The sequence below is a fragment of the Urtica dioica genome, chromosome 8 (assembly GCF_054948205.1).
Source record: "Urtica dioica subsp. dioica isolate 48M chromosome 8, U.dioica_male_clone48M_v1_H2, whole genome shotgun sequence".
In the NCBI taxonomy this organism is placed as follows: Eukaryota; Viridiplantae; Streptophyta; class Magnoliopsida; order Rosales; family Urticaceae; genus Urtica; species Urtica dioica.
The window spans coordinates 5,897,103-6,041,281 of NC_142763.1; the positions used below are offsets into that span (position 1 = coordinate 5,897,103).

At 37.3% G+C, this 144,179-nt stretch overlaps 8 protein-coding genes, 2 long non-coding RNA genes and 1 pseudogene across 14 annotated transcripts; 6 read left to right on the top strand and 5 right to left on the bottom strand.

Annotated features, from left to right (window-relative positions):
* Nucleotides 1-22,714: 22,714 nt before the first annotated feature.
* LOC149387593 (cellulose synthase A catalytic subunit 4 [UDP-forming]-like) lies at nt 22,715-23,699 on the top strand. Of its 2 annotated transcripts, XR_016300813.1 has the most exons (5): nt 22,715-22,796; nt 22,875-23,073; nt 23,162-23,284; nt 23,364-23,445; nt 23,538-23,699. XR_016300813.1 is itself a non-coding variant. In XM_089624202.1 (3 exons), exons 1-3 carry the CDS (start codon nt 22,749-22,751, stop codon nt 23,248-23,250), a joined length of 336 nt encoding a protein of 111 aa, XP_089480328.1. In that variant the 5' UTR covers nt 22,715-22,748; the 3' UTR covers nt 23,251-23,359. The 2 variants fall into 2 exon arrangements, 1 of the variants encoding a protein (XP_089480328.1); XM_089624202.1 differs by lacking the exons at nt 23,364-23,445; nt 23,538-23,699 and having other exon boundaries at nt 23,162-23,359.
* Nucleotides 23,700-23,747: 48 nt separating this feature from the next.
* Nucleotides 23,748-25,250, bottom strand: LOC149387594 (pentatricopeptide repeat-containing protein At5g50390, chloroplastic-like). Its single transcript, XM_089622188.1, has 4 exons — nt 24,404-25,250; nt 24,009-24,329; nt 23,836-23,903; nt 23,748-23,753 (listed from the first exon to the last, which is right to left on the bottom strand). Exons 1-4 carry the CDS (start codon nt 25,248-25,250, stop codon nt 23,748-23,750), a joined length of 1,242 nt encoding a protein of 413 aa, XP_089478314.1.
* A 4,640-nt stretch (nt 25,251-29,890) lies between these two features.
* LOC149387595 (cellulose synthase A catalytic subunit 4 [UDP-forming]-like) lies at nt 29,891-90,301 on the top strand. Of its 3 annotated transcripts, none has more exons than XR_016300482.1 (5): nt 29,891-29,977; nt 30,057-30,255; nt 30,344-30,466; nt 30,546-30,627; nt 90,278-90,301. XR_016300482.1 is itself a non-coding variant. In XM_089621684.1 (3 exons), exons 1-3 carry the CDS (start codon nt 29,930-29,932, stop codon nt 30,430-30,432), a joined length of 336 nt encoding a protein of 111 aa, XP_089477810.1. In that variant the 5' UTR covers nt 29,891-29,929; the 3' UTR covers nt 30,433-30,541. The 3 variants fall into 3 exon arrangements, 1 of the variants encoding a protein (XP_089477810.1); XR_016300483.1 differs by lacking the exon at nt 90,278-90,301 and adding an exon at nt 30,722-30,883; XM_089621684.1 differs by lacking the exons at nt 30,546-30,627; nt 90,278-90,301 and having other exon boundaries at nt 30,344-30,541.
* On the bottom strand, nt 30,932-32,434 carry LOC149387596 (pentatricopeptide repeat-containing protein At5g50390, chloroplastic-like). Its single transcript, XM_089622189.1, has 4 exons — nt 31,588-32,434; nt 31,193-31,513; nt 31,020-31,087; nt 30,932-30,937 (listed from the first exon to the last, which is right to left on the bottom strand). The coding sequence occupies exons 1-4, from the start codon at nt 32,432-32,434 to the stop codon at nt 30,932-30,934; spliced, it is 1,242 nt and encodes a 413-aa protein (XP_089478315.1).
* On the top strand, nt 74,155-74,388 carry LOC149387597 (transcription factor RADIALIS pseudogene; annotated as a pseudogene).
* Nucleotides 88,750-91,296, bottom strand: LOC149387598 (pentatricopeptide repeat-containing protein At5g50390, chloroplastic-like). The gene is made up of 2 exons (XM_089621683.1): nt 90,698-91,296; nt 88,750-89,114 (listed from the first exon to the last, which is right to left on the bottom strand). Coding segments are annotated over exons 1-2 (591 nt in total). The 5' UTR covers nt 91,288-91,296; the 3' UTR covers nt 88,750-89,113.
* A 202-nt stretch (nt 91,297-91,498) lies between these two features.
* Nucleotides 91,499-92,636, bottom strand: LOC149387599 (pentatricopeptide repeat-containing protein At5g50390, chloroplastic-like). The gene is made up of 2 exons (XM_089622190.1): nt 91,861-92,636; nt 91,499-91,742 (listed from the first exon to the last, which is right to left on the bottom strand). Exons 1-2 carry the CDS (start codon nt 92,634-92,636, stop codon nt 91,499-91,501), a joined length of 1,020 nt encoding a protein of 339 aa, XP_089478316.1.
* Nucleotides 92,637-106,615: 13,979 nt separating this feature from the next.
* Nucleotides 106,616-108,462, top strand: LOC149387600 (uncharacterized). Of its 2 annotated transcripts, none has more exons than XR_016300958.1 (4): nt 106,616-106,734; nt 106,823-106,932; nt 107,088-107,599; nt 107,841-108,462. It is a non-coding gene; the product is annotated as an uncharacterized LOC149387600 (long non-coding RNA). The 2 variants fall into 2 exon arrangements; XR_016300960.1 differs by having other exon boundaries at nt 106,823-106,892.
* A 23,214-nt stretch (nt 108,463-131,676) lies between these two features.
* On the bottom strand, nt 131,677-134,192 carry LOC149387601 (protein FAR-RED ELONGATED HYPOCOTYL 3-like). The gene is made up of 6 exons (XM_089622192.1): nt 134,145-134,192; nt 133,894-134,025; nt 133,569-133,803; nt 132,644-133,425; nt 132,248-132,570; nt 131,677-131,686 (listed from the first exon to the last, which is right to left on the bottom strand). Exons 1-6 carry the CDS (start codon nt 134,190-134,192, stop codon nt 131,677-131,679), a joined length of 1,530 nt encoding a protein of 509 aa, XP_089478318.1.
* A 2,748-nt stretch (nt 134,193-136,940) lies between these two features.
* On the top strand, nt 136,941-138,259 carry LOC149387602 (uncharacterized). Its single transcript, XR_016301058.1, has 2 exons — nt 136,941-137,260; nt 138,004-138,259. It is a non-coding gene; the product is annotated as an uncharacterized LOC149387602 (long non-coding RNA).
* A 70-nt stretch (nt 138,260-138,329) lies between these two features.
* Nucleotides 138,330-142,242, top strand: LOC149387603 (uncharacterized). The gene is made up of 8 exons (XM_089622193.1): nt 138,330-138,383; nt 138,521-138,608; nt 139,775-139,935; nt 140,458-140,541; nt 140,935-141,006; nt 141,424-141,491; nt 141,587-141,674; nt 141,753-142,242. The coding sequence occupies exons 1-8, from the start codon at nt 138,330-138,332 to the stop codon at nt 141,813-141,815; spliced, it is 678 nt and encodes a 225-aa protein (XP_089478319.1). The 3' UTR covers nt 141,816-142,242.
* Nucleotides 142,243-144,179: the final 1,937 nt, after the last annotated feature.

Below are 144,179 nucleotides of genomic sequence, written 5' to 3' on the forward strand. Positions count from 1 at the left end.
CGGGCCCAAAAGACGTCGGCCTAACCCGACGCACCCGCGTTCGCTCACTCCAGGGTGAGCGGGCCCAAAAGACGTCGGCCTAACCCGGCGCAACCGCGTTCGCTCACTCCAGGGTGAGCGGGCCTAAAAAGATGCCGGCCTAACCCGGCGCACCCACGTTTCGACGCTCAAGGGCGCGAACACTAAAAAGACGTCGGCCTAACCCGGCGCACCCACGTTCCGACGCTCAAGGGCGCGAACACTAAAAAGACGCCGGCCTATCCCGGCGCACCCACGTTCCGACGCTCAAGGGCGCGAACACTAAAAAGACGCCGGCCTAACCCGGCGCACCCACGTTCCGACGCTCAAGGGCGCGGACACTAAAAAGACGCCGGCCTAACCCGGCGCACCTACGTTCCGACGCTCAAGGGCACGAACACTAAAAAGACGCCGGCCTAACCCGGCGCACCTACGTTCCGACGCTCCAGGGCGCGAACACTAAAAAGACGTCGGCCTAACCCGACGCAAAGCGCGTTCGCTTGCTTCAGGGCACGAACCCAAAAGACGTCAGGCTCAGCCGGCGCACCATGAACGCTCGGTCGCTCAAACAGCGCGAGCTCAAAGACGCCGGCCTAACCCGGCGAGCTCGGTCGCTCAAACAGCGCGAGCTCGAAGACGCCGGCCTAACCCGGCGAGCTCGTTGCTCAAACAGCGCGAGCTCGAAGACGCCGGCCTAACCCGGCGAGCTCGTCCTCAAACAGCGCGAGCTCAAAGACGCCGGCCTAACTCGGCGAGCTCGTCGCTCAAACAGCGCGAGCTCAAAGACGCCGGCCTAACCCGGCGAGCTCGGTCGCTCAACAGCACGAGCTCAAAAACGCCGGCCTAACCCGGCGAGCTCGATCGCTCAAACAGCGTGAGCTCGAAGACGCCGGCCTAACCCGCGAGCTCGGTCGCTTAAAAGCACGGGCTCCAAAAGACGCCGGCCCAACCCGGCACGACATGAACGTCCAGTCGCCGAAGGCACGGACGCAGAGCCCCCGGGAACTACCCGGTACGACCTCTTCGATCGTCGGAAGGCACGAAGTGAAGTTACTGGGCCACGGCCACATTAGGCACGTTGAATTATCGGCCTAACCCGACAGGCCGATACCACCGTTCAAACACGGGTCGGCCAATCGCCTAGCTGGGCACGAACACCCCCTCACACCGAACGTTTAAACGACGATGAGTCGTAACGACGAAATGAGCGGAGGACGAATCTCAGCTAAGGACGCAGAACCTGCCAAAACTATTGGCAAGGATACAAGCCCTTCGGGCCACGATTAGCCCGCAAAGAAGGCACATACGAGTGAAAATTACTCAAAAAATAAGATAGGCATTCAACATGAAAGCAGCAAAAATATCTCATAAATAAAAAGAGCCACGGCTCTGATAAACACGTGCTAAACAAAAAGTGCGTGAAAAATAAATAAAAATCCTAGAAAAAGGAAAAGAAAGCAAAGCGCTAAACATACGCGCTGAAAAAGAAAGCCACTCGGCTTAAGGAGCACCCTCATCCAGCAGGGGGAACAAGGTGTCGAAGAAGTCAAAAGTGACCCCCCGAGCCTCGTTCTCGGTCGCGGTCGCGTCTCGACATTCCACCGCTCTGGCACGACGGGCTTCCTCGGTCACTATGTCGTAGTCATCCTGCAAGTCGGACGCTCTTTGCTCCGCTTCAGCAAGCTGGGACGAGAGGCGAGCGTTTTCCTCCGCCAGAGAGTCGCGATCGCGCTTCGCCCGAACACGCGCCGCTTCGCTCGAAGTAAGCTGGCGGTGCGACGTCTCCAAGGCATCGGATCGAGCATCCAGCTGCCTCCGAAGGTCGGTAACCTCAGTGCAAAAAATCTCCGCTGATCGGGTCGCCACCTCGCAAGCTCGCCGTTCTTCGGTAAGCTCCCCTGCCATCTTGGCCACCGACAGTTGGGCTCCGTCATGCTGATCTTGTGCGATCTGGAGTTCCACCCTGGCCTTACGAAGCTGGTCTCGAAGCATCTCGGTCTCCGCCCCCGGGTGCGAACCTCGCTCGACCTGAGCCAGCCTGGCCTTCGTCCGAGCGAGCTCCTCCTGAGATGCCCCTAAGCGCCGGATGAAGTAATGCAAAATCCTGTCGCTTCGCACGGCCCTCGCATACGCCTGCGACGACAAAGAAGAAAGGGTTAAAACTAAAACCTACGCTTACAACAAAATAAACAGAAATACTGACCCTCTGAGCGTCGGTAACCCCCACCTGGAAAAAAGGAATGTCGCCCTTCGACACCACGCCCTTCAACCAGGATAGTGGGGATCACTCGAGGTGGCGGAAACAATCCCCTCGAGCCTCTATCGCCTCCAGCTCCACCTCCGAGTTCGCCCTCTTGGGTTCAGAACGCTCATCGGGAGGTGCCGATGTCGAAGCCCTCTTCAAAGAAGCCCGAGACTCCGGTTCGACTAGACCGGCAGTCTCGACGCACTCACCACCGCTTCACCCCGCTGCTTGAGCAGGGGGGCATCAAAGGACGCCTCGCGGGAGACCAGGTTGATCACCAACCGTGACGAACGCGGGTCCTTGGACCCTTCGTCCTCCCCTTCGGGGCCGCACCTTGTCGGTCGGCCGCTCCCGGGCCCCGCCAGCTCGGCTATCGCCGCGGCGTCGGTCTCCAACTCCGCGAGCCATTTTTCGGCCGCGCTAGAGTCTTCCTCGACAAAGAGGGGGATCATGTCGAGTTCCTCAAAGGGACCCTTGGCCGCCCCTCCAAGATCTGGGAGAGGGCAGGTAGGATCAACCTCGGGATCATCAACATGAGAAACAAGCTCGCTCCCCATTAATAAAAGGGAAAAAAGTCGGCTGCCCAATGGGGAATTTCAAACTCAAAAGGAATTTTCCGATTACCCACAGGCTGCCAGTGTGAACAGAAAAGACGGGGGCTCTCCTATTTATGGGAGAGGAAGGAGCAAACCCTGCTCCTTCCACCCCCCCTGCCCCCCCCTGCGCGCGCGACACAAGGCCCGGCCCGCGGGCCGGCCTCGCGCGCGCACCAGTCCCCCAGAGCCAGGCCGCGCGCGAGTCTTGCTACCCGGCCGGCCCGGTCCGGCCCCCAGGGGTCCGACCATCAAAAAAGAAGAAGAAGAAGAAGAAGAAAGATATGCGCGCGTACGGTCACACGTGATCGAATGTGAAATTACCTCAACGCCCTTTTCTTTTCTAAAAGTTCACGACTTACGTCCCGTAAGCCGTAAACTTGGGGGGCTAATGTTACCGGTCGTTTTCGGGACACCGGAAATTCAAAAACGATTCAAGGCCGGCCCGGTCTTACCGGCCGAAAGCCCAACGGGCCCCGGCCCACCAGGCCCGAGCGCCCTGACGCACCCACGACCCTGCACGGCCGGCGCGCGCGCACCTGCGCCCCCGGCCCTGAGGCCCCCGGCCCAACGGGCCACAGCGCGCCTGGCTCGCGCGCACCCTGCGCCCCGGCCTCCCGGCCCGCGCGCGCTCCCGCGTCCCTGCCGACTCGGTTGGGTGTCCTTACCACCTCGGCCGAGCAGCTTCGCCATCTCGGCCACCTCGGCCGAGCTGCTTTGCCACCTCGGCCACCTCGGTCGAGCAGCCCTGCCACCTCGGCCACCTCGGCCGAGCTGCTTTGCCACCTTAGCCACCTCGGCCGAGCAGCTTTGCCACCTCAGCCACCTCGGCCGAGCAGCTTTGCCACCTCGGCCGAGCTGCTTTGCCACCTCGGCCACCTCGGCCGAGCAGCTTTGCCACCTCGGCCGAGCAACTTTGCCACCTCGGCCACCTCGGCCGAGCGTCCTTACCACCTCGGCCACCTCGGCCGAGCATTCTTGTCACCTCGGCCGGGCACGCCCACTGCCGGGCACGCCGCGCCTGGCCAAGTCCCGCGCCCGGCACGCCCCGCGCCCATCCAGGCGACATGTCCCGCGCGCCCTGCGCCCTCTTAGGCATGAGGCCCCGCGCGCCCTGTGCCTTCTTGGGCGTAAAGCCTCGCGCGCTCCACTCCCGGCCACCCGGTGGGCCTTAAGGGGCCGGCCCAAGGCCTCTCTCCACAACTATAAATACCCCCCTAGGGGAGGGAAAAAAGACCCCGGATTCATTCGAAGAACTTACATCCTGAGTTCACGCGAACACAACACTTCTCTTCTCTCGAGAATTCTCTCTCGCACTCTTGTGATATTCCAAGAGCGCGCACTCCTCCTCCCTCGGCTCAGAAACACGAGGACCCCCCTCCACGAGAGGGAGCGCGCTCCTCTTCTGCGACCCGAGCTTCTGCGGTACACACCGCTCTCCCGCTTCTTGGCCCTTGAGCTAGAACTCCGAGTTACGAGCACGCGACCCCTCTAAAGCCTTCACTAGAAGCTACGAGCCAGGTCCTACTCTAAAGCCTTGGATTCCCAAAGCCGCTGAGCCCAAGATAGCCCCCAATACACAAATTGAACTACGTTCTGACCTGATCCCGACTAAAGGGTACGTAGGAAGCCAACCTTTGGCACGGTCACACCCCCCAAAACACACCTCAAGGTCTGGAGGGTGCAGCTCGGTCTACGAGCTCCCATTTTTGGCCCGGGCGCGATCACTTGGTCTGGCCTTGGATCGAACCGCCCGAGGTATTTAATCGTTGTTCATTTTCGTGCGACAACATATTTTTTTCGAAGAGATGAGCTTACTGTGATGACCCGACTTTTCGGACCATCTTACTTATCTTACTTTTTGAAACTTTAGAAAATTATATAGAAAACTTGGAAGAATTTTTTTGTAAAACATATCGAATCAAGGCGAACTAAAATTTTAAAGATCTTAAAAAGAAGCAAAAGCATTTAAGAAAAAAAATGAAGATTGCATATCGAACATTTCATGAGAAGTACTTAACCAAAATTGAAAATACGAATTTAAAACAAAACATAACAGCATATATACTAAAACATAATCCATAATCTAAATCTCAACCAAAATATAAAACTCTTTGAAACTTCGAAGTAAATGAAAATAAAAACCTTTAAAAATTATTTCTTAAAAACTCGTAGCGGAAGACTTATTTCTTAATAACGAAAAAAAACTTTAAACTTTATTTCCTAATAACTTGTAGCGGAAGACATAATTCGTGAATGGAAACCATAACCCAACCCTCTCGCTATCGCCGCCGCTGATCCACCCTCCTCACTTGTTCATATGTTGTTTACCTACAACACGGACGTATATACATAGTGTGAGCTAAAGCTCAGCGAGAATAACTATAACTCACAAAACATAAGCAATAAAAATAAAAAATGCATGAACCGGTTATTAGTACTTTAAATTTAACCGTGACATGAGATATCCTATTAAATGTCTATCGTATTTTAGTTCGGGGGTCCCCTAGAGTAGCCGTACCGATTTCAGTGTACACTTTGGTAACGAACCATGGGGCTGCGACCTCCCATAGAACGCCCCGTCACATACATAAACATATGAGGAACTCTCTATGTGAGCCCGTAGTTCGGCTCGAGAAATTCCTCTAGTTACCTCCGTAGTTCGAGGCGGTACGACTCTCTTGCTTACTTAACTTATTAATCGTGTTTATTACGTTAAAAGCATGAGCGACATAAGATAAAAACATACATGATAACATAGCTAGAAAGATAAGACGTGTTATAGATATTCTAATACACAGCATAAGATAATAACATAAACTCACATATCGTCATATCATATCATACCAAGCACATTCCGAACAAACACACACACAAAAATTCACACAATACATAAATACTTCATATCACATAATACTTAGTATATTTTTAACTAATCCGTGTTGCAGTGAGATTATTCTCACCTGGATATCGGAATTACGATCGAAGACCGTCGAAGGAAAAATATGCTCTTAATGAATCGGAACCTAAACGGAAAAGGTTGACTATTACTTATCAGGTAAGAAAAAGATTTAATACATGACTTAGTTTCTGGAAATTTTCAAATTCGACTTTCAAAGTGAAATTACCAAAATACCCTTGGCTATTAGGGTTTCGGTGAAAAAATTAAAACTCTGAGAAAACTTCTGTAAAACCTCTAGTAGGTATAAAACATAATTTGGATTACTTTTTGTAAAGGCATCACGGCCAAAATAATTTTTTAACTATTTATTAAAAATAAAAGAAGTGCTAAAATCTAACTTTAAAATTTTTGTCAAAAACTGTCGGCGCACAGTTTTGAAAATAATAAGAAAATATTCTGTATTTAATAAAAATATTTTTCGATTAAAGGGTTAGATAACTTTTCCAAAGAGAATCAACGTAAAACCAAATTTGTTGAATCCATAGTAAGTGTTTAAAGTCTGAAAATCGGGAATAGGTCTCAGGTCTGTGCGCCGATTTGAAAATAATCGGAAAATATTTTGTATTTCATAAAAATATTTTTAGATTGCATATTTAGATAGAAGACACTTAAAACTAACTTTTCCAAAAAGAATCAACGCAAAAACAATTTTTTTGAAACCAGCACAAGCGTTTTAAGAAAACGTTTTCAGGGAAACCGAACCAAAGAGAAAAGAAAGCATACCTAATTGGAGCTACGAATTTTCAAACCAAGAGAGAGATGGGGGATGGAGAACAGAGAAGAAGCGTTAAAACAAGAGGAGGGGATGTTTAAATATGGCTTAATTAAACCCTAAAAGCCCAAACTCTAAAAGCCCAAATCCTAATCCTACTTATTTTCTTAATATATTAATTATTATTATTACTATTATTATTATTATTATTATTATAATAATAAGAAGCATACACACGCTGGCTGCTGGCTGCTGGTTGCTGGCTGCTGGCTGATTGTACACGTTTATGCTATATTATAAAAGATAACCTAATATGTATATATTACTTACGTATATATATATATATTATAATATATATATATTACGTAAGTATATATATATTATGTATAATGTTATATATATATATATATATATATATATATATATATATATTACTTACGTACCTAACTTTTACTTTATAACTATATATATATATATATATATATATTTGTATAACAATATATGTAAAGTTATACACACATGATTTATTTATAATATGTATAATATCTATATTTTGTAATATAAAGAGTACATTAAATAAAATAAAAAAACCCTAAAGCATACATACCACATAAACAAATCATTCACTACTATTTTACTAACAAAAAAAAAATACTAACGTCACTCGAACACAAATATTTTAGCCTTTTAATTAAGCTAAAAAAAATTGGGATTTCACACTTACGCTCAGCGAGAATAATATAAAGCTCACAAAATAAAGTAATGCAATGCATGAACCGTTTATTAGTATTTTGAAACTACTCGGTAACTTGATCTTTCTTTTCTTGATTCTATCAACTTTTAGCTCGGGGTGCCCCTAGGGTAGTCGTACCAATTTCAGTGTACACTTTAGATACGAAGAGATGGGGGTTATAAAGTCCCACACTTCGCTCTATCTTTTAAACTTATTAGCTCCTCCGCCCGAGAAATTTCCCCATTAGAGCCTCGGCCCGGGAAACTTCTCCTTAATACCTATCGAGACGATACGACTCCCTTGCTTATCTTTATCTTTTCACTCTTAAGATAACATTACATACTGATATGACATGTACATAAAAACTTTCAACATATATGCTCATACAATACATGACTAAAAAAAATATAAACCATGTACATTCTCAAAAATCTACTTTAACTTAACGTTTCATAGTTGACCAAACATAAATCCAATTACTATAATCAACCACACAATAAAAAAAAAAACATACTCCAACATATAAAGCTTTAAACAAACTACAACATGAATTATAAAGTAATCATATTTAATTTTGAACTAATCTGTGTTGTAGTGAGATTATTCTCACCTTCGCTTCAGAAATCACGACCTTTGGTCGAGGACGGCACGGGAAAACTAAACGGGTCGGAAAAGCTACGCTGCTCGGAACCTAATCGATGGGAAAAAAAGCTACCGGGGATCAGCTAAGGAAAGGATTCAAGACATACTGTAGGTTCTGGAAATTTTCATAAACGACATTCAACGTGAAATTACGAAAATACCATTGGCTATTAGGGTTTCGGTGAAAAATTAAAAGTCTGAGAAAACTTCTGTAAAATTTCCAGTACATATAAAACATAATTTGGATCACTTTTTGTAAAGGCATCACGGCCAAAATAATTTTTTAACTATTTATTAAAAATAGAAGAAGTGCTAAAATCTAACTTTAAAATTTTTGTCAAAAACTATCTGCGTACTGTTTTGAAAATAATCAGAAAATATTCTATATTTGATAAACATATTTTTCGATTAAAGGGTTAGATAGAAGACATTTAAACCTAACTTTTCTAAAAAGAATCAACGCAAAACCAAATTTGTTGAATCCACAGCAAGCGTTTAAAGTCTGAAAATCGGGAATAGGTCTCAGGTCTGTGCACTGATTTGAAAATAATCGGAAAATATTATGTATTTCATAAAAACATTTTTCGATTAAAGATTTAGATAGAAGAAACATAAACCTAACTTTTCCACAAAGAATCAACGCAAAAAACATTTGCTTTAAACCAGGACAAGCGTTTTAAGAAACCGTTTTCAAATAATCCGAACCAGAGAGAAAAGAAAGCATACCTAATAGGAGCTACGAATTTTAAAACCAAGAGAGAGATGAGGGAGGGAGAGAAGAGAAAAATCGTTAAAAGAAGAGTAGGGCATGTTTAAATATGATTTAATTAAACCCTAAAAGCCCAAACCCTAATCCTACTTCTTAATATATTAATAATAATTATTATATATATAAATATATATGCGTGCACTACTAACCTGACTAATATATACATAGTACACTACTACAAAAATAGGATTCTACAACGCTTAAAAAACGTTGTAGAATGATTCTACAACGCTTCTTAAGCGTTGTAGAATCCTGCGTTGTAGAAGCTTCTACAACGCTTAAAAATCCGTTGTAGAATCCAACAGCTTTCTACAACGCTTAATTATCCGTTGTAGAAACTACGCTTCTACAACGGAATCTTAAGCGTTGTAGAAGCTTCTACAACGGTCTAATTCCATTGTGTAATTTTAAAATATTTTCACACATGTCGCCGCGGCGACGTATATTTTTCGCCGCGGCGACATGCTTCTACAATGGATTGATTTTCCGTTGTAGAAGGACCTCGCCGCGGCTAGAATTATACGTCGCCGCGGCGAGTTATTTGCCGCGGCGAGGTACGTTCCGAGCCGCGGCGAGAACATTCTACAACGGATATTCAATCCGTTGTAGAAGCACGTCGCCGCGGCGAAAAATATACTTCGCCGTGGCGATAAATTCGCCGCGGCGAAGTCAAATCTTTGCCGCGGCGAGATGATTCTACAACGGATATAAAGCGTTGTAGGAAGGCGATGAATTTTTTTTTAAAAACTCGCCGCGGCGAAGAAAAAATCTCGCCGCGGCGAGACTAAGATATCTAATTTGCTTGCTCTCGGTATCTTGTCTCGCCGCGGCGAGAAGTATAGTTCGCCGCGGCGAGAATCATTTATTTTCAATCCACAATTTGTTTTTTACACGATACTAGCACCTGAAAATAATCTTCAATACAAAAAATATCTAATATATACATTCATCTCAAATATCCTCATCTTTAAAACATTCAAAATCTAATATATACATCTTCGAAAAAACTAGCTAATCGTCACAGTTAATAAATGTTTGTACATAAGTTACCCATTCTTCCCTAACTCTCTCTAAATCCTCTTTTGTATAGGATTTCTTATTTTCTAATTTTCCTACACCTCCTACGACTATATCACGCATATAAGAAATGACAAAATACCCGCATTCCGTGTTTCCCGTTTGTCTCGGAGCGTCCCAAGCCTTGATGTACGTTGATTGCCCGTTACTATTGGCGTTTTGATGCTCGAGCTTGAAATCAACAAGAACCCTATATAACACGGAGATTATAAGAGAAAAAACATCTAGAACGGTTTATAATAAAAATTATTTAAGAAATCAAAATATTACCTTTTTATCAATCGATTTAAATCCGTTGGGATTTTATTTCTCAACGGGTCAAAGAACATAGCGCTATTTCTCCAAAGGTCGAGGACAACGAGCATCCAATGTGCACCTTTGTTATACGGCATCAAAACTAGTTCACCAAATTTGCAATGTCGTACCACGTTTCCAACGTCCTTGACTCGTTTTGACAAATAAGCCTCCTCGTCGTCATTTTGTATATACGAACTTAAGCTCGGATTTATAAAACAAAAATTTCGAGTCTTCTTCGCCTTTTCTAGCCTCGATCGTAGATAGCTATGACAAACAAATATTTAGTTGATCAAAACACTAAATATTGAATATTGATATTAAAAAACGCATATAAAGAAAACTCTTACTCCATATAAACCGTTATGCTCCCCGCGCCAATTTCCAAGTATTGCAAAAAATCGGAAATGTCTTCAAATGACACCGGAATCGGGATAGCCGCGAGACTTGGACTAACATTGACCATAATCACATCCCCTTCCGGTAACATTACTTTGTTGGCATGTTGAGCGAGCAATCGATACTTTGGATTAATCACCTTGTACGGAATCTTCTTAGCATCATCGATGCTAGCTTCACTCTCAAAACCGAGCTTTGAGAGTTGTTTGACAACCGGACCGCGACTCTCTATTCCCGAGTCAATTTCCATGAGTCTCTTCGGCCACGAGACAAACCCGCCTATAGCATCTTCAACGGTTTGAGCTTCTTCGGTGGGAATTGGCAATTTTGCTTTTTTAATCAAAACCCCCAAAACGGCCACGCGTAAATTTCCTTCCTCCAAAGGTGAGAAATGAACTACGCCTCCATTCATGTACGCTCGCCCATTTGCAACATGAATTGTGCCTCCGAACTCGGTGTCATCAATGAAAAGAAGACACTCGACGCTTTCATCCAAACTCGGTGTCACCGGCGTGGTTGGATTCAAAGAGCAACTAGCACGGACACTATTTGGTTTTTCCACAACAATAGGATCGATCTTCGGACGATCATCAACAATGATAGGATCGATCTTCGGACGATCGTCAACATCGTCGTGTTCTAAGCGAATCAAGAATTTTATCAATAACTTAATACCAAAACATTTATCTTTAATAAATAGATAAAAAAAAAATTGAACATACCTAAAGAGACCGCTTCATTGACGTGTTCTTCAACATTTGCCATCTCTTTATCATCAACAACCTTCGCGTTGAGATTCTCTTTCACTTGCTCGACACTAGGCAACTCGACATTAATGCTACCATTTCCACCGAATGCCTTCATCACCAAAGACTTTAACTCGCTCATTTCCCGACGCATCTTCATTACTTCTTCGTTGGGCGTTGGAGGAACAAAGTACTTAAAACGCGACGTGTGTTTGGATTGACCGCAAACTCGCGACGTTCCCAAAGCTTCTTGCAAAACACTCTTTCCCGATTCCGGCAACCATGTCCCTTGCGATGCTTGTTGTGATAACGTTTTCTACACATAAAATTATTTGAAAATAAAATTACAAGGTTAATTGTTATAACAAAGGTAAAGAACTTACGATTTTGTCTCCCATCAATTTGTCTTTCTCATCCTTGTAGTTATCTACGTCTTTCATTCGCGAGTCAATCCAAAGTTCCTCTTTCGTAGGCCATTCCCCCGTTTCGTCATGCTAGTAAGAAGTAATTATATAATAAATTAAAAAATAATTGCAACATTTGAAATAACTAAAAGAAAAAAATGAATCTAACCTTTTCTTGATCAAGCTTTCGATATCCATTTCGGCCCGTTCGAGATTTGTACACACTTTTTCCGATATTTGATTTCCCATGTTCCGATGTTTGTTTGAACATTTCGGTTCGTCTATACTCAACAAATGCTATCCAATCTTCTTCGGTGATACTTGTATAGTATTTCAAAATACAAGCCGGTCTCTTTAAGGCGATTGGTTCGTTGATTATGTCTTTGAGTAGATCGTTGTATATCTCATGACGAAATAACCTTGCGGCTTCTCCGACTCTCATAAGGCAATCGTGTTTTTGTTCGATAGGAATCGTAAATCCTTCTTGCATTTCGTTCCAAATCCGTTCTTTAATTTGGGCGTTGTCTTTACATCTCCAATCACGCATCGAAAGTGGAACGTGTTCTCTTGCTAACACGCCAAAGTAACTCGACAACTCATCACCCTCTTTACCGATTGGTTGCCCTTTATCATCAAATTGTACCGGGATTTTTTTACCAAGTGTTTTAGCCTTATTAACCCGACCCATAAGAGTGTTTCTTCGTGTTCCTTGTTCATCGGAGTTAAGCGCTAGTTGTCTTCTAATTTTTCTTTTACCACTACCGCTAGAAGTAGTAGTAGTGGACGACATTGAATCTAATAAACAAAATTCAAATCATAATTTCAATTTTCAACTCAAATGTTATCAAAATTTCAACTCAAATGTAACAAAAATCAAATATAAACTCAACTCTAATCACAATATAAACTCAAATCCAATCCAATTCTAAACAAAAACACAATTTCAATCCCAATTCAATCTACTATCAAATATATTTCTCAAATCAAATCAATATCAAACTTCAATTCAATAAACTCAAATCCAATACAATATCTCCTAATTTCAAATCAATATCGAATTCACACTAAATAAGTTCATGTAAAAATGTTCAAAAACATTACCCGGAGTTGGACGAGCAAAAGGGCGGCGAAGAGAAGGTGGTGAGGCGAGGTGAGGGCGCGCGGCGAGGGTGGGCACGAGCAAGGTGAGGGCGCGCGGCGAGGGAGGGCGGCGTGGGCGCACGGCGAGGTGAGAGAGGGCGGCGTGGGCGCGGCGCACGGCGAGGAGAGGGAGTTGAGGGTCGGAGAGAACGCGCGGGAGGGCGCGGTAGTTCAGCGAAGTGAGGGACGGAGAGAGAGAGAGGGGCCGAGAGAGAGAGCGTGGCGGAGAGAGAGAGGGACGGGCGGAGAGAGAGAAGGACGAGAGAGATAGTAGTGGAGATGAGAAGAAATGAGAGGAAAAAAAAACGCTAAGTATAGATATGAATGGGTGCGGGTAGTTAAAAAAATTTGAAAATTTCAGATTTTTTAACGCTCCTACAACGCTTATTCTAAGCGTTGTAGGAGCTCGCCGCGGCGAAGTGTATTTCTCGCCGCGGCGAGATGATTCTACAACGCTTAGAATAAGCGTTGTAGGAGCCTCGCCGCGGCGAAACCAAATTCTCGCTGCGGCGAGAGTTACCCAGAAACGTCTCGCCGCGGCGAAAATGTGTCATCGCCGCGGCGAGGTAACCCTAGATGTCCTCGCCGTGGCAATATACAATTTCCGCCGCGGCGAGACCTTTCTACAACGCTTAAGTAAGCGTTGTAGAAGCCTCGCCGCGGCGAAGGCTAATTCCCGCCGCGGCGAGGAATACATTCGCCGCGGCGGGAATTGTATGGTGCCGCGGCGAGAGTATAAGTCTGGAACATGGTGCTCTCGGTAAGTTTTTCGCCGCGGCGACGACCTGTTCCCGCCGCGGCGCAGGACTCCTGCCGCGGCGGGATTTGTACCTCGCCGCGGCGTGATATGTCGCCGCGGCGAACGCATATTTTTGCCGCGGCGAGGACATTCTACAACGCTTCTGGTAAGCGTTGTAGAATGTCTCGCCGCGGCGAAGTAGAAAGTTCGCCGCGGCGAGTGACACGAGACTGGTGATATAAATTCTCATTTCTGGTCTTTTTCACTTTGAACTCTCTCATAACCTCACTCGAAAAAATATTTCCAGTACCTTTTCTACTCATTCTAGAGCGTCCTCGTTTACTAGTCTCATCTACACATTCAAATCTTGTAAGTTCTTCTTTAACTTCTTCTAATTGTTGTTCTCTTGATAGTTTATACTAATTAGAATTGGTAATTTTTTGTATAATTAGGGTTTTTCTATGAATATGAGGAAGTGGATGTGGGAGAATAGATTGAATGAGATATATCGGAAAGGTGTAGATGAGTTTTGTGATTTTTCTAGAGAGAACATGGTAGATTTGAAATCTATTCGTTGTCCTTGTATTAAATGTGGAAATCATAGACATTTTTCGATTGATGTCGTTCGGACCCATTTGTTTGCATATGGAATAATGACCTCGTATCAAAGATGGTTCTACCATGGTGAGGTTTTTCGTTCTACGGCAAATGAGGATGATGTTGAAGATGATATTGATGATATGTGCGGTATGATGAATGATTTGGAGGACGATTTTGTTGAGCGACCGGAATTGTTTGAGTCCATGATGAATGATGCGGAGACACCATTATATGAAGGGTGTACAAGCTATTCGAAGTTGTCATTTTTAGTTACATTATTTCATTTGAAGGCGTCGGGGGGTTGGACTAACACTAGTTTTACTCTATTGTTGGAAACACTGAAAGAAGCATTTCCGAAAGACAATAAAGTACCTTTAAGTATGTATGAAGCAAGGAAGACTTTGGGTACATTAGGCATGAAGTACGAGAAATTCCATGCGTGCCCAAATGATTGTGTTTTATATAGACACGAGTATGAAGATCTAGATGAATGTCCGACGTGCAAAGAGTCACGGTGGAAGAAGGGTAAAATTCCATGTAACGGGGTTAAAGGAGTTCCAGTTAAGGTACGTACATTTTCATCACTTGATTAGGAAATACATGTAGCTCATATTCATTATTTATTACTGATTTTCGTTAAATATATTTCAGTCGTTATGGTACATTCCTCCAATGCCGCGCTTTCGTCGAATGTTTAATAGTGTCAAACACGCGAAGAACATGGTTTGGCACTCCGAAAAGCGTATCGATGATGGTATGTTGAGACATCCTGCTGATGCTGCACAGTGGAAATCATTCGATTTAGAGTATAAGGATTTCAGTGTTGATACTCGAAATTTGCGCCTTGGTCTAGCTTCTGATGGAATGAACCCGTTCAGCATGATGAGCAGTAAATACAGTGTTTGGCCGGTTATACTTGTGAACTACAATCTCCCTCCAAAGCTATGTATGAAGAGAAAGTTCTTGATGTTAACGCTTTTGATTTCAGGACCGAATCAACCAGGAAATGATATTGATGTCTATTTGGCACCGTTGGTCGATGATTTGAAGATGTTATGGGAGAAAGGGATGGAAGTCAAAGACGCTTACCGTGGAGATTCGTTCAACTTAAGGGCAATGTTAATGTGGACTATTAACGATTTTCCGGCCTATGGAAACTTGTCAGGATACTCTGTGAAATGCTCGATTGGTTGTCCGATTTGCATGAAAGACACATCTTCCATCCGTTTGAAGCATGGTAAGAAATCTGTTTTTCTGGGTCATAGAAGATTCTTACCAAGAGATCACTCGTATAGAAGATTGAAACAAGCGTTTGATGGAAATTCAGAAGAACGACCCCCTCCTAGAATTTTGTCTGGTGAAGATGTCTATGAGATGGTTAAAAACGTCAATGAAGTGCTTGGGAAAAGAAAGCGGAGTGCTAGTACTAAAGAATCGTTCAAAGAGAATCCTTGGAAGAAGAAATCGATTTTCTACGACCTTCCTTATTGGAAGACACACTACGTCCGGCATTGTCTGGATGTTATGCACATCGAGAAAAATGTTTGCGAATCGCTTATTGGTACACTTCTTGATGATCCAAATAAATCGAAAGACGGAATACAATCTCGATTGGATCTCAAAGAGATGAATATAAGAAGCATTTTGCATCCCGATGAGGGGGGTGGGAAAAAAACAAAATTACCACCGGCAAAGTACACTCTAGATCGAAAGGAGAAAAAGAAATTGTGTAACTGGTTTGCTTCTATTAAAGTCCCCGAAGGTCCCCGAGGATATCACGCCGCGGCGGGAATATTACCTCGCCGCGGCGAGACTAGATCTTAAAAAACACAGACTCTCGGTATAAAAAAATGAAAATCTCGCCGCGGCAAAATACAAATCCTGCCGCGGCGAGGACCCTTCTACAACGCTTAAAAAGGCGTTGTAGAAACCTCGCCGCGGCAACGTATATTCCATGCCGCGGCGAGGTCATTCCGCCGCGGCGGAAATATCAACTCGTCGCGGCGAGACAAGTTCTTAAAAAACACAGACTCTCGGTATAAAAAAATCAATTTCTCGCCGCGGCGAAATATAAATCCTGCCGCGGCGAGGACACTTCTACAACGCTTAAATAAGCGTTGTAGAAACCTCGCCGCGGCAACGTATATTACGTGCCGCGGCGAGGGTATCCCGCCGCGGCGGGAATATCAACTCGCCGCGGCGAGACAAGTTCTTAAAAAATACAGACTCTCGGTATAAAAAAAATCAAACTCTCGCCGCGGCGAGGTGATATTTTAGCCGCGGCGTAGATCACTCGCCGCGGCGGAAAATATACTGTGCCGCGGCGAGAATAGTCACGCCGCGGCGAGAAAGGTACCTAGCCGCGGCGAAGAAGCACTCTACCAGGTACTCATTCACTTTTTTGCAATGTTTAACCAATTCTCCAACTAAAAATGATCATTCCATTAAAATTTCTACAATAAATAAAACAAACCAAACGAGTCTCAAACACACAAATAAAACAAACCAAACGAGTCTCAAACACACAAATAAAACACACCAAGCGAGTCTTAAACTGAAACTTAAATTTAAAAAGAGTTTGAAATTTATATGGAAGAGTTGGTGTTGTTGGTTCTTGAAATTTACTCGTCATTCGGTGGTGGTGGTGGTGGGTTCGCCGGATATTGAGGAGGTGCCATATGCGGTGGCCACTGTGGTGGTGCGTACGGATAGTCGAAGTACTGAGGATATGGAGGAAATAACACCTGATTCTTTTGGTTGATGTCCCACCGAGAGTAGAGATCGTTCAACTGATTGATGTGAGAGGCGCCATACTCCGCTTGTTGGTGCATGTACTGTTGCGTGTGTTGGAACCCGCCGACGAGATAGTTGGAGCAATGAGCAATGTAGTCGATGGTGGCGGGGTCGATTACCGGAGGCGCTGGTAAGCGCAATAGGGGCTCCGCTTCCCCCTCTTCACCCTCTTCCTCCGCTTCTTCCTCTTCCTCCGCTTGTGGATCCTCCCTAATCTTGTACCGCTCGATAATGGAATCCGTAATAGGCCCCATTGAACTGTGTATCGTATCCCTTTTCGAGCGTGGTACCCCCGCATTTGTACAAAGGCCGGTAATGATCGCCGGATATGGCAAACCGTGTCGTTCATTAGTATAGTCGAGTTTCTTCATCCAATTATAGATGAATCGACCGACGTTAATGGAAAGACCTTTAACAATGCAGAACAACACCTGGATACGATCCTCGTCGAGAGTGGTGAAGTGCTTGATTGGATAGAGACGAGCGCAAACAAAGTATATCCACGCTTTAGCGATCCTGGTGAGTTGGTCACGCTTGAGTACCCTTTTTCCTTTTTCAGTGACCCAATCCTCTCCCGGAATGCACAACACCCGTGACATCTCCTCATGGCTGCAACTTCTTAGCCATTCTCGATAGCCCTCGTTCTCGAAAGGCACATCTGGGGTCCCAAGAAGATCGTTGATAGCTTCGATACTCATATCGACCGGTTTCCCACGGACCGTCACAACATCAGCTTGGGAGTCCGGCAAGTTTGCGTAGAATTCGTACACGAAGTTGACGTTCGAATCGAACTCGGGTACAGCACAATACCTCCCCCAATCATGACCAACTATGCTGTTGCGGATTTGCTTTCCTATATCCGACGTATTGCTTACATTGAATCCTCTCTCATGGATAATGTTACGCGGCAAGATTTTGTCGTAGCGTTCCTCTGCGACCTTGCTAGTAAAGATACTCGAGTTGTATTCCTCTTCGGGAGACTGTTGACGAGGTCGCTTGCTTTTTACTTTACTCTGACCTCTGGAAGAGCTCGGAGCCTTGGAGGCCGTGTTTTTAGTTCGAGGCATTTTCAAGCTCCTACAAAACATAATCATAAACAATTATACAATTAACATATAACAAATTATATATCAATTCCAAGAATATATATTTAAGTACATGACAAATTAAAACAATTCCAACAATCACAAATAATTCATAAACAATTCGACCAATCACAAATTCATAAACAATTCGATCAATCACAAATTCATAAACAATTCAATCTCAACATTAATATACATAACCATTTTAACCACTAACCTATGTAACAATATGTCAAACACAATCCGGACATTTCAATTTAACTCAAATTCTCATTCAAATTCACTCATTCAAATTCCACTAACCTAAATTCACTCATTCAAATTCCACTAACCCAAACCCTAATTTCTTGTTCTAATAAGAGAAAATCAAACAAAACCCTAAATTTGTGAATTCAAAAAATCAAACTATATGCAATTCGGGTAAACAACAAGAAATCCATATCAACAACACCAAATTAAATCAATATACACCTTAAGAAACTTTTAAAATCATACCTTACAATGACACGGCAAGAGAGAGAGAGAGGCGCGAGAGGAAGCACGGCGAGGACTCGGCGAGAGAAAAGTGACGGCGAGGACGAGGCGAGAGAGAGTTGGCGGCGAGGACGAGGCGACGGCGAGATTTTGGGGCGGCGAGGACGTGGCGAGGGATTTTGAAAGAAAAAAACTGGAGAGAAGCGGCCGAAAATGGTTGTCTCGTGTGTGGGTATTGGAAAAAATGAGAAAAAAACTGAAAACGGCCTTTTATAGTGAAAACCTAAAAACTCTCGCCGCGGCGAAAATATGTCTTCGCCGCGGCGAGACGGTCCTACAACGGTTTCAATATCCGTTGTAGGAACATGTCGCCGCGGCGAGATACCTCACTCGCCGCGGCGAGACAGTTTCTTAAAAAACTGCTTGGCCACGGTATCCACCTCGCCGCGGCGGAGGATATTTCTAGCCGCGGCGAAATTAACTCGCCGCGGCGAGAAATACTTCTCGCCGCGGCGACATGAATCTACAACGCTTGTAACAAGCGTTGTAGAACTAGTCGCCGCGGCGATGTTTAAATTGTGCCGCGGCGAGACCAATCCTTCTACAACGCTTTTACAAAGCGTTGTAGAAAGTTCTCGCCGAGGCATAAATCACGTGGTGCCGCGGCGAGGATTCTACAACGGATAGTGTAAACGTTGTGGAAAATCTGAAATTTATGTACTTGTTGTAGAAATTATCATATCCTACAACGCTTATCCATAAGCGTTGTAGAAACACCGAGATTCTACAACGCTTAGCCATAAGCGTTGTAGAAACACTATGTTTCTACAACGCTTATGTTAAGCGTTGTAGAATCCCTAGTTTCTACAACGCTTATGTTAAGCGTTGTAGAAAGTGGGTTGTATAATCCAACATTTGTAGTAGTGGTATAATATTATATTATAATATTTATATTATATTATATAATATAATATATAACATAATTATATATGTACGTATAATAACTTAACACATTAATCTTGTATATATAATATATAACTTATATACAATATATATATATATATATATATATCTATAATATGTAATCTAAAGAGTATATTAAAATCAAAAATACCCTAAAGCATACTTAAAAGAAAAACTTCAAAAACTATCACATAAAAATATAATCATTCACTACTACTTCATTAAAAAAAAACTAACGTAACTCGAACACAAAAAATTTAGCTTTTTAATTAAATTAAAAAATTGGGATTTCACACTCGCCTTCTCTCTCTCTCTCTCATATCAGCGTGTCACATTTCTGATCCAAATACTGAATCAGCAATGTAAAATCTTCGAAAAATATATCATACAAAACAGCCAAATAGAAACCGCAGCTCAAAAAGCAGAAGAAGAAAAAAGATATATGAAGCGAAACCGAGAGATCTCTGACCTAACCGAAAGGACGTATTTGAGTTACTAAATAACTATTTTTAGGGAAAATAAAGTAATAAACAGTATTCTCAAAAGACACACAAATAGATGCACACCATAGAGGATAAATAGGATTTTTTTCTCCTAAATATAAAGTAATAATGTTCTTTTAATAGAAAGGTCCGATAAATTTTACATTCGATGTCCCTCAACCTCATATTTTGCAATCTGCGTTCACCTTAGAAAAACAATTTACTATGTCTAAGCCAATTTTAAAAACTTATCCATATAAATATTACTCAAATTATTAGGATTCGTTCCCCCTCAAAATTCCACCATTTATATAAATCTTCAATAAGTCAAAAATATTTATTACAGAATGTGTAATTTTTTTTTATATATCCAATTTTAGATTAGATTTTATACGCACTCCCCAAATATCGACATTAATATTAATTAGGTCACTCTTCAAATATCCAAAAAGAGTTGTACCATTAGTCATAATTTATTAGTTTTATTTTTTGTTTTACATAGCACACTGTTTTTTTATAAGGTCAATGATCAATCTATGTTGTTTAACATGGTCAAAAAAGTTCTCATAAATAGCACAAAACGAAAAAAAAAAAAAAAAAAAATTGAACTACCAACTTGTTCAAAGCATCTCTTGGTACAATGAAACAATACAAGGCATATCTGTAAATGCAATTCCCTTTTTTTGGGTTGGTACGAGAACTAAGTACTAATTCTTCAAGTCAATTAGTATTTGAGAAAAAAATTATATTTTTCCATACATGCTAGTTGATAAATTTTGTGACATGTCAATATGGCAACGTAGTAGAATAATGCTTTATTAAACTCCTTTAGTTAGTTGATGCCATAACTTATTTATCATAATATATGCCCATTCATTCAATGATATCTATTAACCGTTTGGATTTTCCGATGTTATTTAATTATATTATAAGCATCATATAGAATTAATCCAAAAATGCTCATCCTTTGAATATTCTAATTTAGAAATAATAATTACCGATGCATTTATTTACTTGTTCAATTATGAAAGAAATTTCGCTAATTAATCTTTATTTATATTTATTTTTTTTTATAGGAAATAGCTTCATCAAAATTTGTTTGAGCAATTTCAATAAGATATTCTCCGCAGAAGAACCAGTGTCAATGTTTCTCACTAATTAATAGTTTCCGCCTCAACCAGATAGAATTAGAAATACCGTGTCACCAAACCTTGTTGGAATCAACGAGCTAACCAACTTTAATAAGATTGTGGATAGCTTCTTGAATAGTACTAAAACCATGAGAAATTATTTTAAAAAAATTGTTGTACAACATGCTCCTAGCCGCAATGAGCGTAATTTGCGCCGTGGCGAGGAGGCTTGGACGACATTTTTTAAGAATTGTCATCCAAAGTGTGTCGTCCAAACCATAGTTCGCGGTAGTGTCATGTGTTACTTCTTGTTAGCATCATTTATTGAAACTGAATGATAACTTACATATTTTATAAAGGTCAAGGGTTTTTGAGATGAAAGCTCATAATACTTTAGACTTCTTTGTCAAATAGGATTATTAGACGCCAACCAATGATAACCTGATGAGTCTAACACATATTTGTTCCTCACAATTGATCACAATACAAAAAAATTGAACTTGATTCTGCCACTCTCCTTTGTGGGCACGTTGTAACGCTGTAAATGTTGATATACATATATGTCTTGTGCAGATACAAAGAAACCTGCAATTGAGAATACAAGAACAAGGGAGATACCTGCAAATGATGTTCGAGAAGCAATGCAAATCAGGTATGTACAAGATAAAGGCTTCATCCTCAGCTTTTGAGAACCCTTCTGCCTCGCCTTCCGACCCAATTCGAGATTCCCCTGAAAAGGGTGACCCAGAGACCTCCAAAACCGACAACAGGAAAAGTGAAAACGATGCCAAAACTACACCACGAGAAGGTTCTGATAAGATCAACAGGCATCAAGAGGAAGCTAAGAAACACGAGCCAGACTCGTGCGAAGCCGGTTCTCAACCAACAAAGCGTCCGAGAACAACCGAATAAGCCGACTCGCAAGTCAACTTAGCATTAGAATTGAAACTGACAATACATCAATAGTAATATCGAGTAGCCGTAGATTGGAAGAAGAGCTTTTGAAACTTGTCAATTATTGCAGTTGGAACTATCATTAAACAAGTTTTGCCACACTCTATTCTTAATACTCGTATTTAGGGCTCTCGGAATTATCTGGCTCCATTGCCGTGTTATCTGCAAGGAATCGACTGTTCTCGGGTCTAAATTATAATAATACAGTGTCGTCGACTACATAACCTTGAGATTAATACTGTTGTGTTCTCTCTATTATCCCTTGGATGTTTACTTGTAATATCGTACCGGCTAATTCCTTTACGGATTGTAGCGCGTTGTGTTGTGATTGTCGAAGAAAATTCGGCAGGATTGTGTGTGATTGAGACTGGGTAATCTTTAAAGATCTAAAATTTCCCATCTTACCAAAAAAAACACAACGCGATTGATGACCAAACGCGAAGCTTAAATCATACACGGCCAGAGGCAATAAAATGAAGTGAGAACCAAACTTCAAGCTTAGGTTAATCAGAAAATATAATCTAGCATGCTTCCTTTGAACCTAAGCAACACCAAAAAATATATATTAAAATAGAAAACAAACCCATTTTTGATCTCGTACCAAATCACTAACGTCTCTTAGAATCAAACTCACGACTTCCCTACTCATAGTAGGTAGATTCTAACTCTCTTGTCCATTCTCTTTTCTCCTTTTTCACTCTCAATCCCCACAATATAACTACACTCTCATCATTCCTCCACAACAAAAACCAACTCTCTTCATCCCCGATCTCCTCTGATCATATCACCACGCCATGGCCTCGAACCCCATGGCCGGCTCTACCTCGTTCCCTGAAACCGAGGTATAACTTTCCTAACCCCACACACACACAGACACACAATACTCGATTCGACAACAAGACATAATTTTTTTTTTGCAGAATCGGCCTCCGACACGACAAGCCTTGTCGAAGAGCACTTGCCGTGTGTGTGGGGACGAAATCGGGTGCAACGAGAACGGAGAGGTGTTCTCGGCTTGCCACGTGTGCAAGTTTCCGGTTCGTCCGTGCTACGACTACGAGCGTAGCGACGGAAACCAGTGCTGTCCTCAGTGCAACACTCGTTATAAGCGCCACAGAGGTGTGTGATACTACGTACATTTCCGTATCTATGCGCTGAGAAAGTTTCGTGAAAACTTGTGGCCTAAGTTATTATTATCCTGTTCAAGTTGTCCCAGGGTCGCTGGGGATGATGAAGACGAATTCGATGGAGAAGATTTCGACGACGAGTTTCCAGTTAAGAATCATCTTAACTTGATCACTCAGATCAGAATCCTCTTGCCAACGACTCGGTAAAAAAAAATATTATTTTCCGGAAGATCTATTTGAAGACATTTTCAGGGCAATTATAAATAATTATTTATTTTACAGGATGGTGGAGACAACCATAACAATAATAACAGTAATCAGCAATGGCAGCCCAATCTTCACGCTTTCTCTGTTGGAGGAAGTGGTAATTGGATTTCCTAAACGATATCAGAAATATATATATATATATATATATAGACATTCAATTAATTGCGTTGCTGTGATTGGAATGTGTAGTTGCTGGTAAGGAATTTGAGGGAGAGAGAGAATGTTATGGCAATGAGTCCAATGAGGAATGGAAAGACAGAGTGGAAAAGTGGAAAGCGAGGCAAGAAAAGAGAGGAAATGTGCTCAGCAAAGACGATGTAAACAACGTTGAAGCCGATGAGGATGATTACATGCAAGTCTCAAATCACACCTCTCAATAAAAGAATAAATAAAAATTACTCACAACTGAATAACAAGAGTAGGCCAATTTTTATTTATTATCGAGCGCTATGATTAAATGGACAGTCTTAACATTAAAGTTGTGTACTTGAAAAAGAAAGACAAGAAAGTCACCAATAATCTCCACAAGAGCAATTCCCATCTTTATGATACTAACTGAAGAATAGAAGTAAAATGAAACAAGGTGTAGTATAATTGTTGAAAAAAATTACCAATAATCTCCACAAGAACAATATCCATCTTTGAAATGGTGAAACCTACTAGCGTCCTTGAGAACGATTTCTCTCCCGGCGACCAAAGCGATCAACTTGATCGCGGAGTGGCAATCACCGCTGACCCGATGGCCCTGCGCGATCTGCAGCGGCGTCCCGTCGGAAGTATTGATGATCCCAAACGAGATCGCGAGTTTCTCGCTCTGATGCGACGACCGTTCTTCGCGTTCGTCGAGCACAGAGCCTCGCTCGGGGACGTACCCGAGCTCTGTGATCTCGGCCGTCAGTTCCTCGAGTTTCCGGTAGATTTTTTCGGTTTCCGCATGGGTCTTGTCTCCAGACCGAAACACGTGAGCCTGTTTCTTCACCTCTATCCAAGTGCACGCCAGGACAACGTGAAATGGTCGGTTTTAACGCCCGAGTCTCTCATCTCGTAATACGAACTCAGTGCTTCCTCGGTGTGTTCGTGGCGCGCGTTCGCTGCGATGATTGAGTTCCAAGCCACCGTTGTCTTCTTCGCCATCCTGGAGAACACGAGCCGAGCTTCTTTAATGGAGTTGCACTTGCTGTACATATTGATCAGAGCGCAGGCCATGAAGGCGTCGGCCACCACGTTGGACTTGACCGCGCAGGAGTGAATCTGCCGTCCGATCGTCACAATTCCGAGGCCCGAGCAGGCTCGGATCGCCTCAGCGAAATCCCTCGAATCCACGAGGCCCGCGATCATCATGGTGGATGAGACCAAGTCCCACTCGGGCAATTCCTCGAACAGTTTGCGTGCCTCTTTCATCATCCCGCACCTCACGTTCATATAAAGAAACCTCTTCCTCATTCTCATGTGCAAATCCAATTCAAGGCCAGTCCTGGAAACGAATTCAGAGAGATTTTTCACTTCTCTAACGGAGTTCAATCCGATGCAAGCATACACCAGTGAATCGAGAGTACTGGTCCGGATTCCATTACAGCCAGCGATCTCCAAAACCCTGAAAAGCTCGAGTGCTTCTCCGTATCTCTTCCCCGAAACAAGCTTCTCTATCTCATCGCAAATCCCACTAATCGACCTCGTAGCCACCTTCGGCTCCTCGATCGATGCCGTTTTTTTCCTCTCGCCAACGTCCACCGCGAAACGTTTCGCCTCCGGGCGTGGCTGGAGAGAGCACTTTGCGCGGGGAGCCACAGCCTTCGGCGGCGATATCAGAGATCTCCGGCGCTCGAAGGACCGAGTATCGGAGGAAGAAAAACCGAAGACGCAAGAAATTGTGGCGGTTCGAGATCCGAGCGAGATTTCCATGGCTATAGAGATGAGATCGTAGCTTTGGAAACACACGCAGAGAAGAAAGATCAGAGCGAGTTTCGTTCGGAGATTTGCTTCGGAGAGTACGAAGTCTGAGACCAACTCTTATGTTCACCGAATTAAAATATTAATTTTATATTCAACTTTCTCTTTTTATTTCCATACCCTTATATTTATTTCATATCTTCCAATTATACCACTTATTCATTATTTAATAATAAAATATTACTCCGTAAAATAATTCAAAATACAAATTAACATAAACTAAACTTAATATTAATTAATGTCATTTTAGTTTTTCTCAAACTCTAAATGTCAATGTTGTATTTGAAAATAAATTTAAAATATAAAATATAAAATATGAATAATTTAAGGATAAATATGATATAATTTTATAAATAAGTGCAAATGTATAAATTATAAACTTTACAAGGGTTAAAAAAAATTAGTGTAGTGAATAGTGTTGCGCCAAATATGGCGCAACACTAAAATCAATTAAACACCCACACCATTTTGGCGTGGGATATAAGGTATGGTTGGACTCCACCCTGACGCCATTCAGTGGGAATGACGTTCGGGTAGAGTTGGTCTGAAGCCTGAAAGAAACGGTTTCTTGCATTGTTAACTCCGCCTAACTTTAAAAATAGAAGAAGTGCTAAAATCTAACTTTAAAATTTTTGTCAAAAACTATCTGCGTACTGTTTTGAAAATAATCAGAAAATATTCTATATTTGATAAACATATTTTTCGATTAAAGGGTTAGATAGAAGACATTTAAACCTAACTTTTCTAAAAAGAATCAACGCAAAACCAAATTTGTTGAATCCACAGCAAGCGTTTAAAGTCTCAAAATCGGGAATAGGTCTCAGGTCTGTGCACTGATTTGAAAATAATCGGAAAATATTCTGTATTTCATAAAAACATTTTTCGATTAAAGATTTAGATAGAAGAAACATAAACCTAACTTTTCCACAAAGAATCAACGCAAAAAACATTTGCTTTAAACCAGGACAAGCGTTTTAAGAAACCGTTTTCAAATAATCCGAACCAGAGAGAAAAGAAAGCATACCTAATAGGAGCTACGAATTTTAAAACCAAGAGAGAGATGAGGGAGGGAGAGAAGAGAAAAATCGTTAAAAGAAGAGTAGGGCATGTTTAAATATGATTTAATTAAACCCTAAAAGCCCAAACCCTAATCCTACTTCTTAATATATTAATAATAATTATTATATATATAAATATATATGCGTGCACTACTAACCTGACTAATATATACATAGTATAATATTATATTATAATATTTATATTATATTATATAATATAATATATAACATAATTATATATGTACGTATAATAACTTAACACATTAATCTTATATATATAATATATAACTTATATACAATATATATATATATATATATATATCTATAATATGTAATCTAAAGAGTATATTAAAATCAAAAATACCCTAAAGCATACTTAAAAGAAAAACTTCAAAAACTATCACATAAAAATATAATCATTCACTACTACTTCATTAAAAAAAAACTAACGTAACTCGAACACAAAAAATTTAGCTTTTTAATTAAATTAAAAAATTGGGATTTCACACTCGCCTTCTCTCTCTCTCTCTCTCTCATATCAGCGTGTCACATTTCTGATCCAAATACTGAATCAGCAATGTAAAATCTTCGAAAAATATATCATACAAAACAGCCAAATAGAAACCGCAGCTCAAAAAGCAGAAGAAGAAAAAAGATATATGAAGCGAAACCGAGAGATCTCTGACCTAACCGAAAGGACGTATTTGAGTTACTAAATAACTATTTTTAGGGAAAATAAAGTAATAAACAGTATTCTCAAAAGACACACAAATAGATGCACACCATAGAGGATAAATAGGATTTTTTTCTCCTAAATATAAAGTAATAATGTTCTTTTAATAGAAAGGTCCGATAAATTTTACATTCGATGTCCCTCAACCTCATATTTTGCAATCTGCGTTCACCTTAGAAAAACAATTTACTATGTCTAAGCCAATTTTAAAAACTTATCCATATAAATATTACTCAAATTATTAGGATTCGTTCCCCCTCAAAATTCCATCATTTATATAAATCTTCAATAAGTCAAAAATATTTAGTACAGAATGTGTAATTTTTTTTTATATATCTAATTTTAGATTAGATTTTATACGCACTCCCCAAATATCGACATTAATATTAATTAGGTCACTCTTCAAATATCCAAAAAGAGTTGTACCATTAGTCATAATTTATTAGTTTTATTTTTTGTTTTACATAGCACACTGTTTTTTTATAAGGTCAATGATCAATCTATGTTGTTTAACATGGTCAAAAAAGTTCTCATAAATAGCACAAAACGAAAAAAAAAAAAAAAAATTGAACTACCAACTTGTTCAAAGCATCTCTTGGTACAATGAAACAATACAAGGCATATCTGTAAATGCAATTCCCTTTTTTTGGGTTGGTACGAGAACTAAGTACTAATTCTTCAAGTCAATTAGTATTTGAGAAAAAAATTATATTTTTCCATACATGCTAGTTGATAAATTTTGTGACATGTCAATATGGCAACGTAGTAGAATAATGCTTTATTAAACTCCTTTAGTTGGTTGATGCCATAACTTATTTATCATAATATATGCCCATTCATTCAATGATATCTATTAACCGTTTGGATTTTCCGATGTTATTTAATTATATTATAAGCATCATATAGAATTAATCCAAAAATGCTCATCCTTTGAATATTCTAATTTAGAAATAATAATTACCGATGCATTTATTTACTTGTTCAATTATGAAAGAAATTTCGCTAATTAATCTTTATTTATATTTATTTTTTTTATAGGAAATAGCTTCATCAAAATTTGTTTGAGCAATTTCAATAAGATATTCTCCGCAGAAGAACCAGTGTCAATGCTTCTCACTAATTAATAGTTTCCGCCTCAACCAGATAGAATTAGAAATACCGTGTCACCAAACCTTGTTGGAATCAACGAGCTAACCAACTTTAATAAGATTGTGGATAGCTTCTTGAATAGTACTAAAACCATGAGAAATTATTTTTAAAAAATTGTTGTACAACATGCTCCTAGCCGCAATGAGCGTAATTTGCGCCGTGGCGAGGAGGCTTGGACGACATTTTTTAAGAATTGTCATCCAAAGTGTGTCGTCCAAACCATAGTTCGCGGTAGTGTCATGTGTTACTTCTTGTTAGCATCATTTATTGAAACTGAATGATAACTTACATATTTTATAAAGGTCAAGGGTTTTTGAGATGAAAGCTCATAATACTTTAGACTTCTTTGTCAAATAGGATTATTAGACGCCAACCAATGATAACCTGATGAGTCTAACACATATTTGTTCCTCACAATTGATCACAATACAAAAAAATTGAACTTGATTCTGCCACTCTCCTTTGTGGGCACGTTGTAACGCTGTAAATGTTGATATACATATATGTCTTGTGCAGATACAAAGAAACCTGCAATTGAGAATACAAGAACAAGGGAGATACCTGCAAATGATGTTCGAGAAGCAATGCAAATCAGGTATGTACAAGATAAAGGCTTCATCCTCAGCTTTTGAGAACCCTTCTGCCTCGCCTTCCGACCCAATTCGAGATTCCCCTGAAAAGGGTGACCCAGAGACCTCCAAAACCGACAACAGGAAAAGTGAAAACGATGCCAAAACTACACCACGAGAAGGTTCTGATAAGATCAACAGGCATCAAGAGGAAGCTAAGAAACACGAGCCAGACTCGTGCGAAGCCGGTTCTCAACCAACAAAGCGTCCGAGAACAACCGAATAAGCCGACTCGCAAGTCAACTTAGCATTAGAATTGAAACTGACAATACATCAATAGTAATATCGAGTAGCCGTAGATTGGAAGAAGAGCTTTTGAAACTTGTCAATTATTGCAGTTGGAACTATCATTAAACAAGTTTTGCCACACTCTATTCTTAATACTCGTATTTAGGGCTCTCGGAATTATCTGGCTCCATTGCCGTGTTATCTGCAAGGAATCGACTGTTCTCGGGTCTAAATTATAATAATACAGTGTCGTCGACTACATAACCTTGAGATTAATACTGTTGTGTTCTCTCTATTATCCCTTGGATGTTTACTTGTAATATCGTACCGGCTAATTCCTTTACGGATTGTAGCGCGTTGTGTTGTGATTGTCGAAGAAAATTCGGCAGGATTGTGTGTGATTGAGACTGGGTAATCTTTAAAGATCTAAAATTTCCCATCTTACCAAAAAAAACACAACGCGATTGATGACCAAACGCGAAGCTTAAATCATACACGGCCAGAGGCAATAAAATGAAGTGAGAACCAAACTTCAAGCTTAGGTTAATCAGAAAATATAATCTAGCATGCTTCCTTTGAACCTAAGCAACACCAAAAAATATATATTAAAATAGAAAACAAACCCATTTTTGATCTCGTACCAAATCACTAACGTCTCTTAGAATCAAACTCACGACTTCCCTACTCATAGTAGGTAGATTCTAACTCTCTTGTCCATTCTCTTTTCTCCTTTTTCACTCTCAATCCCCACAATATAACTACACTCTCATCATTCCTCCACAACAAAAACCAACTCTCTTCATCCCCGATCTCCTCTGATCATATCACCACGCCATGGCCTCGAACCCCATGGCCGGCTCTACCTCGTTCCCTGAAACCGAGGTATAACTTTCCTAACCCCACACACACACAGACACACAATACTCGATTCGACAACAAGACATAATTTTTTTTTTTGCAGAATCGGCCTCCGACACGACAAGCCTTGTCGAAGAGCACTTGCCGTGTGTGTGGGGACGAAATCGGGTGCAACGAGAACGGAGAGGTGTTCTCGGCTTGCCACGTGTGCAAGTTTCCGGTTCGTCCGTGCTACGACTACGAGCGTAGCGACGGAAACCAGTGCTGTCCTCAGTGCAACACTCGTTATAAGCGCCACAGAGGTGTGTGATACTACGTACATTTCCGTATCTATGCGCTGAGAAAGTTTCGTGAAAACTTGTGGCCTAAGTTATTATTATCCTGTTCAAGTTGTCCCAGGGTCGCTGGGGATGATGAAGACGAATTCGATGGAGAAGATTTCGACGACGAGTTTCCAGTTAAGAATCATCTTAACTTGATCACTCAGATCAGAATCCTCTTGCCAACGACTCGGTAAAAAAAAATATTATTTTCCGGAAGATCTATTTGAAGACATTTTCAGGGCAATTATAAATAATTATTTATTTTACAGGATGGTGGAGACAACCATAACAATAATAACAGTAATCAGCAATGGCAGCCCAATCTTCACGCTTTCTCTGTTGGAGGAAGTGGTAATTGGATTTCCTAAACGATATCAGAAATATATATATATATATATATATATAGACATTCAATTAATTGCGTTGCTGTGATTGGAATGTGTAGTTGCTGGTAAGGAATTTGAGGGAGAGAGAGAATGTTATGGCAATGAGTCCAATGAGGAATGGAAAGACAGAGTGGAAAAGTGGAAAGCGAGGCAAGAAAAGAGAGGAAATGTGCTCAGCAAAGACGATGTAAACAACGTTGAAGCCGATGAGGATGATTACATGCAAGTCTCAAATCACACCTCTCAATAAAAGAATAAATAAAAATTACTCACAACTGAATAACAAGAGTAGGCCAATTTTTATTTATTATCGAGCGCTATGATTAAATGGACAGTCTTAACATTAAAGTTGTGTACTTGAAAAAGAAAGACAAGAAAGTCACCAATAATCTCCACAAGAGCAATTCCCATCTTTATGATACTAACTGAAGAATAGAAGTAAAATGAAACAAGGTGTAGTATAATTGTTGAAAAAAATTACCAATAATCTCCACAAGAACAATATCCATCTTTGAAATGGTGAAACCTACTAGCGTCCTTGAGAACGATTTCTCTCCCGGCGACCAAAGCGATCAACTTGATCGCGGAGTGGCAATCACCGCTGACCCGATGGCCCTGCGCGATCTGCAGCGGCGTCCCGTCGGAAGTATTGATGATCCCAAACGAGATCGCGAGTTTCTCGCTCTGATGCGACGACCGTTCTTCGCGTTCGTCGAGCACAGAGCCTCGCTCGGGGACGTACCCGAGCTCTGTGATCTCGGCCGTCAGTTCCTCGAGTTTCCGGTAGATTTTTTCGGTTTCCGCATGGGTCTTGTCTCCAGACCGAAACACGTGAGCCTGTTTCTTCACCTCTATCCAAGTGCACGCCAGGACAACGTGAAATGGTCGGTTTTAACGCCCGAGTCTCTCATCTCGTAATACGAACTCAGTGCTTCCTCGGTGTGTTCGTGGCGCGCGTTCGCTGCGATGATTGAGTTCCAAGCCACCGTTGTCTTCTTCGCCATCCTGGAGAACACGAGCCGAGCTTCTTTAATGGAGTTGCACTTGCTGTACATATTGATCAGAGCGCAGGCCATGAAGGCGTCGGCCACCACGTTGGACTTGACCGCGCAGGAGTGAATCTGCCGTCCGATCGTCACAATTCCGAGGCCCGAGCAGGCTCGGATCGCCTCAGCGAAATCCCTCGAATCCACGAGGCCCGCGATCATCATGGTGGATGAGACCAAGTCCCACTCGGGCAATTCCTCGAACAGTTTGCGTGCCTCTTTCATCATCCCGCACCTCACGTTCATATAAAGAAACCTCTTCCTCATTCTCATGTGCAAATCCAATTCAAGGCCAGTCCTGGAAACGAATTCAGAGAGATTTTTCACTTCTCTAACGGAGTTCAATCCGATGCAAGCATACACCAGTGAATCGAGAGTACTGGTCCGGATTCCATTACAGCCAGCGATCTCCAAAACCCTGAAAAGCTCGAGTGCTTCTCCGTATCTCTTCCCCGAAACAAGCTTCTCTATCTCATCGCAAATCCCACTAATCGACCTCGTAGCCACCTTCGGCTCCTCGATCGATGCCGTTTTTTTCCTCTCGCCAACGTCCACCGCGAAACGTTTCGCCTCCGGGCGTGGCTGGAGAGAGCACTTTGCGCGGGGAGCCACAGCCTTCGGCGGCGATATCAGAGATCTCCGGCGCTCGAAGGACCGAGTATCGGAGGAAGAAAAACCGAAGACGCAAGAAATTGTGGCGGTTCGAGATCCGAGCGAGATTTCCATGGCTATAGAGATGAGATCGTAGCTTTGGAAACACACGCAGAGAAGAAAGATCAGAGCGAGTTTCGTTCGGAGATTTGCTTCGGAGAGTACGAAGTCTGAGACCAACTCTTATGTTCACCGAATTGAAATATTAATTTTATATTCATCTTTCTCTTTTTATTTCCATACCCTTATATTTATTTCATATCTTCCAATTATACCACTTATTCATTATTTAATAATAAAATATTACTCCGTAAAATAATTCAAAATACAAATTAACATAAACTAAACTTAATATTAATTAATGTCATTTTAGTTTTTCTCAAACTCTAAATGTCAATGTTGTATTTGAAAATAAATTTAAAATATAAAATATAAAATATGAATAATTTAAGGATAAATATGATATAATTTTATAAATAAGTGCAAATGTATAAATTATAAACTTTACAAGGGTTAAAAAAAATTAGTGTAGTGAATAGTGTTGCGCCAAATATGGCGCAACACTAAAATCAATTAAACACCCACACCATTTTGGCGTGGGATATAAGGTATGGTTGGACTCCACCCTGACGCCATTCAGTGGGAATGACGTTCGGGTAGAGTTGGTCTGAAGCCTGAAAGAAACGGTTTCTTGCATTGTTAACTCCGCCTATGTTGTTTTGACTGTTTGTCTGAAGACTGAACATAAAATATTTTTTAAATCACTGACATAAAATACAAAAAAATACAAAAAAAAGTAGTTGGCTGAGTGACCCAAGAAACCACATTTGTAGATAGCGAGTTCCGACCTTTGTTAAAATTAATAATAGTTCATTGAAAAATTAGTAGTTCTAGGCAAGGAAAGAAATGTCATTTTCGTTACCGTTTCGAGCTTCCTGATTTACGGAAAATCGACAAGTCGATGGAAAACCGAATGGAAAAAATGTGAAAAAGGGTATTCGATTTGCAGTTTTCAAATGCCGTTTTCCATGGAAAAACCACAACCCGATGAAAAACCGAACGGAAAAAATGTGGCACAAAATATTTAAAATATATACATGTAATACATACATATATTTTTCAATTTTTAAACATATATAAATAAAAGACATTATGTATATAATCTTTTTTAATAGAAAATTATATATATATATATATATATATAATATTTTATAAATTTGTGCTATTAATGTATAATATTTTATAAATTTGAGCTATTTTGTATGTAATATTTTCAAATGAAATAGAATCTTCACAAAATATTTGAAGACTAAAATATTAATAATATTTTGTTGTAATACTTGATACATTGTATATAATACTTAAAAAAAACGACAGCAGCATAAACGACAGTAAAAACGACAAACTACGAAAATCGGCGAAAAGCGACAAGAAACGAAAAACGACGACGAAACGACATATTACCCTTTCGACGGCCGTTGACTCTCCGGAAACGAATTTCCGGAATAAATTCCTGAAAATTCGTCGGCTTTTAAATCCTTGGTTCTAGGTACATAAATTTAATAAAAATTCAAAAGTGTCGATACAAATTAAATTTTTTTATGAATAATTTAAATATAAATATATTTGGATTGTGAACTTTGTAAAAAAAAAACTTCAAATCATTATTTTTTTACTCAAAAAGTAAAATACTTTGACTATGCAATCAATTTATAACGATTATTTTGTCTAATATTTTTTTTTTTTAAAGAAATACGATTTAAGGAAAGAAATATCTATTCCTTTACACCATAAAAAAATGAGTTTAGTTTTATTTTGTTGGATGTATCGAGTTCGTTGTGTATATTTTTAAGAGTTGAAACCTAGAATAAAGTCAATATAACGGCTCATAATTTACTTTTTTTTTATAAAAATAAACTCATTTGGTTTTAATATATCTCGATGAAGTCTATGATTAACTTTGAGTTACATGATTAAAAATGAATTTTATTTTTCAAAATAAAACAATTTATTTTAAAAAAAATAATCATATAAAACTAATTATTTAACAAAATAACAATTGTTTTAAGTTTACATCAAAATAATCAAAATTCTTATCTATTTAGCAATTTTTTTATACAGCAATACTACATATAAATTGCATACCTCAATATGTAAATCTATTCACATCTAATATTTGTCTTTTTATTTTATTTTTTTATTTGGACTATCTCTAATTTTTAGACAAACCTAACTAGCTAATAATATACCAATAAAAAAAAATCAAAATGAATGATTTTTTGTAGGACTGTACAAAACCGAACCGAAAATCGGATAAAACCGATATCCAAACCAAACCGAAATCGAAATTTGGAGCCACGTCAGCTAACCGAAATTCGGATTCGGATAACCGATCCGGTTTACAAAATTGGACCGGATATCGGATTTGATTTTGGGAAAATCTGGATATCGGTTATTTAACCGATTTTTTTTTAATTAAAAATAAATATATATTAAAAAAACTTCTCATATATCAACTCCTACTGCTACTACAACTTGATTAGATTATGTGATTTATAAAGGTATAATTTATATTCCATTAATAGGACGGTTAATTTTATCGTATTGTCTTATTATGTATTTGGTTTAAAATATTATTATATTATCATATCATGTATTGTTACTTTGAAGAAGGAAGTAATATTTTGATATATGTTTCAAAAGATTTTTTGGTGTTGTTTGTTTCCATTCCATTGGATACATGGTTGTAATTGTAAATACAAACTGAATGTTAAATGTTGAGAGTTGAGTGGGTGCCAACCTAGTTGGGATGTGCTCAACCTCTCATATATCATTCATTTCTTGATCAATATCAATGAAGTATTATTTTTATTCCATTTTTACATTCATGTTTTTACTACCTGATTATTTATCATTTTAAATTTTAATTTTTTTGTTTGCATCAACAGATAATCATATACAATTAATATGCCAAAACGTAGTTTTGTTTCTTTAGATAAAAAACAAAAAATTGGCTGATTAAGCCACAGAATGTGTAGCAATTTAATTTTGGCCAACGTTTTGTTAATAATCCGTAAATAGCCTAGTTGCTTACGTGGCTGCACATTTAAGACGAATTTTTTTACAGATTTGCCCTTGTATACTCGGATTAGTAACTTCTTATTTAGGCAGTTTTTTTGTTTAAAATTTGAAAATGAATTCGGCAAGTATTAATTTAAACAAAATTCAAATTTTGCCGAGATTTTTGAAAATTTTGAGTCAAAAATTTAAATTTGAGGACGTGGAGTTGGTTATTTCAGCGCATATTTTTAGGTTATTAGTTTCTAATTTTGTTACATAACATTTATTGAAAATCTGTTATTAATAATTCCATTTATTGAAAATATTTATAGTTGATAGTTAATATTCAATAGATTTTGGCCGCCAATAGTTGTTCAAATTTTATAGTTCCAGGATTCAACGTTTGAAATTTATCTCTCAGAAATCATAACCGTCCCTAAGCATGGATGAATGATCGTCCTTTTCTCTAATTGGTTCAGGTATGTGTTTTTTTCTCAGTTTATGTTGTTTTGATATGTGTTTCCTCACGCTTAGTTTACCCATTTTCTCCAGTGAATTTATTTGAGCAACATCGAAAGCTTTATTGCCTCATTCTAGTTATGAAGACCCCCGACAGAAATTGTTATGTATGATGAACCCGATTTGATGAATTTTGCTATGAATTTTGAAATTAATGTTAATAACGTATTTAGACGCAAAAATGTACTTCATATGGCTATTGGCATGACTGCAGTTCGCAACAATTTTGAATTCAAGGTGTTGAGATCCAGTAAAACTCGTTATAGTATTGGTTGTTCGGATTTGTAGTGTTCTTGGAAGTTAAATGCGTCGGTTTGCAAGAAATCTGGATTGTGGGTCATAGGTCATATGTTAAAGACCATACATGTTATGGTAAATCTATTGTGCACAAGAATAAACATGCATCTTCTGTTCTTATCAGCAAATGTGTCAAAGATGATTTTTGGAGTTCATTGGCAAATCAAATTACGCCTTCCGGTGTTGCTGAAATTATGAGGACGCGATTTAATGTGGAGGTAACATATTTTCGGGCATGGAAGGGTCGTAAAGAAACATTGAGGGATGTTCGTGGTGATTTTGAAGAGTCATATAGTCATTTACCACTAGTTGGGGAAATGATCAAAGAGAAAAACCCAGGTTTTTATTTACAGCTTATTTACAATCACTGACGTCTGTAAATATTATATACATTTACACTATGGCTACAGTTTTCTTTTTGTTATGTTGTAGGTTCTTATACTGTGACCGAGATCGAACCTGATGGGACATTTAGGTATTTCTTCCTGGCATTTGGTGATTCTGCACAAGGATTTCAATTTTGCCGCCCGGTAATATCTGTTGATGGTACTTTCTTGAAAGGAAAATCTCATGGTACTTTATTTTTGGCTACTGCTCAAGATGGTGATAATCATTTGTTCCCATCAGCCTTTAGTATTGTGGATTCTAAAAATGACAAATCTTGGTCTTGGTTTATGATGCATCTTCGAATTGTGTATGGTGTTCAAAAAGAATTGGTTTTTGTTTCGGATAGGCACAAGTCAATTAACAAGGCGGTCAACAATGTTTTTTCGGAGGCGAAATTTGCTATATGCATGCAACATCTTTGGGGTAATGTGAAGGCCAAATTCGGGAAAACATACATTCAGCCTCTTTTTATAGATGTGCTAAAGCGTATTCAGGAAGAGAGTTAGAATATTGGCTTAATATACTCTCCAACAACAAAATAAAAATAAAAAAGTATCTTCTCAAAGCTAATCCAGAGCTTTGGGCTAGGAGCAAGTTTCTGGGGAAGAGGTTTGATGTAATGACCACAAACATTTTTGAGTGTTTGAATGATGTCTTGTTTTGAGTTATAGAAGTCTAATTCAAAATTGGATCAACAAGAAGAGGGAGCTAATTCCAAAGATGCATTCAGGGCTTACAGGAACTGGGTTCAAGATGCTTTTTGATTCGAAGGAGGCTGCTCAATCTATGAATGTAAGTAATAATCTATTCCAGTTTTTGTTAATTGCATTATTATTTACCACCTATTTACAACACCTTGAACATCATGTTATTTACACACAATTGCAGGTTAATGCCATCAATGACAATGAGTTTGAAGTTATTGATGGTGCAATTCGTCGAGTTGTTGATGTTTCTCTTAGGACTTGCACATGTTGTTATTGGCAGCTGGAAGATTTTCCATGTTCTCATGCGTGTGCGGCTTTATATAGAAAAAATTTACGTCCTATTGATTTTGTGCCATCATATTATACTCAAGAATACTTTACTGCCACGTATGAGAAAGATGTTTTTCCAATTTCTCATGAAGGCGATTTGGAGCTGCCTATCGATGCTCAATTTATTAAGCCTCCCGTTCATAAACGTCAAGCTGGGCGACCGAAAGAGAAGAGGTATCGATCGAAGCATGAAAAATTCCACCCTTACAATCATATATGTGCAAATGTGGTCAGATTGGTCATAACAAAAGGAGTTGCCAAATTTAGTTGGATGTTGGGATGTTTTCAATAATTTATGTCTTTAACTGATTTTAAGTTCGTGTTGTTTACTTTTTTGGAGATTTTTGAAATATGGTTTATTTATTGGTTGAACATTTGAAGTTTTATGCCTATTGTTAGACTTGAGTATATGAGAAGTATTTAGTATTCCTGTAATAAAAGTGTTTAACAGACATGTATGGTTTGAATATGTTGTTATGACGTTATTTTATTTTGTTAATAACTATTTCATTTACAAATTACAAACAACATACTGTTAATAACTTTTTGTTTGTATAATGTAAATAGTTGGTAAATAAAAAGTATATTAACAGAATTGTATAAGAAATCTTATTGTAAATGATTGGTAAATAAGATGTCTACGTTATCTTATGTAAATGTGGAAGTGCTTTATTGATAACTAATTCAAAATAGTATTTGCTAAAAGGTCTTATTTCCTGTACTGAATAATGGACCGAGCATTAATTCATATTACTTTCGATACTTAATATAGTAGTTTATGTGACGACCCGACTTTTCGGACCGTCTTATTTATCTAACTTTTTAAACTTTAGAAAATTCTTTAGAAAACTTGGAGGAATTTTTTTTTAAAACACATCGAATCAAGGCGAACTAAAATTTTGAAGATCTTAAAAAGAAACAAAAGCATTTAAGAAAAATATGAAGATTGCATATTGAACACTTCATGAGAAATACTTAACCAAAATTGAAAATACGAATTTAAAACAAAACATAACAGCAAATATACTAAAACATAATCCATAATCTAAATCTCAACCAAAATATAAAACTCTTTGAAACTTCGAAGTAAATGAAAATAAAAACCTTTAAAAATTATTTCTTAAAACTTGTAGCGGAAGACTTATTTCTTAATAACGAAAACAAAACTTCAAACTTTATTTGTTAATAACTTGTAGCGGAAGACTTAATTCGTGAATGGAAACCATGACACAACCATCTCGCTATCGTTGCCGCTAGTCCGCCCTGCTCAGTTCCTTGTAAGATATTTACCTACAACACAGACGTATATTTTTTTTGGAAGAGATGAGCTTACGCTCAGCGAGAATAATATAAAGCTCACAAAATAAAAAGAGTAATGCAATACATGAACCGGTTATTAGTATTTTAAAACTAATCGGTGACTTGATCTTTCTTTTCTTGATTCTATCAACTTTTAGTTCGGGGTGCCCCTAGGGTAGTCGTACCAATTTCAGTGTACACTTTAGATACGAAGAGATGAGGGTTATAAAGTCTCACACTTCGCTCTATCTTTTAAACTTATTACGGCCTCTGCTCGAGAAATTTCCCCATTAGAGCCTCGCCCCGGGAAACTTCTCCTTAATACCTCTCGAGGCGATACGACTCCCTTGCTTATCTTTATCTTTTCACATTTAAGATAACATTCCATACTGATATGACATGTACATAAAAAAACTTTAAAACATATGCTCATACAATACATGACTAAAAAAAAATATAAACTATGTACATTCTCAAAAACCTACTTTAACTTAACGCTTCATAGTTGACCAAACATAAATCCAACTACTACAATCAATCACACAATCAAAAAGAAAAACATACTCCAACATATAAAGCTTTAAACAAACTATAACATGAATTATAAAATAATCATATTTAATTTTGAACTAATCTGTGTTGTAGTGAGATTATTCTCACTTGGATATCTAATGTTACGATCGTAGATCGTCGAAGGAAAAAGACGCTCAAAACGATTTGGAACCTAATCGGGATAAAAGACTACCGGGATCAGCTTAGAAAAAGATTCAAGACAAACTTTTGGTTCTGGAAATTTTCAGAAACGACTTTTAAAGTGAAATTACCAAAATACCCTTGGCTATTAGGGTTTCGGTGAAAAACTAAAACTCTGAGAAAATTTATGTAAAAATTCCAGTACGTACAAAACATAATTTTGATCACTTTTTGTAAAGGCACCACGGCCAAAATAAATTTTTAACTATTTATTAAAAATAAAAGAAGTGCTAAAATCTAACTTTAAAATATTTACCAAAAACTGTCTGCGCACCGTTTTTAAAATAATCGGAAAATATTCTGTATTTGATAAAAATATTTTTTGATTAAAGATTTAGATAGAAGACATTTAATCCTAACTTTTCCAAAAAGAATCAGCGTAAAACCAAATTTGTTGAATCCACAGTAAGCGTTTAAAGTCTGAAAATCGAAAATATGTCTCAAGTCTGCGCACTGATTTGAAAATAATCGGAAAATATTCTGTATTTCATAAAAATATTTTTCGATTAAATATTTAGATAGAAGACGCTTAAAACTAACGTTTCAAAAAAGAATCAATGCAAAACATACTTTTTGAAACCAGTGCAAGCGTTTTAAGAAACCGTTTTCAAGGAATCCGAACCAGATAGAAAAGAAAACATACATAATTAGAGCTCCGAATTTCCAAACAAAGTGAGGAATAGGAGAGGGAGAGCAGAGAAGAAGCGTTAAAAGAAAAAGGATTGGATGCTTATATATGATTTAATTAAACCCTAAAAGCCCAAACCCTAATCCTACTTCTAAACTTAATATATTAAATATTACTTTTTTTTATATATATAAACACACATACACATATAAACCATATATAATATATAATATATAACTTTTATATAATTTATACATAAATAACCTATATTATAAACATATTCTCAATATACCAACTCTTCACTAATTATATATTATATGTAACTATGTAACAAATATATATACATATGATTACACACACACATATATATATATATATATATATATATACTTATCACAAACACACTATCCCCATATATATAAATAAAAGACATATATATTAAATTGTAACGACTCGAAGTTTTAAGATTAATCTTGTAAATTAAGTTGATCAAAGGACGAGAAAATTATGTAAATTAATTTTCTAAGAATTATTTTCAGTATTTTTGGATTTGAAATATATTAAGGTAAGGAGAAATCTCGGAATAAAATAAAGGATTTATCGAGTTCGTCTCGAATAAGAAATTAATTCCGAGGAAATGTTCCGGAAATTAATTTAAGAAAATAATTCTCAAGGACGAGAATTAATTCCGAGAAACCTTGAATATATTTAAATTAATCGAGAATGAACGAGAAAATTCTCGGTTTGAATCATTTAATTAAAAGTTCGATCGGTTATGGTTGAAGTCACAAAATTTTGTGACACGGACGTGATTGTAAGGTTTTCTTGACTCAATTGAAATAAAAAGCTTGAGTTGGGGTTGGTTTACAAGCGGTGGAGTTACGAGGGTATTATTTGCAAAAATTTAAAGAATTCTTCTACACTCTTCTTCTCCTTTTCTTTTTCTTCTTCTTCGATTCACTTCTTCTTCTTCTTCTCCTCATTGCCGCTCGATCTGCAAAGGAAAGCAGAGAAAGAGAAAAAAAAAAAAAAACAAAACCACAATGCATCCTCATCATCACCGACATTCATCGCCACCACTTCCTCATCTTCTCATCTTCTTCTTCTTCTTTTGAGCTCGCGCGACCCAGCTCCAGCACCGCGCGCGCCGTGACCGAGGGAGAGAGATCGCCGCGAGCCACCAAGGACCGCCGCCGAGGAAAGAAGCGCCGGGGAAGAAGGAGAAACCACCGAGAAGATTGAATTTCACGGAGATTAGGTGAGAATTACTCAAACCCAAAGTGAATTTTGAGTTCTAGGATTGGAAATCAATTTGGGGGTTTTGATTATTGAGCGAGATTTGATGATTCTTAGATAAGTTTATACCCGAATTTGTGATTATTATGGATTTTGGACGTATCTGTGTTGGATTTGAACTTGGCCGTGTGTTTTGTTATCTTGGCCGTGTGATGTTAAGTTTAGAAATTCTGACTTTGAGCTAGTGATGTTAAGAGTATAATTGTGGAATTTGGGGTCGGAAATATCGGGTTATGACGTTTTGGAGATTTGTATGACAAGCTAACGTGTTAAGTCTTCGTTTACGAGTCTATTGTCAAGGGTCTAGGTACGGTATAGGTGGGCTACGTAGAGCCCAAAACAGCGAGTTCGGGACGGCGAGGACGCGGCCCAAGACATGACGGAGCTATCGCGCGAGTGTCGACGAGACGAGACCGAGACAGGGTGAATGACGGCGTTTCGGTTTAGGCTCGGAGACTCGCGGAACGCCCGTTTTAAAAATTTAACGAGTCATCTAATTATTATTACCTTGTAATTATAAAGTTTAAGGTTTTTGTAAGAATTGTTCCGAGCTAGTACGTTAGCACGTTTAACTTGTTTTAAAGTCGGTTTCGATGTAAGTTGTAAAGAGAAAAAAATGGATTATCTCGTTATTATTATTAAGCTCGTTTAAGGGTTTTAAGAGTTAAGACTCGATTGTGAGTTAAGGTTGGATTTCTCGGTTACTCGAGCTTAGTAATAATAAAGTTTGATTACGTTCTTTGGAATTCGGAAAGGAAGAAACGATACATGTTTTACTAGAGTTATTCTCAGATTTCGTTATAGAAATGAGATTAGATTCGTTCAAAGGAGAACGAGCTTGCTTATTAGAATTATTTCTCGATTTTGAGATTGATCGTGGTTTTTCGTTCAAGTTTACACGTGTTCGTATCGTTTGAAGTTTTGTTCCGAGGATATGTCTTTGGGTTCTACGATTCATTTAAATCGTACGTTTGAGTTTGAGTATTGTGGATTACTCATAGGATTCTGATTTAGGATCGATTTGATTTACTGTGATAGGACTCAAGACTGAAAGTCGTTTAGAGGGTTCACGGAGTAAGTGAACGTCTGGAGTCTCGGTTTTAGTGAACATTCAGGTTCACATGACGAGCGAACGTCTCGTGGAAAAGCGACATACACGCTTACTCTCGAGGTAGGTTATTATAACCCTTCTCTCATGATTTTATGGTTTGACCTCAAGTATATATTATTTTCGAAATGAAAATGGTTGTGAACGTGCCACGAAACCTAAACTGTTTTTAGAAAATGTGGCGGAACTTCAACTCAGGATATCTGATCATGAAGTTAAGAATATTTCGATACATATATCCCGTATTTGCGAAATAAAATGTTTTGTATATCCTGATAGAGCCGGGAACGTATATATATGAAGCGGATAGTGCAATCGTATATATATAAGGGTGTGGAGAGTGCACCATTCTGATCAGAGGACTGTCACGGGTTATGTTGACAGGGGCTCAGGAAATAGTATACGTTTAAATGGGCATAGATGCACATTTAAATTCAATTGCATTTCTTGCATTTACATTTCTAGCATCAGCATCCCATCATTTACATTTCTGTAATTTACATTTCTGCAATTTACTTTTCTGCAAGGTATACTTGTACGTGTATGGTGATTTACACGTGACAAGAGTAGTATTATTATAAAGTAAGTATTATTTTCGAAAATCTTTTAAAAAAATCAAACCATTACTATAGCACCTACTGAGCCTCAGGATCACCACTATTTCCTCAAATTTTTCTTATAATCAGGATGTGAAAAGGAGAAGGGTTAGAAAGACCTCGAGATTAAGTGTGGTCGAGAGGTTGAAGGTTTTCGCTGGATAGACTATCAAGTGTTGAAGGTTGGTTTTATTTTTCGTTTTCTTTCTTTTATCTTTAGACTTGTAAAGTAATCAACTGAGTATGCACTGTGGGTTAGTTTTGTAAAGTTTATTACTGCTTAATTATATTCTAATCACACCCCACCTTTCCCGAGGCGTGACAGGGTGGTATCAGAGCTCTAGGTTAAGAGTTTCTAGGGAATGCATACTCGTTGTACTTTACACTTATAGTCCATTGATAGTAGTGTTAGAAGGTCACCGGATGCGAGTCCTTCGAATGTTCCTTTGTTACAAGGATCCTTATGTTCACCAGAGCCTCTTGAGTATGGCCGAGTAATGGATTGTTTTTCAGGAAGTGACAACACGTGTTCGGAATAAAGCACGTGCTAGTACGTCTAGAAGTCGATGTCTTTGAAAGTTTTAGGACTTCTACAGTCACGTATTTAAGGATATATGATTCTGCGAGTTGCAGGTCATTGGGTTCAGAAATATCGTAATGCAGTTGAATATAGTCAGAACTCCGCTAGAGTATTGCGTAGAGTTCATGGTAACTAAGCACAAAGCTCGTGCTAGTTTAACGTAAGGACTGTTCACGAAAACGTACGATGCTCATGACGTAGGAACAAATAGAGGGATTGTTCTACGTACAATGCTTTCTGGATGAAAGTTGATGGACTTAATAAAAGAAGATGATAGCATCTCAATAAGGGACAAGGCTACGATTGGGTGCGTTTTGCACTCTCACTATCGAAACCAAGCACATGAAGTGCATAAGGTTTGAGGTTGGCTTTGAGGTTTTTGTTAAAGATAGCCAAGCGTATGAATAAGGATGAGCTGGACATCGAAAGTCTTCTAGGATATGGCCTAGAAATGTTGGTTGAATTGGGAAAATACGATGTACGTGAAAGGTAATGTTTTGACATAGCTTGGTTGTCATAGTATAGAGTTCAGCTAGATTTCCATTGGCAAGGAGTTACGCTACGTATGGAATCTAGGGAGATAATTCCTTATCAGGAAGGCCAAGGGGATGCAGAATTGTATCATGAAGTCCTACGTTGGAGGACGAAGAAAGTTTTCATGCTATGCACTTCTTTCGGCATCAGAAGTCGACGTAAAAGACGCTGATACATGATTAGCTATTTCTGTTGTGTTTGAATTTCTTAACGTTTTCCAGAAGAGTTAACTAGTCTGCCGCCTGATTGAGAGATAGAGTTATGTATTGATCTTATCCTTGATACCTTGCCAAGGGTTGACGAGTTGTTTGATCAATTGGGAGGATCTCGATTCTTTTCCAAGATAGATCTGAGATCCGGTTATCATCAATTGATGATTCGCGAGAAGGATATTCTGGAAATAGCTTTCAGGACTCGTTATGGTCATTTTGAGTTTCTGGTAATGCCTTCTGGATTAACGAACGCTCATGTAGCTTTTATGGATATGATGAATCGAGTTTTTCGACCATTCTTGGATCAGTTTGTCATTGTCTTCATTGATAACATTTTGATTTACTTAAAGGATGCACAAGAGCATGAGCAACATATTAGAGTCGTTTTGCAGACTCTTCGGGAGCATCAGTTATATGCCAAGAAGGAGAAGTGTGATTTTTGGTTTACATAAGGTTTGGGATGCGTTTTGATGCGAAATGGACACGTAGTCACTTATGGTTCTCGTCAGTTGAAGCCTCATGAGAAGAACTACCTAACTCATTATCTGGAGTTGGCAATCATCACCATTGCATTAAAGATATAGAGATGCTACCTTTACCGGGTAAGATTTCAAATCTTTTCTGATCATAAAAGTTTGAAATATCTCTTTACTCAGCGAGATTTGAACTTGAGACAACGTCGGTGGATTGAGTACATGGAGGATTACGATTTCACTCTCGAGTATCATCCGGGAAAAGCTAACGTGGTAGCCGATGCACTAAGTAGGAAATGTGCAGGTGTTCTAGCAGCGCTAGCATTGCTGGATTGGAAAAGAGAAATGGTAATTGGGGATTACGATCTCAAGCTCTTCGAGAGTCGTGATTCAGCGGTGATTTATAATCTGGTAGATCCACCGTACCTGGTCCAACAAGTTAAAGAGAATCAGCATCAAGATAAGTATCTTTTGAGCGTTCTGACAAGATTAAAGAACGGTGAGGCGCTAGAGCATTGGAATGCTCGAGGGGATGGCAGTTTGTATTTCAAGGATCGCTTAGCTGTTCCACAAGTAGACGAGATCAAGAAAGAAAATATGGAAGAAACTCATAAATCTCGTTACACCATTCATCCTGGAGCCAATAAGATGTACCAGAATCTGAAGAAACAGTTCTGGTGGTGCAATATGAAAAGAGACATCCTCGACTATGTCAGGAGTTGTCAAAATTGTCTTAAAGTGAAAGCTGAGCGACAGAAGCCAGGAGGAATGTTACAACCGTTGCCCATACCGGAATGGAAATGGGAAGAGATAACCATGGATTTTCTCACAAACCTACCGAAGTCACAGGAAGGTTTTGATACGATCTGGGTAATCGTGGATTGACTTACAAAGTATGCACATTTCATTCCCATCAAGGTAACGTATTCCAAAAGGAAACTAGCTGAAGTGTATCTAGAAAACGTGGTGAAATATCACGGTGTTACTCTGAGCATTACTTCAGATCGTGATACATGCTTCACTGCTCATTACTGGAGAAGTTTCCAGGAAGCCATTGGAACGATACTGAACTTCAGTACTGCTTTTCATCCTCAGACGGATGGGCAATCTGAGAGAGTTATTCAAATCCTGGAAGACATGTTGAGGGCATGTGCTTTGGATTTTGGTAACAAATGGAAAGACAACCTCTCGTTTGCTGAATTCGCATACAACAACAGTTTTCAGTCCAGCATAGGCATGGCCCCATTTGAAGCTCTGTATGGAAGACCGTGTAAATATCCTATGTGTTGGATTGAACCAGAAGATCGTGTTCAGACAGGAGCTACGATTATTGAAGAAACTAATGAGAAGATCGCGATCATTCAGCAGCGACTGAAGACAGCTCAAAGTCGACAAAAGAGCTATGCTGATAAAAGACGAAGACCACTCGAATTTGAAGTAGGAGACTACGTGCTCTTAAAGGTATCTCCACGTAAAGGTATTTCCTGTTTTGGAAAGAAAGGGAAATTGTCTCCTCGATACGTAGGACCTTTCCAGATTACTGCACGAGTAGGTCTTGTGGCTTATCGACTTGCTCTACCCCCAGAGTTAGCGTTTGTGCACGATGTTTTTCACGTGTCAATGCTTCGGAAGAGCAAACCCGATCCTACAGCTATCGTTCAACTCGAAGATGTACCGATTCAAGAGGATGTCACTTACGATGAAGTTCCAACCCAGGTTGTCGATAGAAAGATGAAGAGTCTTCGTAACCGTGAGATTCCGTTGGTGAAGGTTTTGTGGACTCATCATGGAAGCGAAGAAGCGACTTGGGAACTGGAAAGCGATATGATGGAATAGTATCCGTACTTATTCCATATGCCTAGTTAGATCTTAAATTTCGGGACGAAATTTCTCTAAGGAGGGGAGAACTGTAGTGACTCGAAGTTTTAAGATTAATCTTGTAAATTAAGTTGATCAAAGGACGAGAAAATTATGTAAATTAATTTTCTAAGAATTATTTCCAGTATTTTTGGATTTGAAATATATTAAGGTAAGGAGAAATCTCGGAATAAAATAAAGGATTTATCGAGTTCGTCTCGAATAAGAAATTAATTCCGAGGAAATGTTCCGGAAATTAATTTAAGAAAATAATTCTCAAGGACGAGAATTAATTCCGAGAAACCTTGAATATATTTAAATTAATCGAGAATGAATGAGAAAATTCTCGGTTTGAATCATTTAATTAAAAGTTCGATCGGTTATGGTTGAAGTCACAAAATTTTGTGAGAAGGACGTGATTGTAAGGTTTTCTTGACTCAATTGAAATAAAAAGCTTGAGTTGGGGTTGGTTTACAAGCGGTGGAGTTACGAGGGTATTATTTGCAAAAATTTAAAGAATTCTTCTACACTCTTCTTCTCCTTTTCTTTTTCTTCTTCTTCGATTCACTTCTTCTTCTTCTTCTCCTCATTGCCGCTCGATCTGCAAAGGAAAGCAGAGAAAGAGAAAAAAAAAAAAAAAAAAACAAAACCACAATGCATCCTCATCATCACCGACATTCATCGCCACCACTTCCTCATCTTCTCATCTTCTTCTTCTTCTTTTGAGCTCGCGCGACCCAGCTCCAGCACCGCGCGCGCCGTGACCGAGGGAGAGAGATCGCCGCGAGCCACCAAGGACCGCCGCCGAGGAAAGAAGCGCCGGGGAAGAAGGAGAAACCACCGAGAAGATTGAATTTCACGGAGATTAGGTGAGAATTACTCAAACCCAAAGTGAATTTTGAGTTCTAGGATTGGAAATCAATTTGGGGGTTTTGATTATTGAGCGAGATTTGATGATTCTTAGATAAGTTTATACCCGAATTTGTGATTATTATGGATTTTGGACGTATCTGTGTTGGATTTGAACTTGGCCGTGTGTTTTGTTATCTTGGCCGTGTGATGTTAAGTTTAGAAATTCTGACTTTGAGCTAGTGATGTTAAGAGTATAATTGTGGAATTTGGGGTCGGAAATATCGGGTTATGACGTTTTGGAGATTTGTATGACAAGCTAACGTGTTAAGTCTTCGTTTACGAGTTTATTGTCAAGGGTCTAGGTACGGTATAGGTGGGCTACGTAGAGCCCAAAACAGCGAGTTCGGGACGGCGAGGACGCGGCCCAAGACATGACGGAGCTATCGCGCGAGTGTCGACGAGACGAGACCGAGACAGGGTGAATGACGGCGTTTCGGTTTAGGCTCGGAGACTCGCGGAACGCCCGTTTTAAAAATTTAACGAGTCATCTAATTATTATTACCTTGTAATTATAAAGTTTAAGGTTTTTGTAAGAATTGTTCCGAGCTAGTACGTTAGCACGTTTAACTTGTTTTAAAGTCGGTTTCGATGTAAGTTGTAAAGAGAAAAAAATGGATTATCTCGTTATTATTATTAAGCTCGTTTAAGGGTTTTAAGAGTTAAGACTCGATTGTGAGTTAAGGTTGGATTTCTCGGTTACTCGAGCTTAGTAATAATAAAGTTTGATTACGTTCTTTGGAATTCGGAAAGGAAGAAACGATACATGTTTTACTAGAGTTATTCTCAGATTTCGTTATAGAAATGAGATTAGATTCGTTCAAAGGAGAACGAGCTTGCTTATTAGAATTATTTCTCGGTTTTGAGATTGATCGTGGTTTTTCGTTCAAGTTTACACGTGTTCGTATCGTTTGAAGTTTTGTTCCGAGGATATGTCTTTGGGTTCTACGATTCATTTAAATCGTACGTTTGAGTTTGAGTATTGTGGATTACTCATAGGATTCTGAATCAGGATCGATTTGATTTACTGTGATAGGACTCAAGACTGAAAGTCGTTTAGAGGGTTCACGGAGTAAGTGAACGTCTGGAGTCTCGGTTTTAGTGAACATTCAGGTTCACATGACGAGCGAACGTCTCGTGGAAAAGCGACATACACGCTTACTCTCGAGGTAGGTTATTATAACCCTTCTCTCATGATTTTATGGTTTGACCTCAAGTATATATTATTTTCGAAATGAAAATGGTTGTGAACGTGCCACGAAACCTAAACTGTTTTTAGAAAATGTGGCGGAACTTCAACTCAGGATATCTGATCATGAAGTTAAGAATATTTCGATACATATATCCCGTATTTGCGAAATAAAATGTTTTGTATATCCTGATAGAGCCGGGAACGTATATATATGAAGCGGATAGTGCAATCGTATATATATAAGGGTGTGGAGAGTGCACCATTCTGATCAGAGGACTGTCACGGGTTATGTTGACAGGGGCTCAGGAAATAGTATACGTTTAAATGGGCATAGATGCACATTTAAATTCAATTGCATTTCTTGCATTTACATTTCTAGCATCAGCATCCCATCATTTACATTTCTGTCATTTACATTTCTGCAATTTACTTTTCTGCAAGGTATACTTGTACGTATATGGTGATTTACACGTGACAAGAGTAGTATTATTATAAAGTAAGTATTATTTTTGAAAATCTTTTAAAAAAATCAAACCATTACTATAGCACCTACTGAGCCTCAGGCTCACCCTATTTCCTCAAATTTTTCTTATAATCAGGATGTGAAAAGGAGAAGGGTTAGAAAGACCTCGAGATTAAGTGTGGTCGAGAGGTTGAAGGTTTTCGCTGGATAGACTATCAAGTGTTGAAGGTTGGTTTTATTTTTCGTTTTCTTTCTTTTATCTTTAGACTTGTAAAGTAATCAACTGAGTATGCACCGTGGGTTAGTTTTGTAAAGTTTATTACTGCTTAATTATATTCTAATCACACCCCACCTTTCCCGGGGCGTGACATAAATATACTAAAATACTAAAAAGAAGATTTCAACAGTATTTAAAAAAATTATGGGGTTTCACAATCTCCCCTACTTATTTGAATTTTCGTCCCGAAAATTAACAAGTTGAGAAGACCAGTAAAAACTCTTAATTGGAAATACTAAGTCTCTTTAAAGAAAAATCATCGAATCTTTAATCCCCAAGATGATGAGATCGATCCGTAGCTTTGTCCACTAATTATTATCGGTACTTTTTTAAGAAGTACTATGATAATAATAAAAGCATTACCGGACGGTAAGGCCGTGCATAAAACTTTTCTAGTTTTCTCTAGACTATAACCTAATTTTTTTTCCAACTCCAATAAAATAAGAGTGAGCAACGGCAGAGTCAAACAATACAAAGGCGTCATAACGAACCTACTACTACATCCGAGGTGCTGACTAGGGCATCGACATTGTTATAGTCGTAGATGCGACCTTGAGGCGGCGGTGGTGTCTGAGTTGCTGGTGGTGCTTCTAGTCTGTGACGACCCGACTTTTCGGACCGTCTTACTTATCTTACTTTTAAACTTTAGAAAATTCTTTAGAAAACTTGGTGAGTTTTTTTTTTAAAACACATCGAATCAAGGCGAACTAAAATTTTAAAGATCTTAAAAAGAAACAAAAGCATTTAAGAAAAATATGAAGATTGCATATTGAACACTTCATGAGTAAGAATTTAAAACCAAACATAGCAGCGAGAATACTAAAACATAATCCATAATCTAAATCTCAACCAAAATATAAAACTCTTTGAAACTTCGACGTAAATGAAAATAAAAACCTTTAAAAATTATTTCTTAAAACTCGTAGTGGAAGACTTATTTCTTAATAACGAAAAACAGTACTTTAAACTTTATTTCTTAATAACTCATAGCGGAAGACTTAATTCGTGAAAGGAATCCATGACCCAACCCTCTCGCTATTGACGCCGCTAGTCCGCTCTGCTCAGTTCTTTGCAAGTTGTTTACCTACAACACAGACGCATATTTTTTTCGAAGAGATGAGCTTACGCTCAGCGAGAATAATATAAAGCTCACAAAAAAGAGTAATGCAATGCATGAACCGGTTATTAGTATTTTAAAACTAATTGATGACTTGATCTTTCTTTTCTTGATTCTATCACTTTTAGTTCGGGGTGCCCCTAGGGTAGTCGTACCAATTTCAGTGTACACTTTAGATACGAAGACGTGGGGGTTATAAAGTCCCACACTTCGCTCTATCTTTTAAACTTATTAGGGCCTCGGCCCGAGAAATTTCCCCATTAGAGCCTCGGCCCGGGAAACTTCTCCTTAATACCTCTCGAGGCGATACGACTCCCCTGCTTATCTTTATCTTTTCACTTTTGAAATAACATTACATACTGATATGACATGTACATAAAAACTTTCAAACATATGCTCATACAATACATGACTAAAAGAATATAAACCATGTACACTCTCAAGAATCTACTTTAACTTAACGCTTCATAGTTGATCAAACATAAATCTAACTACTACAATCAATCACACAATAAAAAAGAAAAACATACTCCAACATATAAAGCTTTAAACAAACTATAACATGAATTACAAATCATCATATTTATTTTTGAACTAATCTGTGTTGTAGTGAGATTATTCTCACCTGGATATCGAAGATTACGATCGTAGATCGTCGAAGGAAAATGACGCTCAAAACGACTCGGAACCTAATTGGGATAAAAAGCTACCGGGGATCAGCTAACACTACTACAAATATAGTTTTCTGATGCGCATGACTATCAGGTGCGACTAGTCGCACCTAAAAGTCGCATCTAAATGACTTTCTGGTGCGACTAGTCGCATCAGATTGTCAACCAGAAGTCCAAAAAATTTCGCTAAATTTTTTTTTTCTTTTGAGTATCAGGTGCGACAAAGTCGCACCTGATTGTTAAAAAAACTTTCAGGTGCGACAAAGTCGCACCTGATTGTTAAATTTTTTTAAGCGGGCCAATTCTCCCCCTCATTTTTTCATTCAGTTTTAAAATGAGAAATAAGTTAAAAGAAAAGAAATGAAACGGGAAAGAGAAAGAGAAGAAAGAAGAGAGAAAGGGAAAGAGAGAGAGGGAGCCGAGAAGAGACGTCTCCGGGAGCTCCACCGCGCGCGTGTCCCAGCCGAGCAGAGCGCCACCGCCGCGAGCTCGCCGTGGCCGCCGTGACCCATCCTCCACCGCGCGCTTCGAGTATGGAGAGAGATGTGAGGAGAGAGAGAGAGAAGTAGTGATTCCACCGTGGCAAGGAAAAGAGACGTCGCCGGGAGTCGCGAGGACGCCGGAGAAGCTTATTTCGTGATTTGAAGTAAGAAATTTCTTCTCCTTGGTATGATTGAAAACTAGGGTTCATAGCTCAAATATTGGGGGTTTTTGATCCGAGCTAAAATCAGTGGAATTGATGGGTTTTATTTGGTTGTTGGACTTGATTCATGATGTTCCTAGCTCGGATTTGTGTAAATGAGTCGATTTTTAATTATTTGAGAATTTTGAACTCGCTGTGAACAGCCTCTGTAAATTGACGTGGACAGTTCGGTACCGATTTAATTTGGATTTGTTGATATTTTTCCTGGATAATAGACGTTATGAAGTTTCTAAAATGACCAAGAACGTGTAAATCCGTTGAGAATTGAGTGAGTTATGAATTTTTGAAAATAGGGTATTGAAGCTGGAAATTATGAACGTGTGATTGAATTTTTGGCCGAATTTTGCTAGTGAACGAGGATTTATGGCTGATCCGGGGGGTTTTGTTTTTTCTTAAGGTGTTTTGTTGATCATGAGACGTTTATGAGGTTGATAAATGTGATGAGTTAGGAAATTGACATTTTTTTTTTAATATGAGAGGTTATATATTCTTTTACTTTTTTTAATCGTTTTCTTCTTTTTCGCCGTGCGCTCAGCCCCGGCCCCGCTGCCTCCGAGTCCCAGCCACCGAGCCGCTGTCCCCGAGTCCCCGGCCGGCCGTCCTAGGTTAGTGTATATATTAGTTTTTTTTATATAATCATATATTAGTTAGTTAGCTAGGTTAGTTAGGTTGATAAATATATATTAGTGTATTAATGTGAAATATGTAAGTTAATATATGTTAATAATTGTAAATGTTAATTAGATAGTTAGTAATTTAATTTTGATTAGTTTTTTTTAATTTAATTTTGATTAGTTTATGTTAATTGTAATTGTAATTGTAATTAATTTGATAACATGTTAATGTTTTGTAATATGTTTAGGTTAGTGTTTCTATTAAATTATTTATATAATTATTAGTTTAGGTTAAAATTAAGTTTAGGTTAAAATTAGTTTAGGTTAAAATTAGTTTAGGTTAAAATTAAGTTTAGGTTATAATAATGTGATTAGTTTAGGTTAAAATTAAGTTTAGGTTATTTGTATGATTAGTTTAAGTTTAAATTTCCCTGAAAAATGAATGAATATTTTTTTTCCTTTTTTTTTGTAAGTAATTTATTGGATAATTTAATAGTTAAAATCTTTAAATCTAATAAATATGAACATTTGTATTATTCATATTTATGTTAATAGACTTGGATATAACTTTTAAATTTTAGTTTTTAAATCATAGAATAACTCCCTATATGGAACCCGATATGGTTCTTCAAATTTTAGTTTTAATATGCTGATTATATATTGTAATATATAATCAGCATATTAATTTTTTTTTAAAAAGATAAAGAGCATCAGGTGCGACTAGTCGCACCTGATAGTCAAGACTTTCAGGTGCGACTAGTCGCACCTGATAATATAAGACTTTCAGGTGCGACTAGTCGCACCCGATAGTCAAGAGGACTATCAGGTGCGGACTTTCGGGTGCGACTTTGTCGCATCTAAAGTCGCACCTGAAAGTACTTTCAAGTGCGACTTTTGCACTTTCAGGTGCGAAAAAAGTCGCACCTGATGCTATATTTTGTACTAGTGTAAGGAAAGGATTCAAGACATACTGTAGGTTCTGGAAATTTTCAGAAACGACATTCAACGTGAAATTACCAAAATACCCTTGGCTATTAGGGTTTCGGTGAAAAAACTAAAACTCTGAGAAAATTTCTGTAAAAATTCCAGTACGTATAAAACATAATTTGGATCACTTTTTGTAAAGGTATCATGGCCAAAATAATTCTTTAACTATTTATTAAAAATAAAAGAAGTGCTAAAATCTAACTTTAAAATTTTTGTCAAAAACTGTCTGCGCACCGTTTTGAAAATAATCAGAAAATATTCTGTATTTGATAGAAATATTTTTCGATTAAAAGGGTTAGATAGAAGACATTTAAATCTAACTTTTCCAAAAAGAATCAACGCAAAAACAAATTTGTTGAATGTAAGCGTTTAAAGTCTGAAAATTGGGAACAGGTCTCAGGTTTGTGCACTGATTTGAAAATAATCTGAAAATATTTTGTATTTCATCAAAATATTTTTTTATTACAGATTTAGATAGAAGACACTTAAACCTAACTTTTCCAAAAGGAAACAACGCAAAATCATTTTTTTTTAAACCAGGACAAGCGTTTTAAAGAAACGCTTTCAAGAAATCCGAACCAAAGAAAAAGAAAGCATACCTAATTAGGGTTACGAGGAGGGGATGTTTAAATATGCCTTAATTAAACCCTAAAAGCCCAAACCCCAAAAGCCCAAACCCTAATCCTACTTTTATTCTTAAGATAATAATAATTATTATTATTACTACTTTTATTATATATATATATATATATATATATATATATATATATATATATATATAAATCATAACACGTAACTACCATTATACTATAATATTATCTTATATGATATAATATACTATATTACAAAAATCAAATATATGTAATCATATATATATATATATATATATATATATACACACACGCGTACAAAAAAAATCAATTAATATATATATATATATAATCATATACTATATATATAACGTATATATACATAACTTAGTTATAATATATAATTTGTATACAATGTATATATATCCATAATTTATATTTTAAAGAGTATATCAAATTAAAAAAAAAAACCTAAAGCATACATAAAAGAAAAACTTCAAAAACTACCACACAAATAAAATCATTCACTACTATTTTATATAAAAAAAAATACTAACGTCATTCGAACACCAAAATTTTAGCTTTTTAATCAATCTTAAAATTTGGGATTTCACATAGTCGCCCCTGGAAAATCTGTGGCCCTTCAATTTCGGCTTGAATGAAGTTAAGTCGCCCATTCTGATTGTTCTGCTCAAAGTTCTGCTTCGGACAATCTTAAGGAAGTGTCCTGGCTGACCGATGTAACACAGTATACTGCCCATCTTACATTCTCCTGGGTGCATCCTCCTACATATGTTGCATTTCGGAAATGACCCATTTTCCATCTTGACTTTGTAATTTGCATTACCACTACTTTCAGGATGACTCCTCTTCTTCACATTTTCATTCTCGAGATATTGCGCCTTATCGACTTGGTTGTTGAAGAGACGCTGATCGGACTTCTTATTGTTGCATATTCCCCAACTTTGAGTCTTCTCTTCCTTCCATGCCTTGATGTACCGGTCTCGCTCCTCCTTCACTTGAACCAAATGGTATTCAGCACGCATTGCACGTTCGAGACAGTCTGCAACAGTGGATGGTGGATGACTTCCACTACCAATGGCTAGAGCCAGTTCCGGTCGGAACATTCCCATCATTCTTCGAACTCTTTCAGACTCAGTCGGAACCAGGTGAGGGCATAATCTTGCCAGTTGGTTGAACTTTCTCACAGCTTCAGTCACAGTCATCGTGCCTTGCTTTAACTCTGTAAACTCCTTTTGTTGAGTGTTCATTGCGCGCATGTTGAAATACTTACTGTTGAACTTCTCGATGAAGTCGTTCCAAGACATAACGCGTGTGTCTCTTCTAGCTGCTACTGTCTCCCACCAGTATCGTGCATCCTTCTTCAGAACAAAAGACGCGCATATGACCTTCTCAATTTCCGAGATATTCATGAAGTTGAAGATTTTCTTCATCTTTGACATCCACTCATCAGCCACTAAAGGATCCGCAAATCATTCAAAATCTGGAGCTCTCATCCTCCTGAACCTTTCGAAAAGATCATCAGCCACAACAACTTGGCCCATCTGAGGTACGCCTTGAGGAGGTGCTGGTGGTGCTTGTTGATGCTCTCCCACATTTCCATTCACTTGGGGGAGGTGGTTCCTTAACTCTTGTATCTCTGCTTCTTGAGCTTCGATACGTTGCAGCAATGCAGTAACGAGTACCGCAAGATCTGGTTGGGCCGCTGGCTGAGGTTCCGGGGCTAGACCGTTGGGATTCTCTGCGTCTCCCTGTTGTGGGTGAAACGGAGCGGCATGATGAGCATCTTGTACTGGGACATCATCGGTAACTCTGCCTCTTCCTCTACCTCGGCCTCGTGGCCTACCTCTACCTTGTCCACGAGTAGCTTGAACGTTTTCCATCTAAGAAAAAAAAATTACGACTAAGATATAAACAAAAAAAGTACTAACTTACTTGAGTAGGGGGAAGCCGTGCGATCGATAGCGAAGGGGTCATAGGTTCGTTGCTCTGATACCAACTGTGACGACCCAACTTTTCGGACCGTCTTACTTATCTTACTTTTTAAACTTTAGAAAATTCTTTAGAAAACTTGGAGGAATTTTTTTTTTAAAACACCTCGAATCAAGGCGAACTAAAATTTTGAAGATCTTAAAAAGAAACAAAAGTATTTAAGAAAAATATGAAGATTGCATATTGAACATTTCATGAGAAGTACTTAACCAAAATTGAAAATACGAATTTAAAACAAAACATAACATCAAATATACTAAAACATAATCCATAATCTAAATCTCAACCAAAATATAAAACTCTTTGAAACTTCGAAGTAAATGAAAATAAAACCTTTAAAAATTATTTCTTAAAACTCATAGCGGAAGACTTATTTCTTAATAACGAAAACAAAACTTAAAACTTTATTTGTTAATAACTTGTAGCGGAAGACTTAATTCGTGAATGGAAACCATGACCCAACCATCTCGCTATCGTCGCCGCTAGTCCGCCCTGCTCAGTTCCTTGTAAGATATTTACCTACAACACAGACGTATATATTTTTTTTTTTCCGAAGAGATGAGCTTACGCTCAGCGAGAATAATATAAAGCTCACAAAATAAAAAGAGCAATGCAATGCATGAACCGGTTATTAGTATTTTAAAACTAATCGGTGACTTGATCTTTCTTTTCTTGATTCTATCAACTTTTAGTTCGGGGTGCCCCTAGGGTAGTCGTACCAATTTCAGTGTACACTTTAGATACGAAGAGATGGGGGTTATAAAGTCTCACACTTCGCTCTATCTTTTAAACTTATTAGGGCCTCGGCTCGAGAAATTTTCCCACTAGAGCCTCGGCCCGGGAAACTTCTCCTTAATACCTCTCGAGACGATACGACTCCCTTGCTTATCTTTATCTTTTCACTTTTAAGATAACATTCCATACTGATATGACATGTACATAAAAAAACTTTAAAACATATGCTCATACAATACATGACTACAAAAAAATATAAACCATGTACATTCTCAAAAACCTACTTTAACTTAACGCTTCATAGTTGACCAAACATAAATCCAACTACTACAATCAATCACACAATCAAAAAGAAAAAACATACTCCAACATATAAAGCTTTAAACAAACTATAACATGAATTATAAAATAATCATATTTAATTTTGAACTAATCTGTGTTGTAGTGAGATTATTCTCACCTGGATATCGAATATTACGATAGTAGATCGTCGAAGGAAAAAGACGCTCAAAACGACTTGGAACCTAATCGGGATAAAAGACTACCGGGATCAGCTTAGAAAAAGATTCAAGACAAACTTTTAAAGTGAAATTACCAAAATACTCTTGGCTATTAGGGTTTCGGTGAAAAACTAAAACTCTGAGAAAATTTCTGTGAAAATTCCAGTACGTACAAAACATAATTTTGATCACTTTTTGTAAAGGCACCACGGCCAAAATAAATTTTTAACTATTTATTAAAAATAAAAGAAGTGCTAAAATCTAACTTTAAAATATTTACCAAAAACTGTCTGCGCACCGTTTTTAAAATAATCGGAAAATATTCTGTATTTAAGAAAAATATTTTTCGATTAAAGATTTAGATAGAAGACATTTAATCCTAACTTTTCCAAAAAGAATCAGCGTAAAACCAAATTTGTTGAATCCACAGTAAGCGTTTAAAGTCTGAAAATCGAAAATAGGTCTCAGGTCTGCGCACTGATTTGAAAATAATCGGAAAATATTCTGTATTTCATAAAAATATTTTTCGATTAAAGATTTAGATAGAAAACACTTAAAATCAACGTTTCCAAAAAGAATCAATGCAAAACATACTTTTTGAAACCAGTGCAAGTGTTTTAAGAAACCGTTTTCAAGGAATCCGAACCAGATAGAAAAGAAAGCATACCTAATTAGAGCTACGAATTTCCAAACAAAGTGAGGAATTGGGGAGAGAGAGCAGAGAAGAAGCGTTAAAAGAAAAGGATTGGATGCTTATATATGATTTAATTAAACCCTAAAAGCCCAAACCCTAATCCTACTTCTAAACTTAATATATTAAATATTAGTTTTTATATATATATATATATATATATATATATATATACACAGATATATAATATATAATCTATAACTTTTGTATAATTTATACATAAATAACCTATATTATAAACATATTCCCAATATACCAACTCTTCACTAATTATATATTATCTGTAACTATATAACATATATATATATATACATATGATTACACAATATATCATATATACATATCACAAGCACATACTATATATATATATATATATATATATATATATATATATATATATACTTATCACAAACACACTATCCTTATATATTAAAATAAAAGACATATATATTAAATCTACTAAAATACTAAAAAGAAGATTTCAACAATATTTAAAAAAATTCTGGGGTTTCACAGTTTAATCATAATACTGGATGTTCCAACCACGTTAAGACCCAAAATGAGTGTGATGTGCTAATTAACATTCATGAATTAGCACTCAGACACATAATAACTATGGTTTTCAAAAGATAACTTAGGAACAATTATACTAGAGTTTTAGTAAATAGAAGATACTCAAATTCCTATATCAAAAGATGGTTGGCTGCTGTCTTCATTTGATGTGTTATCTGTTTCTTCGCCGTCAGGTTCTTTGGTAAGTCCACCTTCTTCAGTCCTTTTACTTTTATTTTCGGTGACGTATGGGGAGGTAGTAAACACCGACTTCCTACATGTTTGTTTTGGACGTTGTGTGACAGCTGTGGATTTGGCAACTTCCTTGCTATCTTTTTTTGTTGTCCATGATCATCTGTGACCTTGTCAACTACCTGTCCATTTACAATTATTGGCAATCCGATAAATTAACAACTATTAATATTCCAATATTTAACATTGTTTTCTAGAATAGGTATAATATTACCCGCGATTGTTTACGCCAACATTTTGGGTTTGGATATTTTCGGTTACTATTGGAGTTGGCTGATTGGGCAGCATATTACACGGTTGTTCGGTCGTCATGGTTGGCTTTGGAACTGGTTGGCCGTTCTTTCTCAAGCGTTTGTATACTTGATTGTATAGAACTTCTGGCTCGGCCACATTCTCTTGAACAACCTGTGGAAGTTGTTCAAATTCGTACTTGTTAGGAATGCTATTCAACACATCATTTACGGTAAAAACCCAATCATCTTGCATCTTCTGCAAATCGTCCTGTGATAAGTCATTGTTAGTCTTAATCTAATATCACCTTATTAATCAGTTATATTTATTTGACTTACCGGACTATAATGTGCTACCTTATCCATTCCAAGCAGTGGTGAAATATCATACCATAGAGAGAGTTATAAATGATGGGTTAATAAATTAAATAGGACAATTTTTGGAAATTCAAATAAGTTATATTATGTACCATGGAAATAGAATCAGTGATTGTTGGCTCTACTTTTGAAGTTCTTTTTCGAAGCATCTGTAAATGGGATGTTCTTCTCATTAGTGTCAAATACTTTTGATTTGTATACTGTAAATAATTGGTAAATAAGAAGTATATTAACAGCATTGTTGATCCAATGCTCATTGTAAATAGTTGGTAAATAAGATATCTATTAACAAATTGTATATGTCATCAATAAGTTTCAACATAATATCATGTTTGTTAGTGTCAATTGAGTGGGCTTTGGTTTTGTTACTTTCCTCACCCCTGGTACCTGTAAATTGATAACCACATAACGACATTATAATTCATATTAACTAATGTAATCGGTATTGCTTACCTCTTTTGTTTTTGGGATTTGCACAGGTGTAGTTTCTTCGGGTTGATTGATAGGTGTTGTATCCTGTTAGACAAAATGGTAGACGTAGTTAAACATATATTTTCATTGTGATGGTGAAAACTTATTTACACGGAATGGTAATAGCGTACATGAACATCTATTGGAGTTTGATGTGGATTTTCAAATGTTTTAGTATGCATTGTACCACCTGAGCCCTGTATAATAATGGTTAGTTTTTGGTTAATTGGAAAAATAAACCAAAAATAATACCGTTTCTTTTCTTGGTTGTTGTGGTGTTGTTTCATCGTAATCCTTTCGGATGTACACTTGAAATACATCCAATAAGGCGTCGTACTTCTCATGCGCCTCGTCGACACCCTTCTCGAACTTCTAGCTATACCTTTGCCTTTGTCAACTGCTTTGGGGGCAGGCCTCGGACTCACAACTTCTACTCGTTCTATGTACCCAGCTGCTTGCTCTTCTTCGGTAGCACTTACTGGACGAATGCGCAGTTACAACAAAGACAACCATTATTTACAACCAAGTGTTAACATATTTACAGAATAACATAGAGAAAACTAATTTGTTTTTCAGGTACCTCATCATATTGTCGAAGATATATTGTTGCAGTTCGTCGTATTCCGGGCTGTAATTGAAATTCCACTTGAGGAGTCGGGGTATGCTGAATTTGTTGGGAATATTACCCACTTGAAGATAATGATTACTAAATTCGATAATAAGATTACTTTATTAGCATTATATGATTAGTGGGTTGAGTTCTAAACAATTAGAATCAACAACAACTATCTTCCATAGCCTCCGTATTAAACTGAGTCACGTGCTGGGCACCTGAGTTCGGGCGGTGAGCTAAAACGAGGTCGATGACTGATATACGCATGGAAAGCTATATCTAAAGTCATATATGTGGAACACATGGGTGAAGGCTGATCACTATGTGGGAGAATTCTACACTTGTGGTAAGTGTACGACTTGGACAGGTCTTGGTTGTAGATGTGTCGTTTAAGGACCGTTACGACACACTAACCGAGGCCACTATGATGGTCACAGTGAGACTTGATCTGAATCCTGAAGTGATCATGGACACTGGGTTATGTTACTGAGCTCTTTGACTCATTTGCTATAAGGCTATTCATGCTAATCACAGCTTATGTCTTGGGAGTTTTCTTAGAGCATGATTCGAGTGGGAAGTGATTTACAGATACGGAATCCAGCCTTCCTGAAAGAAGGTTAATGTTCACTCACCTAAGGGTTGATTCCAGAACCGATAGATTGCTAGCACTTTCGAAGTAAGTAACGTTCGAAAGAATCTTTCGCTGGGGAAGCAACAATGCTTAGGGCTGATATGTATCAAGAGAAGTATAACGGAAAAATTGATTTCTCTTGACACGGGTTGAACCTGGAGGATCTTGATCACGAACTGACCATATCAGTGGACACTCGTCACGATGAGTAAATATAATTCTAGTATAAAGGAGAGTTCAGTCTTGGCTTACAAGGTGGAGTATTTGACCAAGATTAGACGAATCGATGGAAAAAGAGAAAGGACTATTTCGTCTTTTTCATCGGATTTGTTAAGCTTCTATTACTAGGTCCATAGTCCCCGATTCGGCTCTGATAAAGGCGGATAAGAACTTTCATATAATAATGTTTATCACTATTAATCTCACTTGCTGTAATTGTGATTGACAGCATTAATTCTGGAAAACGGGTATTCGCATAATTAAATAAATATTTATGGTAGAATTGTTTATTTATTGTTTGATAAAGTAAATAATCAATTATTAATTATTTGTTTGTTGTTGGACCAAGTAAATAAATAATTAATTGTGTTTTAAGCAATTGGGCCTTGCAGGAATTTTTGGCACTGGGGTTTGCGCAAATTCCCCCTTGGCCGTGTGCCTAAAATTTGAATTTTATAATATTGGTACTTACCAATATTTTCTCTTTAGTTGTTTAAATAAAGGAGAGAGAAAAATATAAGATATTGTCCTATATTTTCTCCTTATTTAAAGGAAAGTATTTAGGAGAATATTTAGGAGAATAATATATTCTCCTTTATTATCTCACTAAATAAATTATTCTCTATTTAAATTAAAGAATAATATCCCATAGATATTGATCTGATAGATGAGAGAAAAAGTAGGATTCACCAGATGAGATCCAATGGCCTAGATTTAATCCACTAGTGTGAACACAATAAAAGGAAATAAAATATTCTGGAAGATTCCATGAATATCTCCTTTTTACTACTATAAATAGGGGTTCATGAGAAGGCAAAAGTAAGCAATTATTTTAAGTAATTTTTTTGTAAAAATTTCGTGCATCACTAGCCTCCCTTGGCCGTGCATCTGCCTCTCCCTCCCCTCGGAAATTCGTTTCCATTCTTAGTAAAATAAGAGAGAGATCTCCAAACACCTAGTTTCGTGATCTAGTGAGATAAAGACTGTGCCCACTCATCTTTCTTATTCGTCTCGGAGATTACGTTTCAGAAGACTAAGGTGTCATCCTCGAGTCCTTCATCAAGACGACGCAAGGAGTACGCGATTGGTTTAGGAGCGTTCTGTAGCTGAACCGAAAATCAATGTAAGTACTCGTTTTGTTTTGCTCAAATCGGTTGCTTGATAAATATGCTCTCGTGAATTAAATTAATTAAACATAACTAGATCTTGTTAATTATAACCATAATTTAATTAGCTTATGATCAGCGTAATTATTTATTTTTCCGCATTAATATGGTTATATGGTGGAATCATCTCAAACGAATCGCATCGGAGCGATCGTTAGTGTCCGATGCGAGCTCGATCCACCAACAAGTGGTATCAGAGCTAGATGTTAAGATTAATTAATCGATTTGTTCTAGTAATTAATTTAAATATGGTTTGAATGAAATTATATGTGGATGTGAATTTCATGCAATTCAATATATGATATGTGGATTGTGATTCGTGGTTTGATCGTAGAATATTTGATTCTCGCTTTTCTAGATTTTTTGTAAACCCGAAATTCAAAGGGTATAGGTTTTATGTAATTATTATTATTATTGTTGTAATCCGATGGTGCGACGTTCTTGATCACGACGATCGGCGAGAGACGGACACACAACGAAGAAGCATGACGGACGAAGATAGCCTCCACGACTACGCCACAAGAAAACTTGTCACAAAATTTTGTGACAAGTCTCGGCCGTCCTCTTAGTGCCGGGCCACGCCCTCATGGCGGCGGCGGTCCGGTGCAGCCTCAAGTCTAATCTTGACCTAGGTCAAGATTAGAGGATTCGTCCGGGCCTCAGCCCGGAAACCCTAGTGGGCCCACTCATTAAAAAAAAAAATTTACCGAAAAAAAAAATTTAAGTTTTTAAATGTTTTATTTAATTAATTGTATGGGCTGAGCCCTAATGATTTTTTATTTAAAACATTACAAAATAAATAATTATGATGTCGATTTATTTTAATGGGACATTGGAATGTACCCTTACTTAATTAATTTTTTCGATAAGAATTAGAAAAATTAAATAATTTGATATTGATTTTTTTTTCTAAGGGACATAAGAATGGGCCCAATTGAATCCATGGGCCAATATGATTGGGCTCATCTTGATTTACTTTACAGAATCAAATAGGAAACGATCAATCCGAATCAAACCGTTCTTGCATGCTCTTGCTTGTTTATTTAATTACTATGCCATGCTTGTATGCTATAACTTAGATCATGTATCGTATGTTAATGGTTGTCATGGGCTTTCATTCATTAAAATTGTCTAATTGGATTAGGATAGTTAATTAATGAATGAGTTGAACGGATCGGAGAGCTTTATCACCAAGCCGATAAGAGGCTAAGCTGAGAGGTACTTAAGAAGACCTAGTGTCTCACCTTCTCTATTGGGAGCTTTTCCGTGATGGAATACTTTTAGGATAATCAAGACTAGATGTCACGAATTCCTAATCACTAAGATATATCGAAACATCTGTTTTTAAGGGTAGCTTAGAAAATCTCGAGTTTTTAATATGACTTAGTTAACTCGAGTGGAACACCTAGATTAAAGTTAATGCTAGGAAAATTAAAATACTGAAAGTATATTGAGTCGTAGGTCTCCAACATTGACACAACACCGTGAGGATGAAAGATCCCCTCGTGACCGGCGGTTTTCTAAACATGGTGGTCAGTTCCATTCGGAAGGGCTTTTCTGATTCCAATACCAAGGTTGTGTCTCTGACGATAGGTGGGAGGGTTGATCTCTGCGTGTACTTGTTACGCTAGTGCGTATGAGTTAGATTTCTTTCACTGAAATGTTGGGTTGACTCATGCATGAACCAACCGGTGGTTGCTCATGTGGCCAAAGATTCCTATAAAATTGGTAGTTAGTGAGCATAGTTATGAAGGTGCATGTACTATGATTGCTCACTAATCTGAGATGGTTCTCATTTTCACTAGGTGCACTCCGTTACGTCACCAGAGTGAAACGGATTGTGGCTATTAGTCGAATTACCTTGGAATATAAAAACTGGGTTCTTTTGATTAGTATTTTATCCCGTGCATGTTTGCATTATAGTTTTTATTTCCTAAATTATATTGATAGTTGTTTCTTTTCATATTGTTAATAAATGTACTTTTATGTTTTTAGTAATCATGTCGAACCCTATTATGGCCCTGTTGTCGAAAGACGTCCTGACTGGAGATAACTTCCCTAAGTGGAAGTCGAATCTCAACATTGTGCTTGTGAGTGAAAGCATTCGCTTTATCCTCACTGAAGACAGACCTCCTCTTCCTGCTCATGGTGCCTCCAAGAACTTGAGGGAGGACTATGACAAGTGGACTACTGCCAATAACAAGGCGGTGGCCTGCATGCTTGCAAGCATATCTGATGCGTTGCGAACTAAGATGGAAGGGAAGGAGACCGCTGTGGAGATCTTTGACTCGTTGCAACAAATGTTTGGGATGCAAAGCGAGCAAGCTCGCATTGAGCTCACCCGTAAGTGCACTAGCACTAGGATGACTGCGGGAACTCCGGTGAGGGATCATGTCATGAAGATGACTAACTACTTCACCGAAGCTGAACTCCATAGGGCACAGATGGATGAGGTTACTCAGGTGGGAATAATCCTGAATTCCCTTTCGAGTGACTTCATACAGTTTACGTCCAACTACATCATGAACAAGTTGACGTATGGACTGTCTCAGCTGTTGAATGAACTACAGACTTTCGAGTCTATCACTCGACATGGGAAGAACAAAGGGTCAGCTCTCTATGCTGACAAGAATTCTTTGCCTAAAACCAAGAAGATGTTGACTTCTGGTGCTGAGTCATCTAAGGCACGTCCGAATACTTCAAAGGGGAAAGGTCCCGCTAAGAAAGGAAGGAAGAACTTCAAGAGAAGTGGAAAAGGAAAAGAAAAGAAGCGAGAAAGCATTGGTAAATGCAACCACTGCAACACTGAAGGCCATTGGAAGAGGCATTGTCCTTTGTACTTGGCTGAGCTTGAGAAAAACAAGAAGAATGCTGGTATGGTACCTTAAAATTCATGATTAAAGATATCCTAAAAATGTTTTGAGGATAATTATTCATGAGCATACTTCTTTTCTTGTTGCAGAGCAGATCTGATGGAACACACATGTGTAGACGAGCTTGCTGAGCAATGTCGGATTCAAGCCCGAATTGTAGAGAAGCTCATGCTTCGTTTGAAGATCTAATTTCCCGCTAGTTTTATTACTTTCATTTTTGGATTTATTTTTGAACATGGGATGTGTCACTTAATAATCCGAGGTTTTCTGGATTGTAGCCTTTATGGCTATTCTAGAAAGGATGAATATTTCTTTCTTTATGTTTTATTACATTATTTATGAACACATGGTTGTGTTTTTAAATATTTCCTTCTATTGAATGCCTTGATTGCTTTTATGATATTTGAATATTCATGAATGCTTATGTCCTTATGAAAAAAGATATAGAATATGAAGGTCACGTTTTTCCGTTCATATGCTATATAGAAGCACAATAAATAAATATAAATATTTTCTAAGTTATTATCTCTGTTAGAATTTAATTAGCTTTTATTGCTTCATTAAATTCTTATGTTGAATATGTTTTATTGTTTAAGAACTATTTAGAGCTTTGAAAGCGTCTAAATAATTATTACCATTATTCGCACAAGTCAATTATTCGACAATGACTTGTGCGAATAATAAGTAATAAAGGAGACACAACTAAGAGTTAGTGTTGATGATGAATTAAATTAGTGGGAGCTTCCTTAATTGGAACCTAGTCACTAATATTCGTATTGATTGAGTGGGAGCATCCTTGAATGGAACCTAGTCACTCTAGATTTATTGATTGAGTGGGAGCATCCTTAATTGGAACCTAGCCAGTCTAAAATTCAATAATCGAGTAAGAGCATCCTTAGCTGGAACCTAGCTACTCTTATTCATTGACTTAGTGGGAGCATCCATAAATGGAACCTAACCACTAAATAACCAATATTATTGAGTGGGAGTATCCTTAATTGGATTCTAGTCACTATTGTTCAATAAAATAGTGGGAGCTTTCTTTAATGAAATCTAGCCACTTGTTGTTCAATAAATAGCAACATCCTTCATAGGATTAAACCCATCATTGAAGATGGCATCCTTAACCGGAATGTATATGCTATTATTCAATAATTAAAGTGGAAGAGTAATCAATGATTACCTTGCCACATAAATTATTGAATTGAAAGGAAGGATAATTTTGAATTATCTTGTCGTTAAAATCAATAACCTAGTGGGAGCATCCTAGAATGGATCATTGTCACTCTCATCAACAATAAACTTTCCTTAATGGAAAGACATGATCTTGAGATATCACTCTCGATCATACTAACTTGTCTGAAAGTTATTAGCCCATATTTAATAGATCTACATGTTAAGCTATTAGCTTAAAGGAATAGAGAGGTCTATAAAAGGATTAATGAAATGGTTTAAGCTTTATAAGCTATAAGGTAAGAGATTGAGCCCTTAAGGAGAGACATTATCATCAATGATACTCTTCTTTCTGATACCACAAACCACTTCATTAGGGATCTTCAAAATTGAAGATGAACTGTCCTTTGAGGATGAAGTTCCAATAACATAAAGACATGGATCGAAGTAGTTATACTACTAAACCTTTTGAAATATGAAAGGTAGATCCTAAGTACTTAACAAACTAGTCATGATTGTACATGGATGTTTGTTATAATCGATATTTTGAGAATGATCGATAAGTGAAGCTCCTAAACAAGTGTCATGAATAAAGTCATTACTATTATAGTTCTAAACCTCATTATGACACAAATAAATTGACTGAGCTAACTGTTTCTAAAATTAAATTTAGAAACGACATGCTCGTTCCATTATGTCTCAAACATACTTATTGATATAAGGTATGAGCTCAATGTTGAGGCTATCAACATTGTCTTTAAAAAGGACTAATAATTAGACCTTAGACAATGTCGTATTTCCGAGAATAACTTCATGTGTTGTAAACACTGTAATTTCTGGAAATAGTGAGATACTTAGTTATTTAAATATAGTAAATCCTTAAAGTCCTGTGTATATATTGAATATGAACACGACAAACAAGGATGAACTATAAATAACCAAGTAATGGAAATAAGTCAATAAAGTTCTTATTTAAACACGTTCAATAAATCACACTATAGTAAGTGGTGATGAGATCAAACCATGCAATGGTGCAACCTGTTTTGGCACCAAAGGGATGTACACCTTGATAGGGAGACTTTTTTATCTTTAGATATAAAGTCTGGTGTATAATCTAAAGGTATGTGAAGTGTTAATTTGTTCTAAAGTAAATTTATTTACTATGGACAATTTGACTTGACCTTAAATGGTAAGTCAAAGATCACTTGCAAAAATGCATGAACTAGAATAATGGGACATATGTCAGATCGACATAAATGATAGAGTATAGATAAAATGGGAATCCATATGATGGGAATCTCAATCCTGGGTCAAAGTCTAAACCGTCTATAATGATGGCAAAGAATTAAATTGGCTGAAGGAAACTTATCTTCTCTGGTCAAAGTGGGAGATTGTTGGGAATATTGCCCACTTGAAGATAATGATTACTAAATTCGATAATAAGATTACTTTATTAGCATTATATGATTAGTGGGTTGAGTTCTAAACAATTAGAATCAACAACAACTATCTTCCATAGCCTCCGTATTAAACTGAGTCACGTGCTGGGCACCTGAGTTCGGGCGGTGAGCTAAAACGAGGTCGATGACTGATATACGCCTGGAAAGCTATATCTAAAGTCATATATGTGGAACACATGGGTGAAGGCTGATCACTATGTGGGAGAATTCTACACTTGTGGTAAGTGTACGACTTGGACAGGTCTTGGTTGTAGATGTGTCGTTTAAGGACCGTTACGACACACTAATCGAGGCCACTATGATGGTCACAGTGAGACTTGATCTGAATCCTAAAGTGATCATGGACACTGGGTTATGTTACTGAGCTCTTTGACTCATTCGCTAAAAGGCTATTCATGCTAATCACAACTTATGTCTTGGGAGTTTTCTCAGAGCATGATTCGAGTGGGAAGTGATTTACAGATACGGAATCCAGCCTTCCTGAAAGAAGGTTAATGTTCACTCACCTAAGGGTTGATTCCATAACTGATAGATTGCTAGCACTTTCGAAGTAAGTAACGTTCGAAAGAATCTTTCGCTGGGGAAGCAACAATGCTTAGGGCTGATATGTATCAAGATAAGTATAACGGAAAAATTGACTTCTCTTGACACGGGTTGAACCTGGAGGTAGGGCTGTACAAAACCGAACCGAAAATCGGATAAAACCGATATCTAAACTGAACCGAAACCGAAATTTGGAGCCACGTCAGCTAACCGAAATTCGGATTCGGATAACTGATCCGGTTTACAAAACTGGACCGGATATCGGATTTGATTTTGGGAAAATCTGGATATCGGTTAGTTAACCGATTTTTTTAATTAAAAATAAATATATATTAAAAAAAAGAGTTGATCTTGTTGTATTGCGAGAATACATGGATGAAGTGGACGCACTAAATGATTTTAAGCAAGTTGTTTCGGGGTAAGATAATTAATTTGATATTTTATTTGACATATTCATTTGTTGTTTGTTTATTAAAACAATTTTATTTTAAATTTATGTCATTTTTATTAACATATGATGGTCAAGTTGTCATAGAAGAACAAACTTCTCATATATCAACTCCTACTGTTACTACAACTTGATTATGTGATCTATAAAGGTAACATACAAATTCATTTGTTGTATGGTTTATTATGATCATTAGGGTTGTAATTTTAATTTTATATTATGATATTTACATGTGCATGTAGTTGGAGGCGAGTGTCCTTTTGAATTTTATTTTTTACTCAGTTTTAGATTATGTATTGTCATTTTGGAGCTTTATAAGAGTCGTTTGTACTCGTTTTTTGAATTTTTACAAACCGGATTTAGATTTTAGAAACTGGATATTAAACTGGATCTGAAATTTTACAAACTGGATAACCGAATTTTAAAAATTGGATACTGGACTGGATACTGGATTTAAGAAACCGAATAACCGAATATTCGGATAATCGAATTTCGGTTTTAGACTAAATTGGACCGGATACTGGACCGAGTTTTTAAAAACCGAGAATTCGGATTCGGATACTAAAAATGTCAAAAACCGAACCGAACCGATCCAGTTTCACCCCTACCTGGAGGATCTTGATCACGAACTGACTATATCAGTGGACACTCGTCACGATGAGTAAATATAATTCTAGTATAAAGGAGAGTTCAGTCTTGGCTTACAAGGTGGAGTATTTGACCAAGATTAGACGAATCGATGGAAAAAGAGAAAGGACTATTTCGTCTTTTTCATCGGATTTGTTAAGCTTCTATTACTAGGTCCATAGTCCCCGATTCGGCTCTGATAAAGGCGGATAAGAACTTTCATATAATAATGTTTATCATTATTAATCTCACTTGCTGTAATTGTGATTGACAGCATTAATTCTGGAAAACGGGTATTCGCAGAATTAAATAAATATTTATGGTAGAATCGTTTATTTATTGTTTGATCAAGTAAATAATCAATTATTAATTATTTGTTTGTTGTTGGACCAAGTAAATAAATAATTAATTGGGTTTTAAGCAATTGGGCCTTGCACAAAATATGAAAATCAGATTTGGGAATTTTTGGCACTGGGGTTTGCGCAAATTCCCCCTTGGCCGTGTGCCTAAAATTCGAATTTTATAATATTGGTACTTACCAATATTTTCTCTTTAGTTGTTTAAATAAAGGAGAGAGAAAAATATAAGATATTGTCCTATATTTTCTCCTTATTTAAAGGAAAGTATTTAGGAGAATATTTAGGAGAATAATATATTCTCCTTTATTATCTCACTAAATAAATTATTCTCTATTTAAATTAAAGAATAATATCCCATAGATATTGATCTGATGGATGAGAGAAAAAGTAGGATTCACCAGATGAGATCCAATGGCCTAGATTTAATCCACTAGTGTGAACACAATAAAAGGAAATAAAATATTCTGGAAGATTCCATGAATATCTCCTTTTTACTACTATAAATATGGGTTCATGAGAAGGCAAAAATAAGCAATTATTTTAAGTAATTTTTTTGTGAAAATTTCGTGCATCACTAGCCTCCCTTGGCCGTGCATCTGCCTCTCCCTCCCCTCGGAAATTCGTTTCCATTCTTAGTAAAATAAGAGAGAGATCTCCAAACACCTAGTTTCGTGATATAGTGAGATAAAGACTGTGCCCACTCATCTTTCTTATTCGTCTCGGAGATTACGTTTAAGAAGACTAAGGTGTCATCCTCGAGTCCTTCATCAAGACGACGCAAGGAGTACGCGATTGGTTTAGGAGCGTTCTGTAGCTGAACCGAAAATCAATGTAAGTACTCGTTTGTTCTGCTCAAATCGGTTGCTTGATAAATATGCTCTCGTGAATTAAATTAATTAAACATAACTAGATCTTGTTAATTATAACCATAATTTAATTAGCTTATGATCAGCGTAATTAATTATTTTTCCGCATTAATATGGTTATATGGTGGAATCATCTCAAACGAGTCGCATCGGAGTGATCGTTCGTGTCCGATGCGAGCTCGATCCACCAACAGAATTCTGTTGTACGGGTTGCATATCCTTGGGCTTCATATTCTGGAATGACTTCATATGCCCAAGCAATTAATGGATGTAGGTACCCATCTATATCGAATCCTGTTTTTCAGCTGCATAGTTTGTTTTATTTCTTTAGCGAATGACATAGTGCGTTGAAGCTAACCGTGCCCCATGTATAGCTTTTGAATAATTCGGTGTCAATGGCCATTTTTAAGTGGTCATCAGGAATCTTAGCTTGCCGTTCCCTAGGTAGAATCATTGTCTCTAATATTGCCAGGTTAATAAGTGTCACTCGTTCCTCGTCACTACCTCCAAATTTGCCGCTGAGGATGCCCAGTAAGAATTGTGCTCGTTGAGTACCGGTCACCTTGAAGTACTCATCCTTCAAAGGATTATCCGAGCGTAGTTGATCGTGTATACAGGGCACTCGATCGCAATTCAACCCTGTAAATAACATTCGTTAAAACTGTAATAACTCATCAATTAAACAGTAATACCTACTAAAGTCAGCAACAAGGTCTGTTAAATATCTACCTGATATTAACTCAAAGTCATACATATTGAAGACCAATATGTTTCCGCTTATATTGAAATGGAGCTCATCTACATTCCCGGACTCCACTTGACTGAGCACTAGTAAATGCGCCAGCTTTTTGGGGTATACATCGCCTTGTAGGTTTTGAAGATGAGCAAATGGGCCACGACTGAACAGCTCCTGTCGGTATTCGGTTTCTAGGAGCGACACGAGGTTGCTAATGACGTTGAATGATGAATGAACTATGATTCTTTATTTTAAATCCCAGTTTTTCCTTTCAACAATCATGTCCCCTATCTACACACAATCAGTATAATACAAATCATCAAAAGAAATACAAACTGCTTTCATTGCATAGCTTACAACTAAAACTTATTTACACAGCACTATCATTTACAAACTTAATTTACATCACCATCATTTACAATTATTTAACTAAATCTGTGTATACAAAAGCTTCACAGAACATATTTGCATATTAACAAATCATCAATTGTATTTTCCATTCAGCCCAATTTCATAACCATTTTCATTACAATATCACTTATTTCCCAAATTTACAATAACTTCTACTGTAATAACCACTTATTTACAGAACATATTTACATATTAACAGAATAGTATATAAATAATCCTGATTTACAACCAAGCGGTCACTAGTGTACAAACACATTTATTAAGATTTAAATCACATATTCTCGACATTTTCAAGTGTCTTTACCATATTTCGAGAATGAAACTAGAATCTGTGCATAAAAAAACATACCTTTGTTGCTTTTGCTTTTTTTGGACTGGATTTATTTTCTTTTTCTTGCCTCATTTCGGGGTTGATCTTTTTCTGTGAGGGCGATTTTCTCGCCATTGCTCTCTAGTACTGTTGATGTCGTCGGTTTACAAAAAAAAAAAAAAAAACAAACCATGCAAAGAATATTAGAAATAGAAGAACGAAACGACTCTTATTTTTCGATTTTATTTGATTTTACTAACCTGAGTTCGTCCAAATTGCTTCTTCGCTGTCGCTGTGAATTTTCTTGACTGGGTTTTGATTTTGGCTGTAAATAAAGGGGTTGAATTTATTTTCGGTTCAAATTTTGAGCAGTTGGTTTTTTTTTTTTTTTTTTTTTTTTTTTTTTTTTTCTGAAAAGCAGTAAATGCTTGCGGTTGCGTGTGAATGCAGAGATACGGTTATAATTACCTTCCTCGATTTTTGCTATCATTAATGACCAAATATTTGAGGTGATTATCTTAATAACCGTGATCACAAAATGGGCGGGAATAACAAACGGAAAACCCGTCCAATTTTGACTGTAAATAAATCCCAATGGCTATTTACCATTAATTAACTAAATGTGGGCTAAAAATAAATTGCTTATTTTCGGGAGGCCATTTAGCTTAATTATCCTAGAAATAAACAAGTATAGTTCACAATGAAAGAAGAGTCCAAATAACAGTAAAAAAAATAGAAAGAAAAAAAATGGAAGCATGCTAAAACATGAACATGCTTATACTATTTCCGATTTTATTTTGCAAGTATGGAAAAATGATCAAGACATCGTTTAGTGAAGGAGACAAATAACTAATAATAGTGACAAAAATATTAAGTGTTTAGACAAAACACTACTTATATACTCATTTTTTTTTTGGCAAAAATACCACATGTTACTATTTAGTAACGCCGTAACTACTTGCACCGTTAAGTTCAAACATAAATTTTAACGGCGAAAGTATTAATACGTAACTAAATTTGTAACATGAGATATTTTTGCCCAAGAAAAAAATGAGTATAAATATCGGTTAGAGTAAATTTGAGCAATTTTGCCGCCATTTTATTTTTCAAATGTCATAAAAATTTAACAAGGCATATCCGTGACAACTAGCCACATCCCACCTCACGCCTCACTCTTTTCCCTATATAAAAAGTAAGCCTTGCATTCTTTTATTTTTCATTCAAACCATCACTCACACTTAGACAAAATTCTAATATCGTCTTTGAAGCTCTTTTTTCAATTACACTATTCCCGTTCTTATATATATATATATATATATATGTATATATATATATATATATATATATATCTTCCCATCTCTCTCAAGCTCAAAACACAAATGGCTTCCTCCACAATGCCGTCATGGACCGACAAGCAAAACAAGGCCTTCGAGCGTTCTCTTGCCTTGTTCGACAAGGAAACCCCTGACCGTTGGGTCAAGGTTGCAAGAGCCGTTGGCGGGAAAACAGCCGATGAGGTTAAGGTGCACTGTGAGCTCCTCGTCGAAGATATTAAGTTTATCGAGTCCAACCAAATTCCGCTCCCAAAGTACAAGACCACCGGTGGGTGGTAAAAAGAGGTATACCATGCATGGTTGTCAAATATAAGAGTTCTCTTTCTTTTTTTTTCTTTTTTTTCTTTTTTCTAGTCGTCAAACCATTTACAACTACTTTTTCCTATCTAAATAACAAGCCCAGACTTTTCTCCCACGATAGTGCTTCCCAAATCCAAAGCTTACTAATGGCTCAATCAGCACAAACTCCTATAGTTGGTTGATGCCATAACTTATTTATCTTAATATGCCCATTCATTTAATGATATTTATTAACCGTTTGGATTTTCTGATGCTATTTAATTATGTTACAAGCATCGTATAGAATTTATCCAAAAATGCTCAATCCTTTGAATATTCTATTTAAAAATAATAATTACCGATGCATTTATTTACTTGTTCAATTATTAAAGAAATTTCGCTTATTAATCTTTATTTATATTTATTTTTATAGGAAATAGCTTCGTCAAAATTTGTGGTTCCTAATAAGGTGACAAATAACTAATAATAGCGGCAAAAATATTAAATGTTTAGACCAAACACTACTTATATACTAATTATTTTTTTTTACAAAAATACCACATGTTACTATTTAGTAGCGCCGTAACTACTTGCACCGTTAAGTTCAAACATAAATTTTAATGGCAAAAGTATTTATACGTAACTAAATTTGTAACATATGGTATTTTTGCCCAAGAAAAAAAATGAGTATAAATATCGATTATAGCAAACTTTGAGCATTTTTGCCGTCATTTTTTTTTCAAATGTCATAAAAATTTAACAAGGCACATCCGTGACAACTAGCCACATCCCACCTCACCCCTCACTCTTTTCCCCTTATCAAAAGCAAGCCTTGCATTCTTTTATTTTTCATTCAAACCATCACTCACACTTAGACAAAGTTCTAATATCCTCTTTGAAACTCTTTTTTCCTTTTCACTATTCTCGTTCTTATTATCTTCTTCCCATCTCTCACAAGCTCAAAACACATATGGCTTCCTCCACAATGCCGTCATGGACCGACAAGCAAAACAAGGCCTTCGAGCGTGCTCTTGCCTTGTTCGACAAGGATACCCCTGACCGTTGGGTCAAGGTTGCAAGAGTCGTTAGTGTGAAAACTGCCGATGAGGGTAAGGTGCACTATGAGCTCGTCGTCGAAGATATTAAGCTTATCGAGTCCAACCAAATTCCGCTCCCTGATAGGTGCGTTAATCACGCGGAAAACTCCTTTTTTCCCGACTAAATCCGAGCTTGTTCTCGAGTATTTGTGATGTTTTTTGTGTGTTTTTGAGAGACTTGTAGGTTTTAGAGGCCAATGAGGTATTAAGGAGGTTAGTAGGGCATCATGTGAAGTAACAGAGCCAATTTGAGAAGATTCAAAGACTTTTCGCCAAGTTAGAGCAAAGAAGAAATACAGCGTTCCTCTTGTGAACAATTCTGAGAGTTTAAAGTAGAGATTTTGGATGATACAATTCCATGATTGGATAGAGCTCTCTCTTAGCTTTCCAACGCATATTTATTTGCAAGAATCGGACATTGGAGCTAGGAGTTATGGCCGTTACAAAATCGGTGCGCGCGGGAAGAAAAAGCGCGCCGCGAGGTTCCGAAAATCGTCGAAATCGATCTCCGAGCATGAAGCGCGGAACGCGAGGTCCGCCGGGATGTCAACCTCGCGGCGCGACCCTCGAACTGCGCGCCGCGAGGTCCGCTGAGACAAAAAAAAAGAGGAAACGCGGATTTGGAGTCGATCTGACCCGTTGGATCACTTTTAATTACCCAATCTGCTCCGAAAATTAAGAGAAACCCAAGGATTTTGACCTAGGCCTATAAATACACCTATCAATCTCTTGTTTAGGGATCTTAGCACTTTTTTATTGTTTTCACTTAGTGTTTGGGAGAGATAGAGAAAAAGAGGAGAGACTGGCGTAGCGGGTTTAGGATTCGGTTATGGATATGATTTAATATTTTGAAGTTCAATTTCCATTCTCTACTAGTTTGCTTAATTCAAATCCATTTTTAATGCTTGATCGAGATTAGCTACCTTGTTCATGATTTTATATGTCAACTTGATGCTTGAGAAAGATTAGGTTGTTAGCGATTTGGTTGGAATTACTATGATGCATGCCTAGGCTAGAGATAGTTAGGTTGCCATAGAATCGTGTGAATACTCTTGATATGAATGCATGCCATTGTTAGGGATTGAGATCGAGAGAAGATTTTTCTAATTTTGACATAGGTTGTTAGATGCTTGAGAGAGATTTAGCAATATTATTATGTGAGTATGGTTAGCAGAGAGTAGTGAGTTGTTTATTGATTTTGCGTGAAATTCGTGTATCCAAACCGTTGAATAAACCCGTAAAGCCTTGGTCCTTAGCCTCTCTTTCTGCTTACAATTTTTATTTGAGTATTTTGTTATTTGTTTGCGTTAGAACTTGTCAATAATTTGTGACATCTTTCCATATAATCTTTAGTTCAATTCGTGCTAGTTGATTTGTTTGTTAATTAAGCTTGTTCCTCGTGGGATCGACACTCGTACTTAATTCACTATATTACTTGGGCGACACGTGCACTTGCGCGCGTAAAAATCGCAACACTCCCAAAGTACAAGACCACCGGTGGGTGGTAAAAAGAGATATACCATGCATGGTAGTCAAATATAAGAGTTCTTTTTTTTTTTTTCTAGTGAAACCATTTACAACTACTTTTTCCCATCTACATAAGAAGCCCGGATTTTTGTCCCACGATAGTGCTTCCCAAACTAAAGCTTACTAATGGCTCAATCATCACTGGCTTCTCACTTATATACCGATAAGAATCTGTTAACAAAAAGAAAGAGTCTTCCTAAAAATAAATTTAAAAATCTATTCAAAAACACATTCGTGTTTACTCTTATTAGTTCCTGGAAAACACATCCTTATTTGATATATACAATAACTAACTGAAGCGAGCGTTTTTATTTTATTTTTTATATTTTTTTTCGTTTCATGTATTTAATTAATTACTGGAATCTATTTACAAACCACTAATTTCGTGGCTTCATGTACTTATTATTTTATTGTTTTCCATTGCAGGATTAGAAACCTCAAGCTCAACCACGTATCGGATTAAATATGATCGAAGAATAATCTAATTTTTCGTTTTATTTCGTAATTTCTAGCTATGCATGTTTAGTTCGTTTCGTAATTGCTGTTTCTATTTCTTTCTTGATTATCTCTGTCTCCCTAGCTTTTTGTTCTGCAATCTCGTATTTTCCAATGTAAGATTTCATTATGAGATCATTCTGTTATAATCAGTAGTCTCTCGCCTTCTCTCTCTCTCTCTCTCTCTCTCTCTCTCTCTCTCTCTCATGTCAGCGTGTCACATTTCTGATCCAAATACTGAATCAGCAATGTAAAATTTTCGAAAAATATATCATACGAAACAGCCAAACAGAAACCGTAGCTCAAAAAGCAGGAGAAGAAAAAAGATATATGAAGCGAAACCGAGAGATCTCTGACCTAACCACTACTACAAATTAACATATTGGGTGCGGAAGGGTATTAGGTGCGACATGTCGCACCTAATAGTCGCACCTAGGCCAATATTATGTGCGACATGTCGCACCGGATATTTATCCAGATGACTAAAAATGTCGCTAATGTTTAGTGGTATTAGGTGCGACATTGTCGCACCTAATATAAAAATGTCGCACCGAATACTATTAGGTGCGACACTTGTCGCACCTAATACTTTTGGGTGCGACAAATGTCGCACCCAATGCTTTTTAAAATTAAAGTTGTCAGCGAATTCCCTCCGAATATTTTTGGATCTGGGAAATCATATTAGGTGCGACATTGTCGCACCCAATATGATTAGTAGGTGCGACAATTTCGCACCCAATATGAAAAGGGTTATAACTCGACCAAGCCTTCTTCTTCTCTTTCACTCGTTCAAATCTCATTATCACTCTCAGTCTTCTCTCTCTCGCCGCCCGAGTCTCCTCCCTCTCCACTGCCCTCTCTTTCACCGCCGCCGCGAAGTCGCCGTCGCCGCTCTCCTTCAAATCTGCTATCTACTACTGCAAAATTGGTTTTCTGATGCGCAAGACTATCAGATGCGACTAGTCGCATCTAAATAACTTTTAGATGCGACTAGTCGCATCGGATAGTCCATCAGAAGCCGAAAAAAATCGCTCAAATTGTCTTTTGATTTTGACAATCCGATGCGACTAGTCGCACCTGAAAATATGTTGAAACTTTCAGGTGCGACATAAAATATGTTGAAACTTTCAGGTGCGACTATGTCGCATCAGATAGTTTTAAATTTTTAGGTGGGCCTTATCTCCCCCTCTTTTATTTCATTAATCTGACGTGGCGAATGAAATTTTTATTTTTTTTAATTATAATCCGGTGCGACTAGTCGCATCAGTAAAGGTATCAGGTGCGACTAGTCGCACCTGAAGAGTTATCAGGTGCGACTAAGTCGCACCTGATTATTAGGGTTTGTTTAAAAACGCAGGTCGACCCTTTTCTTCTCCAGCCGCTCAAACCCAGTTTTTTTCTCTCTCCCTCTCCGCTAACTTCCCTTCTCCGGTCTCAAAGCCAACTCCGACCACCCTCTCCTCCGTCCCTCTCTTCGCCGACCACCACAAGTTACCGCGCGTCTTAGGTCCTCCGCCTCGTACCCGGCCACCGGACCTCCGCCTCATCTGGCCACCGGACCTCGCCTCAGGTCCGACATCCTCAGTCACCACTGCCACCGTCCCTGCTCCGGCCACCAGGTTATCTCTCTATCTCTCTCTCTCACTCTATCTCTGGCTCTCTCTTTCTCTCACTGCTATTTTTCTCTGTTTCGTCCAGCTCCGTCACCGGACCTCACCATCTCCGCCGTCCCTGCTCCATCTCCGACAGTGCCTCAGCCACCGGACCTCACCATCTCCGCCGTCCCTGCTGAATCTCCGACGCAAGGTTAGTGTTTTTATTTTTTTTCCTGTTTCAGTATATATGTTACTAATATATGTATATATGTGTTATAATATATGTATATATATATGTGTGTGTTTGTATATTGCATATATGTTTAGTTTATATGTGTTACTAATTATAGTATTGTATATTGTGTTAAGTAATTTTAATTGGATTAGTTTAATTTAATGTGTAACTTAATTAGTATTAATTTGATAATTAATTTAACATGTTTAGTAATTTGGTTAAGTTTAATAATTCTATTAGTTTAGGTTAAAAGTTTAAATTGATTGTCAATTAGTTAGTATTAATATGATAATTTCACATGTTTAATAATGTGATTAGTTTATATTAAGTTAAAATTAAGTTTTAATTATTTTTTGACATGTTTTGAAATATAGTTTGTGACATTTTTAAATTTTTTGCTTTTAATTAATTTAGATTAATTGTAAGTAAATTATTACCTAGAAATTGTAATTACTTTAATAATTACATTTATGTTGCTTAGTTTATAATTAGTTAATTAATTTGTGATAAGTTTGTGTAGTTTATTTAACATGTAATGAAATTGTAATTTAAATAAGAAAAATAGTTTTGTGACATGTTTTGATAGTTTGTGACATGTTTTGATAGTTTGTGATATTTTGTTTATTTCGGTTTTTCATTTATAAATGTTGTGACCGAACCACGGAGGTTGGGTTTAGGGCTGAGCTAATTTGTAGGATAGTTCTGGATGGTTTGTATATGTGTTTAAATAATTTTGCAGGTTTTTTGTTTGTCAGTATAATAGGGGAAACTCTGCCGAAATTTCGGTAGAGTTTCGAATCAATTAGTCTAAAAACTCCCAACTTATCCAATCCGAGCTCAAAATAACATACAATTCATAATCTCTCTTTCATTTTGTTCTCCGTCGTCCTTTATCATTAACTCTTCAAAACTTTCATTTCTCGCTCTCATTCAGCGAAATGTCCAATCCAAGTAGAGATTGGATCACGGAGAATAATCGGATGACATTGCAGTACAAAACCGGTGTTAACGAGTTTATTCGCGCTGCAAGAAGATTCCCTAACGAAAATGTTAAAGGCGGCGATTGGGAAAGCGTCCAGGAATGCAATCATCGAGGGATTTGGGACATTCCTGAAGTTGACCCCTCCAACTCAGCCTCGATCCCATTGACTATAGAGTTGTCAAACATCGAGTGTTTGAATCATCGACACGAAACCGATGAAGCTGAGTTAGTGACTATCGTTGACGATGATGAAGAAGACGATGAGGAAAATGAGAGATGGGTCGTTTTTTAGGGAGAAGATGTTGATGTTGATATAGAAGATGATATTAACATTATAGGCATAGATGACGATGAATAAGTAATATCTTTTTTGTATGTTTATTTACTATAGTATGTAACCACGGTTTTCCTCCGCCATATGTGAGGTTTGTTAATAATAAAATCCGTGGTGCCGTCCACGTTTTTTGTAAACAGAAAACTAATATTTATTTACTAATATTGTTCACATCTTACAGGATGTCAGATGCAGGTGGAGATGAGTCTCAGCTACACCGTTCAGGAGCAGGTGGCGATGAGTCTCCGCTAGAGACACCGGGTTCCCAAGGTCCTAAGAAAACAAGGAGACCAACAACCGGCTCTACTTCGGCAAAAGCAGCGCTTGGGGTACCCGATGCGAAAGTTGTTAGGTATGACCCAATCAACCAAACCTTCTACCAGGATGTAAGGAAAACAATAAAAAAAAAAAAGGTAGGAGTATTCAACAACCGTGTCGGCGCTTTGGTGAAAGTCCATATCCCGGTCACAGTTCGTGATTGGAACGAAGTGACGCCCCGGATGTTGGGCAATATTATGAGCGCACTTCATTCCGAGTACACTTTCGTGTACAAGGATGATGAGACCGAGGAGCTGCTTCCGGCGGATTGCTTTCGTCATCAGATTGACCAGACTATCATTCGCGATGCAAAGCGAATGAGGCGCAACCAAAAGTCTAGATTATCAGGGACTTTCTTAGGCAAATGTTGCAGGCAAATAAATGTCGCCAAGAAAGAAATCCCAAAAGGATATCAAAAAGACGATTGGGAGAATGTGATAGAGGAGTTCGCAACTGACGATTAGAAGGTAATGTATAATTCAAAAAAATTATGTTATCTTCTATGAAATCGAATTATAACGCAATTTAATATGTGCAAAAAAAGTCTAATCGCAACAGGGACAATTCAAAGAACAAGAAAACGAAGTCCACACAAGGGTCGATTTCTTTCTTGGCTCATCGACATTTGAACGTAAGCTTATTCTAATTTTGTAATATTTTTTTTGCAATAAATACATTACTCATATTTTCATAAGAACTGCAGAGTAGGGAAGATGGGACTTTGGCCTCGGCGTTAAACACGTGGGAGAAAAAACATCAAGATGATCAAGGCAATTGGACGACAGATTGGGCGCAACAAGCATTTGTAAGTTACTTGTGTTAATTACTTAATAATCAATATTCGATAATCTTAATAATTCTTTTAACATATGTTTGAAGGCGCGAATTATGACTCAAGTCGAGGATATTCAACGACAAGCAGCGGAGTCAGGCCAAACGTTTGACATAGACCAGGCGGAGCAGTACGCGATGGATACTGTTCTCGGGCAACGTCGAGATTGGTATGTCGGGATAGGTCCCTCGATCTCAAGATCCTTGTATCTCTTGGCTCAGGCTCAGGACGACAGCTCGTCATCAGGTTCTTCATCGAGGCGTGTTCCAGATCCAGTGGTTAGCGAGCTACAAGCAGCGTTGGCCGCACAACAGGTCGCAATGGAAGAGATGAGGCGTGAGCAACGAGCTCAGATGGAAGCGTTTCAGCGACAGTTCTTTGCCTACACACAGCAGCATCTGTCTCCCATGCATACATCCCCCGCGATGATGCACTCTGGGACGACGCCGCCATCAGCTTCAATGCCGAATATTCAGACGCCGCCATCTGCTTCAATGCCGAATGCTCAGACGCCGCCACCAGCTTCAATGCCGAATGCTCAGACGCCAGATTCGGTAGAATTTCAGCGACATTGTTCGAGCGGCAGCGCACCAGGACGCCAAGGCGCACGAGGAAGATCTGGCTGAAGAGGAGGCCGTGCATTCAAGAATTGGAACGCTTCGAGTGAAAAAGGGAAACAAAAGGAATAGATTGTAATTTTTTTAATTTATTGAACGTAAATTATCAAATTTTATGAATTTAATATTAGAATTTCTATTAAATTATTTATATAATTATTCTAATTAATATTATATAATTATTATTATTAAAATTATTTAATTAATTTAACAAAAAAATATTGATTCTAATAGAATTTTTTAAATGCTGATTCTAGAAGAATCAGCATTTAAAAAAAAAACTACAGATAATCAGATGCGACTAGTCGCATCTGATTGTACTGTAACCCGCCAAAATATTAGGCTGGGAATGAGTATCAGATGCGACTAGTCGCATCTGATACTATATATCCCGCTTTTATATATTCTTTTGGAGTATATTTAGGTGCGACTTTTGGTGCGAGAAGTCGCACCTAAAATGTCGCACCTAAAATCATCAGGTGCGGACTTTCAGATGCGACTTTGTCGCATCTAAAGTCGCACCTGATGACACTTTCAGGTGCGACTTTTGCACTTTCAGGTGCGAAAAAAGTCGCACCAGATGCTATATTTTGTACTAGCGCCGCCCCCTCCACTCCCCACTCTCCCTTAACCCGCGTCGCCCCTCTCAGCCGTCCGACCAAACGCTCTCAGGTACGTCCCCTCTCTCTCTCTCTCTCTCTCTCTCTCTCTCTCTCTCTCTCTCTCTCTCTCTCTCTCTGTCTAACCGTCTCTCAATCTCACTATGTGTCTCTCTCTTCCAGCCCCGCCGGCTGTGACCAGCCTCGCCCGCCCGGCCGCCCGCTCTCCCTTAACCCTCGCCGCCCACGACCAAAACGCTCTCAGGTACGTCCCCCCCCCCCTCTCTCTCTGTCTCACCGTCTCTCAATCTCACTCTGTCTCTCTCTCTCTCTTCCAGCCTCGCCCGTCCGGCCGCCCGCTCTCCCTTAACCCGCGCCGCCCCGACCAAACGCTCTCAGGTACGTCCCCCCCTCTCTCTCTCTGTCTCACCGTCTCTCAATCTCACTCTGTCTCTCTCTCTTCCAGCCCCGCCAGCCGTGACCAGCCTCGCCCGCCCGGCCGCCCGCTCTCCCTTAACCCGCGCCGCCCCGACCAAACGCTCTCAGGTACATCCCCCCTCTCTCTCTCTCTCTCTCTCTCTCTCTGTCTCACCGTCTCTCAATCTCACTATGTCTCTCTCTCTTCCAGCCCTGCCGGCCGTGACCAGCCTTGCCCGCCCGGACCAGCCTTGCCTGCCCCGTCGACCGGACCAGTTTCTCGCCCCGAGCCGCGTGCCTCAGCTAAGCCCTCGACGAGCCCGCTCCATCCTTGACGACAAGCCCACCCCGCGACCGTGGAGGTATGAGTTCCTCTCGTTGATTTTTTTTTTGGAACGTGATTAGTTTGGTTATAAATTTTGGATTAGTGAGATTTTGGATTGGTCAGAGATTTTGGATTGGTTAGGTTCGTTACGTTTATGTGAAATTGAATTGAAATGTTTAATTTAGTTTAGTTTTAGATTATCGTAATTATTTGAATTGAAATTGAAATTGAAATGTCTATGTGATTGTTACTTAGTAATTTCGTTAGTAAAGTTGAATTGAAATGTTTAATTTAGTTTAGTTTTATATTATCGTAATTATTTGAATTGAAATTTAAATGTTTATGTGATTTAATTAGTTAAGTTAATTTACTATTTTTTGACGGCTAATTACTTTATTGGATATATGTTGAGTTGAATTGGTTGTTTAATTTGATTGTAATTTGTTGAAAATTTGATTAATTAATTAATTAGTAATATATATGAATAGGATAGTCTTCGTTGGTTATATATGTGGTTTTCTTTTAAATTGCAGATTTTGATTAGTCGATATTATAGGGGAAACTCTGCCGAATTTTTTGTAGAATAAAGCGTATTTGTCAGAAAAATTAACTTTTTCGACAATATATTTTAACGAATTAACTAATTTGTCAAAATTCATAACAATTCACTCTAAACTATTAACGATTCACTCTCAAATTCATAACAATTCACTCTAAATTTCAAATATTAATGATTCACTCTCAATTTTACCTCTCAATTTCTTAATAATTCACTCTTAGAAAATGAATTCTAAAACTGCCGATGAAGTTCAAGTGCGGGAACTTAATGTTTTCCGGTTTGAAAATTGTGTGCCTTACGGGATGATGACGCCGATAGTTTTAGACAACGACCAAAAAGGAGGATGTCTACTTCAAGTCAGGACCCATCAGGAGGAGAGCGTGACCCTCCGCAGATGTCGAGGAAGAAGCGGAGACCAACGACTGGCCTCGTTTCTGCGAGAGCTGGTGTTGGTACCCCTGGAGCGAACATAGTTCGCTACGATCAGACTGCGCAGGCATTCTACCAAGACGTCAGAGAGCAAAATCCGTTGATCGGGACGTTCCAAAACCAATTAGGAAACCTGATCAAGAGTACCATTCAAGTCGACCTCCCAGACTGGAATCATGTGCCTGCGCAGAGTGTGGTGGCTCTTATGAACTCGATTCATAACGAGTATCGCTTCGTTTATGCTCATCCCGAAACTGGCGAGCTTGTGCCTGCAGATCCTATTCGCAACGAGATTGATATGGCTATCATTCGCGATGCGAAGAGGATGCGCCGTGGCCAGAAGTCGAGGTTGTCGCAGCTCTTCTTCAAGACATTTTGCGGGAGTAAGGATCTCGCTAAAAACAAAACTCCTGAAGGCTATAACCAGGAAGCCTGGTTGAAAGCAATAGAGACGTTCGACTCGCCGGAGCATAATGTATGAGTTGAACTTCCGATGGTTATTTGAATTTCTTAATATTGAACTTAACGAATTTATGTCTCGCAGGCGAAGTCTATCCGCAACCGGGAAAATTCGAAGATGAAGAAGACGAAGGTGAGACAAGGGTCACTTAGTTTTTTTGGTCATCGCTCGAGGAACGTAAGTCGCTTAATATTAATATGCAATATATATGTGATTCATATTTTAATGTTGAAAAATTACAGCGACGGGAAGATGGGAGTATAGGCTCGGCTTTAGCGATATGGTCAGAAAAACACCATGACGCTAAGGGATCGTGGACGACGGACTTCGCGAAGTCGCAATTCGTAAGTTATTTGTTTTATTTACTATATTTAATTATATAAATTATTCTTATCTGATAAGTTTTTGTTTTTTTTTTTGTGAAGGATCAAATCACCGCCCAGACGATAGATATTTTGCGGCAAGCGGAGGAGCGAAACGCCGTGATCTCCCAAGAAGATGCAGAGATGTACGCGATGCGTGACGTTTTGGGAGTACGCAGAGACTGGGAAATCGGTTTAGGGCCTTCGATCCCAAGGTCATCGCTGGGTGTTGCCCAAACGCTGTCAAGTTCGTCATCTTAGACAGATCCATTGGTTGCCGAGAGGCGAGCTCAGATGGATGCCCAACAAGCCGAGCTACAGGAGATGCGGCAACAGATCGCCTTCCTCAGCCAGATGCACAACCAGCCTCCCACGACTCCCCAACCTCCGCCTGCACCGCAACCAGGTGGGACTGATCAGCAGACGACAGGTTCCACGCCGGGTTCTAAGCCTGGTTTTATGGATTTCTTGTGAGACCGTCCTTACGGAAGCGGCGGAGCGAGAGGCAGCGTGTCAGGCAGCGGTGGACGAGGACGCGGAAGCGGTTCCCGAAGTTCTGGCAACTTATTTGGTAGAGGGAATTCTACTATCGATAAGTTTTATAGGAAAAAAAATTAGGAATTCATTTTTTCGATTTTTTAGAAAGAATTTGTATTTTTAATTAAGAATTCTATTTTCAGAATATTATTTCTAATTAATTTAGAATTTTTTTAATTAATTTTTATTTAATTCTAAATGAATATTGATTTAATTTTCTAATTTTGTAAATTTTTTAATTAAAAAAACATATTCGGTGCGACAATGTCGCACCGAATATAATGGCGGGAACGGCATTAGGTGCCACAATGTCGCACCTGATATGAATTTACCCGCCAATTTTATTAAATTTGGCAAGAAAATAGCTTGGGCATTTGGTGCGGCATGTCGCACCTAAAGGTGTACTTATTAGGTGCGACATGTCGCACCTAATGCCTTTTGCGACGGGTTATCCGGTGCGACTCTGTCGCACCTAATAAACTTTTAGGTGAGACATATGAAGTATTCGGTGCGACAAACGTCGCACCGGATGACGGTTTTTGTCCTAGAACCGAAATGATGTATTTGAGTTACTAAATAACTATTTCTAGGGAGACTTACGTAATAAACAGTATGCTCAAAAGACACACAAATAGATGCACAACTTAGAGGATAAATAGGATTTTTTCCCCCTAAACATAAAGTAATAATGTTCTTTTAATAGAAAGGTCCGATAAATTTTACAGTCGATGTCCCTCAACCTCATATTTTGCAATCTGCATTCACCTTAGAAAAACAATTTACTATGTATATGCCAATTTTAAAAAAGTTATCCATATAAATATTACTCAAATCATTAGGATTCGTTCCCCCTCAAAATTCCACCATTTATATAAATCTTCAATAAGTCAAAAATATTTATTACAGAATGTGTAATTTTTTTTTATATATCCAATTTTAGATTAGATTTTATACGCACTCCCCAAATATCGACATTAATATTAATTAGGTCACTCTTCAAATATCCAAAAAGAGTTGTACCATTAGTGATAATTTATTAGTTTTATTTTTTGTTTTACATAGCACACTGTTTTTTTATAAGGTCAATGATCAATCTATTTTTTTTAACATGGTCAAAAAGTTCTCATAAATAGGCACAAAACAAAAAAAAAATTAAATAAATAAATAATATTGAACTACCAACTTGTTCAAAGCATCTCTTGGTACAATGAAACGATACAAGGCATATCTATAAATGCAATTCCCTTTTTTTGGGTTGTTACGAGAACTAAGTACTAATTCTTCAAGTTAATTAGTATTTGAGAAAAAAAAAATATTTTTCCATACATGCTAGTTGATAAATTTTGTGACATGTCAATATGGCAACGTAGTAGAATAATGCTTTATTAAACTTTTTTAGTTGGTTGATGCCATAACTTATTTATCATAATATGCCCATTCATTCAATGATATCTATTAACCGTTTGGATTTTCCAATGTTATTTAATTATATCATAAGCATCGTATAGAATTAATCCAAAAATGCTCATCATTTGAATATTCTAATTTAGAAATAATAATTACTGATGCATTTATTTGCTTGTTCAATTATGAAAGAAATTTCGCTTATTAATCTTTATTTATATTTATTTTTATAGGAAATAGCTTCGTCAAAATTTGTTTGAACAATTTCAATAAGATATGCTCCGCAGAAGAACCAGTGTCAATGCTTCTCACTAATTAATAGTTTCCGCCTCTACCAGATAGAATTAGAAATCTCGTGTCACCAAACCTTGTTGGAATCAACGAGCTAACCAACTTTAATAAGATTGTGGATAGCTTCTTGAATAGTACTAGAGCCATGAGAAATTTAGACCCTTGCATAAGTTATTACAAGCAACAAAATATCATTAAAAATCAACTCTACTGGAGTCGTATTATACCCATCGTTGAAGTTTGTAGATCATATACCTTGAGAATCAGACTCCGAAAATGGTGTCTAACAAACCTTGTGACATGTGTGAATGTCGTGGAGAATCGCACAAGTTTCAACCACCTCGAGGTTATACTGTTGTACAAAGTACAAATTCGTACAACAGTTTTTGAACACTGTCAATCAAAGTTCTCGTCGCCGTGACCTATCTAGTTCTAGCCGCAACGGGAATGTACGGCAGCTACATTAAACTATCGTACAGAGACAACTATGCGAGACAGATAAAAAAACGGCCATGCAATATATTCGTCTCCGCGGTGAGAGTGATTCCCGCCGCGGCCAAATTACAAAAGCTTGGATATTTTAAATAAATTGTTGTACAACATGCTCCTAGCCGCAATGAGCATAATTTTCGCCGTGGTGAGGAGGCTTGGACGAGATTTTTTAAGAACTATCATCCAAAGTGTGTCGTCCAAACCATCGTACGCAGTAGTGTCATGTGTTACTTCTTGTTAGCATCATTTATTGAAAATGAATGATAACTTACAGATTTTATAAAGGTCAAGGGTTTTTGAGATGAAAGCTCATAATACTTCAGACTTCTTTGTCAAATAGGATTATTAGACGCCAACCAATGATAACCTGATGAGTCTAACACCTATATGTTCCTCACAATTGATCACAATACAAAAAATTGAACTTGATTCTGCCACTCTCCTTTGTGGGCACGTTGTAACGCTGTAAATGTTGATATACATATATGTCTTGTGCAGATACAAAGAAACCTGCAATTGAGAATAGAAGAACAAGGGAGATACCTGCAAATGATGTTCGAGAAGCAATGCAAATCAGGTATGGACAAGATAAAGGCTTCATCCTCAGCTTTTGAGAACCCTTCTGCCGCGCCTTCCGACCCAATTCGAGATTCCCCTGAAAAGGGTGACCCAGAGACCTCCAAAACCGACCACGGGAAAAGTGAAAACGATGCCAAAACTACACCGCGAGAAGGTTCTGATAAGATCAACGGGCATCAAGAGGAAGCTGAGAAACACGAGCCAGACTCGTGCGAAGCCGGTTCTCAACCAACAAAGCGTCTCCGAGAACAACCGAATAAGCCGACTCGCAGGTCAACTTAGCATTAGAATTGAAACTGACAATACATCAATAGTAATATCGAGTAGCCGTAGATTGGAAGAAGAGCTTTTGAAACTTGTCAATTATTGCAGTTGGAGCTATCATTAAACAAGTTTTGCCACACTCTTAATACTCGTATTTAGGGCTCTGGGAATTATCTGGCTCCATTGCCGTGTTATCTGCAAGGAATCGACTGTTCTCGGGTCTAAATTATAATAATACAGTGCCGTCGACTACATAACCTTGAGATTAATACTGTTGTGTTCTCTCTATTATCCCTTGGATGTTTACTTGTAATATCTTACCGGCTAATTCCTTTACGGATTGTATTGCGTGTTGTGTTGTGATTGTCGAAGAAAATTCGGCAGGATTGTGTGTGATTGAGATTGGGTAATCTTTAAAGATCTAAAATTTTCCATCTTACCAAAAAAAAAAAAAACACAACGCGATTGATGACCAAACGCGAAGCTTAAATCATACACGGCCAGAGGCAATAAAATGAAGTGACAACCAAACTTCAAGCTTAGGTTATTCAATTTTACTGCAAGGAAGTAACACGTGGATTCAATCATCTTGATTATTTTTTTACAGAAATAGGGACGGTATACACCACATTTTTTTTCCGTTGAAGATGACAAGCGAGACCGTGTGATCTCTAACTTCCATAGCTAATTATAAAGATATTTGGAAAATTGTAGATTCGGACTAATTTGGTGGGATTTAATACTGGTAGTGAATAAATGAGAGGGGGGTATGTGACAACTCGGTACAAAGGATGTATTTTGTTAATCAGAAAATATAATCTAGCATGCTTCCTTTGAACCTAAGCAACACCAAAAAAAATATATATTAAAGTAGAAAACAAACCCATTTTTGATCTCGTACCAAATCACTAACGTCTCTTAGAATCAAACTCACGACTTCCCAACTCACAGTAGGTAGATTCTAACTCTCTTGTCCATTCTCTTTTCTCCTTTTTCACTCTCAATCCCCATAATATAACCACTCTCATCATTCCTCCACAATATAACCAACTCACAGTGGTAATTGGATTTCCTAATCGATATCAGAAATATATAAATAGACATTCAATTAATTGCGTTGCTGTGATTGGAATGTGTAGTTGCTGGTAAGGAATTTGAGGGAAAGAGAGAGAAGGTTATGGCAATGAGTCCAATGAGGAATGGAAAGACAGAGTGCAAAAGTGGAAAGCGAGGCAAGAAAAGAGAGGAAATGTGCTCAGCAAAGACGATGTAAACAACGTTGAAGCCGATGAGGATGATTACATGTAAGTCTCAAATCACCTCTCAATAAAAGAATAAATAAAAATTACTCACAACTTAATAACAAGAGTAGGCCAATTTTTATTTACTATTGAGCTATGATTAAATGGACAATCTTAACATTAAAGTTGTGTACTTGAAAAAGAAAGACAAGAAAGTCACCAATAATCTCCACAAGAGCAATTCCCATCTTTATGATACTAACTGAAGAATAGAAGTAAAATGAAACAAGGTGTAGTATAATTGTTGAAAGAAATTACCAATAATCTCCACAAGAACAATCTCCATCTTTGAAATGGTGAAACCTAATAGCGCCCCTGAGAACGATTTCTCTCCCGGCGACCAAAGCGATCAACTTGATCGCGGAGTGGCAATCGCCGCTGACCCGATGGCCCTGCACGATCTGCAGCGGCGTCCCATCGGAAGTACTGATGATCCCGAGTGAGACCGCGAGTTTCTCGCTCTGATGCGACGACCGTTCTTCGCGTTCGTCGAGCACAGAGCCTCGCTCGGGGACGTACCCGAGCTGTGTGATCTCGGCCGTCAGTTCCTCGAGTTTCCGGTAGATTCTTTCGGTTTCCGCATGGGTCTTGTCTCCAGACCGAAACACGTGAGCCTGTTTCTTCACCTCTATCCAAGTGTACGCCGGGAAAATGCTCAGACCCTTCCTTTTCATGGTCCGAAGCACGGAAAAAGCTTCCTTTGCCTTTCCTGTGGCCTTGTATATGTTCAAGAGGACTAGATAGCCGTTGAGCAATTCCGGCTCCATTCCGTAAATCTTCTCGGCGGCGATTCTCCCGAGCTCCAAATCCCCGTGGACCCGGCAAGCGGTGAGAAGCGCGTCCCACATGTTGATCTTGGGCTCGAATGGGGCTTTCAGTATCATCTCGTGGGCTTCTTCCAAACAGCCTTCTCTCCCGAGCAGCTCGATCATGCACGCGTAGTGCTTCGCCCGAGGCTTGACCTTGTGGTCTCTGCTCATCGACTCGAAGATCGCCCAGCCTTGATTGGAGAGGCCCGAGTAGGCACAAGCTGAGAGGACCGCGAGGAACGTGACGTCGTCATCCTCTCGAAGAGCTCCATGGCCCGTGGTTGCCGTACGCGGCGATCATCGCGTTCCACGTGATCACGTTCTTGAACGGCATTTTGTCGAACACGTTGCGGGCGTCCTCGGCGCTGCCCCACTTTCCGTAGCAGTCGATGAGCGCGGTGTTGGCGACGAGGTTGAATCCGTAGCCGTGGCTCACGAGGTCGGCGTGGACTTGCTTGGCGCCAGCGAGGCGAGCCTCGAGCAGATCTTGATAACTATGGAGAACATGAATTGGTTGATTTTAACGCCCGAGTCTCTCAGGGAGATTGGAGCGTGTTCGCTGCGATGATCGAGGTCCAAGCCACCGTTGTCTTCTCCGCCATCCTGGAGAACACGAGCCGAGCTTCTTTAATGGAGTTGCACTCGCTGTACATGTCGATCAGAGCGCAGGCCACGTGGACGTTGGCCACCACGTTGGACTTGACCGCGCAGGAGTGAATCTGCCGTCCGATCGTCACAATTCCGAGGCCCGAGCAGGCTCGGATCACGACGAACAGACTGATCGCCTCGGCGAAATCCCTCGAATCCACGAGGCCCGCGATCATCATGGTGGATGAGACCAAGTCCCACTCGGGCAATTCGTCAAACAGTTTGCGTGCCTCTTTCATCATCCCGCACCTCACGTTCATATAAAGAAACCTCTTCCTCATCCTCATGTGCAAATCCAATTCAAGGCCAGTCCTGGAAACGAATTCAGAGAGATTTTTCACTTCTCTAACGGAGTTCAATCCGATGCAAGCATACACCAGTGAATCGAGAGTACTGGTCCGGATTCCATTACAGCCAGCGATCTCCAAAACCCTGAAAAGCTCGAGTGCTTCTCCGTATCTCTTCCCCGAAACAAGCTTCTCTATTTCATCGCAAATCCCACTCATCGACCTCGTAGCCACCTTCGGCTCCTCGATCGATGCCGTTTTTTTCCTCTCGCCAACGTCCACCGCGAAACGTTTCGCCTCCGGGCGTGGCTGGAGAGAGCACTTTGCGCGGGGAGCCACAGCCTTCGGCGGCGATATCAGAGATCTCCGGCGCTCGAAGGACCGAGTATCGGAGGAAGAAAAACCGAAGACGCAAGAAATTGTGGCGGTTCGAGATCCGAGCGAGATTTCCATGGCTATAGAGATGAGATCGTAGCTTTGGGCAGAGAAGAAAGATCAGAGCGAGTTTCGTTCGGAGATTTGCTTCGGAGAGTACGAAGTCTGAGACCACCAAATCGAAATATTAATTTTATATTCAACTTTCTCTTTTTTATTTCCATACCCTTATATTTATTTCATATCTTCCAATTATAGCACTTATTCATTATTTAATAATAAAATATTACTCCATAAAATAATTCAAAATACAAATTAACATTAACTAAACTTAATATTTATTAATGTCATTTTAGTTTTTCTCAAACTCTAAATGTCAATGTTCTATTTGAAAATAAATTTAAAATATAAAATATAAATAATTTAAGGATAAATATGATATAATTTTATAAATAAGTACAAATGTATAAATTATAAACTTTACAAGGGCTAAATTTTTTTTTACTGTAGTGAATAGTGTTGCGCCATATTTGGCGCAACACTAAAATCAATTAAACACCCACGCCATTTTGGCGTGGGATATAGGGTATGGTTGGACTCCACCCTGACGCCATTCAGTGGGAATGACGTTCGGGTAGAGTTGGTCTGAAGCCTGAAAGAAACGGTTTCTTGCATTGTTAACTCCGCCTATGTTGTTTTGACTGTTTGTCTGAAGACTGAACATAAAATACTTTTTAGATCACTGACATAAAATACAAAAAAAAAAAAAAAAAGTAGTTGGCTGAGTGACCCAAGAAACCACATTTGTAGATAGCGAGATCCGACGTTTTTTAAAATTAATAATAGTTCATTGAAAAATTAGTAGTTTTAGGCAAGGAAAAAAATTTCATTTTCGTTACCGTTTCGAGCTTCCTGATTTACGGAAAATCGAACGGAAAAAATGTGGAAAAGGGTATTCGATTTGCAGGTTTCAAATGCTGTTTTCCATGAAAAAACGACAAACCGATGAAAAACCGAACGGAAAAAATGTGGCAAAATATATTTAAAATAAGGCTATTTTGCTAACTAGCCCAATCAATCTACTAATATTAAGAGAATAGCCAAAGTTTCATTTAATTAAGGGAATAGCCCATATTTTGTACACTACCTAAATTACCCTTGAAATCTCACTCACCCAACCCAACTTCACTCTCTCTTTAATTAAGGGAATAGCCCATATTTTGTAATACATATATATATTTTTCAATTTTTAAACATATACAAATAAAATACATTATGTGTATAATCTTTTTAATAGAAAATTGTATATATATATATATAATATTTTATAAATTTGTGCTATTAATGTATAATATTTTATAAATTCGAGTTATTTTGTATGTAATATTTTTTATATAATATTTTGTATGTAATATTTTCAAATGAAATAGAATGTTCACAAAATATTTGAAGCTAAAATATGTAATAATATTTTGTTGTAATACTTGATACATTGTATATAATACTTAAAAAAAAAAAACGACACCAGCAAAAACGACAGTAAAAACGACAAACGATGAAAATCGGCGAAAAACGACAAAAAACAAAAAACGACGACGAAACGACATATTACCCTTTCGACGCCCGTTGATTCGCCGGAAACAAATTTCCGGACGAAATTCCTGGAAATTCGTCGGCTTTTAAATCCTTGGTTCTAGGTACATAAATTTAATAAAAATTCAAAAGTGTCGATACAAATTTTTTATGAATAATTTAAATATAAATATATTTGGATTGTGAACTTTGTAAAAAACAAAAAATAAACTTCAAATCATTATTTTTTTACTCAAAAAGTAAAATACTTTGACTATGCAATCAATTTATTACGATTATTTTGTCTAATATTTTTTTTAAACAAATACGATTTAAGGAAAGAAATATCTATTCCTTTACACCATAAAAAAATGAGTTTAGTTTTATTTTGTTGGATGTATCGAGTTCGTTGTGTATATTTTTAAGAGTTGAAACCTAGAATAAAGTCAATATAACGGCTCAAAATTTTATAATTTACTTTTTTTTATAAAAATAAACTCATTTGTTTTTAATATATCTCGATGAAGTCTATGATTAACTTTGAGTTACATGATTAAAAATGAATTTTATTTTCAAAATAAAAAAATTTATTTAAAAAAAATAATCATATAAAACTAATTATTTAACAAAATAACAATTGTTTTAAGTTTACATCAAAATAATCAAAATTCTTATCTATTTAGCAATTTTTTTATACATCTATACTACATATAAATTGCATACCTCAATATGTAAATCTATTCACATCTAATATTTGCCTTTTTTATTTTATTTTTTTATTTGGACTATCTCTAATTTTTAGACTAACCTAACTAGCTAATAATATACCAATAAAAAAAAAATCAGAATGAATGATTTTTTGTAGGGCTGTACAAAACCGAACCGAAAATCGGATAAAACCGATATCCAAATCGAACCGAAACCGAAATTTGGAGCCACGTCAGCTAACCGAAATTCGGATTCGGATAACCGATCCGGTTTACAAAACTTGACCGGATATCGGATTTGATTTTTGGAAAATCTGGATATCGATTATTTAACCGATTTTTTTAATTAAAAATAAATATATATTAAAAAAACTTCTCATATCAACTCCTACTGCTACTACAACTTGATTAGATTATGTGATTCATCGTATTGTCTTATTATGTATTTGGTTCAAAATATTATTATATTATCATATCATGTATTGTTACTTTGAAGAAGGAAGTAATATTTTGATATATGTTTCAAAAGATTTTTTGGTGTTGTTTGTTTCCATTCCATTGGATATATGGTTGTAATTGTAAATACAAACTGAATGTTAAATGTAGAGAGTTGAGTGGGTGCCAACCTAGTTGGGATGTGCTCAACCTCTCATATATCATTCCTTTCTTGATCAATATCAATGAAGTATTATTTTTATTCCATTTTTACATTCATGTTTTTACTACCTGATTATTTATCATTTTAAATTTTAATTTTTTTGTTTGCATCAATAGATAATCATATACAATTAATATGCCAAAACGTAGTTTTGTTTCTTTAGATAAAAAAACAAAAAATTGGCTTATTAAGCCACAGAATGTGTAGCAATTTAATTTTGGCCAACGTTTTGTTAATAATCCGTAAATAGCCTAGTTGCTTACGTGGCTGCACATTTAAGATGAATTTTTTACAGATTTGCCCTTGTATACTCGGATTAGTAACTTCTTATTTAGGCAGCTTTTTTGTTTAAAATTTGAAAATGAATTCGGCAAGTATTAATTTAAACAAAATTCAAATTTTTCCGAGATTTTTGTAAATTTTGAGTCAAAAATTTAAATTTGAGGACGTGGAGTTGGTTATTTCAGCGCATATTTTTAGATTATTAGTTTCTAATTTTATCCGAGAGCTAAATAAAGTGACAATCAAGAACAAGTATCCTCTTCCAAGGATTGATGACTTGTTTGACCAACTCAAGGGGGCGAAGGTATTCTCAAAGATAGACTTGCGATCTGGCTACCATCAATTACGAGTCAAGGATGAAGATATCCCGAAGACAGCTTTTCGCACCCGTTATGGTCATTACGAATTCACTGTCATGCCTTTTGGACTCACTAATGCTCCAGCAGCATTCATGGATACGATGAATAGGATCTTTAGCGACGTCTTGGATAAGTTTGTTATCGTCTTCATCGATGACATACTGATTTACTCCAAGAGCGTCGAAGACCATGAGGGACACTTACGAGTCGCACTCCAGATGCTGAGAGAACATCAGTTGTATGTCAAATTCTCGAAGTGTGAATTTTGGTTGGATAAAGTGCATTTTCTCTGACACGTTGTTTCTAAAGACGGAATCTCCGTCGATCCTGCTAAGATAGAATACGTGAATGATTGAAAGCAACCTCGAAGTGTGACAGAGATAAGGAGTTTTCTCTGTCTAGCAGGTTACTATAGAAGATTTGTGGAAGGATTTTCTACGTTAGCTGCTCCACTTACCGCCCTCACCAAGAAAGATAAGAAGTACGAGTGGACCGAGAAGTGTGAAGAAAGTTTCCGCGAGTTGAAGAGAAGACTCACCACCGCGCCAATCCTCATAGTCCCTGAAAGTGGAGAACCTTTGTCTATCTACAGTGATGCATCAAAAACATGTCTTGGTGCAGTGTTAATGCAAAATGGCAGAGTAGTGGCTTATGTGTCACGACAACTCAAGAATCATGAGATGAATTATCCTACTCATGATTTGGAATTAGCGGCAGTGGTTTTTGCTCTCAAGATCTGGAGACACTACCTGTATGGAGTTCGATGCGAGATATTCACCGATCATCAGAGTTTAAAGTACATTTTTACTTAGAAAGAGTTGAACATGAGACAAAGAAGGTGGCTAGAATTGGGTAAGGATTACGATTGTGGTATCCATTACCATCCCGGAAAGGCGAACATGGTAGTTGATGCGTTAAGTAGGAAAGATGAAGCTCGGCTATCGATGATGTATGCATTATCTCCTCAAATCGTTGACGAAATCAACAACATGGAAGTTGAAATTGTCACTCGGGGACTAGCCAACACGACCTTAAAATCAGATCTGTTCGAGAGAATCAAAGAAGCGCAAGGACGTGATCCTGAGAAGTCAAGGCTGAAAGACAATGCACTAGATGGTCAGGAGTCAAAATTTTCACTTGCGGGGAATGATGTACTATTTTTCGATGGAAGGATCTGTGTACCCAACGAAAATTAGTTACGAAGACAGATTTTGACCGAAGCACATGAGACTCCCTATTCAGTCCACCCAGGGTCCACGAAGATGTACCAAGGCCTTCGAGAACACTTCTGGTGGAATGGGTTGAAGGGCGACGTTGCAAAGTTTGTCAATAAATGCCTTACATGCCAAAAAGTGAAGGCCGAACATCAACGACGGCCAGCTGGAGAATTACAACGAATCGAGGTTCCTAAATGGAAGTGGGAACAAATCACAATGGACTTTGTGGTTGGGTTACCTAAGACAATTGAGGGTTATGATGCTATATGGGTAGTAGTGGATCGTTTGACCAAATCCGCCAGATTCATACCGATAAAAGTCACATACTCCGTGGAGAAGTTGGCTGAACTATACGTTAATAACGTAGTGAGACTGCATGGCGTTCCTTTGTCCATCATCTCAGATGACGGTCATTTCACTTCTAATTTCTGGAGGTGTGTGCAAAAGTCTATGGGATCACAATTGAAGTTCAGTACTGCATTTCACCCCCAAACGGATGGTCAATCCGAAAGGACTATTCAGACCTTAGAGGATATGCTACGAGCATGTGTCATGGATTTTGGTGGGATTTGGAATAAAAGGCTACCACTTATTGAATTTTCATACAACAATAGCTACCAAGCTTCAATCGGCGTCACCCCATATGAAGCTCTTTATGGTAGAAAGTGTCGATCTCCGATTCACTGGTTCGAATCCGGAGAAAATAGCCTCGAGAAGACAGATTTTATTCAAGACACCACTGTAGCCATCAAGAAGATACGAGATCGAATGGGAACTGCTCAGAGCCGACAGAAGAGCTACGCTGATAAGAGAAGACGGTCACTGGAATTTCAAGTAGGAGACTTCGTATTCTTGAAAATAGCACCTCTCAAGGGTGTGATGAGATTTGGCAAGAAGGGAAAATTGAGCCCAAGGTACATTGGTCCTTTTGAAATCACAGAAAGAATCGGAAAGGTAGCCTACTGTCTTGCCCTGAATCCCGAGTTAGCATCGGTGCACAATGTGTTTGTGAAATCCCTAATTTTAAGCTTAATTAAAAAGCTAAAATTTTGGTGTTCGAGTGACGTTAGTATTTTTTTTTAATAAAGTAGTAGTGAATGATTTTATTTATGTGGTAGTTTTTGAAGTTTTAGTTTTTTATGTGTGTTTTGGTGTATTTTTGAATTTTAATATACTCTTTAGATTACAAATTATGGATATATATATATATATATATACATTGTATATAAATGATATATTATAACTAAGTTATGTATATATTTGTTATATAAATATAGTATATCATTATATATACTTAAGTAATTTGTTAGGTATGTGTACGTACATAATATATATATATATATATATATGTATATATATATATATGATTATGTAATATAGTGTATTATATTTTATAATATAATATTATACTATAATAATAGTCAGTAGTCATGTTTAGGAATTAGGTTATACGTATATATATATATATAAATATAATAAAAGTAATAATATATATTTATGATTAGAAGTAAGATTAGTGTTTGGGCTTTTATGGTTTGAGCTTTTATGGTTTGGGCTTTTAGGGTTTAATTAAACCATATATAAGCATCCCATCCTTTTTTTTTAACGCTTCTTTTATGCTCTCCCTCCCCTATTCCTCTCTCTGTTTGGAAATTCGTAGCCCTAATTAGGTATGCTTTCTCTTCTATCTGGTTCGGATTTATTAAAAACGGTTTTTTAAAACGCTTGCCCTGGTTTCAAACAAAATGGTTTTGCGTTGATTCTTTTTAGAAAGTTAGGTTTAAATGTCTTTTATCTAAACCTTTAATCGAAAAATATTTTTATCAAATACAGAATATTTTCTAATTATTTTAAAAACAGTGCGCAGACAGTTTTTGGCTAAAATTTTAAAATTATATTTTAGCACTTCTTTTATTTTTAATAAATAGTTAGAAACTTATTTTGGCCGTGGTGACTTTACAAAAAGTGATCAAAATTATGTTTTATACGTACTGGAATTTTTACAGAAGTTTTCTCAGAGTTTTAGTTTTTCACCGAAACCCTAATAACCAAGGGTATTTTCGTAATTTCACGTTGAATGTCGTTTATGAAAACTTCCAGAATCTAAAGTATATCTTGAATCCTTTTCTTAGCTGATCCCCGATAGTCTTTTACCTTGATTAGGTTTCGGGTACATTTTTACTTAGAAAGAGTTGAACATGAGACAAAGAAGGTGGCTAGAATTGGTTAAGAATTACGATTGTGGTATCCATTACCATCCCGAAAAGGTAAACATGGTAGGTGATGCGTTAAATAGGAAAGATGAAGCTCGGCTATCGATGATGCATGCATTATCTCCTCAAATCGTTGACGAAATCAACAACATGAAAGTTGAAATTGTCACTCGGGGACTAGCCAACATGACCTTAAAATCAGATCTGTTCGAGAGAATCAAAGAAGCGCAAGGACGTGATCCTGAGAAGTCAAGGCTGAAAGACAATGCACTGGATGGTCAGGAGTCAAAATTTTCTCTTGCGGGGAATGATGTACTCTTTTTCGATGGAAGGATCTGTGTACCCAACGAAAATTAGTTACGAAGACAGATTTTGACCGAAGCACATGAGACTCCCTATTCAGTCCCAGGGTCCACGAAGATATACCAAGGCCTTCGAGAACACTTCTGGTGAAATGGGTTGAAGGGCGACGTTGCAAAGTTTGTCAGTAAATGTCTTACATGCCAGAAAGTGAAGGCCGAACATCAACGACGGCCAGCTGGAGAATTACAACCAATCGAGGTTCCTGAATGGAAGTGGGAACAAATCACAATGGACTTTGTGGTTGGGTTACCTAAGACAATTGTGTCGGTGGATCGAGCTCGCATCGGACATGAACGATCGCTCCGATGCGACTCGTTTGAGATGATTCCACCATATAACCATATTTATGCGGAAAAATAATTATTTACGCTGATCATAAGCTAATTAAATTATGGTTATAATTAACAAGATCTAGTTATGTTTAATTAATTTAATTCACGAGAGCATATAAGTCAAGCAACCGATATAGAGTAAACGAGTACTTACATTGATTTTCGGTTCAGCTACAGAACGCTTCAATCCAATCGCGTACTCATTGCGTCGTCTTGATGAAGGACTCGAGGATGACACCTTAGTCTTCCGAAACGTAATCTCCGAGACGAATAAGAAAGATGAGTGGGCACAGTCTTTATCTCACTAGATCACGAAACTAGGTGTTTCGAGATCTCTCTCTTATTTTACTAAGAATGGAAACGAATTTCCGAGGGGAGGGAGAGGCAGATGCACGGCCAAGGGAGGCTAGTGATGCACGAAATTTCTCTCAAATTTCTTAAAATAATTGCTTATTTTTGCCTTCTCATGAACCCCTATTTATAGTAGTAAAAATGAGATATTCATGGAATCTTCCAGAATATTTTATTTACTTTTATTGTGTTCACACCAGTGGATTAAATCTAGGCCATTGGATCTCAACAAGTGAATCCTACTTTTTCTCTCATCCATCAGATCAATATCTATGGGATATTATTCTTTTATTTAAATAGATAATAATTTATTTAGTGAGATAATAAAGGAGAATATATTATTCTCCTAAATATTCTCCTAAATACTTTCCTTTAAATAAGGAGAAAATATAGGACAATATCTTATATTTTTCTCTCTCCTTTGTTTAAAGAACTAAAGAGAAAATATTGGTAAATACCAATTATGTATTTTCGAATTTGATGGCACACGGTCAAGGAGATTTGCGCAAACCCTAGTGCCAAATAACCAAATTCGAATTTTCCATGTGTGCAAGGCCCAATTGCTTAAAACCCAATTAATCATTTATTTACTTGGTCCGACAATAAACAAATAATTAATAATTGTTTATTTACTTGATCAAACAATAAATAAACAATTCTACCATAAATATTTATTTAATTATGCGAATACCCGTTTTCCAAAATTAATGCTGTCAATCACAATTACAGCAAGTGAGATTAATAATGATAAACATTATTATACGAAAGTTCTTATCCGCCTTTATCATAGCCGAATCGGGGACTATTGTAGCGACTCGAAATTTAAGCTTAATGTCGTAAATTAATTTAATCAAAGGACGAGAAAATTATGTAAATTAATTTTCTAAGAAGTATTTTCAGTATTTTTGGATTCGAAACATATTAAGGTAAGGAGAAATCTCGGAATAAAATAAAGAATTTATCGAGTTCGTTTCGTATAATAAATTATTTTCCGAGGAGATATTCCGGAATTTAATTTAAGAAAATAAATTCTCAAGGACGAGAATTATTTCCGAGAAACCTTAAATATATTTGAATTAATCGAGAACGAATGAGAATTTTCTTGGTTTTGAAGCTTTTAATTAAAGGTTCGATCGGTTATCGTTGAAGTCACAAAATTTTGTGAGAAGGACGTGGTTGTCATGATTTTCTGGGCTCATTTGAGAGAAAACTTGAGTTCAGGGTCAGTTTAATGGAGATGGAAAATACGAGGGATTTATTTGCAAAAAATTGAAGAATTCTTTCTACACTCTTCTTCCGCTTTTCCTTTTCTTCTTCTTCGATTATTTTCTTCTTCTTCTCCTCATTTCGCTCGCCGACCTGCAAGAGAGAACAAAGAGAAAAAAAAAACAAAATCCAACCACCCAGAGAAACGATCGCCGACCCCGTCATCAACCTGAACCTCACCTTTTTCTTCTCTTCTCATCTTCCTCTTCTCGTCCTCTTCATCCTAGCGTGCGCCACCAGCTCCAAGACCGAGCTTCACCGCGCCGTGGCCGAGAAGAAAACGCCGCGCGCTGTCAAGGACACCGGACCGAGAACGAGCACCGGGGACCGAGAAAGGAAGTGCCGATGAGTTGAATCTCACGGAAATTGGGTAAGAAATCAAAACCCGAAATGGATTTCGTGATGTTAGGGTTTGTAGTTCAAAATTGGGGCTTTTCTTCATGAGTGTTAATTGAGGAGATTGAAATGTTTTCAGAGCAATTTTGAGCTTCATTTAGATTGGGTTGTGATAGAGTTCGAATTGATGATGATTTTGGTTTGAAATTCCTTTTGGCCGTGTGGTTTGATTTTGAAAATTTGATTATGGATAAGTGATGATTTGAGAGTGATTATTGTGGATTTCGGGGTTGGAAAATTTTGGAGTTCATGAGGTTTCGGGATTTTTATGATATGTTAACGCGTTTTGTCTTCGTTACGAGTTTTATTATCGACGGTCTAGGGTCGATTAGGGTGGGCTACGCAGAGCCCACAACGGCGGTTCAGGACGACGAGGACGTAATAACGAAGCTATCGCACGATTGTCGACGAGGCGAGGCCGGACAAGACCGAGAGAACGTCGGGTGGATAACGGCGTTTCAGTTTTGGTTCGGAGGCTCGCGAAGCATCGTTAGAGTTTAGCGAAAATTATTATGTTATTATTCCGTTGTATTAAGTCTTTTTGTAAGAGTTGTTTCAGTGTAGCACATTAGTGTATATTTTATTGTTAAGTCGGTTCTAGAAGAGGAAAAAAAATATAGATTATCTCGTTATTGTTATTAAGCTCGTTTATGGATTTTAAGAGTTAAGACTCGATTGTGATTTAACGTTTGATTTCTCGGTTACTCGAGCTTAGTAATAATAAGTTTGAATATTTTCTTTTGGAATTCAGAAAAGAGAAGAACGAGGCTTGCTTATTAGGATTACTTTCTCGGTTTTGAGATTGATCGTGGTTTTTCGTTCAAGTTTACACGTGTTCGTATCGTTTGAAGTTTTGTTCCGAGGATACGTCTTTGGGTTCTACGATTCATTTAAATCGTTCGTTTGAGTTTGAGTATTGTGGATTACTCATAGGATTCTGATTCAGGATCGATTTGATTTACTGTGATAGGACTCAAGACTGAAAGTCGTTTAGAGGGTTCACGGAGTAAGTGAACGTCTGGAGTCTCGGTTTTAGTGAACATTCAGGTTCACATGACGAGCGAACATCTCGTGGAAAAGCGACATAGACGCTTACTCTCGAGGTAGGTTATTATAACCCTTCTTTCCTGATTTTATGGTTTGGCCTCAAGTATATATTATTTTCGAAATGAAAATGTTTGTGAACGTGCCACGAAACCTAGAATCGTTTTTAAAATGTGGCAGAATCTCAAATCGGGAGATCCGATTGTGAAATTGAAAGGTATTTTTCAGTATTATACATATATCCCTTATTTGAAAAATATAAATATAATATTTTTCTTTATTGGCCTGGGATAGCCGGATCCTTATATATACGAAGCGGAGAAAGCATGCATATATAAAAGGGTGTGGAGAGTGCACCATTCTGATCAGAGGAATGCCACGTGTTATGTGAGCAAGCGGTGGCAGGCCACCAGCATAAAAATCGCATTTTGCATTTGCATATTTCATCATTCAATGCACGTTTACTTTTCTGCAAGCTAGACTCGTACGTGGTTGGAGATCAACACGTGACGGGGGTTATACTTGTACGTGTATGGAGATCTACACGGGACGAGGATAGTACTATTATATGAAAGTATTATTGTTTTTCGAAAATGATATATGAGAATTATTATTCTTGAAAATATATTTTTTTAAAAATCGAGCCAAATATTATAACACCTACTGGGCCTCAAGCTCACCCCTACGTTTCTTTGTTTTTCTTAAATTATCTGTATAACCAGGAAAGTGAAAAGAAATGTTAGGACGACTTCGGGATTAAGTGTGGTCAAGAGTTTGAAGGTTTTCGCTGGATAGACTATCAAGTGTCGAAGGTTTGTTTTATTTCCGTTTTCTTTCTTTTATCTTTGGACTTGTAAAGTAAATAACTGAGTATGCACCGTGGGTTAGTTATGTAAAGTTTATTACTGTTTCATTTTTATATTCAATAATCACGCCTCATCTTTTCCCGGGGTGTGACAACTATGGACCTAGTAATAGGAGCTTAACAAATCCGATGAAAAAGACGAAATGGTCCTTTCTCTTTTGTCCATCGATTCGTCTAATCTTGGTCAAATACTCCACCTTGTAAGTCAAGACTGAACTCTCCTTTATACTAGAATTATATTTACTCATCGTGACGAGTGTCCACTGATATAGTCAGTTTGTGATCAAGATCCTCCAGGTTCAACCCGTGTCAAGAGAAGTCGATTTTTCCGTTATACTTCTCTTGATACATATCAACCCTACGCATTGTTGCTTCCCCAGCGAAAGATTCTTTCGAACGTTACTTACTTCGAAAGTGCTAGCAATCTATCGGTTCTGGAATCAACCCTTAGGTGAGTGAACATTAACCTTCTTTTAGGAAGGCTGGATTCCGTATCTGTAAATCACTTTCCACTCGAATCATGCTCTGAGAAAACTCCCAAGACATAAGCTGTGATTAGCATGAATAGCCTTTTAGCGAATGAGTCAAAGAGCTCAGTAACATAACCCAGTGTCCATGATCACTTCAGGATTTAGATCAAGTCTCACTGTGACCATCATAGTGACCTCGGTTAGTGTGTCGTAACGGTCCTTAAAAGACACATCTACAACCAAGACCTGTCCAAGTCGTACACTTACCACAAGTGTAGAATGCTCCCACATAGTGATCAGCCTTCACCCATGTGTTCCACATATATGACTTTAGATATAGCTTTCCAGGCGTATATCAGTCATCGACCATGTTTTAGCACACCGCCCGAACTCAGGTGCCCAACACGTGACTCAGTTAGATACGGAGGCTATGGAAGATAGTTGTTATTGATTCTAATTGTTTAGAACTCAACCCACTAATCATATAATGCTAATAAAGTAATCTTATTATCGAATTTAGTAATCATTATCTTCAAGTGGGCAATATTCCCAATAAATTGAGGGTTATGATGCTATATGGGTAGTAGTGGATCGTTTGACCAAATCCGCCAGATTCATACCGATAAAAGTCACATACTCTGTGGAGAAGTTGGCTGAAATATACGTTAATAACGTAGTGAGACTGCATGGCGTTCCTTTGTCCATCATCTCAGATCGTGACGGTCGTTTCACTTCTAATTTCTGGAGGTGTGTGCAAAAGTCTATGGGATCACAATTGAAGTTCAGTACTGCCTTTCACCCCCAAACGGATGGCCAATCCGAACGGACTACACTACTACAAATAAGCCTTTCTGGTGCGGAGGGGCATTAGGTGCGATAAGTCGCACCTACAAGTCGCATCTAATTGGGCATCAGGTGCGACTTGTCGCACCCAAAGGGCTCCAGAAAAGAAAAAAATTTCGTTGATTTTAAGTGGTATTGGGTGCGACTAGTCGCACCCAATAGTTTTGAAAACTTTCAGGTGCGACTAGTCGCACCTGAAAGTCCAAAAAAAATTCGGCCCTCAACTTCTCCCCCTCATTTTTTTCATTTGTCTGACGTGGAATTAGTTTTTAAGTTTTTTTTTACTATCAGGTGCGACTAGTCGCACCTGATAGTGTTTTTAGGTGCGACTAGTCGCACCTATTTGAGTAACAAGTGCGACTAAGTCGCACCTGATTACTAGGGTTAGTTTATAAAACACAATTTCCTGGTTCGTCTTCTTCATTTGGTCACAGCCGAAAAAACCCTCCCTCCATCCCTCCCTCCGTGAGCCACCACCGCGAGCCACCACCGTGAGCCACCACCATCTCCCTCGCTCTCTCTTTTCCGAGCCACCACCGCGAGCCACCACCGTGAGCCACCACCGCGTGCCACCACCGTGAGCCACCACCGCGAGCCACCACCGTGAGCCACCACCATCTCACTCGCTCTCTCTTTTCCGAGCCACCACCGCGAGCCACCACCACAATCTCTCCGTCACCACCACCTCCGACGACCATCCCTCCGCCACGACCACCTCCGACCACTATCTTCTCAGCCTCGGTATGTTTTTTATTTTATTTTATTTTTGTAAATTATGGCCATGATTTCCGAGCTCAAAAGCTCCGCCTTATCCAACGCCTCGCCTTGACCTTTAGTCGTGCCTCGGCAGCCCCGGCCATCATCTCGCAGCCCCGTCCTCTCCGCATCGCCTCAGCCTGGTCGAGCGCCGCGTCGCCTCCGCGTTGCCGCGCCTTGTACCTCGCAGCCCCGTCGGTGAAGGTTAGTGGTTATTTATGTTAATTAAATTAAGAGATTTGTAAATAAGTAGCCAGTTAATGAGGGGTCCTTTAAAATATTAGCCAAACTATCAGTTTTGTTAAATAAATAGCCTATATTATTTTGGTTTCCAAAATTACCCTTCACATTTTCAGTCAAACCCAAAAACGCAACTTTCTGTTCTCTGATCGGACAATTCGAAATCCGAGCGAGGCTCGCCTTTGAGATTTCGAATCGGCGAATGGTCCGTCGGTTCTTGAAGTGAAGATTCTGAGCAATTGGTTAGTTTTACATTCCCAAATCTCGTCGAGCCCTACGATTTCGCGTTATTATGATTCTTCTTCTTCTTCTTTCTCCATGAATTTCCAGTTGAATTCAAGTACTTTGAAGAAACCAGAGGTTTTGAAATTCGGATTCAATTGGAAGGTTTGATGAGATTGTAAGTGTTTCGCGTGGGAGAGATTTGATATTTGATAATGGTATTGCGTGTTCAATTTCAATTTCGCATAGATTGTTGTTTGCCTAAATGCTTTTTCTTAAATGTTGAGCTAATCAGACACTGTTAAGTATTTTTTTGTGATATTTGGTATTTCATATTCTCGCCTGAATGAATTGGCGTCATCATGATTCTCAGGGGCGATTCTGTTGGAGGACTACCCACTTGGTAGAGACGATCGCGAACTTCACTCTTTTCGGAGATCGAGATGGCAAGTCAGATTGGTTGCGGCATCGGAAATGAGATTATCGTTCTAATGTCAAAAAGAGCTAGGGTTTCGGTTTGGTTCATGTATCGGAGCCGAAAGCGAGAACGCTAATTTCAAGGGGCTCGTTGACCAGACGATTAACGTGATGATTGTCCTTGCCGTGGGAAGCTAGACAAGGCCTGCAACACTAAGTTCGAAAACGAGCTGCATTACAATCGGAACGTCTCAGAGACGCTCAAGTACGGTCAGATTGGAGCACTCTCCGACGTCTCCGCGCATGAGCTCTTCCTCTGGTTCCCGATGAAGAGGATCAGAGTTAATATTCCAAGCTCCAGGATCATCTACATCGACGTCGAAGTGTTTTCCAAGCGATTCTCACTCTCGCTCTTCGAGATCTCGGCGGTCTGTGTCGCCGTTCCATGCCGCAACACTCTTGCTCAAGGTATGAAGTTCGATGATCATTAAAAATTAGTTGTGTTATTTGTTTGTTTGGTCATTGAACTGATCCATTGATTGATAGTTGTGTTGATTTTAACAACGTGGTGAATGGAGATAGATAGAGTTTGGAATGGATATTTTATTTTTTGGGAGAGTGTTTTTAAAGTGTAGTGAGTGGATCAGAATTCAATTCAAAAAGATGATAGACATTGATTAGGAGTTAGTGTTTTGGTGTTTTGATACAGGTTGCGACGAAGTGCCGTGAGCTCCTACACTAGCTGTTGAAGGAGGAGATGGAAGGTAAAGAAGTCCAGAGTCAAGGTGTTCGTGAAGGTCGTGAACTACCCGCACATAATGCCCACGCGCTACATGCAGGATGTTGACTTCAAGGACGTCGTCACCACCGCACGCTTCAGTCCAAGGCCGAGGCTTAGTGGCTGGTGGAGCAGAATGAGAAGGACCTCGATATGGTGGCGAGGAAGCCAGACAAGAAGGCAAACCGAGTCTCGATCTCGTCCTGAAGCCAACGGAGGCGGAGCTGTTGCGACGGCGCGAAGATGTGGAGTACATCAAGATGGTTTCGGTGAGTAATACGAATGACGATTCGGTTCAAGGCGAGGTTGGTGGAGGACGCTATTGCGAGGATGGTGGTCACGGATACAACCTTGCCGGTTGATCTTTACCCAGAGAAGAGGCTCAAGGCCACCTTCTTATATTCCATTTTGCTGATAAAAAAGTATTAGAGATTATTGTTATATTTACCATAGAAATAAATGATTTACTCAATGGTTAATATGATTTACTGTCGGATTTACTATCCTCGATTGTTCACGGAAATAATTAGTAAATCGTATTTACTGTTAGATTAACTAGTCTCCATCTCTGATACTTTTCCTATTAGCTAGATGAACTCGAAAATGTTATGGTTAATCTGTAAATGTACCTAATAAAATATACTGTCGTTCTTGTTACGGTTAATAAGATTTACTGTTGTTCTTGTTACGTAAATAAGATTTACTGTTGTTCTTGTTACGGTAAATAAGATTTACTTTTGTTCTTGTTATGGTAAATAAGATTTACTATTGTTCTTGTTACGGTAAATAAATTTACTTTTGTTTTTGTTACGGTAAATAAGATTTACTGTTGTTCTTGTTACAGTAAATAAGATTTACTGTTATATTTACCATAGAAACGAATGATTTACTCAATGGTTAATATGATTTACTGTCGGATTTGTAGTCCTCGATTGTTCACGGAAATATAGTAAATCGTATTTACTGTTAGATTAACTAGTCATATTTACCATAGAAACGAATGATTTACTCAATGGTTAATATGATTTACTGTCGGATTATTAGTCCTCGATTGTTTACGGAAATAATTAGTAAATCGTATTTACTGTTAGATTAACCAAATCCTCATCTCTGATACTTTTACTGTTAGATTAACTACAAAATGTTACGGTAAATAAAATTTACTTTTGTTCTTGTTACGGTAAATAATATTTAATGTTGTTCTTATTACGGTAAATAAAATTTATTGTTTTCTTGTTACGGTAAATAATATTTACTATTGTTCTTGTTACGGTAAATAAGATTTACTATTATTCTTGTTACGACAAATAAGATTTAATATAGTTTTTGTTATTGTTAATTAGGTTTACTAATTTTTTTGTTATAGATAATATTATTTACTATGATAGTTAATAATATTGACCTAAGGGTATAATTGGAATATTGGAATGTTGTCATGATAAATTGGCTATTTTCCTAAATATGTTAATAGTTTGGCTATAATTTTAAAGTAGGGGTGTCATTTTGGCTAGTTCTTTAGCCGGCCCTTAAATTAATTGATTAGTTATAGTAATTAGTTAGTTAAGTTCATAAATTAGGTAAATATATTTGTTAAGTTGTTATTTATGTAATTAATTCACATGTTTATAAAAATGCTAATTAGTTATTACATTTTAATAAGTATGTTAATATGTTAGGTTAATAAGTAGTTAATTTAATTAACTTGTTGATTAATTTGTTAATTTAATGAATGAAGTATATTTGTGTTTAATAAGTACATGTATTAATTATTGTAGTTATAATTGTTAATATATATAGTGTTTATAATTTGTTTAGTTAACTAATTAATTTGTAGTGGAAATCAAATTGGTTAATAAGTTGTTAGTTTAGTTAACTAATTAATTTGTAGTTTAATTGTTAACAATTTGTACTTAATAATGAAATTGGTTATGTAACTAATTTTAAATTTTAAATGTTAGTTTAATTAAGATTGAAATTGGTTCATTGTTTAAACTATAGATATTGATAAAATATTGTGACCAAACCACAGAGGCTCGGTATAGGACTTAGTTAATTAATATGATAGTTTCTGGATGGATTTTAAATGTTTTTAAAGTAGTTTGCAGGTTTTTGATTTAACAATATTATAGGGGAAACTCTGTCAAAATTTCGGTAGAGTTTTGAACCAATTAGAATCGAAATCCACTAGAAACAGTCCATTTTCAAAAACAATCCATTTTCCAGGATTGTTTCCAGGATTTTGAGGCGCTTTAGTATCTTTCCCACAATTTCTACAATCCATTTAAAAAAAATAAGATACTTTTCACAGTCTCTCTCTCATTCCTTCTAAATTCGCTTTCGGTCCGTTAGTAAGATCGGACTTTCAATGCTAATTAATAATTCTCGTTGTCTTTCTCGTTCAGCGAAATCAATGTCTAATCCAAGTAGAGATTGGGTTACCGAGAACGAGAGGTTGAGCTTGCAGTATAAAACAGGGGTTAACGAGTTTATCCGCATTGCAAGCAGACAACCGAACGAAAATGGCCAATATCGTTGTCCTTGCAAGTCTTAAAACAACGTGAGATGGCACGCCATCGGGGTCGTAAGGCATCACCTCCTGGACAATGGGTTTACCCCAGGCTACACAGAATGGTATCATCACGGCGAGCGCCTTGTCCTTACTCATAGTGAAGACCCCATTGGAACTGATCAGAGAGGAGTAGAAGGATTGCACGACGCCCTGCATGATATCATGGACCACGAGGATTTCGACGACTTTGCGGATCCGATCCCGAGCGAGGTGCGTGCGGAGGAGCAAGTGGAAGACTTATTTACCGAGTTGGAAGCGGAATTGTAACTTGGATGCAAAGAGTTTTCGTCTTTGTCGTTCTTGGTTTCGTTGATGCACATCAAAGTCACGAACCATTGGACGAACAAGTCGTTCACAGAACTCTTACAGCTCTTGAGGAAGTCTCATCCAACTGGTAACCGAATTCCGGAAAAGCACTACGAGGCAAAGGCGAAACTGAAGCGCTTCGGCATGGGGTACGAGATGATCGACGTGTGCACAAACGACTGCGTCTTGTTTCGAAAAGATCTCGAGAAAGCTGAAGTGTGCCCAGTTTGCAACGAGAGCAGATGGAAGCCGACTGGGAAACAGATACCGCAAAAGATATTGCGATATTTTCCCCTGAAAGATCGATTGAAGCAGTTGTACGCCTCTCGACACACGTCGCTTCAGATGCAGTGGCACGAAAGAGATCGCGTCAGAGAAGAAGACGTTCTACGACATCCTGCGGACGGTATGATGTGGAAGAACCTGGACGAGAGATACCCAGAATTTACCGAAGAGCCTCGGAACGTGCGGCTTGGATTAGCTTCTGATGGGTTCAACCCGTTTGGAGAAATGAGTCTAGCGTACAGCATGTGGCCTGTGGTACTGACTGCGTACAACTTGCCACCTTGGTTGTGCATGAAGAAAGAGTACCTTATGCTGACGCTTCTGATTCCCGGGCCGAGCTCACCATGAAAAAACTTGGACGTGTTCTTGCAGCCACTAGTTGAAGAGCTGAAAGAATTGTGGGAGACGGGATTCAACGTTCGAGATGGAGCCAACGATGAAGTGTTTCGGTTGCGTGCTGCGCTACTCTGGACGATAAACGACTTTCCGGCTCGATCGTATTTATCGGGATGGAGTGGACAAGGGTATCTCGCTTGCCCCACGTGCAACCTTGACACGCCGTCACTGAAAGTCAGAAACAGAATTGTGTATTACGACCATCGTCGATTTTTGCCCACGCGTCACCGATTGAGGAAAAGTAGCGATCACTACACAAATCGCCACGAGAGACGCAGTAAACCCAACAAGTTGACTCCGCAAGACATACTAGCTCAGTTGGCTAGTGTTTCTGTTGGTTCCGTTGGCAGAAAACGAAAGCGAGCCGAGAGTGAGCTTAATTGGGCGTAGAAAAGCATCTTCTACGAGTTGCCTTACTGGTCAGAGTTGGAGTTGAAGCACAACTTGGATGTCATGCACGTAGAGAAGAACGTGTGCGAGAATCTTCTTGGGACCATGCTTAGCTTAGAAAAGAAAAACTATGACACCGAGAAGGCGAGGTTTGATTTCATGGACTTGAAAATCAAAACCAGTTTGCACTTGCAAGAACAAGGGAATGGGTGGTACAAACCGCAAGCAGCGTACACTTTGACCCTTGAGCAGAGGCAGCGGTTTACCGAGTTCCTCCAATCTGTCAAATTTCCAGATGGCCTCGCTGGTAATTTGAAGAAAAACGTGACTGCTGACGGGAAGCTCACAGGTTTGAAGTCGCACGATTGCCACGTGATCTTGCAGAGGTTATTGGCTGTTGGTATTCGCCCTTTTGTGCCAAAGGCAATACAGGATACGATCTCCGAACTTTGCAACTTTTTCAAGTTGATTAGTTATAGAACGTTGAGAGTGGAAGATCTCGAAAAAGTGCAAAATTCCATTGTCGAGATACTATGTAAGCTTGAGATGATATTTCCACTTGCTTTTTTCACGATCATGGTTCACGTGGCGATTCATCTACCAGAGGAAGCGTTGTATGGCAGCCCGGTTCATATGCGGTGGATGTACCCTTTTGAGAGATACCTTGGGACGTTAAAACATTTTGTTAAAAACAGAGCTAGGCCTGAATACTCTATTGCGGAAGCTTACGTTGTAGAAGAAGCTCTAACGTTCGTTGGAAGGTATCTGGAGGATAAGAAAAGTGTTAATGAAGTTCCAGTTCGAGAGCTTTCTGTTTTTCGATCCGAGATGTGTGTGCCTTATGGGATGATGAAGCCGATAATATTAGACGATGAGCAGAGAGAGAAGGCGGAGTGGTATATCTTTACCAATTGTCCTGAAGTAGATCCATATTTGCTGTAAGTTTATCGATCCATGTGTTTCTCTAAGTTATTCCATTGTTAATCTGTTATTTGAGTAAAGTTTCGAACAACAGTGAGCATTTGGAACTCATACGAAGGAATTCTCAAGTGGGCATTGAAGATGCTAAACTCGAAGCAACGCATAGAAAAGAATTCAGAGATTGGTTTGCAAAAAAGGTAAACCCTAAACCTTAAACCAAATATATAATCAACGAATAACTCAAAACAGTGGTGTATGTGTGCCCGTGAGAGAGTACAATTTCTACAGACGAATGGAAGATGTCATCGTGCTTAACTATAGACATAACTGTCGTGTCGTACTATTCAAATGCATTTGGTATGGTGACAAGTATAATACAGGGCGAATAGTGCATGTTGATAAGATTACTGGAGCGACGAGTTCTTATACCACTAAAGAGTGGTTTACAAATGAGCCGTTCGTACTCGCGACTCAGGCGAAACAAGTCTTCTACATCCAAGATCTTGTTAAAGGTGGCGATTGGGAAATTGTTCAGGAATGCAATCATCGAGGGATTTGGGACATTCCCGAAGTTGACCCTACCACATCAGCCTTGGTCCCATTGACAATAGAATTGTCAAACATCGAAGGCCTGAATCATCGACACGAAACCGCTGAAATTGAGCTAGTCGGTATCGTTGACGATGATGAAGAATTTGATGAGGATAATGAGGCACACATCGTTTTTGAGGGAGAAGATGTTGATGTAGATATAGAAGAAGATACTAACATTATAGGCAGTGATGATGATGAGTGAGTAATATTTATCTAATATGTAACCACGGTTTTCCTCCGCCATATGTGAGGGCATTTTAATAAAATTTCGTGGTGTCGTCCACGTTTCTTTGTTTTCTAATTTTGTTTTCTTCTTATAGGATGTCGACTGGAGCAGGTGGAGGCGAGGATCCACCACATACGCCGGGATCCTCCGGATCGAAGAACACACGTGGACCAACGAAGGGTCTCGTGTCAGCGAGAGCAAGGGTAGGGACTCCTGGTGCGAATGTAGTTCGCTACGATCGGCGACACATGATGTTCTACCAGGACATCAAGGAGCAAAATCCCTTGATCGGCACCTTCTCGAACCGTCTTGGAAACTTGATCAAGGCGATGTTTCAAGCACACGCAAATGACTGGAATGAAGTCGAGCCTCAGCATGTGACGGCCGTTATGACCGCAATCCATAACGAGTACAGTTTTGTGTACGAGGATCCTGCAACTGGCGAGAGAGTGCCAGGTGATTGCATTCGCAACGAGATAGAGTCTACTATCATTCGCGAAATGAAGCAGTTGCGACGCAACCAAAAGTCAAAGTTATCATCTAGATTCTTCAACAAGTTTTGCGGGAAAATAGAGCTCGCTAGAGAAGAAACACCAAAGGGCTATACGCACGAGGCTTGGTTGAAGGCAATAGAGGTGTTCAACACACCGGAACATAAGGTATGAGTTGAACATGATTTTTTTTTCTCATCGAATCGAATTAAATGAATTTATGTCTCGCAGGCAAAGGCTGACCGCAACCGACAAAATGCGAAGAAGAAGCAGACAAAGGCCAGACAAGGGTCGATACCTTTTTTCGCTCATCGTCAGAAGAGCGTAAGTTGCTTAATTTTTATTAACATTAGACACGTTAGTCTTATTTTGATGATTAAAACTTGCAGAGGAAGGAGTATGGGACATTGCCCTCCGCATTAGCGACGTGGGAGAAAAAGCATCAAGATATTAACGGCAACTGGACAACGCCCTTCGCGAGTCAAAAATTTGTAAGTTACTTTATTTAATTACTTAATAATAATTATATAATAATTTTATTTGGTTTTTTTGTAAAGGCGCGAATCAACGCCGGAGTGGCAGATATTTTGCGACAAGCGGAGGAGGGAGGCGAAGAGGTGAGCCTCGAAGCCGCAGAGGAGTATGCGATGCATGACGTTCTCGGGCCACGCCGTGATTGGGATGTCGGGATAGGACCCACGACACCAGTTGGGGCTTTGAGTGTGGCTCGAGCTTAAGATGGAAGCTCGTCTGGTTCGTCACCTCAGTCACGTGCCGATCCAGTACTGTATACCGAGTTGCAAGCTCAGTTGGCATCACAACAAGCTCAAATGGCGGCACAACAAATGCAGATGGAAGAGATGCAGCGACAGCTTCTCTCGTTTACACAGATGCATACTGAGGCTTCCCCTACGCCGACATCAGCGGCAATGGCTGATAATGAAACGCCAGGTTCTGCGGAGTTTCAGCGCGATCGTCCTAGCGGTAGCGGCAGTGGCCGAGGAGGAAGCAGTAGTGGCCGCGGAGGCAACTTATTTGGAAGAGAAAATTCCTCTATAGATAAGTTTTATAGGCAACAACGAAAATAATTTGCACTTGTATATTTTTATATTAGCGAACAAACTCGTATTAGTTGTTTGTATATTAAAAATATTTTAATATGAAATATTAATTTCTAATTCTAATTATAATTCTATTATAATTCTAATAATATTAATTTCTAATTCTAATAATATTATATTCTAATTCTAATTATAATTCTAATATTTGTAATTTTTTTTTTTAAATAAATTGGGAATCGGGTGCGACAAGTCGCACCCAATACTATGGCGGGAAGGGTATTGGGTGCGACTAGTCGCACCCAATAAGATGGCGGGAAGGGTATTGGGTGTGACGACCCGACTTTTCGGACCGTCTTACTTCTACTTGTTTTCTAAACTTTAATAAATTTTTATAGAAAAATTGGAGGAATTTTTTTTTAAAACACATCATACAAAGGTGAACCAAAATTTTAAAAATTTTAAAAAGAAACAAAAGCATTAAAGAAACATATAGATTGCATTTCAAAATATCTCGAGTAGTACTTAACGAAAACAGAAAATATGAGATACCGATTTTAAACCAAAGATAGTAGCAAAGTAAAACGTAATCCATAAAATAACACTTTTAACGAACTAGAAAACCGTAACTTGTAGCGGAAAACATATTTCTTAATAAAGAAAACAAAACCATCAAATTTATTTCTTAATAACTTATAGCGGAAGACTTATTTCGTGAATGGAAACCATGACCCGCCCTCTCGCTATCGACGCCGCTAGTCCACCCTACTCAGTTCTTTGCGAGTTGTTTACCTACAACACAGACGCATATTTTTTTTCGAAAAGATGAGCTTACGCTCAGCGAGAATAATATAAAGCTCACAAAAAAAGAGTAATGCAATGCATGAACCGGTTATTAGTATTTTCAACTAATTGATGACTTGATCTTTCTTTTCTTGCTTCTATCAACTTTTAGTTCGGGGTGCCCCTAGGGTAGTCATACCTATTTCAGTGATCACTTTAGAGACGAAGATATGGGGTTGCAAAGCCCACACTTCGCTCAATCTAGCTAATAAACTTATTAGGGCCTCGGCCCGAGAAATTTCTCCATTTGAGCCTCGGCCCGAGAAATTCTCCATAATACCTCCGTAGCTCGAGGCGGTATGACTCCATTGCTTAACTTTATCTTTTCACTTTGAATCTTACGTTACATACTGATATGACATGAGCATAAATTTTTATATATATAACCTCATACAAAAACGTGACTAGAATAAAACATGTATCTCAAATCTACTTTAACATAACACCACATGGCATACAACACATAAATCACATACTACTTCAACTAATCACGCAATCAAATAACAAATCGCATACTCAAACATATAAATCTATAAACAATTCATATCATGAATAAACACTCATCAAATATATTTTGAACTAATCTGTGTTGCAGTGAGATTATTCTCACCTTGACAAAACGGGAATAAAGCTCTCTGGGTCGAAGACGGATTGGAAGCTCTACTTGACCCGAATTCGGGTCAAGTAGAGCTTCCAATCCGTCTTCGACCCAGAGAGCTTTATTCCCGTTTTGTCAAGGTGAGAATAATCTCACTGCAACACAGATTAGTTCAAAATAAAATATGATAAGTATATGATCTGATTGAGTTAGTAATATATTTTTTATTATTATTATGTGATTGTTGACATATGTGTGGTATGGTATGATATGATAAATTATGAATGATATGTTATGTATGCGGAGTTTATGATATGATATGGTATAATATGTTATGTAATGATATGATATGATATTGTATGGTATGATAAATTATGAACGATATGTTATGATATGCTGAGTTTATGATATGATATGGTATGGTATGCTATGTGATGATATGATATGATATGATATGTTATGTGATGATATGTTATAAATTAGAATACTTATATCATGTTCTTTTTCTAGTCATGTTATCATGTTTATTGAATGTCATACGTCATTCGTGCATGTAACGAAAAAAAGTGAAAAGATAAAGATAAGCAAGGGAGTCGTACCGCCTCGAGCTACGGAGGTCTTAATGAGAATTTCTCGAGCCGACTTACGGGCCCCAATGGGGAAATTTCTCGGGCCGAGGGCCTAAGTTTATAAGATAGAGCGAAGTGTGGGACCTTGCAACCCCATATCTTTGTCTCTAAAGTGTGCACTGAAATAGGTACGACTACCCTAGGGGCACCCCGAACTAAAAGTTGATAGAATCAAGAAAAGAAAGATCAAGTCACCGTTTAGTTTTAAAATACTAATAACCGGTTCATACATTGCATTACTCTTTTAATTTTGTGAGCTTTATATTATTCTCGCTGAGCATAAGCTCATCTCTTCGAGAAAAAAAAATATACGTCTGTGTTGTAGGTAAACATCTTACAAGGAACTGAGCAGGGCGGGCTAGCGGCGTCGATAGTGAGAGGGTTGGGTCATGGTTTCCATTCACGAATTAAGTCTTCCGCTACAAGTTATTAAGAAATAAAGTTTAAAGTTTTGTTTCCGTCATTAAGAAATAAGTCTTCCGCTATGAGTTTTAAAGAAATACATTTTAAAGGTTTTTATTTTCATTTACTTCGAAGTTTCAAAGAGTTTTATATTTTGGTTGAGATTTAGATTATGGATTATGTTTTAGTATTTTTGCTTCTATGTTTGGTTTTAAATTCGTATTTTCAATTTTGGCTAAGTACTTCTCATGAAGTGTTCAATATGCAATTTTCATATTTTTCTTAAATGCTTTTGTTTCTTTTTAAGATCTTTGAAATTTTAGTTCGCCTTGTTTCGATGTATTCTTAAAAAAAAAATTTACATCAAATTTTCTTAAGTTTTTAATAAGTAAGATAAGTAAGACGGTCCGAAAAATCGGGTCGTCACAGTGTTCCACGTCTCTATGCTCAAAAAGTACCTGCCCAATCCAAATCATGAGCTAATCCAAGAGCCTATCGAAGTGCACGAAGACTTGACATATGAAGAGAAGCCAGTAAAAATTCTTGATCATGAAGAAAAGATCCTAAGGAACAAGGTGATTCTGTTAGTCAAGGTATTTTGGCGGAATCATAAAATCGAAGAAGCCACTTGGGAGCGCGAGGATGACATGAGATTGCGTTATCCCGACCTTTTCTTAGAAGTATAATACGTTAAAGTAAGAATTTTCATGTTTCCTTCTTTTGTATTTTCTTGATAATTTTCGGGACGAAAATTCTAATAAGTAGGGGAGATTGTGAAACCCCGATTTTTCTTTTTAGCCATTTCAGAATTTAAATTTTGTTATGTGAAATTTCTATTTTCTTAAAGATAAATGTACAGTATATGTTTTGGATTATGGAGGTATCATGTGCATGTGTATAGATATGAATAATATATTAGTTGACTAATTTTCTCTTTAACGATATATATATATATATATATATATATATATATATATATATATATATATATATTGGTGTGTTTCTATTCCTATATAGATTTTACACGTAAAAAGTTACTTGTGTGATTTTGTATAGCTTTAAAGCGCAATCACATGTTGAAAGAATGTTTAATACAGCGCTTGAAATGACGTGGTTCAAAAAATCAAAAGTTTTGACATATACAGGAAAATATAGTGCAATTAAAGGGTTATATGCATGATAGTAGGAAAGAAATAGTTTTTTTCCTTTTCAAATATGTATTTGGGCAGGTGTACGCTAATGAAATCTTGCACATATATATATATATATATATATATATATATATATATATATATATATAGTTGACTTTTAAGATTAATGCTGTCAAGATTGATATTAAGTTCTTGCCTCCTTTTTAACGTGGGATTTTGTTTTTATTAATTACCGTATACAAATTTGAAAAGAGATATTTTTACATTAATTAGACATAATGTATAGTGATATCATACCTTTTTGTCATTCCTTTCTTTTGTTTAGCTCCAGCCTTTTTCCTGTCTTTCTTACGTTATCAAAACTTTTTTTTTTCAAAACACTATCCCAGAGAAGAAAAAAAAAGAGTAAGAACCAACGAGAGAGAGAACGAATACGTCAAAGTTATTAGGTGGTTTCCCTTCCTCAGTTGGTTTTGTTCCTAGCAAATTGTTGGAATTTATTCTTTGACCAAATAAGAGGCATTCTTTTTATAACTTCTCTTTTCTTTTGCAATTTTTGTTTAGTTAATCTGTTTTTGTTTGCAGATGAGCAATTTTAGTCTGAATATTTTATACATAACTACTTAAGATGTTTTCAATACAGTTGTAATATATCATAATTTTTACATGAACGGTTTTTATTTCAAAAATCTTTTACGCTCACTGCACAAAAATTTTATTTCTATTTCAAACAGTGTAGTTTTGTATTTAATTAAAATACCTACGAAACATATTTTTATATGAAATTTTTATACAAAATATTTTGGTACGTCCTTGATATATGATAAAATTTATATGAATTTTGAATGTGTATTTATCTATAAAATAAATATTTTCAGACCGGCATGCAGATTGTTTCAGTTTTCTCTAATACCCTTTTATCATTTTATACTTTGACTTTTGTTTTCGTCAACTTAAATTCCGATTTTGGTCTTATCACTGAAGACTAATATGATCAAATTTATATTTTCTAGTCTCTGGAATTTTTCCAGAATTTTTCTCAAAAAAATATTTTTTCCCGGAACCCGAGGACGAAGGGTATTTTCGTCTTTTGACGTCCCTGTTCCTTCTCCGATTTTTTTTCCCAGAATCTTTGTTATGTCTAGAAGTGTCTTATAAGAACCTAATTCCTATCTGTTCGAATAGGTCCCGAGCCAAATACTTTTTCCGATCGTTCGATAGTTTAAAGTCGCACGTTTTCGAATCAAGGTGAGAATAATCTCACTACAATACGGATTAGTTTAAAATTAATTACGATGAGTGTGTGATCTGACTTGGTTAATATGTGTTATATGATTGATTGTGTGATTTTTCTTATGTGCGTGTATATGTTATTGAGTAAATTGTGATTATTATGATATGTCTTGTTATGATGAGTTTATGTATGAGTTTAGTACAACTTTGGCATAACATGTTCTATCTATTAGCATGTTTTATTTATGTTTATGTCATATGTCATCTTTGTACGTAACACAACTAATCAAGTGACAAGATAAGTAAGAGAGTCGTACCGCCTCGAGCTACGGAGGTATTAAGAGAATTCTCTCGAGCCGACCTACGGGCTCACAAAGGGAGTTTTCTCATATGATATGTTTATTAGATGGTGCGAACTATGGGAGGTCGCAGCCCCGTAGTTCGTTTCCAAAGTGTACACTGAAATTGGTACGACTACTCTAGGGGCACCCCGAATAAAATATGATAAGACTTATGATACGAAAGACCATGACACTATTAGAATTTAAAACACTAATAACCGGATCATGCATCGCATTACTCATCTTTTTGTGAGTTATAGTTATTCTCGCACAGCGTTAGCTCATATTATGTGTATTCGTCCGTATTGTAGGTAAGCAACAAATAAATAAGTGAGGAGGGTGGATCAGCGGCGTTCGATGGCTAAGGGGTTGGGTTGGGGTTCCGCTCGCTTATTTAAAAGACTTCCGCTACGAAATTTTATAGACACTCGGTTTGAGATTTTTTTATGCTTAAGATACTTTCCAAGTTTAATAAGTTGTGCAAAACTGAAGTTGAATTTTTATGGTTTTATTTCCGTTGAATATTCCAACCACCTACTTTAGTTTGGAATTCCGAATTAAGTATTTCTCAAATATTCAAATAATGTTTTTGTAAGATTTCAAATGTTGGTTATTTTCAAAGTTGTTTTTATTATTTTAAAATCTAAACTTTATAAATAAATGAAATGATGTTTTAAAAAAAAAATTACCCACTTTTTTTTCTAAGTAAAAGAATTAAGATAAATATGACGGTCTGGAAAGCTGGGTCGTCACACACCGGCTCTTTTTCCCTCATTAATTAGCTAATTATTTTTGGTATTGTTTGTTTGTTTCTATTCCATGGATATATGGTTGTAATTGTAAATACAAACTGAATGTTGAGATGCTGAGTGGGTGCCAACCTAGTTGGGATGTACTCAACCTCTCATATATCATTCCTTTCTTAATCAATATCAATGAAGTATTATTTTTTTATTCCATTTTTACGCTCATATTCTCTTACTACCTGTTTATTTATTTTCTGATTTTTTTTTTATTTGTTTGCATCAACAGATAATCATATCAATATGCCAAAACGTAGTTTTGTTTCTTCAAATATAAATAAATTAACTGATATAATTCACAATGAAAGATAGGTACGAGTCCAAGGAAAAGTAAAAAATCAACGTACTTAGTACTAATTATCTTCTCTTCTTTATTATATCTTATATCGCTTTGCCAGCATGGCTCGAAAAAATGGAAGCTTAGACATGTTAAAACGTTTACAGTCGTACCATTTCCGAAATTATCTTACAAATATGTTAATGAAGTATTATTTTTTATTCCATTTTTGCTCTCATGTTTTTACTACCTGATCATAATATAAAATATATTTGTGAACAAATTTAGAGCGTTAATTTTTTTTGTACATTTTCACTCTTTTTTTCTTCTTCTTTCTCTTCTCTCTCTATTCTAGTTCTCTCTTTTCTTTGTAAAAAAATCCCCTTTATGATAGAAATTCTTTGGAGTAATAGATAAAGAAAAAAAGCCTCCTCGAAGGCAAGATTTGTTGACTTAAATGTCAACAAAAACTAAATTCTTTGATTATAATTTATATGTTAACAAATCGTGATATTTGTTGACATACTATAAATCAACAAATCCTAAATATTATAATATATAAGTCCACAAATCCTGAATTTGTTGACATACAAGTTAACAAATGTGGATAAGTCAATATTTTGATGACTTGTATTGCAACAAATATCAAAAAATGTTATGTTATATGACAACAAATCCTGGATAGGTTGTGGTGAGATTGGCCATGAGGGTCTGAACAGGAAATCATAATCGCGGGTGTACGTGTTTGCGAGACATAGAAAAGATTACTTAAAGAGATTTGTAAGTAACTAGGCCACTTTAAACATGTGATTTTGGATTTAGCCTATGTTTGACAATTTTTAGGGATATAGCCAAATGGCTTATATGGCAATAATTAAGGTCTGATTTGCCCTTATTTATTAACAAATTCGTCACTTTCTCTCTCCTATTTTTTTTCAAATAATTTTTTTTGCATCAAAACTTCAAAAATTTGTATCTTTCTCATACGAACTCGAAATTGAGTGATTTCAGATCCTACAAATTCGTGGCGTCGAGATCTTAAAAAATAGACCCATTGTGTTTGATGAATAATTATGTTTAATGCATCATAGTTACGTTTCCATTTATTTTTTTGATAATTTCAAAAATTTCCAGTTATTTCCATATTTAAGGTAGTAACGTGATTTTTCTACATCTATGGTATTAAACATGATTTTTCATCAAACACAATGGATCTATTTTTGAAGATCTCGGCGTCACGAATCCGTAGGATTCGGAATCACTCAATTTCGAGTTCATATGAGATAGATATGGTTTTTTGAAGTTTTTATGTAAAAAAAAATGTAGGAAAAAAGTAAGAGAGAGAAAGTGACGAATTTGTTATTAAATAAGGGTAAATCAGACCTTAATTATTGCCACATAAGTCTATTGGCTATTTCCCTAAAAGTTGTGAAACATGGGCTAAAAACAAATTTTATAGTTTCATTTTGGCTATTTCGCTACACTGCCCTTACTTAATTGAGAAAAAACCTCAAGGGTACTAACATTGATATTTCACACTAGACCCATCAATAATTTTTTCATGATTATAGTTTTAGTTGATTTTGGTAAAAATCTTCCCAAACTACTAATATTTCAATCCAAATCCCTATGTTAAAATTTTATATACATATATATATATATATATATATACATATATATATACATATATATATATACATATATATATATATATATATATATATATATGGGCACATGAAATTAAATATCGAAAAGAAAAATCTACTTTAATATGTAATAAAGCACATGAAATTAAGTGTCAAAAATTGAATTTAAAGTAAGTATCTTTATCACCTCAAAAAAAAAAAAGTAAGTATCTTTATTTTATGGACACCCTAAGCGATTGGATCCATGTTCTATAAAGTGTAAATTATGGGATGAAAAATTTCATTCCAACTTTTATGGATATTAGATGGAGCTTAAAATTCATGTTTTCGTATTTAAGAAAAATATATTTTAAATGTGATATTAAAAGATTTTTTTTGAATTTTTTGTTTGTAGTTGTGGATCAATTTGTAAAATAATTGACAAAAATTATTTTAAACTTATCTGTACTCTTGATGACAAATATGTGAAAAAGAAAATGAACTGATTTTGTATGTGATAATAAATTGTTGGTTTTGTTAGCAGATGTTACATTGAAGAAAAATAAAGGTGAGGGGATTTCTGTGAAAGCCCAAAATGTTAGTCATGAAAGAGTTAAAAATTTTGTGATAAATATGTTAAAATTGAATCGTTTGTTATGTGTTACATAATACTTTATGCTTCTTTTTGGTATTTTGAATACTCTTTGTCTCAAGACAAAGATGAAAGAATTATTTCCCAAAATATTGCTCAGGAAATTTGAACAAGTTTATGTCATATCTGTATTAAGATGAATTATGGTGTGTGGTATATATATATATATATATATATATATATATATATATATATATATATATATATATATATATGTGTGTGTGTGTGTGTGTTGTATTAAGTAGCATACAAGTGGAGGTGTTTGAAATCATCAAGAGATCCTCATCTGACGGCTAAAGCTTCATCAGCAAGTTTCAGTTTATTGAGCAAGCTGGGCGAGCTGCGGAGTTGAGCGAGCTGCGAGCTAAGTTGAGCGAGCTGGTTTGGTGCTTGCGTGACTCAAGTTTCTCGGATTCTGAAGACCGTTGGATCATCAGCGAGAGATTACTTGAAGGACACGTCAGCGTAGCAGGGGTCTTTAAATACGAGCTTGTTGTAACCTTTATAGACAGAACATATTCACAAACTATCTGAGATTACATTGGAGAGAAAAAACTGAGAGAATATCATCGAGTGAGAGAGGACATCGAATGATATCAGATTGAAGGTTTCCGGTTGTATTGTTGGTTTGTATTGTTCATCATTGTTGATAGTGGAACTACCCCAAGGCTGGACGTACGTAGGTTATTTAAGACCGAACCACGATAAAATCCGGTGTGCTCCTACTTTATCTTTTACGTTCTTGTACATTGTGTTTGTATTGATCTGTTTCTTGCATCACAAGGTACTTCAGTCTCGAAGGCTTGTGTGTTTAACAGGGTCGAAAACGTAACAATATATATATATATATATATATATAATGTGATATATGTATAAATACATATATTAGTTTTATATATACATATATTGGTTAAAGCATACCTTCTTACGTTACAAAATAAGGTAATAAATACTTTTTACTTTCAGTAGTGTAATTTTCCTGATTTATAATTGGTATGTAAAAAAAAATGGTATTTGTCTAAGAGTTGACGTTTTGGTTTAATACATTATTATATGGCATAATAAGATTTCTAAAGAATAAAAACTATGTATATGTATGCAGTGAGTATATGCATGTATTACGTGTAACTATGTATATGGCATAATAAGATCTCTACATTATAATTATAACCGTAACTATGTATAAAATTCATACAAATGAAATTGCGTTATAATGTACGATAATATACGATACTGTACGATAAAATTCATACTTTTTGGACATTTTAAGTGGAAAAAAGTCAAATTAACGTGAAACTTTGTCATTCTAGGTTATCATAGCTCGTCGGATTCCTTCGTATCACATCGAATTTAGTTATATCTCGTCGAAATCGAGGGTGAAAGATCGAATGAGAGATTGAGAAGATAGAGAGTGAAAGTGAAATGAGTGTATTTGTTCAAAAGGGTATTTGTGTCCGAAATTGGGACAAAAATCCATTTTTAGATATTTTTAAAGTATGTGGTCTAATCTCGATATTTTGTTAACTTTTAGGTCTATAAAATGAAATTTCTCATTGTATCGGAATCTCAATGGTACATTCTGAAAAGAAAGAACCTGTTAAAATGCACGGATGTCTCCTTAAAGCATAATTTTTTTGTAACAAAAGTTAAGATAGGGATAGAAAACAAATAATATTATTCTTTTGTTGTTGCCACGCGTGAAAGGTTGTACGGTCAATAAAAATTCTAAAACACTGGTTTGATTTGGTGGCCCAAATGTTTTTTTATCCTTGTAAGGATTGATATCAAATAGAAGAGGTTTAATTTTTCCTTTTTTCTTTCCTTACTATTTTGTTTGAATAAGTTTAGTGCTCTGTCAAGTATATATATACATATATTTTACTTTCTATAATACTAGCCTACGTGGTTTAATTAGTTAATCCTCCCATATAATGAATGAGATTCTTTTACTTGTTAAACTTAGAAAATCATGTAGAGATATCGATTTTCCATTAATGTTTTCTTCATCTTTGTCCCCACTTCATAGAGCATGGACGACCATTTCGGGCGCGGGCGCGGATCTAAAATGAGCAATAATTTTTCTCCTAGGGATAATTTGTCGTTTGTATATATAGAGAGTTTGATTTTTGAGGTGAGTTTAATTTTTTAGAAGTGTTTCCATCAATCCGTCGAGCAATGGCTTTTGATGGATCATAAAACAATAAAACCATACTAGTCCTTATAAAAATAATTTGGTCAACAGTTATAACAAAATAAGTGAATAAAAACTAAACTTTAAGCTTTGATCTTGGTAAATCTTTGACTTGAAAATATTTTGACATTTACTTGAAAAATGGTATTTTAATACCAACTTAATAGAAAATAAATTATAATAAATTTGTTAATCAAGCTAAGGATAAAATGATACAATACTATAACATACTATTTAATTTATATTAAAACTTTATTTTAGAAATTATGTTAAATCTAATTTATCTTATGCTTAGCGGAAGTCTTTCTTACATAGTTGCAACCATAACCCGACCCTCTTGCTATCGATGCCGCTGGTCCATACTCATCACTTAGCAGTAAGTTGTTTACCTACAGCACATGCGTAAAATTTTTGTGAAAATGAGCTATCGCTCAGTGAGAACAATATAATACTCACAAAACAAGATGAGTGATGCAATGCATGAACCGGTTATTAGTATTCTCATTCTAAAGGTGAATTGGTCTTTCTTAACATAAATCTTATCGTATTTTATTCGGGACTCCCCTAGAGTAGTCGTACCAATTTCAGTGTACACTTTGGAAACAAAGATATGGGGTTGCAAGGTCCCATACTTTGCTCCATCTTATAAACTTATAACATATGATAAATTTCTCCATTTGGGCCCGTAAGTCGGCTCGGAAAATTCTCCTTGCAGACCTCCGTAACTCGAGGCGGTACGACTCTCGTACTTATCTTTTCATTTTATTATTTAGGTGACATGCAAATATGACATGTAATATAGATAACCATATCATAACATGTATCACGTGACTTATAAATATAAACAAAACCACATAATACTATCAAACAACCACGTCATGAATCACAAAACCCATCATAATTTTATTTAAAACTAATATGTGTTGTAGTGAGATTGTTCTCACCTGAAGTTGAAAATTACGATCTTTGATCGTGAACCGCTTAAATGCTCTACTCGGTTCAAAACCTAATAGGAAAGATTAATAATTAGGATATCACTTAATACCCACTAAAAAATATACTATTTTGGACGGAAAAGGTTTAAGAAAAAATTCAAAACTCATCACTAAGTAAAATTACTAAAATACCCTTAGGTATCAAATCTCGAGGAAATAAAACTGTTGAGATTAATTTTACAAAAATTCCATAAAATATAAAATAAGATTCTGATTCCTATTTCGTGAAGTAGCAGTGCCGAAAACAGCTTTAAAAGTGTCTTACAATTCATACTAGAATAATTAATTAAATCGTTAAATAACAATATTTTCTTGTATATTCCAAAATAAAATAATATAAATCTAACATAAGCTAAAAACTCGTTCAGCTATAAAGCTAGATTTTCTTAACTCCAAATCAAAACCGCAGACGCTTTCAAGAATGTTAATAAATAAATATTTATTTTGTTTTTTCAAAAAATACGAAAATTTAAAAGTGTGTCAAAAACATATTCGATTACGTATATAAAAAAAAATAGCAGCTCAAGATATTAGACTATATATATAAGAAAACACGTCTTCCTTAAATTTTGTTATAGCAGGAAGTGATTTAATAAAGGGTAATTTAGCAAAATAGCCAAATCAAACCTTTAAAATTGCTAAATAGCCAAGGTTTTGTAAATACTAAGTAAATAGCCAGATAGAATTTAAGACAAATCAGACTTTACTAAAAAACCCTACATTTCCCGCCCATGCACACGAATGACTTAAAAAAAAAAAAATGAGTTAGCGTGTAACGAAAAACGAGGAACATTAACTGCAATTGATTTCCGAATATCTCTCCACCATTTTCATACGCCATTAAGAAAAAAAAACTCCCAAAAATATTTCAAATCCTCTCCTCTCTGCGACGAACAGGGTTCTCCATTTGGGCGACCGACGAACAAGAAAAAATTTCCAGATCGCGTCCTCTAGACGGCTCCAACAGGTATGCATGTGCGATTATTCTGCAATGGAAACTCTTATTTACCAATATTCATCCTCGATTTACTTATTAAAGTATGAAATTTTTTATTTACAGCCTCGATTTACTTCATAAACAAAGAAAAAAAATTCTTTTTTGGATTCGATTATGAAATATACGGTATAGAACATTCATCTCCCTATATATTGTGAGTCCGTGTATTAATGGCTATAATCCCAACATTTACACACAACCCTGTTCATGACCTCGAAATTTTGGGGAACCGACTATTGTGAACGAGTTTGAGGAATTAATCTTGATTTGTTTGTCAATATATTGATGCGTGGTTAAATGACAACAGGTTTCGGTGTAAAATGTATGGGATAAAATATTGTGAATGCGTTTAAAATGGTTGTGTGTTTACTGATAGAATGGAAGAGGTTTTGAACTTGTTTGCAGTAAATCTGAGTTAATCCGAGGTTGTAAACCTTGGTTTTGACAACAGGACTAGTTGTTAATGTTTGTAGTAAATGTATGTAAATATTAATAGTTTTTATTTCGGATTCGTGTAAGTGTTTATTTACGCATATTTACTGCATAATTTGTCGTATCCTGAACTTATTTTCATAGACAGATTGAAATATGATTAAACAAGATTGAATTTATTTCAGGGCAGAAAAACTTAACTCACCATGGCAAGAACAAAAACTCCAGCTGTCAAAAACAAAGAGCTAACAATTACACCCTCTTCTGAAGTAGAGGTAAATTAACGTTTTATGATATGTTTCAATAAATATTTTGGCCTAAGAATATTTACAACAAACCTATTTACAATGATGTTGCGTGATGATATTGTAGGTCCCGGCAAAACCTCCAAGAAAAATAGTTAGATCGCGTAGAGAGAAAACAGGGAAAGGATCACAAACTACACTCACAGACCACAAGGTAAATTTCAAGATAAACGTTGACATCATATGTATTTATGAGTAGTTTGAAACTAACTTGAATTTACAGTTTGGCGAGCTCATAATCCCAAAAACATTCTGGGATACACAGCAGCGAATAATAGCTCACTCTCAGTTTGATATAATGTATTTACTCAAAAGAAGCCTGACAACTTATTTCCAGAAGAATTTATTCAACCAAGGACCATTTGGAAAGTTCCAAAACTTACAGGGGACCACATACCCTAAGAAGTTAATACATCTACTGGTCTTATCACAAGTACATTCCGAGGACCCTACTGAACTCCTTTTCAACATAGGGGGTAATGTTTTGGCATTCAATGTCTATGATTTCGAGCTCTTTTCAGGTACCCACAATTTTCACCTTTTATTTACATAACTTTATAGATAATGATAACTGAGAACATGAGAATTTTTCAGGATTGAAATGCGGGCCAATTCCTGACATTGACAACGACTTGCGCCCTGACAACCCTCTCAAAGATGAGTACTTTATGGTGAGTGGTACTCAAAAAGCAAGGTATTTACTAGGAATGTTGTCCGGAAGCTTTGGCGGGAGTGATGAAGATAGGATTGCCCTGATGAATGTGTGCATCCTAGAGCTTATGGTGTTACCAAGGGAACTAAAGGTCGAAATCAATGATAAACACCTTCGTATGGCAGCTGACCCTCAACTGTTTTCTTCATATCCATGGGGCCAAGTCAGCTACAATGCACTATGTGCATCAATGAGGAAATTGCAAACTGGCTGTGTTGGTACCAAAGGATTCAACATTGAGGGTTTTCTTCAACCCTTAGTTGCATGGGCATTCGAAGTAATTCCAGAGTTTGCAGCTCAAACCTTCACAACCCGCCAACCAGAACATAACATTCCAAGAATGTTAAAGTGGGCGTTTGATTGCACCCCCACCTACGATGAGCTCAAGGTGGCTATATTCGAAAATACCAAGGTATTTACTATAACATAACATTTATGTAAATATTTAAGTGTAAATACTAACAAAAATTTGATTTGTAATACTACAAACAGATTAGGATAATCCCCGTGATACCTACGGAAGAAGAGTTTGCATTGGGATTCGAACCAAGTGATGAATCAAAACCCACTCTACGACATCCTCCTAGGGACAATGACATAAGTCCGGCATCCAAAAAAGGGAAATCAAAGGTCACCAACAACGCAACCTCCTCAAACAATTCAGCGCCAAAAGATGTGAACGAGGAAATCCAATTTCTCAAAGACGACTTAGATTTTACACATCGCAGAATGTATAAAATGCAAAAAGAAATAGAGGACGTTAACGAAAAGTACAACAAGTTGGTGGAAATCGTAAACCAGTTTATTCATAGAGATGATAATTCCCCTCATGCACCTCACAATATAGTAATCTCCTAAACATTTACTAATTACTGTATTTATTGTATTTACACTAATTAATGTATTTCTAGTATTTACAACAAACTTTTAAACAGGTTGAAGGGACACCCAACAATAAACCCGAAGACGTTATCGCGCACGATAGTGATGAAGAAGACATGAACGAGGTAAATAATAGTACCTGAATACGTTAATATACTTAATGTTAACATTGATTAACGTTGTGAATTTTCAGGTTGAAGTATACCTTGACAAGAATACCGAACCTACTGCTCAGATTGAAAAAGAAATTACACAAGTAAATTCGGCCCAATCAACTATATTAATATATATTAACATTGTATATCTAAATTCATTTGTATTTACATATGCACACAGGCTGAAGACGCCACCGTTGTACAAACCAAAGTGACAACAAACATCGCGGCACAACCTAATGCACAGCTTGAACAAGAAGTATTGGAAGAGGCAATCAAGTCATATCAATTGACATTGACAAAATTGGTATGGAAAATGCTACCTTTTCAATAACATCAACCAATGGTTTACTTATTTCTGCATGAAACACCTATAAGAATTATATTCTTTAATATTTAAAACTTTACAGATGAAAATGAGGTCAAAGAAAGATAAAAATGACAATCAAAGAGAGGAAGGACAATCATCAATTCAGCCGGTTGAGTACGTAGACGTAAACATCCAAAAAGAGGGCACGGTAATGTTTGTAAATAATAAAACTTCAATAAAATTAAATCTTCACATATGACTAGTAATTCCAATATTTATATGAACCAGGACAATGTGGAGCATGACATATCACCTCTGTTGGGACCAGACAAACTAGTGAATTACAGCCCAGTATGTTAAACAAGTTTATATTTACAACTAAAAGATTTTTGTAAATAAATGATTAAAATATTTCCAGGACTCATTGAAGAGATTACAAGATGATTGGCGATATATGCTGGATAACGTTGACATCGTTGCTGCGACACAGGTCCCCAGGTTGGTGACAATAAAGCTCCAACCGAGAAGGACGAAACAAGAGTGAAAAAGCGTCTCAAGAAGAACGGCGAACCAGTTGCAATGAAGCTTGCAGTCAATGAGAGACCAAAACGCGTTATAAAGAAACCAGCAACGCTACATTCCCCATATGTCACGAAAAAGAAAGGAACCAAGCAAGTTGATGAGAATCCAAGCAGCCAGCCTAGTTTCTCACTCAACATCGACGATGTCTAACCATTTATCTTGCTTTTTAATTCAGCATCCGGATTTTCAAGTTAATTAATTACGTGTATTTTGGGTTTTATGTTTAGAAACTCTTTTGGTATTTTGGATTGTATGTTAATCCAAAGAAACATACATATTACTAAACTTTGTCATTTCTAAGACCTATATATTATGATGTTAAACTCTGTTTTTGCAATCACGACGTATGTAAATATAGGTAAATAATCTGTATACGCATTGCTCAAGAACATTCAACCATCATTATTTACATAAGTTTACTTATCCCTACATAAATCAACCAAACTTTACAAGAGTTATTTACAACTTATATATATTAACAAATCACTAAACTTTGTCATTTCTAAACAAAACTTTGACATTTCTAAGACCTATATATTAAGATGTTAAACTCTTTTTTTTTTGCAATCAAGACGAATGTAAATTGAAACACTTGTAAATGCACATTCAAACATCATTATTTACATACGTTTACTGAACCATACATAAAACAACCAAACTTTACAAGAGATATTTACAACGTATATATATTAACAAATCAGCTCTTTGATCATATTTACAAAGGTGTACTTAAACCTATAGATATCTATTTACGGTTGTTATATGTACAGAGTAATTTATTATTTTAAAATTGAAAATAAATTTCAAACAAAAGAGTTCAACAGCTTTATTAGTAAAAAACAATAGTTCAACAATAAATAGAATATTAAAAAAACAGCAGCTCAAAAACAACATGATTACACACATCCTCTTTTATTGTGACCTAGTTGTCCACATTTGCTACATCTTTGACGATATGGCTGAACTCTTTCCGACTTGGAACGAAACCTTTTCTCTCTAGGTCTCCCAGCTAAACGTTTCTGAACTGGTGGTGGTATTGTAACAGCATCTGCTGGCAGATCCCAAACTCCATCATGGCAAACAGGAACTACATCTATGGCATACGTTGCACAATAATTTTGTTGAGAATAATATGCAGGTACATAATCAATGGGCCTCAAATTCCTACGATATAAAGCAGCTACGGCATGGGCACAAGGAAAGTCTTCTAGTTGCCAATAATTGCAACTGCAATATCTAGTATTGGTCTCAACAATCAAACATCTAGCACCATCAACAACTTCAAACTGACACTCATTAATAGCATAAACCTGTAAATAGTTGAACGTTAGTAAATATCAATGTTATTTACAATTATTTACACAACATTCATTATAAACTTACGTTCATAGTCCTTGCAGCTTCTTGAGACTCAAATAGCATCTTGAGACCAGTATTTGTAAGGCCGGATTGCATTTTAGGAATGAGAAGTCTTTTCTTATTGAACCAATCTTGAATAAGGCTACGATAACACAAAACCAACATGGCCACAGGCCAGCCCCTTGCTTCTCTCAAAACTGCATTCAAGCACTCCGAAATATTGGTAGTCATCACATTAAACCTCTTTCCTGGAAAATAACTTCGTGACCACAGTTCTGGATTGGCCCGCAGCAAATATTTTTTGATCTTTTTATTAGAGCACGAGATAATGTTAAAAAAGAAATCAAACTCTTTCGGAGTGTAAGCCTTAGCACACATATAAAACAGAGGCTGAATGAAAGACTTCCCAAATTTTGTTTTCACGTTAGCCCATAAGTGTTGCATGCATATAGCAAATTTGGCCTCAGGAAATACATCATGAACTGCCTTAGGGATTGACAAATTTCTATCCGATACAAATACCAAGTCCTCCTTGACCCCATAAACATGCCTCAATTGCACCATGAACCAATTCCAAGATTTGCCATTTTCATAATCAACAATACTAAAAGCCAGTGGGAACAAATGATTATCCCCATCCTGAGCAGTCGCCAAAAGTAACGTACCATGTGATTTCCCTTTCAAAAATGTGCCATCCACCGAAATAACTGACCTACAATACTGGAATCCATGCACCGACGCCCCAAGAGCCAAGAAAAAATATTTGAATGACTTATCAGGATTTACTTCTGTAACACAATATGAACCTGTGTAAATATAAAACAGTAAATCGGTTATGATATATTAACTGCCAATGTTGTAAATAAATGTAAATACAAATGCAACTCAACATATATTTCCATAAAAAATCAATGCAGAGAGTGATACTTAAAACAATATTCGAAAATACCTGGATTCTTTTCAACAATCAAATCACCAATTATAGGTAAATGACTGTATGATTTTTCGTAGTCACCACGCAACTCTTTTAGCACCTCTGCACGTCCCTTCCACGCCTTGAAATAACTAGTATCAACTTTATATCGAGACTTCATTATTTCAACAACACCAACTGCTGAAATTTTGTCAGCCATTGAACCCCTAAAATCATCTTTAATACACTTGCTTATCAACGACGACGACGCCTGCTTATGCTTATGAACAATAGAAGATCCGTAACAATTATGTTCTTTTACAAACGTCCTAATAACCCACATATTTGATGAAGAACATACAGACGCTCTCATAATCCAGCAACATCCAACATTCAAACATACAATAGTATATCGGGTTTTGCTAGATCTCTGAACCCGGAATTCAAAGTTACCACGAAGTGCAATCATGCTCATAGCAGCCACAAGAACATCCTTTCGCGTAAATACGTTATTGACATTAACGTCAAAATTCATTGGGAAGTTTTTCAAATCAAGATCATCGTAAATAACAGTTTGTAAATCATTTAAATTACATCCTGTATTTACATCACCTGAATTGTGAATCTCCCTCCATTGGCGTTCAAAAAGCTTAACTGCATTATAACACCAACGTAAATATTCGTAAATAAACTGTGATAAACCTCAAGAATGAAATCAAAATTAAAAAACTTTCATCACCTGACTCAAGCAGCGAAAAACCAGACATGGCGAGAAGAAACTGTAACAACGTTTGAAAAATTCTGGGCTTTATGAACAAGAATTTAAATAATAAACGAGGGAATATAATCTAGCCGATAATATCAACAAAAATATATAAAGAGAAACAAATAAATAGCTCGGGTGCAAATTTATTCCCTAAAATAAAGGAACCGTAATTTGACCAGATCACGTTCTATTATATTGGGAAACAATTCAAATAAATTCGGGAAACATTTATACCGAAAATTCAAAAATTGTAATTCAAAATTCAAACACACATGGGCAATTTTCGGAAATAAAAAAACCTATGATTGGGCCACGTCATCAGCCTGGCTATTTACTTAGTATTTACAAAACCTTGGCTAAATAGCAAATCATAAGGTTTGATTTGGCTATTTTGCTAATTTTTTGTTTAATAAATAATATTCAGAAGAAACCATTATATAATACTCAATGTTATCATAAACCAATGAAGTACATGAGTTTCAAAAGAAAATATCTCTGAAATGGTAAAAAGAATGCTCTCTAATTTTGTTAGATCACAAAAAACAAGAGAAAAGGCTATTTGGTAAGTAGCGTATATTTTTTTTTTCTTGGTTTCTCTATTAGAGATGAAAAATATGAAAACAAAGAGAAAGGGAGAGAGTTGTTGGTTGGAGAAAAAGTGATGAGAAAACTTTAGATTATTCTCTCATCAGTGATACTATTCAAAGTCTAAAAATTTGAATAGATTGACTGATCGGTTGCGGGAAATTAGGGATCACTTCATGACTCCCATTAAGAATGAATTCAATCAATATTTATTGACGTAATATTGATACCTCTTCTACATGGTGTATTGAATATATATATATATATATATATATATATATATATATATATATAGTGAATTTTAAAGCCAATTCATAGTATATAATTAGAAACCAATCTTTGAATATACTCACTGTACGATACTCATTTGATTATGTAGTTACACGTTATAATGTACGTTATAATTATAATTATAACGTACGATGATATACGATGTCGTACGATAGTGTACGATATAATACGATGAGATAAGATACATTATAATTATAATGTACGATAAAATTCATACAAATGAAATTGCGTTATAATGTACGATAATATACGATAGTGTACGATACCGTACGATAATGTACGATGTTATACGATAAAATTTATACTTTTTGAACATTTTAAGTGGAAAAAAAGTCAAATTAACGTGAAACTTTGTCATTCTAGGTTATCATAGCTCGTCGGATTCCCTCGTATCACATCGAATTTAGTTATATCTCCTCGGAATCAAGGGTGAAAGATCGAATGAGGGATTGAGAAGATAGATAGTGAAAGTGAAATGAGTGTATTTGTTGAAAAGGGTATTTGTGTCCGAAATTGGGACAAAAGTCTATTTTTAGATATTTTTAAAGTATGAGGTCTAATTTCGATATTTTGTTAACTTTTAAGTCTATAAAATGAAATTTCTCAATACAATTCTCTCTCTCTCTCTCTCTCTCTCTCTCACAGAGAATAAAATATCGTATGTACACCTGTGTCATTAATAGATGAAGCGGGGTGGTTTTCACCACAATCTACCTGTGTGGCTGTGTCATCAAAAATATTTTATATTTTTTTATTTTTAGTCTTTTCCTTATTTGTTTTCTTTTTCTAAATTTATTATCTAGCCCTTATACTCTATCTTACAAAGCCTATAGCATGGAATATGGTAGAAAGTGGCTAATATCTCTCACGTACAACCTTTAACGTGGTAACAACAAAGACTAATATTATTTGTTTTCTGATAATATATATATATATATATATATATATATATATATATTATTTGTTTTCTATCCATTATCTTAACTTTTGTTACAAGAAATTCATGCTTTAAGGAGACATCCGTGCATTTTTTTTTTTAAGGCAGCTTAGCTGCTGTGGGGATTGAACTCACGACCTCCACACAGGAGGTGGTATGGAATTACCACTAGGTTATCCTAGGTACCACGACATCCGTGCATTTTAACAAGTTCTTTCTTTTCAGAATGTACTATTGAGATTCCAATACAATTATCGCTCTCTCTTTCTCATGGAAAATAAAATATCGTCTCTCTCTCTCTCTCTCACTACTACAAAATTGGTTTTCTGATATGCATGACTTGTAATATACAAGCTTTTGTAACGCTCGACTAGTGAATTTGAATAAAATAAACGAGTTTTATTTTGAATCAAATTCTTGTTACACATGAGACGTCCTTAAATTTTAAATATCTTGAAAAAAAATATTTAAGGTTGACGAAATTTCGGAATAAGGATATTCGAGTAAACTCGATATTATTTTCCGAATAAAATTATTCGAAACATACTAGGAGACTTAAAATCTCAAGAGTGAAAATAAATTCCGAAATCCCTTAAATATATTCAAGATAACGGGAATTAATGAGAATTTTCTCGGTTATTTTTCAAGATTATTTTTAATTAATTAATGACAAGATTGCGAGGTTTTATTTTGAAAGGACTTAAGTGCAACAAAGTGAGGGATGAGAGTGAAAGAAAAAAACTTCCTGAGGGGTTGTTGGAGGAGACGTGTGGCAAGACGTGGGAGTGCCACGTGGAGTTCTTATCCCTTTCTTTCCCTCTCTCTCCTTTTCTTTTCTTTCTTCTTCATCCTTTATTTCTTCTCTTCTCCTTCTTCTCACCCGTGCGCGCAGACCACCTGAAACAAAGAAAAAAAAAATTCGGCCATCTTCTTCAAGCCTCACCGAGCTTCACCATAACCGCCACCTTCTCTCTCTCTTCTTCCTTTCTTCTTCATCGCGCGCCATCATCACCACCCGAGTCTCCATCACCGCGCGCTCCAGCCGAGGAGGAAACGAGACCACCGTGAGCCGCCGAGACGCCGGAGCAAGGGGTAACCATCGGGAAGAGGACGAGGAAGCTGTGGGAGCGAGAAATTCCTTGGTTTGAGGTGAGAATTCCTCTCCTTGGATTGAAATTCGGAGCTAGGGTTCATGAGATATGATTTTGGGGTTTTTGGAATCCGAGTGAAATCTGTGACATTGGTTGGTTTTGATTGTTCATTGAGCTCGAATTTTGATGTTGATGACTTGATTTTGTCAATTAATTTCGGATTTCATGATTTGCATTGAATTTTGGCCGAAAATCACCCTGAACTAGGGTTCGGAAGTTAATTTTGGGGCTTTTTTGATTTCTGAGGGTTTGTTGATGATCTTGAGACGTTTCTGAGTTTGATTAATGTTTGGGTGATGATTGAAAGGCATGGTTTGAATTTTGGATGAATTTTGGTTGTTTAGTTTTTCTTGGCCGTGTGAATTTTCTCTCTTTGGTTGAGAAATTCTGATTGATGATGTTTTGAGGCTGTGCTGATTTGTTGTGAATTCTGGATATTTGGATTTGATTGTTGTCTTGGTTGAGTTGTTGTTTTGGCCGAGCCTTGCTTTGGCCGAGAGTTGCTTTGGCCATGAGATGTGTTTAGGCCGTTATGTCTCGTAACGTGATCTGAGCCTCGGGAATTATTTTTGTGATCGATTTTGTTTAGAACGTTATGGTTAGTGGGGATTCGTGTTACACTTACTTGAATTGGTTCGGGTTCGAGTTTTGAGTCAAGGTCGGGATTTGAATTTTGGAAATTGATAAGAGTTTGGAATTAAGGATATTGACTTGTTATCGGATTCCGCGATTGAATTACAGATCTAGACGGACGAGCGGGAACCGGACGAGTCAAAGGCAACGAAGCCGGAATTTGAAGTTTCGAGAAAAGAGTTATCGAAGTTAAAGCTCGATTAACTCGTGAGTCTTTTAATCGCTTGTAGCGTTTAAAACTCCTGTTTTGAATCGTAAATTTCGTTATGATGTATTTCCTTTATTTAAATAAATAATTTACGATTATTTATTTAAAAACCGTTTAAGAATTTAATTTAATTATTCGTTTTGGAATTCTCGGTTATTTTGATTCGTATTAATTAATTTATTGAGATAAGTCAAAGACCCCGCCAAGTTTTTGATTTGGGATATGAATGGTAGTCGTCGACATGTCAAAGACTAACAAACAATCAGTGAATAGATATAAGGTCATGTTAAAATAAAAATTCGAACATTGAGCGATTTCTCAGCCCAAACAAAAAAAAAACACACAAAAAAAAACCTCTTTAATTCTTGGTGCAAAATTATAATTTCTCTTGATCGATTTATGTTTCTGTATTCTTAGGTCCACAAAATATGCACAAATATCTCTGATCGATTCTTTTGGTCATCTTTCTCTTTTTGCCATCACGAAAGTGATGTTCAACACTATCGTATATATTTATTTATTTCTGGAACATAATACAACAAAGTTTGGACTTTAGGAATATTTTTCAATAATTCATTTGTGTCTGATAATTTGATTGATCTTATATGATCTATTAGAAACACACTATGTACACAGTACATCTATCAATTAAAAATTTGACTTTTTGAAGCAAAAAATTCAAATTTTGACTATAATTAAACTGCTATGGTTACGCATAAAGTACGAAATATCACCCGACACCTTTTTTCAACACTGATCCCTTAATTATCATATATATATATATATATATATATGTATATATATATATATATATTTTATTATATAGATATCTCTTTTACAGGTTTTTTTTCTTCTTGTACTTATTTATAGTTTAATTGACTTTATTTTTATGTTTAAAGTTTTATTTAGCTTCTTTTTTGTTTTATTGTTTACAGTCTAATTTATGATAAGGAAAAATCATTTGAAAATAAAAATGAGATATTTATGGAATATGTAAAAATGTAAGATATATTAGAAATTACCATCTTCAAACGAGCTATATAATATTAATCATGATATACTTAAAAAACAAAAGTGATTAAAATGACTAGCGAAATATTTATTTGAATGATCACTAAAACTTTGTTTCTTAGGAATTTCACTAAAAAAATGGGATTTTTCAGCATATAAGTGGATATGTAAGTGTTTTTTTAATTTAATATTCGAGACAAAAAAATAATTGTTCAACAATAAAATGTAGTTAACACTACTACAAATACAGTTTTTCGGTGCGGATGACTTTTGGGTGCGACTTTTCGCACCTAAAAGTCGCACCAAAAATTACTTTCGGGTGCGACTTTTCGCACCCAAATGTCACTGAAGTAACCAAAAAATTTCGCTGATTTTTTATAAATTTGGGTGCAAAAAGTCGCACCCAAAAGCTTATCATACTTTGGGTGCGACTTTCACCCAAAAGTCCAAAACATTTGGAAAATTTAGCGGGATTTTGTTCCCTCTTATTTCACTTCTAAAATTCCGTTCCCTGTTTTTACTTAGTCTGCCAAATTCTATCTCATTAGAAGAAGAAGAGAAAGGAAAGAGAAGAAGAGAAAAGAAAAGAAGAAGAAGAGGCTGAGCGGCCGAGAGAGAGAAAGAGAGATTGAGGGGGAGCGAGAAAGCGAGACTGAGAAGAAGAGCCACCGAGGGAGAGGACGCGCGGCCGACAGCAGCCACCGAGACCGAGCATCACCTCGCCCGCGCGGCCGAGAAGGAGCGAGCGCCGCCGCGAGCACGCCGAGGACGCCGGGAAAAGAGGGAGACGGCGCCGAGGAGACTGGATTTTGGGAAGCAAGGTAAAGAAAAAGGCACCGAGACTGGATCTCTGGTTATTATTGTCAGTGTTAAACCTCTTTACATGTATGTAATCTGAAAAAGGCATATTTGATCAACAGATGATAAACCTCTTTCAATTCACTACTCTGCAACTTCTTGATTTTTTTATTTTTATTTTTAAAGATGTTGATTTCGGTGCCTTTATCAGTCTAGGTTTTGTTCAAGAGGAAGAGATTTGCTGTATTCAAACTATGGGTTTCCGGTTTCAAGTCAGTTCTTATATATTCTGGAAGCTGTTTTCTTTGGCTTATGAATACCGTGTCAAGTGCAACTACATCAGAAAGAATTACTTAGTACCATCGTTGTAATGGTTTCAAATCCAAAAAATTTATAGAAATTATTATAATTTTCAAAATATCTTGATTATGTCCTGCTTAATTGAGAGATTGCCTAAGCATATCCCATGGTTTTTTTAATTAACTAAATTTTTTAGACCATAAGGTTTGCCAAAAAGTAAACACTTTTATAAATAATTGTTTCAGGTTCTGGATGCTGTACTTGGGCACAATGAGGTTTTATTCAGACGAGCTCAATTGAAAGCTCTTGTCTCCATCCACGGCCAAGAGGTAACCGTCTTTGTTTTGAAATCCGTATAACGTCATGTTAAGAGGGGTGGGTAATTGTAATAATTATAAGAACAACTAGAAGTTGTTTTAGTCTTGAAATAAGGGGATATGATAAGAGGAAAAACATTGAACATTTAGATTGGGATTATGGGAGGAGACCCCAAGTCTCTCAAATTACCTGGACTCCAAAAATATTCAAATTTGCTATTCTGATTTCCAAAATCTTTGCACATCATTCCTCTAAATTTCAATGGTACTCGTACCTTTATGCCAACAACCAGAAACAAGATCTGATTACTTTGAGGAGCTTGGTGAAGTATCACTATCATCTAATTATTATTATTATTATTTTTTTAAATTCTACCATAAATTTGTCATCTATTTGCTATATAGGCTGGTAAAGGTGGTGAACTAACTCATGACGAGACGACTATAATCAGTGGAGCTCTGGATTTAACGGAAAAGGTATCTACTTCTATAAAAGAAAAAAAAAACCAATCATATTTATTTGTGCTGTCCATTATTATAGCTGTGTACTCACATTTAACATAGCATTCTCTTATTAAAAAAAAGCATAGGATTCATTTAGAGTTGGGCGATCGTTCTGACAAAACAATTTCTCTGCCAACTTGAGGGGGTTCTTAGTTATTAGGGGAAACTCCTTTATTTTTTCTGTTTTTTTGCGTTCATGCGCAACATATATTGTTGCTTTACTTACTGATTACTTCCCTGAAATTGTTATTTATACTTTGTCAGTACATTATTCTTCTAATAATATTCCGTTTGGGGCCTATAATTCTCGGCAATTGTACGACTCCACTGCAGTACATCGTATTTATTATGTAAATGGTGAAAAACCACTTAATTTTCTTGGATTTTCAGACTGCAGAGGAAGCTATGACGCCTATCGAATCAACATTTTCCTTGGATGTCAGTTCCAAATTAGACTGGTTAGTTTAAGCTCGTTCTGATTTCATTACTTGTTATTTTGTTTCTTAGAGCTCATTGTCCATTCGATCTTGATAAACCCCGTTGTAAAATACAGGGAAGCAATTGGAAAAATTCTTGCACGAGGTCATAGTCGTGTCCCTGTTTATTCTGGCAACCCAAAAAATGTAATCGGGCTTTTACTGGTGGGTCTAAATATTCGATGCTAATTGTGTAAGTTTCATGATGATTCATCGTCTCTCTCTCGTGTGTGTGTTGTGTAGGTGTACCAGCAATCCATCGCGGCGGTGTGCAATTTGGAGTGGGAGTGGCAGAGAAGAAGTTGATCAGAGAAGAAGTGCACAAGTGGCAGCGCGAGCACGCCAAGGTTGAGTGAGCGCCGCCGCGAGCATGCCGAGGTTGTTTACTTTTCATTGAATCTGGGTTTTGAATATTGAGCTTGTCCGTGTGAATTCTTGGCCGTGTGAATTGTTTGGCTGTGAATATAAAACCAATAATCTGATAATTGTTAGTTTTGAACAGCCTCTGTAAATTGACGTGGGCAGTTCGATACCTATTTAATTTGGATTTTTTGATATTTTTCCTGGAAAGTAGACGTTATGGGCTTTCTAAAATGACCAAGAACGTGTAAATCCGTTGAGATTTGAGTGAGTTATGAATTTTTGAAAACAGAGTTTTAAAGCTGGGAATTTTAAGCGTGTGTTTGAATTTTTGGCCGAAAATTGGAAAAAAATTAGGGTTGAGGAATTATGATTTGGGGCTTTTAATTTTTTAGATTAGTTTGATGATTCTGGAGTGATTTTTGGCTCGGTTGGTGTTTGTGTGCATGTATTTAATTTTTTATTTTATTTTTATAAATAAATTAAGAATCGAAGTCACTTTTAAATCAGGTGACAACTAAAGCATTGATAATAATTACTTTTTCAAATATTTAAAGTCACTTTATAATAGAGTGATGTCTAAAGCAACAATTCTTGGTGACTTTTGGGTGCGACTTTTGGTGCGGAAAGTCTCACCTAAATGTCGCACCCGAAAGTCATGACTTTTGGGTGCGACTTTTCGCACCCAAAGACCTTTAGGTGCGGACTTTTAGGTGCGGAAAAGTCGCACCTAAAGGTGTCATTGGGTGCGATTTTTGACTTTTAGGTGCGAAAAAAATCGCACCCAATGCTATTTTTTGTACTAGTGTAAATGATCGCCAAAAACAGATTTAGCTATTAGCCCACAACCGAGAATGGGCCCCGCTTTGATACCATCTTAAAGGTGTGAGGTTCCATCTAAAATCAAGCTTGGTAATTAGAGGAGTAACCCACAAGCCTTATAAAGAGCCCATGATCGTAACACCCAGTCGATGTGGGACTATCCTTGATACACCCCCTCACGCGCACAGGCACGGGCACACATCGGCACAGGCACTGGAAGCGTGAAGTATAGGCCCGATCAGGTAGCCCACAACCGAGAATGGGCCCCGCTCTGATACCATCTTAAAGGTGTGGGGTTCCATCTAAAACCAAGCTTGGTAATTAGAGGAGTAACTCACAAGCCTTATAAAGAGCCCAGGATCGTAACACGCAGTCGATGTGGGACTATCCTTGATATCTTAAAGGTGTGGGGTTCCATCTAAAACCAAGTTTGGTAATTAGAGGAGTAACTCACAAGCCTTATAAAGAGCCTATGATCGTAATACCCAGTCGATGTGGGACTATCCTTGATACACCCCCTCACGCGCACAGGCACACATTGACACAGGCACTGGAAGCGTGAAGTATAAGCCCGATCAGGTAGCCCACAACCGAGAATGGGCCCCGCTCTGATACCATCTTAAAGGTGTGGGGTTCCATCTAAAACCAAGTTTGGTAATTAGAGGAGTAACTCACAAGCCTTATAAAGAGCCCAGGATCGTAACACCCAGTCGATGTGGGACTATCCTTGATACACCCCCTCACGCGCACAGGCACGGGCACACATCGGCACAGGCACTGGAAGCGTGAAGTATAGGCCCGACCAGGTAGCCCACAACCGAGAATGAGCCCCGCTCTGATACCATATTAAAGGTGTAGGGTTCCATCTAAAACCAAGCTTGGTAATTAGAAGAGTAACCCACAAGCCTTATAAAGAGCCCATGATCGTAATACTCAGTCGATGTGGGACTATCAAGTTAACAAAATAACCTGGTTAACTTTTTTAGTAATTATTTACTCTATAATTATACATAACAATTTACTTTTTAAAATGGTCCGAAGTGGTTTCCTTGCTGCTGGTGTGCTGTTATTATAATTTGTGATATCAATGGCTGCTGCTTGATATAACTTTTATGATTGGGTATTGGGACCTTCACTACAAGTACAGACTACAGAATTATATATAAATAAAGTGTTATACTGACTGACCCACATAAATGAGAAATAAAAAAGAAAACACAGTCTTGACTCTTGACTATTTAGTGGTTGACTTTCTTATACTCTTCTTACCAATAGAAGTTGCGTGCACGTGAAAATCGCCATATTAGTCTAACCAATATATTTTTTTTCTTCAAAGAAATCTTTTTCAATGTACAATGTTGGAAAAAAAATGTCGTTTTCGTTGCCGTTTCGAGGCTCCTGATTTACGGAAAATCGTCATGTCGATGGAAAATCGAACGGAAAAAATGTGTAAAAGGGCAAGTGAAAAAATATTTTAAGATTTGTAAT

Bases quoted from the DNA above. Each gene is read 5' to 3' on its own strand.
- LOC149387595 (XM_089621684.1), top strand. From the start codon at position 29,930: ATGGCCTCGAACCCCATGGCCGGCTCTACCTCGTTCCCTGAAACCGAG. The intron at 29,978-30,056 runs GTATAACTTTCC...TTTTTTTTGCAG, and splicing joins CCTCGTTCCCTGAAACCGAG to AATCGGCCTCCGACACGACA. The intron at 30,256-30,343 runs GTGTGTGATACT...ATCCTGTTCAAG, and splicing joins TCGTTATAAGCGCCACAGAG to TTGTCCCAGGGTCGCTGGGG.
- LOC149387596 (XM_089622189.1), bottom strand. From the start codon at position 32,434: ATGGAAATCTCGCTCGGATCTCGAACCGCCACAATTTCTTGCGTCTTC. The intron at 31,514-31,587 runs GTTCGTATTACG...GCACTTGGATAG, and splicing joins ACACACCGAGGAAGCACTGA to AGGTGAAGAAACAGGCTCAC. The intron at 31,088-31,192 runs GTAGGTTTCACC...TCTATTCTTCAG, and splicing joins AATCGTTCTCAAGGACGCTA to TTAGTATCATAAAGATGGGA.
- LOC149387601 (XM_089622192.1), bottom strand. From the start codon at position 134,192: ATGCAGTTAAGCTTTTTGAACGCCAATGGAGGGAGATTCACAATTCAG. The intron at 134,026-134,144 runs GTGATGTAAATA...TTTACGCGAAAG, and splicing joins GAGGGAGATTCACAATTCAG to GATGTTCTTGTGGCTGCTAT. The intron at 132,571-132,643 runs GTAAGTTTATAA...AACTATTTACAG, and splicing joins AAGCTGCAAGGACTATGAAC to GTTTATGCTATTAATGAGTG.
- LOC149387594 (XM_089622188.1), bottom strand. From the start codon at position 25,250: ATGGAAATCTCGCTCGGATCTCGAACCGCCACAATTTCTTGCGTCTTC. The intron at 24,330-24,403 runs GTTCGTATTACG...GCACTTGGATAG, and splicing joins ACACACCGAGGAAGCACTGA to AGGTGAAGAAACAGGCTCAC. The intron at 23,904-24,008 runs GTAGGTTTCACC...TCTATTCTTCAG, and splicing joins AATCGTTCTCAAGGACGCTA to TTAGTATCATAAAGATGGGA.
- LOC149387598 (XM_089621683.1), bottom strand. From the start codon at position 91,287: ATGTGGGACGCGCTTCTCACCGCTTGCCGGGTCCACGGGGATTTGGAG.
- LOC149387593 (XM_089624202.1), top strand. From the start codon at position 22,749: ATGGCCTCGAACCCCATGGCCGGCTCTACCTCGTTCCCTGAAACCGAG. The intron at 22,797-22,874 runs GTATAACTTTCC...TTTTTTTTGCAG, and splicing joins CCTCGTTCCCTGAAACCGAG to AATCGGCCTCCGACACGACA. The intron at 23,074-23,161 runs GTGTGTGATACT...ATCCTGTTCAAG, and splicing joins TCGTTATAAGCGCCACAGAG to TTGTCCCAGGGTCGCTGGGG.
- LOC149387599 (XM_089622190.1), bottom strand. From the start codon at position 92,636: ATGGAAATCTCGCTCGGATCTCGAACCGCCACAATTTCTTGCGTCTTC. The intron at 91,743-91,860 runs GTTCTCCAGGAT...TGTTCTCCATAG, and splicing joins ATTAAAGAAGCTCGGCTCGT to TTATCAAGATCTGCTCGAGG.
- LOC149387603 (XM_089622193.1), top strand. From the start codon at position 138,330: ATGGTAGTCGTCGACATGTCAAAGACTAACAAACAATCAGTGAATAGA. The intron at 139,936-140,457 runs GTAAAGAAAAAG...TAATTGTTTCAG, and splicing joins ACTGGATTTTGGGAAGCAAG to GTTCTGGATGCTGTACTTGG. The intron at 141,492-141,586 runs GTTAGTTTAAGC...TGTAAAATACAG, and splicing joins GTCAGTTCCAAATTAGACTG to GGAAGCAATTGGAAAAATTC.